The 144,179-nt window shown below is 38.6% G+C and overlaps 7 protein-coding genes across 13 annotated transcripts; 2 read left to right on the top strand and 5 right to left on the bottom strand.

Moving 5' to 3' along the window:
• Nucleotides 1-13,962: 13,962 nt before the first annotated feature.
• On the bottom strand, nucleotides 13,963-16,082 carry LOC307120675 (uncharacterized protein). The gene is made up of 5 exons (XM_079807801.1): nucleotides 15,771-16,082; nucleotides 15,353-15,673; nucleotides 15,120-15,251; nucleotides 14,645-14,724; nucleotides 13,963-14,160 (listed from the first exon to the last, which is right to left on the bottom strand). The coding sequence occupies exons 1-5, from the start codon at nucleotides 16,060-16,062 to the stop codon at nucleotides 14,107-14,109; spliced, it is 879 nt and encodes a 292-aa protein (XP_079663927.1). The 5' UTR covers nucleotides 16,063-16,082; the 3' UTR covers nucleotides 13,963-14,106.
• Nucleotides 16,083-21,971: 5,889 nt separating this feature from the next.
• LOC307120149 (CD48 antigen-like) lies at nucleotides 21,972-24,106 on the bottom strand (the record flags this gene model as incomplete). The annotated part of the gene is made up of 6 exons (XM_079807037.1): nucleotides 21,972-22,025; nucleotides 22,499-22,578; nucleotides 22,974-23,078; nucleotides 23,174-23,464; nucleotides 23,562-23,882; nucleotides 24,040-24,106. 6 exons carry the CDS (start codon nucleotides 24,104-24,106, stop codon nucleotides 21,972-21,974), a joined length of 918 nt encoding a protein of 305 aa, XP_079663163.1.
• A 22,737-nt stretch (nucleotides 24,107-46,843) lies between these two features.
• Nucleotides 46,844-51,632, bottom strand: LOC307120333 (SLAM family member 9-like). The gene is made up of 6 exons (XM_079807326.1): nucleotides 51,529-51,632; nucleotides 50,051-50,368; nucleotides 49,636-49,953; nucleotides 49,421-49,540; nucleotides 48,946-49,025; nucleotides 46,844-48,457 (listed from the first exon to the last, which is right to left on the bottom strand). The coding sequence occupies exons 1-6, from the start codon at nucleotides 51,584-51,586 to the stop codon at nucleotides 48,404-48,406; spliced, it is 948 nt and encodes a 315-aa protein (XP_079663452.1). The 5' UTR covers nucleotides 51,587-51,632; the 3' UTR covers nucleotides 46,844-48,403.
• Nucleotides 51,633-63,711: 12,079 nt separating this feature from the next.
• On the bottom strand, nucleotides 63,712-68,854 carry LOC307120331 (uncharacterized protein). Of its 4 annotated transcripts, XM_079807324.1 has the most exons (9): nucleotides 68,748-68,854; nucleotides 67,474-67,848; nucleotides 67,071-67,370; nucleotides 66,915-66,974; nucleotides 65,541-65,639; nucleotides 65,373-65,456; nucleotides 65,005-65,225; nucleotides 64,679-64,838; nucleotides 63,712-64,582 (listed from the first exon to the last, which is right to left on the bottom strand). In XM_079807324.1, exons 2-9 carry the CDS (start codon nucleotides 67,751-67,753, stop codon nucleotides 64,431-64,433), a joined length of 1,356 nt encoding a protein of 451 aa, XP_079663450.1. In that variant the 5' UTR covers nucleotides 67,754-67,848; nucleotides 68,748-68,854; the 3' UTR covers nucleotides 63,712-64,430. The 4 variants fall into 4 exon arrangements, with proteins under 4 accessions (XP_079663450.1, XP_079663449.1, XP_079663447.1 ...); XM_079807323.1 differs by having other exon boundaries at nucleotides 65,373-65,639; nucleotides 68,748-68,848; XM_079807321.1 differs by lacking the exon at nucleotides 68,748-68,854 and adding an exon at nucleotides 68,535-68,640 and having other exon boundaries at nucleotides 65,373-65,639.
• A 6,770-nt stretch (nucleotides 68,855-75,624) lies between these two features.
• On the top strand, nucleotides 75,625-82,569 carry LOC307120334 (natural killer cell receptor 2B4-like). Its single transcript, XM_079807327.1, has 6 exons — nucleotides 75,625-75,734; nucleotides 75,869-76,186; nucleotides 76,387-76,695; nucleotides 76,797-76,931; nucleotides 77,962-78,038; nucleotides 81,020-82,569. The coding sequence occupies exons 1-6, from the start codon at nucleotides 75,689-75,691 to the stop codon at nucleotides 81,071-81,073; spliced, it is 939 nt and encodes a 312-aa protein (XP_079663453.1). The 5' UTR covers nucleotides 75,625-75,688; the 3' UTR covers nucleotides 81,074-82,569.
• A 2,143-nt stretch (nucleotides 82,570-84,712) lies between these two features.
• LOC307120335 (natural killer cell receptor 2B4-like) lies at nucleotides 84,713-97,561 on the bottom strand. Of its 4 annotated transcripts, XM_079807331.1 has the most exons (9): nucleotides 97,346-97,480; nucleotides 97,156-97,233; nucleotides 96,749-96,856; nucleotides 96,600-96,649; nucleotides 93,288-93,605; nucleotides 88,598-88,900; nucleotides 88,377-88,502; nucleotides 88,192-88,253; nucleotides 84,713-85,016 (listed from the first exon to the last, which is right to left on the bottom strand). In XM_079807331.1, exons 5-9 carry the CDS (start codon nucleotides 93,577-93,579, stop codon nucleotides 84,972-84,974), a joined length of 828 nt encoding a protein of 275 aa, XP_079663457.1. In that variant the 5' UTR covers nucleotides 93,580-93,605; nucleotides 96,600-96,649; nucleotides 96,749-96,856; nucleotides 97,156-97,233; nucleotides 97,346-97,480; the 3' UTR covers nucleotides 84,713-84,971. The 4 variants fall into 4 exon arrangements, with proteins under 4 accessions (XP_079663457.1, XP_079663454.1, XP_079663456.1 ...); XM_079807330.1 differs by lacking the exon at nucleotides 97,156-97,233 and having other exon boundaries at nucleotides 84,714-85,016; nucleotides 97,346-97,473; XM_079807328.1 differs by lacking the exons at nucleotides 96,600-96,649; nucleotides 96,749-96,856; nucleotides 97,156-97,233 and having other exon boundaries at nucleotides 97,346-97,489.
• A 10,691-nt stretch (nucleotides 97,562-108,252) lies between these two features.
• On the top strand, nucleotides 108,253-143,878 carry LOC307120330 (uncharacterized protein). Its single transcript, XM_079807320.1, has 4 exons — nucleotides 108,253-108,399; nucleotides 140,017-140,349; nucleotides 142,866-143,216; nucleotides 143,299-143,878. The coding sequence occupies exons 1-4, from the start codon at nucleotides 108,327-108,329 to the stop codon at nucleotides 143,442-143,444; spliced, it is 903 nt and encodes a 300-aa protein (XP_079663446.1). The 5' UTR covers nucleotides 108,253-108,326; the 3' UTR covers nucleotides 143,445-143,878.
• The last annotated feature ends 301 nt before the right edge of the window (nucleotides 143,879-144,179 follow it).

The following is a 144,179-nucleotide window of genomic DNA, read 5'->3' as shown; positions in this document are numbered from 1 at the left end:
CTGAGTGTGACTATTTTTTTTATGACCACTTAGACTTTTCAAATCCTGTCCCCAATTTTTTGGGGTGTTCTATAACCAAGTACCAATAAAGTCACCAAGTTTCGGACCATTCAGATGAAGCTACGATTTTTTTTTTAATTTATAAAACGCTTCGGGTCATTTTTGAAGTACCCCAGAGGGTTAAGACAGTAATGCGTGGTAATAAGTTTGATAAAGTTTGCTTGTGCCAGTCGTGTGCGTTAATGGTTGAAAATTAAGAGGCTGCATTTTTTTAGAGTGTATCAATCTGGTGCAGAGAAGAGGAAAACAGGGGAAAAAGTGAACAAGATGCTACATCGATGTGTTATTGGTTTAATTTGGCATTTACGAGCGCTTTAAAGACGATGTACCACGGAATCAGTGTCTTGCATGACATTTTTATCGTGGGCACTTCAAAATACGTTAATAATTCTAGATAGCCTACCTTAATATCCAAATTGTTTATATTTTAGGAATGCATATCAGCTTATTTTCCATCTACCAGTGCAAATCACTGCGTGTAAATTCGATCTGGTTTTCGCATTGATCATCTGAACAAGCTGCAGACGGGCTGAATAAAAATGCAAGTTCACTCTCAGGATGTGGCGCTTATGGAGCAGAATACGGTGGTTACCATGGTTACCCCTGTACACAAAGCAGCTGCGAAAGCGCGACTTTCTGTTTCTGCTCGTAACGGAGAGGAAAAGCAACCAGTATTTACGTGTTCAAACAGCCATTCAGATTTTTGTATTTGCTTTAGTGTTTATCAAACAACTCAAATTATTTAAATAGGCCAAATACTTTTCAAACATGTGTTTTTACACTTATAGGCCCGGTTTCACAGACAGGGCTTAGACTAAGCCAGGGTTAGGCCTTAGTTCAATTAGGACATTTAAGTAACTTTTATAAACGTGCCCAAGAAAAAAACATTACTGGTGTGCATCTTAAGACAAAACAATGCCACTGACATATTTTAAGATTTGTCAGTGCAAGATTCTTTCAGTTAAAATAGCTCAAACATGCATTTTAGTCTAGGATTAGCTTAAGCATTGTCTGTGAAACCGGGGGATAAAGTTCTTCGCAATTTAATCTGGACTTAAACATGCCAGCTCAGAACCTATTTATTCTCTATTATTATAATTATTATTAATAAATTATTCTCTATTGTAAATGTATAACCCATCGGCAGGTGTTTTTGCTTTATTCATTCCACAATGTTGATACATTTATCTAAAAGCAATCGATAAAGATATCTTCATATTATATCTTGAAAGATAAATATATTTAGTAAGACAATTTGGTCAAACTTTACAATAAGGTGTCAGTATAGGACAGTGGATCTGTTGGTTAGAAGAAAAGGGCTTTTTCACTTTCACTTTCACAGGGGCAGGGGCTCAAGACCCCCCGTTACACCCCCCTTGTGCATGCCACTGGTGTAGGATGTGTATGTTGGAATGGGTTGGGGGTGGTTAGGAGAAACTGTAGGTAGTGGGAACCCCTTTTGGAAATCTGCTTAGGCCCCCAAAAATGCTAGGGTCGGCCATGGTTCCAGATGTGAATTCCCATTTTGAACACTAGATGGCGCTTTATACAGAGAGAAGAGCAGTTTCTGTTACATTAACCCCTGCTGTTAGATGAACTACACCATTATGTGGAGGAAAATTACTATTTCCACATTCATAATTATACATTTAGCCTATAGTAAATCGCAGTGACTTTTTTGGAGGCTCTTAAATGGACTTTTTGCTGCTGGATGTTTAAAATACCGTGATCAGTCACGAGACATTTGCATGATACCATATTACAACAGTGAATCATTGGATTTATTCTTTAAAATTATAATATAAGATCATATGCATAATCTTAGTATTAATACCACAGACTCGTCGAAGAAGTTTTCAATAGTGAAATGATCACAGCTGGATCAGATATTAGAGAAACATTGAATCATCTTCTCATGCTGACAGACACATACTCCACATGAGTCTCCTCTTCAGATTTCTGTAAAACACATCACACAAGATAGAATAAAAAACTAAAACAAATCATCTATATCTATATCAGTGGTTTTAGAAAAAATTATCAAGTATTGAAATGTTGTAATATTAGCATGAATTGCACAGGCCTAACGATGTTAAATCATAACCATAACGCAAGCTGAATAGGAAAATTTGCCTAAAGAACAACTGAAAGTGGGACATTTTTTTTAAATATTAGCCTGAAGTGAAAGTTTCATGAATGAAAATAGTTTGAGTTTATTTATTGTCCTTTCTTTTTCACAATTATTTGTGTTATTTGCATTAAAATATCCTGCACTCTTTTAGTGTTTCTCAGTTGCTTTAAAACTTATTCCAGTACAAATGACTAGTTATTGCTTGCAGAAAAGTATCACAATCACACACTGATCTCCATCTGACTCACTGAAATGATACAAACACACACACACAACAGAAACGAATGATAAATGATCTTACCCATGTGTGTGTGTTTCTTTCATAGAACGACGGATGTTGAAACAGAACAGCAGAAGTTTTCTCATCTTCACGAATCTGAACTGCTCGAACAACAGGAAGAGATTTTTTTTACAAGTTAAAGTGTTAATGCTCACAATTAATAAATATATTTAAAGCTTCAATTTTAAAAACTGCATTAACAAAATTAATATGTTGTACATTATTGCTATTTCCACATGTGCTACTAACAGAGTAAACCGTAAATACAGAATCAGTTTTTGTGAGACGAGTAAAGAGTTGTTCAGATCAGTGCAAAAAATAATAACCAACATTATTTATGGACTAAATGGTGTTACCTACATGAATATTAAAATATTAAATTATAATATGGGCTATCAATTGAATAATGTGTTTTTCAATCATAATATTATTGTAATAATATTCATTAATATTTGTTATAATACTTGTTAAAAGCTGTAACACTTACTTTCTTGATCAGTTTTTCTGTGTTTCCTGCAGATGCAGAAGATCCCAAATCCAGCAACAATCATCAGAGATCCAGCAGAGATCAGCACTATCAGAGAGACTGGAGAAGGTCCGACCGGTTCTGTGATGATAAAGAAAGAAGTGACTGCATCAGTCTGATCTACAACAGAAGACAGAGATCAGGTCAGTAAATAATCATCAGCCGTCCTGCCGTACCTGCACATGTGGGACAGAGTTGAGTGATGTCCAGATGTTGAGTCTGGTGGCTGATGGGATTGTTGAGCACACAGCTGTAGGTGTTTTTATCCTGATATTCCACCTCCAGAGGTAGAGAGAGACTGATGCTGAGATCAGACACACTGATGCTGGACAATAAACTGTTTCCTTTGTACCAGGAGAGAGTCACATGACTCACATTCACCACTGAACACACCAGTGAACAAGATGATGAAGATGAAGATGAAGAACATTGTGAAGAGTTTCTGCTGATGACAGGAACAGGCAGACGAGCTGGAGAACACGAGAGAATAAGAGGGAAACTGATAAATACAAAGTTTTGTCATGAAAAACGTCTAAGGTTACGTATGTAACCTCTGTTCCCTGAGAACAGGGAACGAGCGCTGCGTCTAGCTGACGCTATGGGGGGGAACGCCCTCGGCGTGACTGGTGTCTGAAGCTACTATCGAATCACGGCAAAGTCTTTGACCGACGTCAGCCCATGACGTCATCAACGTGCGACCCGGAAGTATATAAGGGCGCCGTGCCAACACATACACATCTTCTCGTCTGAAGGGACTGTATGGCAGATAGGCCCTGAAGCATGGCAACGCGACGCAGCGCTCGTTCCCTGTTCTCAGGGAACAGAGGTTACATACGTAACCTTAGACGTTCCCTTTCGAAAGGGAACTCTCGCTGCGTCTAGCTGACGCTATGGGGAACGATATACCAACGCCGCCATGCTGAGGGGAGTGTCTGCCATTGGCAGTGACAACTGTCAACTCAAGTAATTCATAGAAAAACCTGAGCGATTCCCCCTCAGGTCCTGGGCTGACAGTGACAGCACTCCCTACGGTCATAGCCCAAGCTATACAACTAAACGGAACCCTAACGCACTGCGTGGAGTTCCATCTAGACAGCTCGAAGGCCCGGGACCACTACTTCCAAAGAAGGGGTCCCTTCAAGGGAATGTGGCTAGGGGACCCGAAGGAACCCCAGCCAGTCACTACTCGGGAAATGTTCTCCCGAGTGCCACCAGGGAGGCCTGACCTGGTGCCCTAAGTGTTATGGACACTTCGGTTTAGCCAACCCTGTCTGTTCAAACAGAGCCTCTGGATGGTGCCCAAGGGGCGTCCAAGCTAAGGGACTGAAACACAGGCAGTCTTACTTAGCCCGGAACTCAGAGACGGGTTATCCAAGAGAGCAACACTCAGCGTAGTGCTTTTCAACCCTTGCTATCGAGGGGAGTCTGCCTGCTCAAATCAAGGATCTACCAGGTGCTTGTGTTTCAAAGCAGTAGGGAGGCCGAAAGGGCCTTAATGACTGATCTAACAGGGAGGCCTCATGAGAGGCCTACGACCGTCTGACCAGGCTCAGGCGGCTGAGCACTCATAGACGACCCTCATTGAGGGGAGCAGCTGAGCCTGCCTGGCGAGTAACCTCCAGCTGTAGGCCCAACTACCACAAGTTCTCACAGAGAACTGGTAATTAAAGTGCCTAGCTCAGGAACTTCAACTTCAAGGAGGCCCTGTGGGCCTACTACTTGATAGCGGGTATTCCAGGGAGGCCTATAGAGGCCTACTACCTAACCGCAAGCCATGCTGGAAACCCAAGCATCCAGGCTCGGGACTCCGTCCTCAGGGAGGCCTTAGTGAGGCCTACTACCTGACAGCAATACCGCCTGCTGAGGTTACCCTTGTTTTCTCAAGGAGGCCTAATGGAGGCCTACTACTTGACAGTCAAGCTACGCAGGCTAGTCGGGCATCCTGTTTAAGGAACCCGTCCTCAAGGGAGGCCTATTAAGGCCTACTACCTGATAACCAGCCTTTAGGGAGGCCTGGAGAGGCCTACTACCTGATTGCAATACGTGCCAAATGACTGGGTCCCAGGAACACCTCAGGGAGGCCTGATGGGGCCTACTACCTCGTTCGAGTGACCACCATCTGGGACTCGACAGTCAAGCTACGCAGGCTTTTCGAGCATCCTGATTAAGGAACTCGCCCTCAAGGGAGGCCTATTAAGGCCTACTACCTGATAAGCAGCCTTCAGGGAGGCCTGGAGAGGCCTGCTACCTGTATGCAATGCGTGCTAACTGTTTTCAGATGACTGGACCCCAGGAACACCTTAGGGAGGCCTGATGGGGCCTACTACCTTGTTCGAGTCAGGGAGGCCTATTAAGGCCTAGAATTAACAGCAGGCTCTCAGGGAGGCCTGATGAGGCCTACAACCTGCCTCTGAGAGTGACCACAATCCGGGAACTCACCCTCAGGAAAGCCTAGTAAGGTCTTAGAGTTAACAGCAGGCCTTTCAGGGAGGCCTGATGAGGCCTACAACCTGCTTCTGGTAGTGATCACAACCTGAGAGCTCACTCTCAAGGAGGCCTAGTAAGGCCTTACACCTACCAGCGGGCCTTCGGGGAGGCCTGATGAGGCCTACAACCTGATAGCCTCCAGGCTAGCTGTCCTGATGCGCACATCGGTACATACCTCCAGTGAGGCCTGTTTGAGGCCTTCCAACTGAAAATGCGCCTTGTTCAAGAGGCCTACTGAGGCCTACAATTGACAGCCGACCTTCAGGAGAGCGTATTCACCCCTATTTAACCTGATAGCCAGCTAGGCTAGTAGTACCTTGATGCTTAAGCATTGTCACCTGCCTTACTAGAGGCCTGATAAGGCCTACCACTATCACCGTTATTCTTGAGAACGGTGCAATCCTTCCTGCTAACTGGGACCGCCATGTTTGAAAAATGTGGGTTGTAGTAATATTAGACCCAACGGCTCGTTTTCATGGAGGCCTGCTGAGGCCTAACACATGATAGCTACCCATTACAATGGGGACCCGTTCCAGGGAGGCTTGTAGAAGCCTACAAGCTGTACGAGTTTCGCAAAAACGAGAAATAACTGCCAGACAAACAAACTGACTGCTATTAAACCCAACGACTCTCAATGAGAGGAGGCTCTGATCTAAGTACAACAAAAAAGGTGACGGTGCCTCAGCAACGCGCCTCCTTTACCACATACCAACTGACGCCGTAGCGCTCAGTCGTAACAGAGACAAACTAATCCAACCTGCAGTGGCTTAGGGGACCGAAGACACATAATAACCCTAGGCGGTAGACAACCACTACATTCTAACAGAAAAGTGTGCTACCGCCTAGTAATCCGCAAACATTTCAAAGAAAAGAGCGGCGGCCTAACAATACTCTCAAATGAGAGGAGGCCCATCTTCTGATAACCATAAGCGGTGGCCTATCTGGCGCCATCTTGACCAACCAGGGAAAGCCAACACACGCTCACACACATAGCCCAGATAATGGTGCTGTGTTCAAGCCTAACTAAACAGGGGAAAGACAGTTCTCTCTGATGAATACCCAACTCTATACAGGAACCTGGGGTCTGTAAGAAATACATATTTTTAGTATTACATACAAAAAAGACCACTCTCACCTGCGGCATGCTGAGCGAAGACTCATTGTGCAGTTCTCACCACCATGTTCTACCGCCCATGAATGCCTGAAAGGGGCGTTCTCACTCTCCGGGCGGGCCATCAGAACATAGTACTACTCATCATAGGCCCGCCTCAGGCCTGATGTAAGAAGCGCCTGGGTAAAAAGTCATAAAAAGACATAGAAAGGAAAAAGGAGAGGGCTATGATGTAACCGCCCTCAAGGGAAGTGACCCATTACCAACGCCTTCGTTGGGAACGTTTGTCCTGGATCACCTCCCTTAAATCCTTTTTCCCCCCGCGGGAGTCCCGTCTCCTCTGTGCCCTGCTCCTCCAAGGAGGGGGGGCACGAGAGGAGACGCTAGCCCTCTGGTCCTGCCTACGGTCCTCAGACCGTGAAGGACCAGGTCCCGCCTGCCTGGGTGGGGGCGCGGATCTCAGCGGTATGCATGTTTTAAATGCCGCTGAGCGCGCCTTCGCCTCCCTGAACTTTCCAACCACCGCCTCCACGGAGGTGCCGAAAAGCTCAGTAGGCGAAACCGGTGAATCGAGGAGAAAACCCTTTTCTTTCTCCCCGATATCAGCCAGGCCCAACCACAGATGCCTCTCCGTAACCACCATAGCCGCCATAGAGCGGCCGATAGCAGCAGCAGTCTGCTTGGTGGCCCGGAGAGACAGATCTGTGGTGCGGCGCAGCTCAGCAACCGCCTCAGGGGACAGCCCGGCCCCCTGGTCGAGATCCTCCAGCAGGTCCGCCTGGTACGCCTGCAACACCGCCATCGTGTGCAGGGTCGCACCAGCCTGACCTGCTGCCGCGTATGCCCTGCCATTCAACCGCGAGGTAGTTTTCAGCGGTTTGGATGGCAGAGATGGAGCTCTCAGTGTCGACACCTGCCCAGAGACGAGATAGTTCGCAAACGTCTCGTCTATGGGAGGCATCGACACATACCCGTGCTTACCCACTCCCTCGACATCAGCAAAGCTTGCCCGCTGATGTCGGTGAATGCGGGCAGAGAACGGGTTCTTCCATGCCGCCTGGACCTCAGTATGGAGGTCCGGTAGGAATGGAAGGCTCATCTGAGGTGCTGGTGTATGACCGGGGAGAAATCGATCGTCGAGCCGTCCACGAGCGACCTCTCCCCCAGCGCGCCGCCAGGGCAGCCTCAGCCTGTCCGTGGCGCGCTCCATAGCATCCAGCAACTCGGCATACGCGGGACAGGGTGGCTGAGAGGGTCCAGGCAGGTCCTGGTCGCTCTCATCATCCTCCTCAGCCATCTCCTGCCCGTCCCGAAGAGCACCCGCTGCAGGTCTCAGCGGAGAACCATCGTTCTCCACATCGACCTGCAGGTCGCTCTCGTCAGCCGTTTGATCGTCCGAGAGTACCACACCTCTCTCCAGACGATCAGCGAGCTCCATCTGGGAACCCCATGAAGTGCGCCGCCGCTCCGCCTCAGCGAGAGCGGAACTCACATCAGCAGCCCCAGATGTTGCACCCTCTTCCCTCGAGAAGAGGGCCAGACGAGAACGGAGCGTTCTAACTGGAAATTGCTCACAGTTTGCACAGGCAGCTCCCTCGAGAACTGCCTGTGCATGCTCTTCGCCCAGGCAATAAACGCACAGAGAATGTGTGTCTCCCGGTGTCAGAAATCTCTGACACGGGTCAACACACTTCCTAAAGCTCTGCCTCTTCTCTGTGCGTTTCATCCTTTTCCTAGTTTAGTAATACTTTACCAGATCTGCAGATACCGCTTCAAACAAACAGTCCCTGAAGACGAAAAAGATGTGTATGTGTTGGCACGGCGCCCTTATATACTTCCGGGTCGCACGTTGATGACGTCATGGGCTGACGTCGGTCAAAGACTTTGCCGTGATTCGATAGTAGCTTCAGACACCAGTCACGCCGAGGGCGTTCCCCCCCATAGCGTCAGCTAGACGCAGCGAGAGTTCCCTTTCGAAAGGGAACTTTTTGTGCATGTTTGACAAATGAAGTCTCTTCTCACCATAGACAGAAACACTGAATGTTTTTGATGATGATTTCACTCCACTTATCTCTAGTTGATAAACTCCAGCATGTTCAGTTGTGATGTTTGTGATGGTCAGAGATCCAGTTTGATCGTCCAGCTTCAGTCTGTCTCTGAATCTCTCAGGAACATCGGATGTGGGGAAGATTTGCTTCTGTCTTTTGATTCTAGCTATCGGAGACTTTTCAGCTCCAAATGTCCACAGTAAATCCTTGTCTTCATGTATTTCAGTAACATTAGTCTGTAGAAGAACAGAATCTCCCTCCATCACTGACACTGACTCACCAAACACACCTGATGAACACACAGATTTTTAGAACAGATGAATGTTTCTGATGGTTAATAAAGCTTGAAATCATTTATAGTTTTTCTTCTTTACATGTGAAGTTGAGAACATCCAGAGCAGCAGAAACTCAGAACTAAATGAAAGGTGAGATAAGAACAGACAAACACTCAGGGCTGGTTGCAGCACTTAATGTTAAAACTTCATCTACGGTTGGATTCGATGGATTCGCCATTGTAATTAAACAGCAATGATTTTAATATTACATTTCCTTTTTGACTGACAACCAGAAACTTTCTCTCTGACATTAGTCGCTTAGATAAAGAGAGAAACTGTCAGAATCAAGCAGAACATAAATCATTTCTTATAATACATGATCTTAAATGCAAAGTAAAACCAGGATCAAAAGGAGGGTTTAAAAGTAAGTCTGTAATTTTTTAAACAAAGTTTGGAGCAACTGAATTATTAGATTAATCTTGATTTAAACTATATTGAAGTTTAATTAGTTTGGTGCAACACATCCTTAATATTTAGTTAGTTTTAGAGTTATCTGCTGTAGAGGAAAATCAGTGTTTAAAGAGACGTCATTTATCGAGAACAAACACAAATAAATACGGCAGATTGAAAGTACAAGTTTAATTGAGCTGGACCTTTTCAATACATTATTTTAAATAAATGAGACCTGCACATTTTGACTAATGTATTTTTATGACTTCTGTAGATGTTTATGATCACTGCAGAAGTATTTTTTTGTACATTGTTTATTAATTTTATTATTATTAAAATACAGAGACATTCATTCACTGTATAAATGTCCATTATTTTCATGACCTTTCTGGACCTAGAAATTTAAATTTAAAGTGGATTTCACAATATCCATGATTAATTTAATAAAGAATAGCACATGAAAATAATCAGAAAATTTGAACAGTACAGTCAGGAAAAAAGGTACAAAAGCTGCGACGGGGACGGGACCCTTTCAAAAGATGCACCTATTTATCGCTAAAGGATGCATATTATATCTTAAAGTTATATATTAGTACCGTTTGAAAGTGTGCCGCCCCAGTGACAGCTTTTGTAATTTTTTTCTGAGTGTAGCAGCCGCTGTATTAATCTGAAATAGAAAAATATTAAACCATAACACATTTTTTTGTCACTTACCAATCAGACGGCACCAACACAAACTGAATAAAACGCATGTGAAAAACATGTGAGACATTTTCTTCAGTTGTTCAGTGTCTGATCTAATCTGCTGAAAACACTGAATCCTCCCCCGACAGTCTGACCCTCCTATAGTTTCACTCACTGCATGAGCATATGATATAATGTTATAGTTCATCTGGCCCTTATTAAGACTTTAACTGTTCTGAATGGGTGAGATATTCTTTATTGTTTATCATTTAACATACCTTTTGAAAAGTAGTTTTAACTAATGGCCAAAAACTCTAGTGATTTTAAAATAGCTGTGTATTTATTCAGTTCTTAGTGTATGAAAAAAAGTACAAAGTTAAAAGTGTGTCTGACCTCACAAAGTCAAACTGAAACCTTCTGCTGTTTTTTTTTCCGGAGATGTGGTTTGATCTGTTGTGTGGACAGACGTCTTGTAGATGAGAGAACGAGTATCAAGAGCATGTGTGTTTAGTTTGTAGGTGAAGAGTTTCTTCCTGTCCTGCTTCTATGTGAACAGCTTTGAACTTGAACTTTGAAACATGATGAGAAACTGCATTTGACACAGAGACAGAAAATCGAAACACAATGATCATTTAACACTCACATTCACAAGTTTAGTCTGTAAAAGTGATTTATTCTTTCGTTTTAAAAAAGAATAATTTTATATAAACTTAGTAAAAAAAACACGTTCACATTCTAGAGATTGTACTGATGCTTTATTACAGGTGAAATCAGGATGTGAGTTTGTATGATGTTCATTAAAGGAACGCTCCACTGATATTAGAAATAGGGCTTATTCAACATCTTTCCTACATTTAGATATGTGGACAAATGCATTTTTGTCTCAATGCATGCATTGTTTTAGTTTGGCATGGTCGCCGCTAGCTTAGCTTAGCATAATGAATGGAATCCTATGTTGCCAGCTAGCATGTCCCGAGTAAAAGTGATCCAAAAAAACCCACCTAATTTCTTCTTGTGGCCTGCGTATTCACAACGAATACAAATAGTGATGCAGATTAAGACTCGGCGATTTCCTAGGCAGATATTGACTTGGGACTATATTATGGGGAAGCACAGGCGAAGCACTGCTACTTGGGCGCAGAGATATCACGCAACACATGAAAACCCCAAACTTCCATCAACATACCGGCATGCAACGCGACAAAAAACGGGAAAAAAAGTATAAAATACCGGCGTGACCTGCACCGAGTGTCTTATCTTTTGGATTGTTTATTTTGAGAAGTTACAGCTACAGTTACAGCAAACATGGTTATTGCCTGTGTATTGCATTGCATGCGTCATGTTTAACCCTCTGGGGTTCTTCATTTATGGGTCACACTCAGGACCTTCGGTTCAAAAATGACCCGGAGGGCGGGATTAAGATAAAAAAGATTTGAGTAAAATCAATTAAATATATTTTTGTTCAATAATATTTTTTCTTTTCTTTTTTGGTGTTTTGAGATAATTTTATGATTTATAATGAACATTTATGCAATAATTATGACCAATTTTTTCCCATTGAATATAATAAACAATGTATATCTATATATCATTTTTTCAAAATTATTATTGAAGCTGTATTTCATTTTAGAGTCAAGCCTAGGCCTCATGAAAGCAATTTTTTAAATGAGATCAGTGCCATCCGGTGGACACATTGAGCATTTTTATCACGCAATAGAACATTTTTACCACTATAATGGATCTTGCGTTTTATAAAAAAAATTAAAAATCGTAGCTTCATCGGAATGGTCCAAAACTTGGTGACTGTATTGGTATTTGGTATTGAACACCCAAAAAAATGCAGGATTTGAAAAGTCTAAGTGGTCGTAAAAAGAAAATAGTCACACTCAGGACCAAAAATGACCCCCATAGGAAATTAACGGGAAATTAGTTTTTTTGTGCATACAATCTACAAATCAGCCAGGATGCAGAAAAAAAGGACTCAACAGTGAAGGGGTGAATCTCTAAAACATCAAGAGTGCAAAACAGACAAAAAACCTCACACACACACACTTATACACACAAATACACACACACACACAAATCGGAATCAGAAATCGGAAACAAATCGGAATGGCACACACAAAGCGTGCCATTCCAAAAGGTAATTGTGTTTTTGTGTGTGTGTGTGTTTTTTTTGTCTGTTTTGCACTCTTGATGTTTTAGAGATTCACCCCTTCACTGTCGTGCTTTTTTTCTGCATCCTGGCTGATTTGTAGATTGTATGCACAAAAAAACTCTGTATTTCCCATTAATTTCCTATGGGGGTCATTTTTGACCCGAATGTCCTGAGTGTGACTATTTTTTTTACGACCACTTAGACTTTTCAAATCCTGTCCCCAATTTTTTGGGGTGTTCTATAACCAAGTACCAATAAAGTCACCAAGTTTCGGACCATTCAGATGAAGCTACGATTTTTTTTTTAATTTATAAAACGCTTCGGGTCATTTTTGAAGTACCCCAGAGGGTTAAGACAGTAATGCGTGATAATAAGTTTGATAAAGTTTGCTTGTGCCAGTCGTGTGCGTTAATGGTTGAAAATGAAGAGGCTGCATTTTTTTAGAGTGTATCAATCTGGTGCAGAGAAGAGGAAAACAGGGGGAAAAGTGAACAAGATGCTACATCGATGTGTTATTGGTTTAATTCGGCATTTACGAGCGCTTTAAAGACGATGTACCACGGAATCAGTGTCTTGCATGACATTTTTATCGAGGGCACTTCAAAATACGTTAATAATTCTAGATAGCCTACCTTAATATCCAAATTCTTTAGATTTTAGGAATGCATATCAGCTTATTTTCCATCTACCAGTGCAATTCACTGCGTGTAAATTCGATCTGGTTTTCGCATTGATCATCTGTACAAGCTGCAGACGGGCTGAATAAAAATGCAAGTTCACTCTCAGGATGTGGAGCTTATGGAGCAGAATACGGTGGTTACCATGGTTACCCCTGTACACAAAGCAGCTGCGAAAGCGCCACTTTCTGTTTCTGCTCGTAACGGAGAGGAAAAGCAACCAGTATTTACGTTTTCAAACAGCCCTTCGGATTTTTGTATTTGCTTTAGTGTTTATCAAACAACTCAAATTATTTAAATAGGCCGAATTAAATACTTTTCAAACATGTGTTTTTACACTTATAAAGTTCTTCGCAATTTAATCTGGACTTAAACATGCCAGCTCAGAACCTATTTATTCTCTATTATTATAATTATTATTAACGTATTATTCTCTATTGTAAATGTATAACCCATTGGCAGGTGTTTTTGCTTTATTCATTCCACAATGTTGATACATTTATCTAAAAGCAATCGATAAAGATATCTTCATATTATATCTTGAAAGATAAATATATTTAGTAAGACAATTTGGTCAAACTTTACAATAAGGTGTCAGTATAGGACAGTGGATCTGTTGGTTAGAAGAAAAGGGCATTTTCACTTTCACTTTCACAGGGGCAGGGGCTCAAGACCCCCCATTACACCCCTTTGCGTTTGCCACTGGTTAAGGATGTGTATGTTGGAATGGGTTGGGGGTGGTTAGGAGAAACTGTAGGTAGTGGGAACCCCTTTTGGAAATCTGCTTAGGCCCCTAAAAATGCTAGGGCCTGGTTCCAGATGTGAATTCCCATTTTGAACACTAGATGGCGCTTTATACAGAGAGAAGAGCAGTTTCTGTTACATTAACCCCTGCTGTTAGATTGAACTACACCATTATGTGGAGGAAAATTACTATTTCCACATTCATAATTATACATTTAGCCTATAGTAAATCGCAGGGACTTTTTTGGAGGCTCTTAAATGGACTTTTTGCTGCTGGAAGGATGTTTAAAATACCGTGATCAGTCACGAGACATTTTCATGATACCATATTACAACAGTGAATCATTGGATTTATTCTTTAAAATTATAATATAAGATCATATGCATAATCTTAGTATTAATACCACAGACTCGTCGCAGAAGTTTTCAATAGTGAAATGATCACGGCTGGATCTGATATTAGAGAAATATTAAATCATCTTCTCATGCTGACAGACACATACTCCACATGAGTCTCCTCTTCAGATTTCTGTAAAACACATCACACAAGATAGAATAAAAAACTAAAACAAATCATCTATATCTATATCAGTGGTTTTAGAAAAAATTATCAAGTATTGAAATGTTGTAATATTAGCATGAATTGCACAGGCCTAACGATGTTAAATCATAACCATAACGCAAGCTGAATAGGAAAATATACAATTTTGCCTAAAGAACAACAGAAAGTGTGACCATTTTTTTTTAAATATTAGCCTGAAGTGAAAAGTCCATGAATGAATACATTAGAGATTGAGTTTATTTATTGTCCTTTCTTTTGCACAATTATTTGTGTTAGTTGCATTAAAATATCCTGCACTCGTTTAGTGTTTCTCAGTTGCTTTAAAACATATTCCAGGACAAATGACTAGTTATTGCTTGCAGAAAAGTATCACAATCACACAATGATCTCCATCTGACTCACTGAAATGATACAAACACACACAACAGAAACGAATGATAAATGATCTTACCCATGTGTGTGTGTTTCTTTCATAGAACGACGGATGTTGAAACAGAACAGCAGAAGTTTTCTCATCTTCACGAATCTGAACTGCTCGAACAACAGGAAGAGATTTATTTTACAAGTTAAAGTGTTAATGCTCACAATTAACAAATATATTTAATGCTGCAATTTTAAAAACTACATTAACAAAATGAATATGTTGTACATTATTGCTATTTCCACATGTGCTACTAACAGAGTAAACCGTAAATACAGAATCAGTTTTTGTGAGATGAGTAGACCTGTTCCAATTAGTGCAAAAAATAATAACCAACATTATTTATGGACTAAATGGTGTTACCTACATGAATATTAAAATATTAAATTATAATATGGGCTATCAATTGAATAATTTGTTTGGAGTAGATTTTTCAATCATACTATTATTGTAATAATATTAATTAATATTTGTTATAATACTTGATAAAAGCTGTAACACTTACTTTCTTGATCAGTTTTTTTGTGTTTCCTGCAGATCCAGAAGATCCCAAATCCAGCAACAATCATCAGAGATCCAGCAGAGATCAGCACTATCAGAGAGACTGGAGGAGGAGAAGGAGAAGGTCTGACCGGTTCTGTGATGATAAAGAAAGAAGTGAATGTGTCAGTCTGATCTACAACAGAAGACAGAGATCAGGTCAGTAAATAAACACATATATCAGCCGTGCTGCTGTACCTGAACATGTGTGACAGAGTTGAGTGATGTCCAGATGTTGAGTCTGGTTGCTGATGGGATTGTTGAGCACACAGCTGTAGGTGTTTTTATCCTGATATTCCACCTCCAGAGGTAGAGAGAGACTGATGCTGAGATCAGACACACTGATGCTGGACAATAAACTGTTTCCTTTGTACCAGGAGAGAATCACATGACCCACATTCACCACTGAACACACCAGTGAACAATTTGATGATGATGATGATGATGATGATGATGATGATGATGATGACGAAGAACATTGTGAAGAGTTTCTGCTGATGACAGGAACAGGCAGATGAGCTGGAGAACACGAGAGAATAAGAGGAAAACTGATAAATACAAAGTTTTGTCATGAAAAACATTTTGTGCATGTTTGACAAATGAAGTCTCTTCTCACCATAGACAGAAACACTGAATGATTTTGATGATGATTTCGATGCACTTATATCTAGTCGATAAACTCCAGCATGTTCAGTTGTGATGTTTGTGATGGTCAGAGATCCAGTTTGATCGTCCAGCTTCAGTCTGTCTCTGAATCTCCCATCAGGAACATCGGATGTGGGGAAGATTTGCTTCTGTCTTCTGATTCTAGCTATCGGAGACTTTTCAGCTCCAAATCTCCACAGTAAATCGTCGTCTTCATGTATTTCAGTAACATTAGCCTCTAGAAGAACAGAATCTCCCTCCATCACTGACACTGACTCACCAAACACACCTGATGAACACACAGATTTTTAGAACAGATGAATGTTTCTGATGGTTAATAAAGCTTGAAATCATTTGTAGTTTTTCTTCTTTATATGTGAAGTTGAGAACATCCAGAGCAGCAGAAACTCAGAACTAAATGAAAGGTGAGATAAGAACAGACAAACACTCAGGGCTGGTTGCAGCACTTAATGTTAAAACTTCATCTACGGTTGGATTTGATGGATTCACCATTGTAATTAAACAGCAATGATTTTAATATTACATTTCCTTTTTGACTGACAACCAGAAACTTTCTCTCTGACATCAGTCGCTCTTAGATAAAGAGAGAAACTGTCAGAATCAAGCAGAACATATATAATTTCGTATAATACATGATCTTAAATGTAAAGTAAAACCAGGATCAAAATGAGGGTTTAAAAGTAAGTCTGTAATTTTTTAAACAAAGTTTGGAGCAACTGAATTATTAGATTAATCTTGATTTAAACTATATTGAAGTTTAATTAGTTTGGTGCAACACATCCTTAATCTTTAGTTAGTTTTAGAGTTATCTGCTGTAGAGGAAAATCAGTGTTTAAAGAGACGTCATTTATCGAGAACAAACACAAATAAATACGGCAGATTGAAAGTACAAGTTTAATTGAGCTGGACCTTTTCAATACATTATTTTAAATAAACGAGACCTGCACATTTTGACTAATGTATTTTTATGACTTCTGTAGATGTTTATGATCACTGGAGAAGTATTTTTTTGTACATTGTATTTTAATAATAATAATAAACAGAGACATTTACATTCACTGTATAAATGTCCATTATTTTCATGACCTTTCTGGACCTAGAAATTTTAATTTAAAGTGGATTTCACAATGTTCATGATTCATTTCATAAAGAATAGCACGTGAAAATAATCTGAAAATTTGAACAATACAGTCAGGAAAAAAGGTACAAAAGCTGCGACGGGGATGAGACCCTTTCAAAAGATGCACCTATTTATCGCTAAAGGATGCATATTATATCTTAAAGGTATATATTAGTACCGTTTGAAAGTGTGCCGCCCCAGTGACAGCTTTTGTAATTTTTTTCTGAGTGTAGCAGCCGCTGTATTAATCTGAAATGGAAAAATATTAAACCATAACACATTTTTTTTGTTACTTACCAATCAGACGGCACCAACACAAACCGAATAAAACGCATGTGAAAAACATGTGAGACATTTTCTTCAGTTGTTCAGTGTCTGATCTAATCTGCTGAAAACACTGAATCCTCCCCCGACAGAGTCTGACCCTCCTATAGTTTCACTCACTGCATGAGCATATGATATAATGTTATAGTTCATCTGGCCCTTATTAAGACTTTAACTGTTCTTAATGGGTGAGATATTCTTTTTTGTTTATCATTTAACATACCTTTTGAAAAGTAGTTTTAACTAATGGCCAAAAACTCTAGTGATTTTAAAATAGCTGTGTATTTATTCAGTTCTTAGTGTATGAAAAAAAGTAAAAAGTTAAAAGCGTGTCTGACCTCACAAAGTCAAACTGAAACCTTCTGCTGTTTTTTTTCCGGAGATGTGGTTTGATCTGTTGTGTGGACAGACGTCTTGTAGATGAGAGAACGAGTATCAAGAGCATGTGTGTTTAGTTTGTAGGTGAAGAGTTTCTTCCTGTCCTGCTTCTATAGGAACAGCTTTGAACTTGAACTTTGAAACATGATGAGAAACTGCATTTGACACAGAGACAGAAAATCGAAACACAATGATCATTTAACACTCACATTCACAAGTTTAGTCTGTAAAAGTGATTTATTCTTTCGTTTTAAAAAAGAATAATTTTATATAAACTTAGTAAAAAAACACGTTCACATTCTAGAGATTGTACTGATGCTTTATTACAGGTGAAATCAGGATGTGAGTTTGTATGATGTTCATTAAAGGAACGCTCCACTGTTTTTAGAAATAGGGCTTATTCAACATCTTTCCTACATTTAGATATGTGGGCAAATGCATTTTTGTCTCAGTGCATGCATTGTTTTAGTTTGGCATGGTCGCCGCTAGCTTAGCTTAGCATAATGAATGGAATCCTATGTTGCCAGCTAGCATGTCCCGAGTAAAAGTGATCCAAAAAAAAAAAAAAACCCCACCTAATTTCTTCTTGTAGCCATTCACAACGAATACAAATAGTGATGCAGATTAAGACTAGGCGATTTCCTAGGCAGATATTGACTTGGGACTATATTATGGGGAAGCACAGGCGAAGCACTGCTACTTGGGCGCAGAGATATCACGCAACACATGAAATCCCACAACTTCTGTCAACATACCGGCATGCAACGCAACAAAACATGGGAAAAAAAAGTATAACATACCGGTGTGACCTGCACCGAGTGTCTTATCTTTTGGATTGTTTATTTTGAGAAGTTACAGCTACAGTTACAGCAAACATGGTTATTGCCTGTGTATTGCATTGCATGCGTCATGTTTAACCCTCTGGGGTTCTTCATTTATGGGTCACACTCAGGACCTTCGGGTCAAAAATGACCCGGAGGGCGGGATTAAGATAAAAAAGATTTGAGTAAAATCAATTAAATATATTTTTGTTCAATAATATTTTTTCTTTTCTTTTTTGGTGTTTTGAGATAATTTTATGATTTATAATGAATATTTATGCAATAATTATGACCAATTTTTTCCCATTGAATATAATAAACAATGTATATCTATATATAATTTTTTCAAAATTATTATTAAAGGTGAACTATGTAGGATTTTTGCAGTAAAACATCCAGAAACCACTAGGCCAGTGTTATATATTTTGTTCAGTTGAGTACTTAGAATATCCCAAATGTTTTCAACTATTTGTAAATCGTGAGAAAATTGCTATTTTAACCAAGGAACCGGGACGTGTGAGCTATGCGTGTCAGGGAGTCGCCTGTCGATTGCGTCATATCTGAGTCACCCTCGGTCTCCGGTTTTATTCAGTGAAACACTTTACTCTCACTGCATTGTGAACAAGTGTCATAGCAGCCGCCGAGCGAACGTCATAACTTCCTTTTCAAAACACTCAGATATATCTAATACGATAAACAGAGTTGCGTTACCTCAAACTCATGACTGGAAAAGAGGAAGTGGCGCCGGCAACCGTGTCATAATAAAAGTCCCGCCGGCGACTATGCCATAATAACAGTCCCGCTCTTCAATCGCTCCTGCGGCCTTGCTCAGCTCCACAACACTCGGTCCTGCTCTGCTTCAGACTACAGTAATGTTAATAATCGCATCCATGAACATGATTTCTGCTCGAGTCCTATCCTGACTGTTTTACACCGGCTGTGAGGTGAAGACCACATGTCCCGAGATTCTGCGCTCAAACGTGCCGTCATCAAACTACGACTTTGTTTTGAACAGGCGACCTCTAGTGGACGGAAAAGTTACATAGTGTAGCTTTAAAGCTGTATTTCGTTTTAGAGTCAAGCCTAGGCCTCATGAAAGCAATTTTTTAAATGAGATTGGTGCCATCCAGTGGACACATTGAGCATTTTTATCACGCAATAGAACATTTTTACCACTATAGTGGATCTTGCGTTTTATAATTTTTTTTAAAAAATCATAGCTTCATCGGAATGGTCCGAAACTTCTTGACTGTATTGGTACTTGGTATTGAACACCCAAAAATTGCAGGATTTGAAAAGTCTAAGTGGTCGTAAAAAAAAAAAATAGTCACACTCAAGACCAAAAATGACCCCCCTAGGAAATGAATGGGAAATTTGTTTTTTTTGTGCATACAATCTACAAATCAGCCAGGATGCAGAAAAAAAGGACTCAACAGTGAAGGGGTGAATCTCTAAAACATCAAGAATGCAAAACAGACAAAAAAAACTCACACACACACACACTTATGCACACAAATACACACACACACACAAATCGGAATCAGAAATCGGAAACAAATCGGAATGGCACACACAAAGCATGCCATTCCAAAAGGTAATTGTGTTTTTGTGTGTGTGTGTGTTTTTTTTGTCTGTTTTGCACTCTTGATGTTTTACAGATTCACCCCTTCACTGTCGTGCTTTTTTTCTGCTTCCTGGCTGATTTGTAGATTGTATGCACAAAAAAACTCTGTATTTCCCATTAATTTCCTATGGGGGTCATTTTTGACCCGAATGTCCTGAGTGTGACTATTTTTTTTATGACCACTTAGACTTTTCAAATCCTGTCCCCAATTTTTTGGGGTGTTCTATAACCAAGTACCAATAAAGTCACCAAGTTTCGGACCATTCAGATGAAGCTACAATTTTTTTTTTTAATTTATAAAACGCTTCGGGTCATTTTTGAAGTCCCCCAGAGGGTTAAGACAGTAATGCGTGGTAATAAGTTTGATAAAGTTTGCTTGTGCCAGTCGTGTGCGTTAATGTTTGAAAATGAAGAGGCTGCATTTTTTTAGAGTGTATCAATCTGGTGCAGAGAAGAGGAAAACAGGGGAAAAAGTGAACAAGATGCTACATCGATGTGTTATTGGTCTAATTCGGCATTTACGAGCGCTTTAAAGACGATGTACCACGGTATCAGTGTCTTGCATGACATTTTTATCATGGGCACTTCAAAATACGTTAATAATTCTAGATAGCCTACCTTAATATCCAAATTGTTTAGATTTTAGGAATGCATATCAGCTTATTTTCCATCTACCAGTGCAATTCACTGCGTGTAAATTCGATCTGGTTTTCGCATTGATCATCTGAACAAACTGCAGACGGGCTGAATAAAAATGCAAGTTCACTCTCAGGATGTGGCGCTTATGGAGCAGAATACGGTGGTTACCATGGTTACCCCTGTACACAAAGCAGCTGCGAAAGCGCGACTTTCTGTTTCTGCTCGTAACGGAGAGGAAAAGCAACCAGTATTTACGTGTTCAAACAGCCATTCAGATTTTTGTATTTGCTTTAGTGTTTATCAAACAACTCAAATTATTTAAATAGGCCGAATTAAATACTTTTCAAACATGTGTTTTTACACTTATAAAGTTCTTCGCAATTTAATCTGGACTTAAACATGCCAGCTCAGAACCTATTTATTCTATATTATTATAATTATTATTAATAAATTATTCTCTATTGTAAATGTATAACCCATTGGCAGGTGTTTTTGCTTTATTTACTCACCAATGTTGATACATTTATCTAAAAGCAATCGATAAAGATATCTTCATATTATATCTTGAAAGATAAATATATTTAGTAAGACAATTTGGTCAAACTTTACAATAAGGTGTCAGTGTAGGACAGTGGATCTGTTGGTTAGAAGAAAAGGGCATTTTCACTTTCACAGGGGCAGGGGCTCAAGACCCCCCATTAAACCCCTTTGCGTTTGCCACTGGTGTAGGATGTGTATGTTGGAATGGGTTGGGGGTGGTTAGGTGAAACTGTAGGTAGTGGGAGCCCCTTTTGGAAATCTGCTTAGGCCCCCAAAAATGCTAGGGTCACAGACCCTGGTTCCAGATGTGAATTCCCATTTTGAACACTAGATTGCGCTTTATACAGAGAGAAGAGCAGTTTCTGTTACATTAACCCCTGCTGTTAGATTGAACTACACCATTATGTGGAGGAAAATTACTATTTCCACATTCATAATTATACATTTAGCTTATAGTAAATCGCAGTGACTTTTTTGGAGGCTCTTAAATTGACTTTTTGCTGCTGGAAGGATGTTTAAAATACCGTGATCAGTCACGAGACATTTGCATGATACCATATTACAACAGTGAATCATTGGATTTATTCTTTAAAATTATAATATAAGATAATACGCATAATCTTAGTATTAATACCACAGACTCGTCGCAGAAGTTTTCAATAGTGAAATGATCACAGCTGGATCAGATATTAGAGAAACATTGAATCATCTTCTCATGCTGACAGACACATACTCCACATGAGTCTCCTCTTCAGATTTCTGTAAAACACATCACACAAGATAGAATAAAAAACTAAAACAAATCATCTATATCTATAGCAGTGGTTTTAGAAAAAATTATCAAGTATTGAAATGTTGTAATATTAGCATGAATTGCACAGGCCTAACGATGTTAAATCATAACCATAACGCAAGCTGAATAGGAAATTTTGCCTAAAGAACAACTGAAAGTGGGACATTTTTTTTTAATATTAGCCTGAAGTGAAAGTTTCATGAATGAAAATAGTTTGAGTTTATTTATTGTCCTTTCTTTTGCACAATTATTTGTGTTAGTTGCATTAAAATATCCTGCACTCTTTTAGTGTTTCTCAGTTGCTTTAAAACATATTCCAGTACAAATGACTAGTTATTGCTTGCAGAAAAGTATCACAATCACACACTGATCTCCATCTGACTCACTGATATGATACAAACACACACACACAACAGAAACTAATGATAAATGATCTTACCCATGTGTGTGTGTTTCTTTCATAGAACGACGGATGTTGAAACAGAACAGCAGAAGTTTTCTCATCTTCACAAATCTGAGCTGCTCGAACAACAGGAAGAGATTTTTTTTACAAGTTAAAGTGTTAATGCTCACAATTAATAAATATATTTAAAGCTTCAATTTTAAAAACTGCATTAACAAAATTAATATGTTGTACATTATTGCTATTTCCACATGTGCTACTAACAGAGTAAACCGTAAACACAGAATCAGTTTTTGTGAGACGAGTAGACCTGTTCCAATTAGTGCAAAAAATAATAACCAACATTATTTATGGACTAAATGGTGTTACCTACATGAATATTAAAATATTAAATTATAATATGGGCTATCAATTGAATAATTTGTTTGGAGTAGATTTTTCAATCATACTATTATTGTAATAATATTAATTAATATTTATTATAATACTTGTTAAAAGCTGTAACACTTACTTTCTTGATCAGTTTTTTTGTGTTTCCTGCAGATCCAGAAGATTCCCAATCCAGCAACAATCATCAGAGATCCAGCAGAGATCAGCACTATCAGAGAGACTGAGACTGTAATGATAAAGAAAGAAGTGAATGTGTCAGTCTGATCTACAACAGAAGACAGAGATCAGGTCAGTAAATAATCATCAGCCGTGCTGCTGTACCTGCACATGTGGGACAGAGTTGAGTGATGTCCAGATGTTGAGTCTGGTTGCTGATGGGATTGTTGAGCACACAGCTGTAGGTGTTTTTATCCTGATATTCCACCTCCAGAGGTAGAGAGAGACTGATGCTGAGATCAGACACACTGATGCTGGACAATAAACTGTTTCCTTTGTACCAGGAGAGAGTCACATGACTCACATTCAACACTGAACATACCAGTGAACAAGATGATGATGAAGATGAAGAACATTGTGAAGAGTTTCTGCTGATGACAGGAACAGGCAGACGAGCTGGAAAACACGAGAGAATAAGAGGGAAACTGATAAATACAAAGTTTTGTCATGAAAAACTTTTTGTGCATGTTTGACAAATGAAGTCTCTTCTCACCATAGACAGAAACACTGAATGTTTTTGATGATACTTTCACTCCAATTAGATCTAGTTGATAAACTCCAGCATGTTCAGTTGTGATGTTTGTGATGGTCAGAGATCCAGTTTGATCGTCCAGCTTCAGTCTGTCTCTGAATCTCCCATCAGGAACATCATCGGATGTGGGGAAGATTTGCTTTTGTCTTTTGATTCTAGCTATCAGAGACTTTTCAGCTCCAAATCTCCACAGTAAATCGTCGTCTTCATGTATTTCAGTAACATTAGCCTCTAGAAGAACAGAATCTCCCTCCATCACTGACACTGACTCACCAAACACACCTGATGAACACACAGATTTTTAGAACAGATGAATGTTTCTGATGGTTAATAAAGCTTGAAATCATTTGTAGTTTTTCTTCTTTACATGTGAAGTTGAGAACATCCAGAGCAGCAGAAACTCAGAACTAAATGAAAGGTGAGATAAGAACAGACAAACACTCAGGGCTGGTTGCAGCACTTAATGTTAAAACTTCATCTACGGTTGGATTTGATGGATTCGCCATTGTAATTAAACAGCAATGATTTTAATATTACATTTCCTTTTTGACTGACAACCAGAAACTTTCTCTCTGACATTAGTCGCTCTTAGATAAAGAGAGAAACTGTCAGAATCAAGCAGAACATTCTTATAATATATGATCTTAAATGTAAAGTAAAACCAGGATCAAAATGAGGGTTTAAAAGTAAGTCTGTAATTTTTTAAACAAAGTTTGGAGCAACTGAATTATTAGATAAATCTTGATTTAAACTATATTGAAGTTTAATTAGTTTGGTGCAACACATCCTTAATATTTAGTTAGTTTTAGAGTTATCTGCTGTAGAGGAAAATCAGTGTTTAAAGAGACGTCATTTATCGAGAACAAACACAAATAAATACGGCAGATTGAAAGTACAAGTTTAATTGAGCTGGACCTTTTCAATACATTATTTTAAATAAATGAGACCTGCACATTTTGACTAATGTATTTTTATGACTTCTGTAGATGTTTATGATCACTGCAGAAGTATTTTTTGTACATTGTATTTTAATAATAATAATAAACAGAGACATTTACATTCACTGTATAAATGTCCATTATTTTCATGACCTTTCTGGACCTAGAAATTTAAATTTAAAGTGGATTTCACAATGTTCATGATTCATTTCATAAAGAATAGCACATGAAAATAATATGAAAATTTGAACAGTACAGTCAGGAAAAAAGGTACAAAAGCTGTGACTGGAACGAGACCCTTTCAAAAGATGCACCTATTTATCGCTAAAGGATGCATATTAGTATCTTAAAGGTATATATTAGTACCGTTTGAAAGTGTGCCGCCTCAGTGACAGCTTTTGTAAATTTTTTCTGAGTGTAGCAGCCGCTGTATTAATCTGAAATGGAAAAATATTAAACCATAACACATTTTTTTGTTACTTACCAATCAGACGGCACCAACACAAGCTGAATAAAACGCATGTGAAAAACACGTGAAACATTTTCTTCAGTTGTTCAGTGTCTGATCTAATCTGCTGAAAACACTGAATCCTCCCCCGACAGAGTCTGACCCTCCTATAGTTTCACTCACTGCATGAGCATATGATATAATGTTATAGTTCATCTGGCCCTTATTAAGACTTTAACTGTTCTTAATGGGTGAGATATTTTTTATTGTTTATCATTTAACATACCTTTTGAAAAGTAGTTTTAACTAATGGCCAAAAACTCTAGTGATTTTAAAATAGCTGTGTATTTATTCAGTTCTTAGTGTATGAAAAAAAGTACAAAGTTAAAAGCGTGTCTGACCTCACAAAGTCAAACTGAAACCTTCTGCTGTTTTTTTTTCCGGAGATGTGGTTTGATCTGTTGTGTGGACAGACGTCTTGTAGATGAGAGAACGAGTATCAAGAGCATGTGTGTTTAGTTTGTAGGTGAAGAGTTTCTTCCTGTCCTGCTTCTATGTGAACAGCTTTGAACTTGAACTTTGAAACATGATGAGAAACTGCATTTGACACAGAGACAGAAAATCGAAACACAATGATCATTTAACACTCACATTCACAAGTTTAGTCTGTAAAAGTGATTTATTCTTTAGTTTTAAAAAAGAATAATTTTATATAAACTTAGTAAAAAAACACGTTCACATTCTAGAGATTGTACTGATGCTTTATTACAGGTGAAATCAGGATGTGAGTTTGTATGATGTTCATTAAAGGAACGCTCCACTGATTTTAGAAATAGGGCTTATTCAACATCTTTCCTACATTTAGATATGTGGACAAATGCATTTTTGTCTCAGTGCATGCATTGTTTTAGTTTGGCATGGTCGCCGCTAGCTTAGCTTAGCATAATGAATGGAATCCTATGTTGCCAGCTAGCATGTCCCGAGTAAAAGTGATCCAAAAAAACCCCCACCTAATTTCTTCTTGTGGCCTGCGTATTCACAACGAATACAAATAGTGATGCAGATTAAGACTAGGCGATTTCCTAGGCAGATATTGACTTGGGACTATATTATGGGGAAGCACAGGCGAAGCACTGCTACTTGGGCGCAGAGATATCACGCAACACATGAAAACCCCAAACTTCCGTCAACATACCGGCATGCAACGCAACAAAAAACGGGAAAAAAAGTATAACATACCGGTGTGACCTGCACTGAGTGTCTTATCTTTTGGATTGTTTATTTTGAGAAGTTACAGCTACAGTTACAGCAAACATGGTTATTGCCTGTGTATTGCATTGCATGCGTCATGTTTAACCCTCTGGGGTTCTTCATTTATGGGTCACACTCAGGACCTTCGGGTCAAAAATGACCCGGAGGGCGGGATTAAGATAAAAAGATTTGAGTAAAATCAATTAAATATATTTTTGTTCAATAATATTTTTTCTTTTCTTTTTTTGTGTTTTGAGATAATTTTATGATTTATAATGAATATTTATGCAATAATGATGACCATTTTTTTCCCATTGAATATAATAAACAATGTATATCTATATATCATTTTTTCAAAATTATTATTAAAGCTGTATTTCATTTTAGAGTCAAGCCTAGGCCTCATGAAAGCAATTTTTTAAATGAGATCAGTGCCATCCGGTGGACACATTGAGCATTTTTATCACGCAATAGAACATTTTTACCACTATAGTGGATCTTGCGTTTTATACATTTAAAAAAAAAATCGTAGCTTCATCGTAATGGTCCGAAACTTGGTGACTGTATTTGTACTTGGTATTGAACACCCAAAAAAATGCAGGATTTGAAAAGTCTAAGTGGTCGTAAAGAAAAATAGTCACACTGAGGACCAAAAATGACCCCCATTGGAAATTAACGGGAAATTTGTTTTTTTGTGCATACAATCTACAAATCAGCCAGGATGCAGAAAAAAAGCACTCAACAGTGAAGGGGTGAATCTATAAAACATCAAGAGTGCAAAACACACAAAAAACCTCACACACACACACACTTACACACAAATACACACACACACACAAATCGGAATCAGAAATCGGAAACAAATCGGAATGCCACACACAAAGCGTGCCATTCCAAAAGGTAATTGTGTTTTTGTGTGTGTGTGTTTTTTTTGTCTGTTTTGCACTATTGATGTTTTAGAGATTCACCCTTTCACTGTCGAGGGCTTTTTTTCTGCTTCCTGGCTGATTTGTAGATTGTATGCACAAAAAAACTCTGTATTTCCCATTAATTTCCTACGGGGGTCATTTTTGACCCGAATGTCCTGAGTGTGACTATTTTTTTTACGACCACTTAGACTTTTCAATTCCTGTCCCCAATTTTTTGGGGTGTTCTATAACCAAGTACCAATAAAGTCACCAAGTTTCGGACCATTCCGATGAAGCTACAAATTTTTTTTTTTAATTTATAAAACGCTACGGGTCATTTTTGAAGTACCCCAGAGGGTTAAGACAGTAATGCGTGGTAATAAGTTTGATAAAGTTTGCTTGTGCCAGTCGTGTGCGTTAATGTTTGAAAATGAAGAGGCTGCATTTTTTTAGAGTGTATCAATCTGGTGCAGAGAAGAGGAAAACAGGGGAAAAGTGAACAAGATGCTACATCGATGTGTTATTGGTTTAATTCGGCATTTACGAGCGCTTTAAAGACGATGTACCACGGAATCAGTGTCTTGCATGACATTTTTATCATGGCCACTTCAAAATACGTTAATAATTCTAGATAGCCTACCTTAATATCCAAATTCTTTAGATTTTAGGAATGCATATCAGCTTATTTTCCATCTACCAGTGCAATTCACTGCGTGTAAATTCAATCTGGTTTTCGCATTGATCATCTGAACAAACTGCAGACGGGCTGAATAAAAATGCAAGTTCACTCTCAGGATGTGGCGCTTATGGAGCAGAATACGGTGGTTACCATGGTTACCCCTGTACACAAAGCAGCTGCGAAAGCGCGACTTTCTGTTTCTGCTCGTAACGGAGAGGAAAAGCAACCAGTATATACGTGTTCAAACAGCCATTCAGATTTTTGTATTTGCTTTAGTGTTTATCAAACAACTCAAATTATTTAAATAGGCCGAATTAAATACTTTTCAAACATGTGTTTTTACCCTTATAAAGTTCTTCGCAATTTAATCTGGACTTAAACATGCCAGCTCAGAATCTATTTATTCTCTATTATTATAATTATTATTAATAAATTATTCTCTATTGTAAATGTATAACCCATTGGCAGGTGTTTTTGCTTTATTCATTCCACAATGTTGATACATTTATCTAAAAGCAATCGATAAAGATATCTTCATATTATATCTTGAAAGATAAATATATTTAGTAAGACAATTTGGTCAAACTTTACAATAAGGTGTCAGTGTAGGACAGTGGATCTGTTGGTTAGACGAAAAGGGCTTTTTCACTTTCACTTTCACAGGGGCAGGGGCTCAAGACCCCCCGTTACACCCCCCTTGTGCATGCCACTGGTGTAGGATGTGTATGTTGGAATGGGTTGGGGGTGGTTAGGTGAAACTGTAGGTAGTGGGAACCCCTTTTGGAAATCTGCTTAGGCCCCTAAAAATGCTAGGGCCGGCCCTGGTTCCAGATGTGAATTCCCATTTTGAACACTAGATGGCGCTCTATACAGAGAGAAGAGCAGTTTCTGTTACATTAACCCCTGCTGTTAGATTGAACTACACCATTATGTGGAGGAAAATTACTATTTCCACATTCATAATTATACATTTAGCCAATAGTAAATCGCAGTGACTTTTTTGGAGGCTCTTAAATGGACTTTTTGCTGCTGGAAGGATGTTTAAAATACCGTGATCAGTCACGAGACATTTGCATAATACCATATTACAACAGTGAATCATTGGATTTATTCTTTAAAATTATAATATAAGATCATATGCATAATCTTAGTATTAATACCACAGACTCGTCGCAGAAGTTTTCAATAGTGAAATGAACACAGCTGGATCAGATATTAGAGAAATATTGAATCATCTTCTCATGCTGACAGACACATACTCCACATGAGTCTCCTCTTCAGATTTCTGTAAAACACATCACACAAGATAGAATAAAAAACTAAAACAAATCATCTATATGTATATCAGTGGTTTTAGAAAAAATTATCAAGTATTGAAATGTTGTAAAATTAGCATGAATTGCACAGGCCTAACGATGTTAAATCATAACCATAACGCAATCTGAATAGGAAAATGTACAATTTTGCCTAAAGAACAACAGAAAGTGTGACAATTTTTTTTAAATATTAGCCTGAAGTAAAAAGTTTCATGAATGAATACAGTAGAGATTGAGTTTATTTATTGTCCTTTCTTTTGCACAATTATTTGTGTTAGTTGCATTAAAATATCCTGCACTCGTTTAGTGTTTCTCAGTTGCTTTAAAACATATTCCAGTACAAATGACTAGTTATTGCTTGCAGAAAAGTATCACAATCACACACTGATCTCCATCTGACTCACTGAAATGATACAAACACACACAACAGAAACGAATGATAAATGATCTTACCCATGTGTGTGTGTTTCTTTCATAGAACGACGGATGTTGAAACAGAACAGCAGAAGTTTTCTCATCTTCACGAATCTGAACTGCTCGAACAACAGGAAGAGATTTCTTTTACAAGTTAAAGTGTTAATGCTCACAATTAATAAATATATTTAATGCTGCAATTTTAAAAACTGCATTAACAAAATTAATATGTGGTACATTATTGCTATTTCCACATGTGCTACTAACAGAGTAAACCGTAAATACAGAATCAGTTTTTGTGAGATGAGTAGACCTGTTCCAATTAGTGCAAAAAATAATAACCAACATTATTTATGGACTAAATGGTGTTACCTACATGAATATTAAAATATTAAATTATAATATGGGCTATCAATTGAATAATTTGTTTGGAGTATATTTTTCAATCATACTATTATTGTAATAATATTAATTAATATTTATTATAATACTTGTTAAAAGCTGTAACACTTACTTTCTTGATCAGTTTTTTTGTGTTTCCTGCAGATCCAGAAGATCCCAAATCCAGCAACAATCATCAGAGATCCAGCAGAGATCAGCACTATCAGAGAGACTGAGACTGTAATGATAAAGAAAGAAGTGAATGTGTCAGTCTGATCTACAACAGAAGACAGAGATCAGGTCAGTAAATAATCATCAGCCGTGCTGCTGTACCTGCACATGTGTGACAGAGTTGAGTGATGTCCAGATGTTGAGTCTGGTTGCTGATGGGATTGTTGAGCACACAGCTGTAGGTGTTTTTATCCTGATATTCCACCTCCAGAGGTAGAGAGAGACTGATGCTGAGATCAGACACACTGATGCTGGACAATAAACTGTTTCCTTTGTACCAGGAGAGAGTCACATGACCCACATTCACCACTGAACACACCAGTGAACAATTTGATGATGATGATGATGATGAACATTGTGAAGAGTTTCTGCTGATGACAGGAACAGGCAGACGAGCTGGAGAACACGAGAGAATAAGAGGGAAACTGATAAATACAAAGTTTTGTCATGAAAAACATTTTGTGCATGTTTGACAAATGAAGTCTCTTCTCACCATAGACAGAAACACTGAATGTTTTTGATGATGATTTCGATGCACTTATATCTAGTCGATAAACTCCAGCATGTTCAGTTGTGATGTTTGTGATGGTCAGAGATCCAGTTTGATCGTCCAGCTTCAGTCTGTCTCTGAATCTCCCATCAGGAACATCGGATGTGGGGAAGATTTGCTTCTGTCTTCTGATTCTAGCTATCGGAGACTTTTCAGCTCCAAATCTCCACAGTAAATCGTCGTCTTCATGTATTTCAGTAAAATTAGCCTGTAGAAGAACAGAATCTCCCTCCATCACTGACACTGACTCACCAAACACACCTGATGAACACACAGATTTTTAGAACAGATGAATGTTTCTGATGGTTAATAAAGCTTGAAATCATTGGTAGTTTTTCTTCTTTACATGTGAAGTTGAGAACATCCAGAGCAGCAGAAACTCAGAACTAAATGAAAGGTGAGATAAGAACAGACAAACACTCAGGGCTGGTTGCAGCACTTAATGTTAAAACTTCATCTACGGTTGGATTCGATGGATTCGCCATTGTAATTAAACAGCAATGATTTTAATATTAAATTTCCTTTTTGACTGACAACCAGAAACTTTCTCTCTGACATTAGTCGCTCTTAGAAACTGTCAGAATCAAGCAGAACATATATAATATCTTATAATACATGATCTTAAATGTAATGTAAAACCAGGATCAAAATGAGGGTTTAAAAGTAAGTCTGTAATTTTTTAAACAAAGTTTGGAGCAACTGAATTATTAGATAAATCTTGATTTAAACTATATTGAAGTTTAATTAGTTTGGTGCAACACATCCTTAATCTTTAGTTAGTTTTAGAGTTATCTGCTGTAGAGGAAAATCAGTGTTTAAAGAGACGTCATTTATCGAGAACAAACTCAAATAAATACGGCAGATTGAAAGTACAAGTTTAATTGAGCTGGACCTTTTCAATACATTATTTTAAATAAACGAGACCTGCACATTTTGACTAATGTATTTTTATGACTTCTGTAGATGTTTATGATTACTGCAGAAGTATTTTTTTGTACATTGTATTTTAATAATAATAATAATAATAATAATAAACAGAGACATTTACATTCACTGTATAAATGTCCATTATTTTCATGACCTTTCTGGACCTAGAAATTTTAATTTAAAGTGGATTTCACAATGTTTATGATTCATTTAATAAAGAATAGCACATGAAAATAATCTGAAAATTTGAACAGTACAGTCAGGAAAAAAGGTACAAAAGCTGCGACGGGAACGGGACCCTTTCAAAAGGTGCACCTATTTATCGCTAAAGGATGCATATTATATCTTAAAGGTATATATTAGTACCGTTTGAAAGTGTGCCGCCCCAGTGACAGCTTTTGTAATTTTTTTCTGAGTGTAGCAGCCGCTGTATTAATCTGAAATGGAAAAATATTAAACCATAACACATTTTTTTTGTCACTTACCAATCAGACGGCACCAACACAAACTGAATAAAACGCATGTGAAAAACATGCAAGACATTTTCTTCAGTTGTTCAGTGTCTGATCTAATCTGCTGAAAACACTGAATCCTCCCCCGACAGAGTCTGACCCTCCTATAGTTTCACTCACTGCATGAGCATATGATATAATGTTATAGTTCATCTGGCCCTTATTAAGACTTTAACTGTTCTTAATGGGTGAGATATTCTTTATTGTTTATCATTTAACATACCTTTTGAAAAGTAGTTTTAACTAATGGCCAAAAACGCTAGTGATTTTAAAATAGCTGTGTATTTATTCAGCTCTTAGTGTATGAAAAAAAGTACAAAGTTAAAAGCGTGTCTGACCTCACAAAGTCAAACTGAAACCTTCTGCTGTTTTTTTTTCCGGAGATGTGGTTTGATCTGTTGTGTGGACAGACATCTTGTAGATGAGAGAACGAGTATCAAGAGCATGTGTGTTTAGTTTGTAGGTGAAGAGTTTCTTCCTGTCCTGCTTCTATGTGAACAGCTTTGAACTTGAACTTTGAAACATGATGAGAAACTGCATTTGACACAGAGACAGAAAATCGAAACACACTGATCATTTAACACTCACATTCACAAGTTTAGTCTGTAAAAGTGATTTATTCTTTCGTTTTAAAAAAGAATAATTTTATATAAACTTAGTAAAAAAAACACGTTCACATTCTAGAGATTGTACTGATGCTTTATTACAGGTGAAATCAGGATGTGAGTTTGTATGATGTTCATTAAAGGAACGCTCCACTGTTTTTAGAAATAGGGCTTATTCAACATCTTTCCTACATTTAGATATGTGGACAAATGCATTTTTGTCTCAATGCATGCATTGTTTTAGTTTGGCATGGTCGCCGCTAGCTTAGCTTAGCATAATGAATGGAATCCTATGTTGCCAGCTAGCATGTCCCGAGTAAAAGTGATCCAAAAAAACCCCACCTAATTTCTTCTTGTGGCCTGCGTATTCACAACGAATACAAATAGTGATGCAGATTAAGACTAGGCGATTTCCTAGGCAGATATTGACTTGGGACTATATTATGGGGAAGCACAGGCGAAGCACTGCTACTTGGGCGCAGAGATATCACGCAACACATGAAAACCCCAAACTTCCGTCAACATACCGGCATGCAACGCAACAAAAAACGGGAAAAAAAGTATAACATACCGGCCAGACCTGCACCGAGTGTCTTATCTTTTGGATTGTTTATTTTGAGAAGTTACAGCAAACATGGTTATTGCCTGTGTATTGCATTGCATGCGTCATGTTTAACCCTCTGGGGTTCTTCATTTATGGGTCACACTCAGGACCTTCGGTTCAAAAATGACCCGGAGGGCGGGATTAAGATAAAAAAGATTTGAGTAAAATCAATTAAATATATTTTTGTTCAATAATATTTTTTCTTTTCTTTTTTGGTGTTTTGAGATAATTTTATGATTTATAATGAATATTTATGCAATAATTATGACCAATTTTTTCCCATTGAATATAATAAACAATGTATATCTATACTATATAATTTTTTCAAAATTATTATTAAAGCTGTATTTCATTTTAGAGTCAAGCCTAGGCCTCATGAAAGCAATTTTTTTAAATGAGATTGGTGCCATCCGTGGACACATTGAGCATTTTTATCACACAATAGAACATTTTTACCACTATAGTGGATCTTGCGTTTTATAAAAAAAAATTAAAAATCGTAGCTTCATCGGAATGGTCCGAAACTTGGTGACTGTATTGGTACTTGGTATTGAACACCTAAAAAAATGCAGGATTTGATAAGTCTAAGTGGTCGTAAAAAAAAAATAGTCACACTCAGGACCAAAAATGACCCCCATAGGAAATTAATGGGAAATTAGTTTTTTTGTGCATACAATCTACAAATCAGACAGGATGCAGAAAAAAGGACTCAACAGTGAAGGGGTGAATCTCTAAAACATCAAGAGTGCAAAACAGACAAAAAACCTCACACACACACACACACACACACACTTATACACACAAACACACACACACACACAAATTAACACGTGCCATTCCAAAAGGTAATTGTGTTTTTGTGTGTGTGGGGGTTTTTTTTGTCTGTTTTGCACTCTTGATGTTTTAGAGATTCACCCCTTCACTGTTGAGTGCTTTTTTTCTGCTTCCTGGCTGATTTGTAGATTGTATGCACAAAAAAACTCTGTATTTCCCATTAATTTCCTATGCGGGTCATTTTTGACCCGAAGGTCCTGAGTGTGACTATTTTTTTTACGACCACTTAGACTTTTCAAATCCTGTCCCCAATTTTTTGGGGTGTTCTATAACCAAGTACCAATAAAGTCACCAAGTTTCGGACCATTCCGATGAAGCTACGATTTTTTTATTTTATTTATAAAACGCTACGGGTCATTTTTGAAGTACCCCAGAGGGTTAAGACAGTAATGCGTGGTAATAAGTTTGATAAAGTTTGCTTGTGCCAGTCGTGTGCGTTAATGTTTGAAAATGAAGAGGCTGCATTTTTTTAGAGTGTATCAATCTGGTGCAGAGAAGAGGAAAACAGGGGGAAAAGTGAACAAGATGCTACATCGATGTGTTATTGGTTTAATTCGGCATTTACGAGCGCTTTAAAGACGATGTACCACGGAATCAGTGTCTTGCATGACATTTTTATCGTGGGCACTTCAAAATACGTTAATAATTCTAGATAGCCTACCTTAATATCCAAATTCTTTATATTTTAGGAATGCATATCAGCTTATTTTCCATCTACCAGTGCAAATCACTGCGTGTAAATTCGATCTGGTTTTCGCATTGATCATCTGAACAAGCTGCAGACGGGCTGAATAAAAATGCAAGTTCACTCTCAGGATGTGGCGCTTATGGAGCAGAATACGGTGGTTACCATGGTTACCCCTGTACACAAAGCAGCTGCGAAAGCGCGACTTTCTGTTTCTGCTCGTAACGGAGAGGAAAAGCAACCAGTATTTACGTGTTCAAACAGCCATTCAGATTTTTGTATTTGCTTTAGTGTTTATCAAACAACTCAAATTATTTAAATAGGCCGAATTAAATACTTTTCAAACATGTGTTTTTACACTTATAAAGTTCTTCGCAATTTAATCTGGACTTAAACATGCCAGCTCAGAACCTATTTATTCTCTATTATTATAATTATTATTAATAAATTATTCTCTATTGTAAATGTATAATCCATTGGCAGGTGTTTTTGCTTTATTCATTCCACAATGTTGATACATTTATCTAAAAGCAATCGATAAAGATATCTTCATATTATATCTTGAGAGATAAATATATTTAGTAAGACAATTTGGTCAAACTTTACAATAAGGTGTCAGTGTAGGACAGTGGATCTGTTGGTTAGAAGAAAAGGGCTTTTTCACTTTCACTTTCACAGGGGCAGGGGCTCAAGACCCCCCATTACACCCCTTGTGCATGCCACTGGTGTAGGATGTGTATGTTGGAATGGGTTGGGGGTGGTTAGGTGAAACTGTAGGTAGTGGGAACCCCTTTTGGAAATCTGCTTAGGCCCCCAAAAATGCTAGGGCCGGCCCTGGATCCAGATGTGAATTCCCATTTTGAACACTAGATGGCGCTTTATACAGAGAGAAGAGCAGTTTCTGTTACATTAACCCCTGCTGTTAGATTGAACTACACCATTATGTGGAGGAAAATTACTATTTCCACATTCATAATTATACATTTAGCCTATAGTAAATCGCAGTGACTTTTTTGGAGGCTCTTAAATGGACTTTTTGCTGCTGGATGTTTAAAATACCGTGATCAGTCACGAGACATTTGCATGATACCATATTACAACAGTGAATCATTGGATTTATTCTTTAAAATTATAATATAAGATCATATGCATAATCTTAGTATTAATACCATAGACTCGTCGCAGAAATTTTCAATAGTGAAATGATCACAGCTGGATCTGATATTAGAGAAATATTGAATCATCTTCTCATGCTGACAGACACATACTCCACATGAGCCTCCTCTTCAGATTTCTGTAAAACACATCACACAAGATAGAATAAAAAACTAAAACAAATCATCTATATCTATATCAGTGGTTTTAGAAAAAATTATCAAGTATTGAAATGTTGTAATATTAGCATGAATTGCACAGGCCTAACGATGTTAAATCATAACCATAACGCAAGCTGAATAGGAAAATGTAAAATTTTGCCTAAAGAACAACAGAAAGTGTGACAATTTTTTTTAAACATAAGCCTGAAGTGAAACGTTTCATGAATGAATACAGTAGAGATTGAGTTTATTTATTGTCCTTTCTTTTGCACAATTATTTGTGTTAGTTGCATTAAAATATCCTGCACTCGTTTAGTGTTTCTCAGTTGCTTTAAAACTTATTCCAGTACAAATGACTAGTTATTGCTTGCAGAAAAGTATCACAATCACACACTGATCTCCATCTGACTCACTGATATGATACAAACACACACACACAACAGAAACGAATGATAAATGATCTTACCCATGTGTGTGTGTTTCTTTCATGGAATGACGGATGTTGAAACAGAACAGCAGAAGTTTTCTCATCTTCACGAATCTGAACTGCTTGAACAACAGGAAGAGATTTCTTTTACAAGTTAAAGTGTTAATGCTCACAATTAATAAATATATTTAATGCTGCAATTTTAAAAACTGCATTAACAAAATTAATATGTTGTACATTATTGCTATTTCCACATGTGCTACTAACAGAGTAAACCGTAAACACAGAATCAGTTTTTGTGAGACGAGTAGACCTGTTCCAATTAGTGCAAAAAATAATAACCAACATTATTTATGGACTAAATGGTGTTACCTACATGAATATTAAAATATTAAATTATAATATGGGCTATCAATTGAATAATTTGTTTGGAGTAGATTTTTCAATCATACTATTATTGTAATAATATTAATTAATATTTATTATAATACTTGTTAAAAGCTGTAACACTTACTTTCTTGATCAGTTTTTTTGTGTTTCCTGCAGATCCAGAAGATCCCAAATCCAGCAACAATCATCAGAGATCCAGCAGAGATCAGCACTATCAGAGAGACTGGAGGAGGAGACGGTCCGACCGGTTCTGTGATGATAAAGAAAGAAGTGATGTATGTGTGAATAATCACACATGAGAAACGGCAGCTGTGCTGGCGTACCTGCACATGTGTGACAGAGTTGAGTGATGTCCAGATGTTGAGTCTGGTGGCTGATGGGATTGTTGAGCACACAGCTGTAGGTGTTTTTATCCTGATATTCCACCTCCAGAGGTAGAGAGAGACTGATGCTGAGATCAGACACACTGATGCTGGACAATAAACTGTTTCCTTTGTACCAGGAGAGAGTCACATGACCCACATTCACCACTGAACACACCAGTGAACAAGATGATGATGATGAAGATGAAGAACATTGTGAAGAGTTACTGCTGATGACAGGAACAGGCAGACGAGCTGGAGAACACGAGAGAATAAGAGGGAAACTGATAAATACAAAGTTTTGTCATGAAAAACATTTTGTGCATGTTTGACAAATGAAGTCGCTTCCCACCATAGACAGAAACTCTGAATGATTTTGATGATGAATTCACTCCACTTATATCTAGTTGATAAACTCCAGCATGTTCAGTTGTGATGTTTGTGATGGTCAGAGATCCAGTTTGATGATCCAGCTTCAGTCTGTCTCTGAATCTCCCATCAGGAACATCGGATGTGGGGAAGATTTGCTTCTGTGTTTTGATTCTAGCTATCAGAGACTTTTCAGCTCCAAATGTCCACAGTATGTCTTTCTCTTCATGTATTTCAGTAACATTAGTCTGTAGAAGAACAGAATCTCCCTCCATCACTGACACTGACTCACCAAACACACCTGATGAACACACAGATTTTTAGAACAGATGAATGTTTCTGATGGTTAATAAAGCTTGAAATCATTTGTAGTTTTTCTTCTTTATATGTGAAGTTGAGAACATCCAGAGCAGCAGAAACTCAAAACTAAATGAAAGGTGAGATAAGAACAGACAAACACTCAGGGCTGGTTGCAGCACTTAATGTTAAAACTTCATCTACGGTTGGATTTGATGGATTCGCCATTGTAATTAAACAGCAATGATTTTAATATTAAATTTCCTTTTTGACTGACAACCAGAAACTTTCTCTCTGACATTAGTCGCTCTTACAAACTGTCAGAATCAAGCAGAACATATATAATATCTTAAAGTAAAGTAAAGTAAAGTAAAACCAGGATCAAAATGAGGGTTTAGAAGTAAGTCTGTAATTTTTTTAACAAAGTTTGGAGCAACTGAATTATTAGATAAATCTTGATTTAAACTATATTGAAGTTTAATTTGTTTGGTGCAACACATCCTTAATCTTTAGTTAGTTTTAGAGTTATCTGCTGTAGAGGAAAATCAGTGTTTAAAGAGACGTCATTTATTGAGAACAAACACAAATAAATACGGCAGATTGAAAGTACAAGTTTAATTGAGCTGGACCTTTTCAATACATTATTTTAAATAAATGAGACCTGCACATTTTGACTAATGTATTTTTATGACTTCTGTAGATGTTTATGATCACTGCAGAAGTATTTTTTTGTACATTGTATTTTAATAATAATAAAAATAATAAACAGAGACATTTACATTCACTGTATAAATGTCCATTATTTTCATGACCTTTCTGGACCTAGAAATTTAAATTTAAAGTGTATTTCACAATGTCCATGATTAATTTCATAAAGAATAGCACATGAAAATAATCAGAAAATTTGAACAGTACAGTCAGGAAAAAAGGTACAAAAGCTGTGACTGGAACGGGACCCTTTCAAAAGGTGTACCAATTTATCACTAAAGGATGCATATTATTATCTTAAAGGTATATATTAGTACCGTTTGAAAGTGTGCCGCCCCAGTGACAGCTTTTGTAATTTTTTTCTGAGTGTAGCAGCCGCTGTATTAATCTGAAATGGAAAAATATTAAACCATAACACATTTTTTTTGTTACTTACCAATCAGACGGCACCAACACAAACCGAATAAAACGCATGTGAAAAACATGTGAGACATTTTCTTCAGTTGTTCAGTGTCTGATCTAATCTGCTGAAAACACTGAATCCTCCCCCGACAGAGTCTGACCCTCCTATAGTTTCACTCACTGCATGAGCATATGATATAATGTTATAGTTCATCTGGCCCTTATTAAGACTTTAACTGTTCTTAATGGGTGAGATATTCTTTTTTGTTTATCATTTAACATACCTTTTGAAAAGTAGTTTTAACTAATGGCCAAAAACTCTAGTGATTTTAAAATAGCTGTGTATTTATTCAGTTCTTAGTGTATGAAAAAAAGTACAAAGTTAAAAGCGTGTCTGACCTCACAAAGTCAAACTGAAACCTTCTGCTGTTTTTTTTTCCGGAGATGTGGTTTGATCTGTTATGTGGACAGACATCTTGTAGATGAGAGAACGAGTATCAAGAGCAAGTGTGTTTAGTTTGTAGGTGAAGAGTTTCTTCCTGTCCTGCTTCTATAGGAACAGCTTTGAACTTGAACTTTGAAACATGATGAGAAACACTTGGGGTTACTTGACTGTAACCCTGTTCCCTGATAAAGCGGAACGAGATGCTGCATAAGCTTATGCAAATGGGGATGTCTTTGACATAACCAGCTGTGAAAATAGTGTGAAAACACGTCAATGAAATTGACCCGGGAGGTATTTATAGCCTCGGCTGGTGACGTCATAGGCGCACCTGCTGCACGAGGCTATAAATAGATGAGCTTCAGCTGGAGCAAACCAGATCTTCTTTGTTTGAAGACCAGTCCTGAAGCATCATCAGCACGGCCTAGCAATGCAGCATCTCGTTCCGCTTTATCAGGGAACAGGGTTACAGTCAAGTAACCCCAAGTGTTCCCTTTCAAAAGCTACACTCAATGCTGCATAAGCTTATGCAAATGGGAACGAGAATACCCACGCCGCCGTGCTTGATGGTGCCTGGACCCCTTACGGTTGTGTAGGTGTGCACAAGAACGCAAGAAGCCTCAGGCATTAGCCTGTGATGTCGACTCAAGGACATGAGAGCCCAGAGTGGCATGAGCATCCAAGCTATAAAGTCTTAAGAATGTGTGCGGAGAGGACCAACCTGCCGCATCACAAACACTTTGTAAGGGAGCACCCCTTGCTAACGCAGTAGAAGAGGCGACTCCCCTGGTGGAGTGAGCCCTTAATCCTATAGGTGAAGCTTGACCGCGCGCCTCATAGGCAAGAGCAGTAGCATCACTGACCCAATGTGACATTGTTTGATGGTGGCAGAACCTCTGTTACGGCCCCCATGGCAAACAAACAGTTGCTCTGACTTACGCCACTGGCTAGTGCGGTGGACGTAGGCCTGAAGAGCATGGACTGGACACAGTCTATGAAGTTTCTCCTGATCCGGCGTTGTGAACGGCAGAGGGCAGAAGGTTTCAAGAGTGACAGGATGTACAGTCGACAAAGGAACCTTAGGCAGGTAGTCAGGGTGGGGATGCAAAATCACTTTCACCAAACCTGGGGCAAAGTCTAAGCAGGATGGCGATATTGACAGAGCCTGCATGTCCCCAATTCTTTTCAGAGAAGTTATAGCCATAAGAAAAACCATCTTTAGAGTCAGAAGTTCGTCAGACGCTGATTCTAGAGGTTCAAAGGGGGTCTCAACCAGACCCTCGAGGGCTAAAACTAAGTCCCATGAAGGGATCTTGGCTCTTAATGGAGGCCACAACTGCCTGGCACAACAAAGTGAGCAGGCAGAAGATGCCTCCCAAGCGGCACCCCATCCACCAGGGCATGGCAAGCCAAAAGAGCGGCCACATAAACCCTGAGAGTGGAGGGGAAAGCTAATGTTTCAAAGGGGGTCTCAACCAGACCCTCGAGGACTAAAGCTAAGTCCCATGAAGGGATCTTGGTTCTAACAGGTGGCCTCAATCGCCTACCCCACGAATGAAGCGAGCGAGTAGAGGATGTCTCCCGAGCGGCACCCCATCCACCAAGGCGTGGCAAGCCGAAAGAGCGGCCACATGAACCCTGAGAGTGGAGGGGCAGGTGCCTGATGACAACTTTTCTTGCAGAAAATCCAGAACTGAAGTTACCTGGCAGTTGACTGAATCTACATTGTGTCGTACACCACCTTTCAAAGACACCACATTTATTAGCATAAACTTTCAGAGTGGAGGAAGCTCTAGCACTTAGGATGGTCTCAATAACTGCAGGCGAAAGCCCCGTGTCCCTCAGTTGGTGCCCTTCAGGGGCCAAACATGAAGGTTTCACAGGTCGGGCCTGGAATGGAATATCGTGCCCTCTGCCTGAGACAGAAGGTCCCTCCTCGCCGGAATCGCCCAAGGCGAGCCGTTGAGGAGAGACACTATCTCCGAGAACCAAACCCTGTTCGACCAACGCAGCGCTATTGATAAGAAGCAAGACCCTTGTTGGCGAACCCCGGCTAGAACTCCCAGGAGCAGAGCGACTGGAAGGAGGGCATACAGACGCATTTTGGGCCATGTATGAACCATCACATCCAGACCCAGCGGGGCTGGGTGACAGAGAGAAGCAGGGACATTGCGCTGTCTGAGAAGAGGCGAAGAGGTCCACTCCCTGTGGTCAGCTCTGTAAAATCTGATCCAGATCTGCTTGACTACTTCTGGGTGGAGTTTCCACCCCCCCATCTGTAACTCTGTCTGGACAGTAAATCTGCTCCCACATTCAACCGCCCTTGAATGTACACTGCTCGAGTGACAGGAACTTGTTCTGAGCCCAGAGAAAAATCTGTCTCGCTATTCTGATAGCGTGAGCACAGACCCCCCTGGTGATTATATATGAGATATTTAGCTGTACTGTCCACCCGCACTAGGACATGACAGCCCCTCAATTGGGGGAGAAAGTATTTCAGGGCCAGAAATACAGCCGTCAACTCGAGGCAGTTGATGTGCCAACTGAGTTGATGACCCTCCCATTCCCGTTGGGCTGGACGACCACTTAAGGCCGCACCCCAGTCCGTCAGGGAAGCGTCCGTCGTTAGCAACTTGCGACGACAAGGTACGCCTAGAGTGGGACCCAAGGCAAAAACCGGGGTCTGAACCACATAGTTAGTGTACGAAGCCACATGGCGCGCCACTTTATTTGCCTGAGGATTGGCCCTAAGTCCTCTGGCTTTGAGCCACAACTGAAACGGTCTTATGTGCAACAACCCCAAAGGGAAACCCGTGGATGCTGATGCCATTAGACCTAACACTCTGGTGCTGATGATCAGTAAGATCTTGGTCTAGCCTGACTTTGCTCAGGGAATACTGAATGGTCTTGATTCAAGCCACCTTGGTGACCAAAAACCGAACAAACCCTAGATAAGTCGTTCTCTGGGCAGGAGAAAGAACACTTTTCTTGGTGTTGAGTCTCAACCCTAGAGAAACTAGATGAGCTAACACACTGTGTTGAAGCACCATCTCATGTGATTGTGCTAATTTTAGCAATCGCCTCTGTAATTCAAAATTTGAATGCCCCGGAATCCCAATGGAGCCGGTAATACATCCATACATTTCGTATACGTGCGGTTACAAGGCTAGCCGAATGGAAGACCCGAAATTGGTAAGCTTTTGCCCCCAAGAGCGAAACTCAGGAACTTCCTGTGTTGTGGCAGTCTTTATATGCGAATACATGCGTCCTTCGGATCAATCGTGCTGAATCCAATCACAATGTTGAATATGCGACACGACCGCCTTCACTGTAACATCTTAACCTTGAGTACTTTAACTGCTTCACGGTTTAAGACTCGAAGATCTAAGATTGGACACCCCCCCACCCTACTGGGGACCAGGAAGTAACTGCTGTCACTGTCCCGTGGGGGCAGACTGGGCACCTGACCACCGGACTTCTTATATTGATGACAGTCCCGAGGTCTGCCCTGAGAGGTTGTTGAGGATGACGAGCTGGTCCCCAGTCTTTACGAGGGAGAGTGCGACTCGCCACACTCTGCTTATTACCCCCCTGAATCTTGAAGGACCGAAGAGAGGTTATGTGGCTGACAGCCCCTCCCCTTGAGTGCATTGAGGAAGAAACTGAGTGAACACTTCCTCATGTTTCTTCCACTCCTTTAAATCTGGCCACTACAGAGTTAACTGAGTCACCAAATGAACCACTCAAATCCTTCAGAAGGTCAGACTGATATGCCTGCAAGACAGCCATTGTGTGCAGCACAGCACCAGCCTGTCCCCTTATATTTATAATTCTTATATAAATCATATACAATATATATTATATATATATATTCCATATAAAATAATATACAATATATAATTCATACATATATAAGCTTTGCCCACGACAGCCGACGTTTATTTTCTACATGGCTTCATGGGGAGGTATGTCTCTTTAATGAAAATGCAGACCCAGGCGAGAGATAGCTCGTGAGCGTCTCCCACCTGGGGTATTCTTCACATATCAACGCGATTTCGCACCCATGATAGTCGGAAATGTCGACGTCAAGGGTACAAAAACACGTGAAGTAAATGTTTTTTCTAGACAGAAACCTCAAGCTCACTGCGTTCGGGGATCTCTCATTCACGGTACCAGACAAACTGCCCTGGCCACCGCGCGAACAACCACCTCGATATATTCCTCGTCTATCATGTGAGGAACGATCGCAGGCAGCTGCTCGAGGTCCGCGGACCCAGAGATTCATCATCATTCCCCGCGCGAGCCGAAGAAACGCCGGAGCGCGCTTCGGGATCACGCGGGGAAACATGCATTTGTTGAGCGAGCAAGCGAAAGGGACGGACCCGTCTCTTGCTCGTCAACAAACCCATTCGAGAGCTCCGAAAACTGGTGCGGACTGAAAGTAGCCCAGACGAGCATAAAGCATTCTAACTGCAAAGGCTTGCAATGCTCGCACTCGTCTGACTCAATGCAGCAACCGCATGCTCTTCCCCAAACACACACAGCAATAAACGTGTGCATCCAGTTCTGTTATTTGAAAGAGAACATGGATATACAGCGTTTTACTCTGCTGACTCGTTTCCAACTGATCAGATTTAACTAAAACTCTTTCCACTAATGTTTCTTTGTAACAGAGATGAGAAAGAGAGAGAAATCTGCACACTGCCATGTTGAAAACTAACTCCTAACAAAGATCTCGAGTTGAGTCTTGAAAGAGAGAGAGAATTATTTTTTTTTATTTTTTTTCAGAGACTTTGTAACACACCATAACACAGAGTTGGTCTGAAAACAAAAAGACCTGGTTTGCTCCAGCTGAAGCTCATCTATTTATAGCCTCGTGCAGCAGGTGCGCCTATGACGTCACCAGCCGAGGCTATAAATACCTCCCGGGTCAATTTCATTGACGTGTTTTCACACTATTTTCACAGCTGGTTATGTCAAAGACATCCCCATTTGCATAAGCTTATGCAGCATTGAGTGTAGCTTTTGAAAGGGAACTGCATTTGACACAGAAACAGAAAAATCGAAACACATTGATCATATTTAAAGGGGCTATATGCAACTTTTTCCACAAAATAAACGTAACAATAGCCTTTTTATTTTACCATTTATGACTCAAACATCTCCTGATGAGCATACTGACACCTTGTCCACTCACAGTGGGTGCACCTATAAGCCCGTATCCTATTTTTCCTATTTTCTGGCGGGTAGGTTTTTCCCGCGCTGTCTGCGGATGTGACGTCACCACCGCTGCGAGAGCGAGCAGAAAATAAGAGCAGTTCTGTTTTTTGGCCACAGGTGTCAGTCGTGAGTTTAAATTTCAGAAAAACGCATATAGCCCCTTTAACACTCACATTCACAAGTTTAGTCTGTAAAAGTGATTTATTCTTTCGTTTTAAAAAAGAATAATTTTATATAAACTTAGTAAAAAAACACGTTCACATTCTAGAGATTGTACTGATGCTTTATTACAGGTGAAATCAGGATGTGAGATTGTATGATGTTCATTAAAGGAACGCTCCACTGATTTTAGAAATAGGGCTTATTCAACATCTTTCCTACATTTAGATATGTGGGCAAATGCATTTTTGTCTCAGTGCATGCATTGTTTTAGTTTGGCATGGTCGCCGCTAGCTTAGCTTAGCATAATGAATGGAATCCTATGTTGCCAGCTAGCATGTCCCGAGTAAAAGTGATCCAAAAAACCCCCACCTAATTTCTTCTTGTATCCATTCACAACGAATACAAATAGTGATGCAGATTAAGACTAGGCGATTTCCTAGGCAGATATTGACTTGGGACTATATTATGGGGAAGCACAGGCGAAGCACTGCTACTTGGGCGCAGAGATATCACGCAACACATGAAAACCCACAAGTTCTGTCAACATACCGGCATGCAACGCGACAAAACACGGGAAAAAAAAGTATAATATACCGGTGTGACCTGCACCGAGTGTCTTATCTTTTGGATTGTTTATTTTGAGAAGTTACAGCTACAGTTACAGCAAACATGGTTATTGCCTTTGTATTGCATTGCATGCGTCATGTTTAACCCTCTGGGGTTCTTCATTTATGGGTCACACTCAGGACCTTCGGGTCAAAAATGACCCGGAGGGCGGGATTAAGATAAAAAAGATTTGAGTAAAATCAATTAAATATATTTTTGTTCAATAATATTTTTTCTATTCTTTTTTTGTGTTTTGAGATAATTTTATGATTTATAATGAATATTTATGCAATAATGATGACCAATTTTTTCCCATTGAATATAATAAACAATGTATATCTATATATAATTTTTTCGAAATTATTATTAAAGCTGTATTTCATTTTAGAGTCAAGCCTAGGCCTCATGAAAGCAATTTTTTAAATGAGATTAGCGCCATCCGGTGGACACATTGAGCATTTTTATCACGCAATAGAAAATTTTTACCACTATAGTGGATCTTGCGTTTTATACATTTTAAAAAAAAATCGTAGCTTCATCGTAATGGTCCGAAACTTGGTGACTGTATTGGTACTTGGTATTGAACACCCAAAAAAATTGCAGGATTTGAAAAGTCTAAGTGGTCGTAAAAAAAATAGTCACACTCAGGACCAAAAATGACCCCCATAGGAAATTAACGGGAAATTTGTTTTTTTTTGTGCATACAATCTACAAATCAGCCAGGATGCAGAAAAAAAGCACTCAACAGTGAAGGGGTGAATCTATAAAACATCAAGAGTGCAAAACAGACAAAAAACCTCACACACACACACTTATACACACAAATACACACACACACACACAAATCGGAATCAGAAATCGGAAACAAATCGGAATGGCACACACAAAGCGTGCCATTCCAAAAGGTAATTGTTTTTGTGTGTGTGTGTTTTTTTGTCTGTTTTGCACTCTTGATGTTTTAGAGATTCACCCCTTCACTGTCGAGTGCTTTTTTTCTGCTTCCTGGCTGATTTGTAGATTGTATGCACAAAAAAACCTCTGTATTTCCCATTAATTTCCTATGGGGGTCATTTTTGACCCGAAGGTCCTGAGTGTGACAATTTTTTTTACGACCACTTAGACTTTTCAAATCCTGTCCCCAATTTTTTGGGGTGTTCTATAACCAAGTACCAATAAAGTCACCAAGTTTCGGACCATTCAGATGAAGCTACGATTTTTTTTTTCAATTTATAAAACGCTACGGGTCATTTTTGAAGTACCCCAGAGGGTTAAGACAGTAATGCGTGGTAATAAGTTTGATAAAGTTTGCTTGTGCCAGTCGTGTGCGTTAATGTTTGAAAATGAAGAGGCTGCATTTTTTTAGAGTGTATCAATCTGGTGCAGAGAAGAGGAAAACAGGGGAAAAAGTGAACAAGATGCTACATCGATGTGTTATTGGTTTAATTCGGCATTTACGAGCGCTTTAAAGACGATGTACCACGGAATCAGTGTCTTGCATGACATTTTTATCGTGGGCACTTCAAAATACGTTAATAATTCCAGATAGCCTACCTTAATATCCAAATTCTTTAGATTTTAGGAATGCATATCAGCTTATTTTCCATCTACCAGTGCAATTCACTGCGTGTAAATTCGATCTGGTTTTCGCATTGATCATCTGAACAAGCTGCAGACGGGCTGAATAAAAATGCAAGTTCACTCTCAGGATGTGGCGCTTATGGAGCAGAATACGGTGGTTACCATGGTTACCCCTGTAGACAAAGCAGCTGCGAAAGCGCGACTTTCTGTTTCTGCTCGTAACGGAGAGGAAAAGCAACCAGTATTTACATGTTCAAACAGCCATTCAGATTTTTGTATTTGCTTTAGTGTTTATCAAACAACTCAAATTATTTAAATAGGCCGAATTAAATACTTTTCAAACATGTGTTTTTACACTTATAAAGTTCTTCGCAATTTAATCTGGACTTAAACATGCCAGCTCAGAATCTATTTATTCTCTATTATTATAATTATTATTAATAAATTATTCTCTATTGTAAATGTATAACCCATTGGCAGGTGTTTTTGCTTTATTCATTCCACAATGTTGATACATTTATCTAAAAGCAATCGATAAAGATATCTTCATATTATATCTTGAAAGATAAATATATTTAGTAAGACAATTTGGTCAAACTTTACAATAAGGTGTCAGTATAGGACAGTGGATCTGTTGGTTAGAAGAAAAGGGCTTTTTCACTTTCACTTTCACAGGGGCAGGGGCTCAAGACCCCCCGTTACACCCCTTGTGCATGCCACTGGTGTAGGATGTGTATGTTGGAATGGGTTGGGGGTGGTTAGGTGAAACTGTAGGTAGTGGGAGCCCCTTTTGGAAATCTGCTTAGGCCCCCAAAAATGCTAGGGCCGGCCCTGGATCCAGATGTGAATTCCCATTTTGCACACTAGATGGCGCTCTATACAGAGAGAAGAGCAGTTTCTGTTACATTAACCCCTGCTGTTAGATTGAACTACACCATTATGTGGAGGAAAATTACTATTTCCACATTCATAATTATACATTTAGCTTATAGTAAATCGCAGTGACTTTTTTGGAGGCTCTTAAATGGACTTTTTGCTGCTGGAAGGATGTTTAAAATACCGTGATCAGTCACGAGACATTTGCATGATACCATATTACAAAAGTGAATCATTGGATTTATTCTTTAAAATTATAATATAAGATCATATGCATAATCTTAGTATTAATACCACAGACTCGTCGCAGAAGTTTTCAATAGTGAAATGATCACAGCTGGATCAGATATTAGAGAAATATTGAATCATCTTCTCATGCTGACAGACACATACTCCACATGAGTCTCCTCTTCAGATTTCTGTAAAACACATCACACAAGATAGAATAAAAAACTAAAACAAATCATCTATATCTATATCAGTGGTTTTAGAAAAAATTATCAAGTATTGAAATGTTGTAATATTAGCATGAATTGCACAGGCCTAACGATGTTAAATCATAACCATAACGCAAGCTGAATAGGAAAATGTACAATTTTGCCTAAAGAACAACAGAAAGTGTGACAATTTTTTTTAAATATTAGCCTGAAGTGAAAAGTTTCATGAATGAATACAGTAGAGATTGAGTTTATTTATTGTCCTTTCTTTTGCACAATTATTTGTGTTAGTTGCATTAAAATATCCTGCACTCGTTTAGTGTTTCTCAGTTGCTTTAAAACTTATTCCAGTACAAATGACTAGTTATTGCTTGCAGAAAAGTATCACAATCACACACTGATCTCCATCAGACTCACTGAAATGATACAAACACACACACACAACAGAAACGAGTGATAAATGATCTTACCCATGTGTGTGTGTTTCTTTCATAGAACGACGGATGATGAAACAGAACAGCAGAAGTTTTCTCATCTTCACAAATCTGAACTGCTCGAACAACAGGAAGAGATTTATTTTACAAGTTAAAGTGTTAATGCTCACAATTAATAAATATATTTAATGCTGCAATTTTAAAAACTACATTAACAAAATGAATATGTTGTACATTATTGCTATTTCCACATGTGCTACTAACAGAGTAAACCGTAAATACAGAATCAGTTTTTGTGAGATGAGTAGACCTGTTCCAATTAGTGCAAAAAATAATAACCAACATTATTTATGGACTAAATGGTGTTACCTACATGAATATTAAAATATTAAATTATAATATGGGCTATCAATTGAATAATTTGTTTGGAGTAGATTTTTCAATCATACTATTATTGTAATAATATTAATTAATATTTGTTATAATACTTGATAAAAGCTGTAACACTTACTTTCTTGATCAGTTTTTTTGTGTTTCCTGCAGATCCAGAAGATCCCAAATCCAGCAACAATCATCAGAGATCCAGCAGAGATCAGCACTATCAGAGAGACTGGAGAAGGTCCGACCGGTTCTGTGATGATAAAGAAAGAAGTGAGTGTGTCCGTCTGATCTACAACAGAAGACAGAGATCAGGTCAGTAAATAATCATCAGCCGTGCTGTCGTACCTGCACATGTGTGACAGAGTTGAGTGATGTTGGGATGTCTGGTCTGGTTGCTGATGGGATTGTTGAGCACACAGCTGTAGGTGTTTTTATCCTGATATTCCACCTCCAGAGGTAGAGAGAGACTGATGCTGAGATCAGACACACTGATGCTGGACAATAAACTGTTTCCTTTGTACCAGGAGAGAGTCACATGACCCACATTCAACACTGAACACACCAGTGAACAATTTGATGATGATGATGATGATGATGATGATGATGATGATGATGAAGAACATTGTGAAGAGTTTCTGCTGATGACAGGAACAGGCAGACGAGCTGGAGAACACGAGAGAATAAGAGGAAAACTGATAAATACAAAGTTTTGTCATGAAAAACATTTTGTGCATGTTTGACAAATGAAGTCTCTTCTCACCATAGACAGAAACACTGAATGTTTTTGATGATGATTTCGCTCCACTTATATCTAGTTGATAAACTCCAGCATGTTCAGTTGTGATGTTTGTGATGGTCAGAGATCCAGTTTGATCGTCCAGCTTCAGTCTGTCTCTGAATCTCCCAACAGGACCATCGGATGTGGGGAAGATTTGCTTCTGTCTTTTGATTCTAGCTATCAGAGACTTTTCAGCTTCAAATGTCCACAGTAAATCCTCGTCTTCATGTATTTCAGTAACATTAGTCTGTAGAAGAACAGAATCTCCCTCCATCACTGACACTGACTCACCAAACACACCTGATGAACACACAGAGATATTTAGAACAGATTAATGTTTCTGATGGTTAATAAAGCTTGAAATCATTTGTAGTTTTTCTTCTTTACATGTGAAATTGAGAACATCCAGAGCAGCAGAAACTCAAAACTAAATGAAAGGTGAGATAAGAACAGACAAACACTCAGGGCTGGTTGCAGCACTTAATGTTAAAACTTAATCTACGGTTGGATTTGATGGATTCGCCATTGTAATTAAACAGCAATGATTTTAATATTAAATTTCCTTTTTGACTGACAACCAGAAACTTTCTCTCTGACATTAGTCGCTCTTAGATAAAGAGAGAAACTGCCAGAATCAAGCAGAACATATATAATATCTTATAATATATGATCTTAAATGTAAAGTAAAACCAGGATCAAAAGGAGGGTTTAAAAGTAAGTCTGTAATTTTTTAAACAAAGTTTGGAGCAACTGAATTATTAGATAAATCTTGATTTAAACTATATTGAAGTGTAATTTTTTTGGTGCAACACATTCTTAATCTTTAATTAGTTTTAGAGTAATCTGCTGTAGAGGAAAATCAGTGTTTAAAGAGACGTCATTTATCGAGAACAAATGCAAATAAATACGGCAGATTGAAAGTACAAGTTTAATTGAGCTGGACTTTTTCAATACATTATTTTAAATAAATGAGACCTGCACATTTTGACTAATGTATTTTTATGACTTCTGTAGATGTTTATGATCACTGCAGAAGTATTTTTTTGTACATTGTATTTTAATAATAATAATAATAATAAACAGAGACATTTACATTCACTCTATAAATGTCCATTATTTTCATGACCTTTCTGGACCTAGAAATTTTAATTTAAAGTGTATTTCACAATGTTCATGATTCATTTCATAAAGAATAGCACATGAAAATAATCTGAAAATTTGAACAGTACAGTCAGGAAAAAAGGTACAAAAGCTGTGACTGGAACGGGACCCTTTCAAAAGATGCACATATTTATCGCTAAAGGATGCATATTATTATCTTAAAGGTATATATTAGTACCGTTTGAAAGTGTGCCGCCCCAGTGACAGCTTTTGTAATTTTTTTCTGAGTGTATAGCAGCCGCTGTATTAATCTGAAATGGAAAAATATTAAACCATAACACATTTTTTTTGTCACTTACGAATCAGACGGCACCAACACAAACTGAATAAAACGCATGTGAAAAACATGTGAGACATTTTCTTCAGTTGTTCAGTGTCTGATCTAATCTGCTGAAAACACTGAATCCTCCCCCGACAGAGTCTGACCCTCCTATAGTTTCACTCACTGCATGAGCATATGATATAATGTTATAGTTCATCTGGCCCTTATTAAGACTTTAACTGTTCTTAATGGGTGAGATATTCTTTATTGTTTATCATTTAACATACCTTTTGAAAAGTAGTTTTAACTAATGGCCAAAAACTCTAGTGATTTTAAAATAGTTGTGTATTTATTCAGTTCTTAGTGTATGAAAAAAAGTACAAAGTTAAAAGCATCACTAAGTCAAACTGAAACCTTCTGCTGTTTTTTTTTTCCGGAGATGTGGTTTGATCTGTTGTGTGGACAGACATCTTGTAGATGAGAGAAAGAGTATCAAGAGCATGTGTGTTTAGTTTGTAGGTGAAGAGTTTCTTCCTGTCCTGCTTCTATAGGAACAGCTTTGAACTTGAACTTTGAAACATGATGAGAAACTGCATTTGACACAGAAACAGAAAATCGAAACACAATGATCATTTAACGCTCACATTCACAAGTTTAGTCTGTAAAAGTGATTTAATTTTATATAAACTTAATAAAATAATTTTATATAAACTTAGTAAAAAAAACACGTTCACATTCTAGAGATTGATGCTTTATTACAGCAGGTGAAATCAGGATGTGAGTTTGTATGATGTTCATTAAAGGAACGCTCCACTGTTTTTAGAAATAGGGCTTATTCAACATCTTTCCTACATTTAGATATGTGGGCAAATGCATTTTTGTCTCAATGCATGCATTGTTTTAGTTTGGCATGCCATGGTCGCCGCTAGCTTAGCTTAGCATAATGAATGGAATCCTATGTTGCCAGCTAGCATGTCCCGAGTAAAAGTGATCCAAAAAAACCCACCTAATTTCTTCTTGTGGCCTGCGTATTCACAACGAATACAAATAGTGATGCAGATTAAGACTAGGCGATTTCCTAGGCAGATATTGACTTGGGACTACACTGAAAAAAATGGTGTGTGGGATTTACATGATTTAATCATGTACATCGGTTCCACATGAATCAATTAAGTTAAACAAACATTATTTCTTCACATAATTTTAACATAATGGAATTAAGTCATTTTTAAGTAACCGAATTGAGGAATCTCACAATGATTTCAATATGGCTGCCTAACAACAGTGGTGCACAAGGTGGCTTGAGATCCTGCCTCTTTAATCAAAACACACAAGTTTATTTTTGTATATTTTTGTTGTCACTTGATTGAGCTATAATGCTGTCCTCAGTAGATTTCATTATGTTGCCAGCAACTATAATGCTAAGTGTGAAATGCTCATTTATGACATATGCTGAGTCAGTCCACAGCCTAAGCAATCGCTCCGCTCTTCTCCACTATGGTAACCCAGTGTAATTTAAATGGTTAGAATAATTCCAACATAATTAAACATTAAACACTAATAAACAATATAAAGTCTCCCCCCTTTTCTCATTTTGCCCAAAAACACATAAAATAACACTTAATTTCAACAATTTTACTCTAGTCGTCAAGTCCCAAGCAAAGCATGCTGGGAACTACAGTTTCAGCAAAAATCATTTTCGGGTACTTAATTGGTTCACATTCACCCCAAATAATTTAATCTAGTAGATTGAACATTTAGAGAATTACATTCATCGAAAGCAATGAAATCATGTTTAGAAGAGAAACACAAATTTGTTGCGTAGATCACAAATAATACGATTAAGTAAATTGGACAACATGTGTTTTCCTGTTTTTTCAGTGTATATTATGGGGAAGCACAGGCGAAGCACTGCTACTTGGGCGCAGAGATATCACGCAACACATGAAAACCCCAAACTTCTGTCAACATACCGGCATGCAACGCAACAAAACACGGGAAAAAAAGTATAACATACCGGTGTGACCTGCACTGAGTGTCTTATCTTTTGGATTGTTTATTTTGAGAAGTTACAGCAAACATGGTTATTGCCTGTGTATTGCATTGCATGCGTCATGTTTAACCCTCTGGGGTTCTTCATTTATGGGTCACACTCAGGACCTTCGGTTCAAAAATGACCTGGAGGGCGGGATTAAGATAAAAAAGATTTGAGTAAAATCAATTAAATATATTTTTGTTCAATAATATTTTTTCTTTTCTTTTTTGGTGTTTTGAGATAATTTTATGATTTATAATGAATATTTATGCAATAATGATGACCATTTTTTTCCCATTGAATATAATAAACAATGTATATCTATATATAATTTTTTCAAAATTATTATTAAAGCTGTATTTCATTTTAGAGTTAAGCCTAGGCCTCATGAAAGCAATTTTTTAAATGAGATTGGTGCCATCCGGTGGACACATTGAGCATTTTTATCACGCAATAGAACATTTTTACCACTACCAAGTACCAATACAGTCACCAAGTTTCGGACCATTACGATGAAGCTACGATTTTTTTTTTTAAATGTATAAAACGCAAGATCCACTGAACACCCAAAAAAATGCAGGATTTGAAAAGTCTAAGTGGTCGTAAAGAAAAATAGTCACACTCAGGACCAAAAATGACCCCCATAGGAAATTAACGGGAAATTTGTTTTTTTGTGCATACAATCTACAAATCAGCCAGGATGCAGAAAAAAAGCCCTCAACAATGAAGGGGTGAATCTCTAAAACATCAAGAGTGCAAAACAGACAAAAAAACTTACACACACACACACACACTTGTACACACAAATACACACACACACACAAATCGGAATCAGAAATCGGAAACAAATCGGAATGGCACACACAAAGCGTGCCATTCCAAAAGGTAATTGTGTTTTTGTGTGTGTGTGTTTTTTTTGTCTGTTTTGCACTCTTGATGTTTTAGAGATTCACCCCTTCACTGTTGAGTGCTTTTTTTCTGCATCCTGGCTGATTCGTAGATTGTATGCACAAAAAAACCTCTGTATTTCCCATTAATTTCCTATGGGGGTCTTTTTTGACCCGAATGTCCTGAGTGTGACTATTTTTTTTACGACCACTTAGACTTTTCAAATCCTGTCCCCAATTTTTTGGGGTGTTCTATAACCAAGTACCAATAAAGTCACCAAGTTTTGGACCATTCCGATGAAGCTACACATTTTTTTTTTAATTTATAAAACGCTACGGGTCATTTTTGAAGTACCCCAGAGGGTTAAGACAGTAATGCATGGTAATAAGTTTGATAAAGTTTGCTTGTGCCAGTCGTGTGCATTAATGGTTGAAAATGAAGAGGCTGCATTTTTTAGAGTGTATCAATCTGGTGCAGAGAAGAGGAAAACAGGGGAAAAAGTGAACAAGATGCTACATCGATGTGTTATTGGTTTAATTCGGCATTTACGAGCGCTTTAAAGACGATGTACCACGGAATCAGTGTCTTGCATGACATTTTTATCATGGCCACTTCAAAATACGTTAATAATTCTAGATAGCCTACCTTAATATCCAAATTCTTTAGATTTTAGGAATGCATATCAGCTTATTTTCCATCTACCAGTGCAATTCACTGCGTGTAAATTCGATCTGGTTTTCGCATTGATCATCTGAACAAGCTGCAGACGGGCTGAATAAAAATGCAAGTTCACTCTCAGGATGTGGCGCTTATGGAGCAGAATACGGTGGTTACCATGGTTACCCCTGTACACAAAGCAGCTGCGAAAGCGCGACTTTCTGTTTCTGCCCGTAACGGAGAGGAAAAGCAACCAGTATTTACGTGTTCAAACAGCCATTCAGATTTTTGTATTTGCTTTAGTGTTTATCAAACAACTCAAATTATTTAAATAGGCCGAATTAAATACTTTTCAAACATGTGTTTTTACACTTATAAAGTTCTTCGCAATTTAATCTGGACTTAAACATGCCAGCTCAGAACCTATTTATTCTCTATTATTATAATTATTATTAATAAATTATTCTCTATTGTAAATTTAATAACCCATTGGCAGGTGTTTTTGCTTTATTCATTCCACAATGTTGATACATTTATCTAAAAGCAATCGATAAAGATATCTTCATATTATATCTTGAAAGATAAATATATTTAGTAAGACAATTTGGTCAAACTTTACAATAAGGTGTCAGTGTAGGACAGTGGATCTGTTGGTTAGAAGAAAAGGGCATTTTCACTTTCACTTTCACAGGGGCAGGGGCTCAAGACCCCCCATTACACCCCTTGTGCATGCCACTGGTGTAGGATGTGTATGTTGGAATGGGTTGGGGGTGGTTAGGTGAAACTGTAGGTAGTGGGAGCCCCTTTTGGAAATCTGCTTAGGCCCCCAAAAATGCTAGGGCCGGCCCTGGTTCCAGATATGAATTCCCATTTTGAACACTAGATGGCGCTCTATACAGAGAGAAGAGCAGTTTCTGTTACATTAACCCCTACTGTTAGATTGAACTACACCATTATGTGGAGGAAAATTACTATTTCCACATTCATAATTATACATGTAGCCTATAGTAAATCGCAGTGACTTTTTTGGAGGCTCTTAAATTGACTTTTTGCTGCTGGAAGGATGTTTAAAATACCGTGATCAGTCACAAGACATTTGCATGATACCATATTACAACAGTGAATCATTGGATTTATTCTTTAAAATTATAATATAAGATCATATGCATAATCTTAGTATTAATACCATAGACTCGTCACAGAAGTTTTCAATAGTGAAATGATCACAGCTGGATCAGATATTAGAGAAATATTAAATCATCTTCTCATGCTGACAGACACATACTCCACATGAGTCTCCTCTTCAGATTTCTGTAAAACACATCACACAAGATAGAATAAAAAACTAAAACAAATCATCTATATCTATAGCAGTGGTTTTAGAAAAAATTATCAAGTATTGAAATGTTGTAATATTAGCATGAATTGCACAGGCCTCACTATGTTAAATCATAACCATAACGCAAGCTGAATAGGAAATTTTGCCTAAAGAACAACAGAAAGTGTGACCATTTTTTTTAAATATTAGCCTGAAGTGAAAAGTTTCATGAATGAATACAGTAGAGATTGAGTTTATTTATTGCCCTTTCTTTTGCACAATTATTTGTGTTAGTTGCATTAAAATATCCTGTACTCTTTTAGTGTTTCTCAGTTGCTTTAAAACATATTCCAGTACAAATGACTAGTTATTGCTTGCAGAAAAGTATCACAATCACACACTGATCTCCATCTGACTCACTGAAATGATACAAACACACACACACAACAGAAACTAATGATACATGATCTTACCCATGTGTGTGTGTTTCTTTCATAGAACGACGGATGTTGAAACAGAACAGCAGAAGTTTTCTCATCTTCACAAATCTGAACTGCTCGAACAACAGGAAGAGATTAAAACTACAAAACTGGATTTGTTTTTACAAGTTAAAGTGTTAATGCTCACAATTAATAAATATATTTAAAGCTTCAATTTTAAAAAAGTAATAATAGTTATTGTCATTGTAGATGTGTTTCAGAGTGTGTCATCGGGTAATTCAGTTGATGTCACCTCAGAAGTATTTTTGTGTCAACATACAATAGCGTAATGCTCACCTATGTGAATAATCATTCAGTTATTTTGTTATCAACAATGTTTATTCGTTTATAGAAAATATTTGTTTGTAATGTATGTTGATGGAAATATGTATCAGGTCTGATCGGCTTGTTATACAGAGCGCACGGCAGTGCTAACGTTAAAGCGGCGCACACACTTTTGTAACCGGACACCGCTTGTTAGCAGCAGCAGCGGCAGCTCCTTTTAATGCAGCTGCATTTAGCGCCTATATATGGTACAATAAGCTATGGTTTACGGTTACATTATAAAAATGTAACTTATAAGTATAGTTATACAGTTCTTAACTGTGCATCTTCTGTCATGTCATTATCGTGTATATTTACCATCCTTATTTGGTCTCTCTCAGAAACCCCATTTATGTACATATCCACGCAAACCTGTTTATGCCTTGCAATTGGATGACTGAATAAACATTACTATCATCAAAATTCACTCTGGATTAGCTGCAGTTCTTTCTAGCCGAATAATTAGGCAAGTTGAGTTCCAACCATCCCACTGCGCACAGAATATCCCACAGGCACCGTGTCGAATGTGGACGAGGTCGAACTGGAAGCCATATTAATCTTGGACTAAATCGGCCACCGTAGGAGTTGAAACGAAATCGGAATTGAGAAGAACAGAAACTAAACTTCACTGGATGGTCATATACCTTTTCACCACTAGATGGGGGAAAATATCACACAGTGTAGCTTTAACCCTCTGGGGTACTTCAAAAATGACCCGTAGCGTTTTACAAATTAACAAAAAAAAATCGTAGCTTCATCTGAATGGTCCGAAACTTGGTGACTTTATTGGTACTTGGTTATAGAACACCCCAAAAAATTGGGGACAGGATTTGAAAAGTCTAAGTGGTCGTAAAAAAAATAGTCACACTCAGGACCTTCGGGTCAAAAATGACCCTATAGGAAATTAATGGGAAATACAGAGTTTTTTTGTGCATACAATCTACAAATCAGCCAGGAAGCAGAAAAAAAGCACTCAACAGTGAAGGGGTGAATCTCTAAAACATCAAGAGTGCAAAACAGACAAAAAAAAAACCACACACACAAATACACAATTACCTTTTGGAATGGCACGCGTTAATTTGTGTGTGTGTGTGTGTATTTGTGTGTATAAGTGTGTGTGTGTGAGGTTTTTTGTCTGTTTTGCACTCTTGATGTTTTAGAGATTCACCCCTTCACTGCTGAGTCCTTTTTTTCTGCATCCTGGCTGATTTGTAGATTGTACGCACAAAAAAACAAATTTCCCATTAATTTCCTATGGGGGTCATTTTTGGTCCTGAGTGTGACTATTTTCTTTTTACGACCACTTAGACTTTTCAAATCCTGCATTTTTTTGGGTGTTCAATACCAAGTACCAATACAGTCACCAAGTTTTGGACCATTCCGATGAAGCTACGATTTGTAAAAATTTTTTATAAAATGCAAGATCCACTATAGTGGTAAAAAATTTTCTATTGCGTGATAAAAATGATCAATGTGTCCACGGATGTTACTAATCTCATTTAAAAAATTGCTTTCATGAGGCCTAGGCTTGACTCTAAAATGAAATACATATATATATATTCAATGGGAAAAAATTGGTCATAATTATTGCATAAATATTCATTATAAATCATAAAATTATCTCAAAACACCAAAAAAGAAAAGAAAAAATATTATTTAACAAAAATATATTTAATTGATTTTACTCAAATCTTTTTTATCTTAATCCAGCCCTCAGGGTCATTTTGTGTGTTCAAATGAAGTTTCTTCTCACCATAGACAGAAACACTGAATGTTTTTGATGATGATTTCACTCCACTTATCTCTAGTTGATAATCTCCAGCATGTTCAGTTGTGATGTTTGTGATGGTCAGAGATCCAGTTTGATGATCCAGCTTCAGTCTGTCTCTGAATCTCCCATCAGGACCATCAGATGTGGGGAAGATTTGCTTCTGTCTTTTGATTCTAGCTATCAGAGACTTTTCAGCTCCAAATATCCACAGTATGGCGTCGTCTTCATGTATTTCAGTAAAATTAGTCTGTAGAAGAACAGAATCTCCCTCCATCACTGACACTGACTCACCAAACACACCTGATGAACACACAGAGATTTTTAGAACAGATGAATGTTTCTGATGGTTAATAAAGCTTGAAATCATTTGTAGTTTTTCTTCTTTACATGTGAAGTTGAGAATATCCAGAGCAGCAGAAACTCAGAACTAAATGAAAGGTGAGATAAGAACAGACAAACACTCAGGGCTGGTTGCAGCACTTAATGTTAAAACTTAATCTACGGTTGGATTTGATGGATTCGCCACTGTAATTAAACAGCAATGATTTTAATATTAGATTTCCTTTTTGACTGACAACCAGAAACTTTCTCTCTGACATTAGTTGCTCTTAGATAAAGAGAGAAACTGCCAGAATCAAGCAGAACATATATAATATCTTATAATATATGATCTTAAATGTAAAGTAAAACCAGGATCAAAAGGAGGGTTTAAAAGTAAGTCTGTAATTTTTTAAACAAAGTTTGGAGCAACTGAATTATTAGATTAATCTTGATTTAAACTATAGGCCTATTGAAGTTTAATTTGTTTGGTGCAACACATTCTTAATCTTTAGTTAGTTTTAGAGTTATCTGCTGTAGAGGAAAATCAGTGTTTAAAGAGACGTCATTTATCGAGAACAAATGCAAATAAATACGGCAGATTGAAAGTACAAGTTTAATTGAGCTGGACCTTTTCAATACATTATTTTAAATAAATGAGACCTGCACATTTTGACTAATGTATTTTTATGACTTCTGTAGATGTTTATGATCACTGCAGAAGTATTTTTTTGTACATTGTATTTTAATAATAATAATAAACAGATACATTTACATTCACTGTATAAATGTCCATTATTTTCATGACCTTTCTGGACCTAGAAATTTTAATTTAAAGTGGATTTCACAATGTTCATGATTCATTTCATAAAGAATAGCACATGAAAATAATCTGAAAATTTGAACAATACAGTCAGGAAAAAAGGTACAAAAGCTGCGACGGGGACGGGACGCTTTCAAAAGATGCACCTATTTATCGCTAAAGGATGCATATTATTATCTTAAAGGTATATATTAGTACCGTTTGAAAGTGTGCCGCCCCAGTGACAGCTTTTGTAATTTTTTTCTGAGTGTAGCAGCCGCTGTATTAATCTGAAATGGAAAAATATTAAACCATAACACATTTTTTTTGTCACTTACCAATCAGACGGCACCAACACAAACGGAATAAAACGCATGTGAAAAACATGCGAGACATTTTCTTCAGTTGTTCAGTGTCTGATCTAATCTGCTGAAAACACTGAATCCTCCCCCGACAGAGTCTGACCCTCCTATAGTTTCACTCACTGCATGAGCATATGATATAATGTTATAGTTCATCTGGCCCTTATTAAGACTTTAACTGTTCTTAATGGGTGAGATATTCTTTATTGTTTATCATTTAACATACCTTTTGAAAAGTAGTTTTAACTAATGGCCAAAAACTCTAGTGATTTTAAAATAGTTGTGTATTTATTCAGTTCTTAGTGTATGAAAAAAAGTACAAAGTTAAAAGCGTGTCTGACCTCACAAAGTCAAACTGAAACCTTCTGCTGTTTTTTTCCGGAGATGTGGTTTGATCTGTTGTGTGGACAGACGTCTTGTAGATGAGAGAACGAGTATCAAGAGCATGTGTGTTTTAGTTTGTAGGTGAAGAGTTTCTTCCTGTCCTGCTTCTATGTGAACAGCTTTGAACTTGAACTTTGAAACATGATGAGAAACTGCATTTGACACAGAGACAGAAAATCGAAACACAATGATCATATTTAACACTCACATTCACAAGTTTAGTCTGTAAAAGTGATTTATTCTTTCGTTTTAAAAAAGAATAATTTTATATAAACTTAGTAAAAAAAACACGTTCACATTCTAGAGATTGTACTGGGATGCTTTATTACAGGTGAAATCAGGATGTGAGTTTGTATGATGTTCATTAAGTTTGTTATTAACTCATGAATGTTTCTCTGATGAGTGAATGCGTGAATCAATGATGTTCTTCTGCTGTTTTTGTTTGCATGTGTTACATTTACAGACTGGAGCTGGGGCCTATACCATGAAGCCGGTTTAGCTAGCCAGATATGTTTAAGCTTAGTTTGTGCCAATCCTGGGTTTTAGGTACCATTAAAGTGGTTTGGCTTTTGGCCGGGTTCATCTCCATAGTAACTTGCGCTTCACAGCTAACCTGCTCCAGGACAGGTTATGTTCTGGATAACAGATCTCAAACTGAAATTGGACCAATCTCTATGGCTCTGAGTCAACCAATCAATTGTCAGTGTGGGCGGGCTTTTATCTCTTCTCCCGAACCGAATTAATCAGTTCAGTGTATCTAGAAACTGGAGCGCCATGGCAGAGGGAGAGTGCCCCAAAAAACGAAAGTATAAAGTATAAACATAATGACAATCTTGCACGCTGTACAGTTTGTTACTGACATGTTATGTTTGAGTTAAACAAGTTTCATTTCATGTGCATAGTTTTCAGGTCGGCTAGTTGCCAAGGCTACATGAAAACAACAAACTCCTTAGACCTGTTTAAAGTTGCAATGAAATATAAATAAAAGCAGTTTACATAAATAGTATAAGCAGCTTATGTAAATAGTAAAAGTGATCTACATAATTTTACATATTTGTTTTCAAATAATTGCATAGGCCTATAGAAATTATATATTAATGATATATTATATTATAATATACAAGTAAAGTCATGTTCTGTGGTGAAATTTGGGATACTTTTCCTCCTTTCATGTTTCTTTTTTACCTCCCTGAAATGACTTTTTTCAGGTTGGGATGTCTGTAACATTAAGCCATGTTAAGCGTTTTCTTATAACCTTTTTTTTTTTAAATGTTTTATTTATTGTTTTCATTTTTTACAAAAATGCAAAAACAAAATGAAACAACGAAATAAGACAACAAAAACCCTCTCTCCACAAGGCAAGATATTAAATAATCATAAAAATAGAAATAAACAGTAATAAGCATATATTTACATCTAGTCTGTCTACATTTGTTGTTTCTACATTTTAATTTAATTGTAACTAATTACTTTTATTTAAAATTGATTCATTTTTTTTAAAGTATAAGAAAAAATGAGAATCGTGATCTCAATTCCCATGGAGAAAAATCGTGATTCACATTTTAGCAAGAATCGTGCAGCCCTAACTCACATTAGTGCATTCGTTCATGTATTCTAATCCTGTCGGCAAATCCAGTCTCTTGTTTACAAAAGAATCCGTGGTTACATGAACATACGTGCATGTTTTCCCCACGTGAGCAGGATCTTCATTAAAAAGAAAGTTCATCCATGCATTCATAATATTGGAATCCGAATGAAGCTTGTATGATATATATATTGCTTAGAAGTTCGATGCGGTTTAGATCTATGTAGGCCTGTCATGTTAGTGGCATGAGTCGGTGGGCGGGGCTACAGAATCAGGCATTGTTCTTTTTCTGTTGAGGCGGTGCTTCACCACACAATGACGTCAAGGTGTGGCATATTCTGAAATTCATTGTTTGCTGGGCCTGGTGTCAATTAAAGCTTTTCTTTGACTAACAAGGAAGTTTTCAGCTCTGAAACTTACAGGAAATTATTATATTACCATGACCTTTTGTGTATCAAAAGCTCAAGGGAAAGTTGATTTCTCAATTCATGACCCCTTTAAAATACAGCATTAGACTTGCATACTATACTATATTACTATTATGTAACACGTGGTGTGTGTTGATCGTTAGTAATGCCCTGACTGAAACCCCACATTATCCATTGTGTAGCTACATCTCAGATGCACCATTTTCACTTGTTGGATGATCAACAGGTGAAAAAAAATCCCACAGACTTTCATTGAATAAGGAACCCGAGCGATATCTAGAGAGCCGAAGATCACAGAGACTTCAGATGGGCTCTTTTGACTGATAAAAAAAACACCCTGAGCGATCTATTGTTATTGTTCCAGATGTGAAGTCTCATTTTGAACACTAGATGGCGCTCTATACAGAGAGAAGGACAGTTTATATTACATTAACCCCTGCTTTTAGATTGAACTACACCATTATCTGGAGGAAAATGACTATTTCTACATAACTTTATAGTATTATAGAAGATATTTTACCAATGATTCACATGCAAATTATAAAAATAAAAAAAAACTTTTGATTTATTAACACATCATCAAACAGACATATTTAACAAACCCAAATTGATGAAATCTGAATATCAGAGTATTGATGAAAAAGAACTCTACAACATTAAGATGTAACTACAACACATACACCAATGAGGCATAACATTAAAAGTGGCAGCCAGCTTCCGCCCCCTATATACCAAAAGGCGGCTCTTCGGAGGCAAACGCTATTTTCAAGCATTCTGCCTCCGCTTATTGTGTAATAAATAAGTATTTATTATCTATATATTTATAACATGCAGTTTATGAAGGATAATGATTGAACAAACCAGACAAATTCCCATTTGGCGTTTTAATTCCACATTTCAAAGTACAGTAACTGTCAATGATGCAAGATAATATAAATGAAATATAAATAAGAACTAAATAACAGAATAAATAGGCCTATAAATAAAAAGTTTTTACTAAAGAACCTGCAGGTTTCCAAATAAATTTTGGTTTAAAAAAAAAAAAAGGAGGATATTTGGTACCAAAGAATGTGCAGGATACCAAATAAATCGAGGTATAACATCACATTTACAAGCCATTTCTAACAATAGGATAAATGGTAATAATTTAGAGTAAAGCTCTGGAGAAGAATAGGCCATTTTGGACCTGGCCACACCTGTGTCTCTTGTATATGTGATAAACAAATTGACGTGCATGTATAAAAATATTGAGGTAAAAACAGTAGTAGAACAGACCATTATAACAAGCCTGACTATGGGTTCTCCGGTTTTCCCCGACCTCCAGAATGAGGCAGCGCAAATTGGCTTATCTTCAGTGATTTCTTGTGCGCTTATATAAAGGACAAACAACCTCGCCATCCCATATCCATCCAAGGAGCTGCCTTCAAGGCAGGGTCACGGGGAATAAAAAAAAACAGTAGAAAAAAAGTAATTTCCACAGTGAACAGTGTGGATTGGGTGAGTGTAGCCTGACACTTCTGGCTTCTTTAGGGGTCTTGATGTTACTGACTGCAGGATAAAGAAAGGGTTCCAGGTGTCAGTAGTCAGCCTAGGTGTAAGAGGTCGGCTGTGGGTTCCTCTCAGCTGTGCGGCGTCTTTTTCCACCTTCACAATCAGATGCTCCTTTCAGGTAACTCATAACGTTAACCTGGACCGCCTCATCAGTGGCATCCTGGGTTGCTGGGTTCTTCCGGATGGCTCCTGTAGAAAATACAGATCTGTCAATCCATTTGAATGGCATTAGGCCACACACATCTACTTAAAAATAACAAATTTATTTATTTATTTATATATTACTTTGAATAATGGTCTTCAGGAACATGTCTCTAAAACATGCTTTATCCCCTACACCCGTCCAGGTTGTATTAATGGAAAGGTGATTAGAGAAGATACTCTGAAGTATTCGCCACACGGTTGTCTTTAGGTCCCTCCCACATTTGATTGCCAAAAACCGAAGCTGAAAATACAAAAAAGTGTTACAAATTACACATCTCTGAAGCTTCTCATACATAAATATAAGATGTGACAGGCAGTGGATTCAGACTGTAGAATATGCAGTGTACAATCTTAAATTTGATTTTTAGATTACCCTACAGCATTATAAACAAAATCAGCACACTTACAAATCGTTCCTGGAGCTCTTTATCCTGCCTCAAACTGTTGTCGAGCAACGACAAATCTTCCTGGGTGTCGAGGGGGAGTAACAGACCCCCTGGCAGGGATAACTCTACAACAGACACATTGGCACTGAAATGGTGCAGCATAGTGTCCATTTTGTTGTCCATGCTACGCAAAACATCGCCAAACTCTCCAAGAAGTCGCAGCATTAGGGTCTGATCTGCACCTACAGGGGTTCACAGAATAAAAGAAAGCAGTCAGTCCTGGTCCCTCAACTACTAAACTATGACATTTACAACTAGGTCTACTACATGTACAGGTGGCCCCAGTAGGAATTAAACCAACAACCACAGGTGTCGTTTGCAAGTTGTACCTGATTGCCCAGTACGAGCAAACGTCGTCAACATTGTCCCAACTTGCTTCACCTGCTCTTGAAGTGAGCCGCTGCCAGCCGAAGCTACAAAATGAAAGGCATTTGGTAATTTTGGACCTACATCACAGTCAAAAAAAGTAACATTTAAGAAAGAGTGCATGTTCTCACCTGCTCGTGCATTGCTTTCCCTCAGGGCTTGGTGCTCCTCCCTCAAGGCTTGGTTCTCCTCCCTCAGGGCTTGGTGCTCATTCTGGAGTCTCCGGAAATCTACATTAAAAAAAAAAAAATTAATATATATATATATATATATATATATGGGATGGCTCGATACCACAATTTTGTCTTCGGTACCACAATCTAATACCGAAGTACCGATATCAAATCAATACCATACAGGGTCTGAATTTTGATGCGGGTATTGCGCATAATTTTACTCACTCTCGCAAGTTTTGGGTTTATGAAGCGGGAAATTACCGCAATGGTTAATATTAAATTAATCAACAAAGATTATCACATCAATCAGTCATTTGGAAACTTTTTTGTAAGTAATTTCAGCATTACTGCGCATCTCCATTGCTTGAAAAGACATCGCACCTGCACTATAAAAGCAATCTGCGCGCTCAGATTCAACACTTTCGGCTCCGTTGCGGGACTGCTGACGGAAATCACTGCCCACGTCTTTTTAAACATCGCCAATTTGAACATGCAAGCGATTTTATAGCATTTCGTCATACATATGGGATGAGAGCTCTTTTGAGAGAGAGTTTTCTTTGCGCTCATGCCAACAACAAACACACACACACACACACACACACACACAAGCCTAAAGAGCTCGCGCATTCCAAATCAAGTTGTTTTTCCTCAGTCAAATACACAAAATTATGTCAAAAAAGTCAATCTTTTGTGAGTAGTTACATAAACACAGTTGGTTATGTCTTTCGCGGATGTAAATAGTGCAATAGTATGCGTGCAAATATTATGAGGTCGAAACGTCACTGGTTGAAACGAACGCTGGAGATTTCTTTATATGTAAACGATACGATCTAATGTATGTGCGTTAATCAGTGTTAAAAGAAAAATGTCTAAATTAGATCGTTAGAATTATGCACTCACCTGTCGATCTCTTAATGTCTTACAAGTGAGGAATTAAGTGACCGATGCTTGGCAAGGTTTGATGGTTCTTCAGCAGTTTTATAAGCAAAGTAATTCCAAATTTCACGTCTACTCTCTTTATTAATGAGTTTTGTGCGTGTTGAGTGAGATTCAACTGCTGTATTCATCTTGTTCTGTTGCCACATTTGCCGGTTTCACGTCAGTTTGGGTAGCGCGCTGCCACCTAGCGGTGAACTTCGGAACAGCAGCATATACCGAAATGAGCAAAATGATATTGTACCGTTTTAAATAAAATATACTGGAACGGTATTTTTCCAGTACCAGTATACCGCGCATCCCTATGTCCTAATGAAAAACAGATTATGGATAAAAGGATTCCTCATCTTAAATACAAGCAATAGTTTCCAAGACAAAAAAAACACCACTTACTTGTACTCAAACTCTTGGCTCTGTGAAGTGGAGTCTGGGTTACTGGGGAGAAACCTGGTTCTGAGAAAGAGGAAACAGAAATTTGAAAATCTAACAAAGGGTATAGTTTAGTGGCAGGATCTCAACTCAAGCATCACAGCAATACATATTACATACCAACTCTGAAGTCTACAGATGGCTCAATTTTCCTGGTTTTCTGAAAAACTTCTGGAGCATCGGGCAGCACTGAAACCTTGTTACTCGGAGCAATGTTTTCAAAGCTCAAAAGAGGTTGCCGAAACGACAGCACTGCTGGTGCATCTGGAAGACTAGACTCCTCTTCATCAGAAGAGGCCTGGGGTCTGTACTTGGAATTTGATATTCTCTTTCGCTTTCCCTTCTTGTCATCGTCTGCCATTTCAATGCTGGAACCTGTTTGGAAGCGCACCAAATATCTCATCGCCTCTTGCCAAGATTCTAGAGCAGGGAATAATGAATGAAAGAGTCAGTTATCCACCATAAACAGACAAAGAAATTACACAGATGAAATGCAGGAAAAACTAAAGTCAGACCCATTTACCTGCTCCCTTCATGAACTTAAAGTTACGTTTCTCCCAGGTGCTGTGTGGAGGCGCGCAGCGCATGGCTAAATTGTTGCCTTTTTCAGTTATTTCCTGTGCTTCGGGGGTTACTGTTTGTCCATGGCTTGTTGTAGCCATTCCATGTTCATTAACAGGAGGATTTACTTGGGCAAAGTCAGGAATAACAGCAAGTAGAGCATCGTTTGCAGCTGCAATCTCCTGTTTGTCCCTCTCAACTCCTTTCAGTATTCTTCTCCTTTTAGCCCAGTAACTAGACATTGTGACTAACAATGCATTTACCGTAAAAGCCAAAATGATTGTCCAACAGTAGCTCTCTTGGGTGAAGATAACCGATTATGCTCTGGTCAATGTATCTGCAAGAAAATGTGAAAAAAACTGCATTGTTAACGTTATATACAGAATATACAGTAGCTATGCTGTGGGAGGAAAAAAACTGATCAGCCAAATGTGGAACAGTAAAATGTATTCATTCAGTGTAGTGATTTAAGTGAACAACATTGTCCTCAAACATAAAAAGTACAGCAGTTCAGAGAAATAACTCATAAATCACCTTAAATGCTAGAAGAACAGTAGCAACACAGCACATGTTAGCTAACACTTGCTAGCCACTGTAACTACATTGTGAACTGACCTAGCAGCATGTTCGGACTAACAAAATCATTTAAATAACCTACATCATTCTGTTTTGTGAGAAAACACCAAAAGTTATACTTAGTCTTTCTAGGTGTAAAGCTTTGGCTACCTACTGTAGCTAGTTACATTTCCAACATGTACTAGCAACATTGCTTAACCTCAGTGTGTAACATTTCTCTAAGGCAAAACAGCGTGTGTTAGCGAACACTGGCTAGCCACTCTTGCTACTGGACAACAGCATGTTATTTTTTCTAAGAAAACACCAAAAGTTAAACTGAAGTCTTTCTAGATGTTAAGCTTACCTACAGTAGCTAGATACATTTAAACATGTAGAACATGCTTGAACTCAAGTGTGTAAAAAAGGCGAAACAGTGCTTGTCGGAACAAACAAATTAAAACAACCTACCGGTATATACACATCATTCTGTTTAGTTAGAAAACAACAAGTTATACTGATCAGTCTTTCTTGTCGTAAAGATTTCGCTATCTACTGCTGGGTCTACATTACCACAAGAAGTTCAGGAACTTGTTACGTAAGTTAGTTAATTCGACCAAACCTAATGAACAAAAAATAAATGAACATAATATTGCGTTACACAAAAAGGAAACATGTACTTACTTAAACGCTCGTAGTCGAGGATATTTTCTGACCTCCTCTCTTCAAATACTAAAACCGTGTGATGAGTGGCCGGCCGCTGTTGGTAAATCTGTTTCAAATGTGAACTCACGCTGCACGCACGGTGACTTCTTCCGGTTTGTCTTCCGTCTTTTTTAGGTATACTGCCCCTCTCGGCCGGTGGAGGTACTTCTCTGTTTGTTTTTATTTTATTTTTATTGAACTTAGTACATTTATAGACAAGTACAATACAAAAAGTACAATGAGAGAAAATAAAAAATAATAAAGCATTGTGGTACAGTTCCGAATATGCAGACCAAAGAATAATAACAACAAATGTAACACTGTATATAAAATAAATAATAATAATAATAAAAATAAGAATTCTGAGATAGAAAATACTTTATAATATTAAGGCAGTCACATGAAATTGAAAAGCTTTAAGGTTTCTGTTTTTGTAAGCTTTTTGTTTTGCGACCTCATGTTTGAAAGGGTTTCAAAGTAGGCTATATTGTAAAAATCAGCTTTATAAAAGGTAATATAAGAGGGCTTCTTTTGAGTTATTCTTGTCTTGTGAATGTAGAATTTTTCCAAAATAATTAAATAATTAATAATATATTTTTGTTTTTCAGAAAAATATGGGTTTTGAAAACAAAGTAAAATGTCATGAAGTTCCAAGTTAAGAGTAGGCTACTGTTTAATTTTGTGTCATGTCTATTTTAAAGTCAGTCATAAATAGAAAATAGTAATAGTAAATAGTCAAGAAATAGAAAAAGGGCAATAATAGGGCCGGTGTCCTGACATTCCATCCTACCCGTGCATCAGATTATCCTACCAGGGTTTACTGCGTATGCGCACATCAATATTGCATCAATTTTGTCACGCTGAACACGCCCATAATTTTTTACTACTTGCATGAAAACTTCTTCATGTGAGGTAAGTTTTTTACTATTTATGGTCATTTTTATTATACCAAGATATATAGCGGTCACATTCATACAAAAGCCAGCTAGCACCATTGATGATTTTTCATGAAAACGTTAGTCTAGATATTGGCGGGGCATATGATTTGATTGTTTTAGTGTCAAATATAAATACACAAAAGTATGCCAAAATGTCCGTTTTGTCGAGTGTCCTCATAAGATCAGTCTTAAAGTAATTAAATAAAGTATCAAATGAGCGTAAAGAGTATGAGGCGTGTGAGATCCGCGTATCTGTCAACAGGGGCAGGTCTTAAAGTGACAGCAGTTTTCATTCATAAATATATGTCATTGAACAAATATTGAAAACATACTCTATGTTGTTTCTGCATTCATTTGGAGATCAACTGTGAAATTATTACATTATAAAATATATATTTAATTTAACTGTAATGTTTGTAATTACGATTAATCACATTACAAAATGCCCCATTGATTTACAGCACTATATAGGCTATATATTTGTGCTTTTTTTCCTTTCTTTAATTTTTTGACAGCTATGGAAGATAAGTGGGAAGCATTGTATAATCTTCTGTCAGTGGGATCGTACCCATCAGGGTATGATAAGTCCAAAAGGCAGAACATTAGAAGATATGCACTCAATTTCAACTTTGACAAAAAGAAGCCGTGCAGATATTTTTTGCTATCTGGGTTCTAACTTTGAGGACAAAATGTTCACTTGCTGCCTAATATATCCCACCCACTAACAGCTGCCGTGATGAAGAGATAATTCAGTGTTATTCACCTCACCGGTCATAATGTTATGCCTGAACGGGAAAGAACTGTGAAATCTTTTTTTTCTATACATCCTAAAGGTTGTAGGTATCAATATACGTAATGTGACGCAAACGTAAATGAGTCTAATGGATAATCTTGTGCAATTTAATGAGCGTCATATAAACCACATCCTGTTTCATTAACCCTCTATGGCATGACTTTTTATTTTTTGGGGAAAAAAATATTTAACCCCAGTTTTTGGGAGCTTGGGGGTCCTTGATAATATATCCATCATAAAAAGTGTCGCCCCCCCACCCCTGAACCATGTGCCATAAGGGTACTACAACTCCAAGGTTTTCTGCATAGGTGGAATAGGTGGAAAACAAGCAATATGTGCATTAGATCGTTTTATTTTTTACAAATATTAAACAATAAAAACCCCTACCACTAATTACAACTAACACCTCATGTATTATATTCATACATCAATCAGGCATAACATTATGACTATTATGATTATGAGGTGAAGTGAATAACACTGACTATCTCTTCATCACGGCTCCTGTTAGTGGGTGGGATATATTAGGCAGCAAGTGAACATTTTGTCCTCAAAGTTGATGTGTTAGAAGCAGGAAAAATGGGAAAGCGTAAGGATTTGAGCGAGTTTGACAAGGGCCAAAATGTGATGGCTACACGGCTGGGTCAGAGCATCTCTAAAACCGCAGCTCTTGTGGGGTGTTCCCGGTCTGCAGTGGTCAGTCTCTATCAAAAGTGCTCCAAGGAAGGAACAGTGGCGAACCGGCTGACAGGGTCATGGGTGGCCAAGGCTCAATCTTGGTGCCAGATACCACAGCACACCTTCAGGGGTCTAGTGGAGTCCATGCCTCGATGGATCAGGGCTTTTTTGGCAGCAAAAAGGGGACCAACACAATATTAGGGAGGTGGTCATGATGTTATGCCTGATCAGTGTTAATAATAATAAATGACACACATAATGCACATTCTTTGAGTTTTCAAAACTTCCCAGGAGGACTTGAATGCACCAAATGGTCCTAACCCTATGATATTGCCTGAACATTAGTGGTCTAACTGCACAGTGTTGCCCTGAGGCAACAAACAAAAAAACACGTTTTTAGTATATACAAACCCAAATCAGAAAAAGTTGGGACAGTATGGAAAACGCAAGTGATTTCTAAATTTACTTTGACTTGTATTTTATTGCAGACAATATGAACACAAAATATTTCATGTTTTGTTTGGTCAACTTCATGTCATTTGTAAATATGCATCCTTTCCTGTCATTCAGACCTGCAACACATTTCAAAAAAAGTTGGGACAGGAGCAATTTAGGGCTAGTAATGAGGTAAAATGGTTAAATAATGATGTGATTTGAAACAGGTGATGTCAACAGGTAATTGTAATTATGATTTGGTACAAAAGCAGCATCCAAGAAAGGTCTAATCCTTTAGGAGCAAAGATGGGCCGAGGATCACCAGTTTGCCAACAAATACGTAAGAAAATTATTGAAATGTTTAAAGGTCCCGTTTTTCGTGTTTTTTTGAAGCTTTGATTGTGTTTACAGTGTGCAATATAACATGTGTTCATGTTTCACGTGTAAAAAAACACAGTATTTTTCACACAATTTACTTATCTGTATACCGCTGTTTTCACTGTCCTAAAAACGGCTTGAAAGATTTCCCTGTTCTATGAAGTCCCTCCTTCAGAAACACGTAACGAGTTCTGATTGTGCCAGCGGTTCCCGTGTTGTGATTAGACAGCAGCAGAGCGCACGTTACCGGAAAGGTCACGCCTCTCACCATAACGGGGATACATGCGCTCAATGATCTCTAAGTACAGCGTCCTTGGGAAAGCCAAACAAAGGTGATTTGACTCCGGGATGAAAATAACAGCGTCTCGACGACATGGCGACAAACACTATATAAACGCAACACTTTCTCTTCTCCACGCGGGAGCAACAAGACCACGCCCCCTTTTTTGCGTCTTCTTGTGGGCGGAGGTTAGTCAACAGACTGTTCTACTGACGTAATTAAAGCAGGATGTACAGAGATGTAGTCCAAACCGGCCGTTCGCTGTAGGCTTTGAAAGGGAACTTCTGTTAAATAAAATATCTCGCTTGGCATTGAACTTTGAGCTTTATAATTTTACAGGTAATATTTATGCTCTAACAGCAACATTACACACTAACTAAAGTTTGAAAAATGGGATCACGAAGAACAGGACCTTTAAAAACAATGTTCCTCAAAGAAAGATAGGAAGAGATTTGGATATTTCACATTCAACAGTGCATAACATAATTAAAAGATTCAAGGAATCTGGAGGAATTTCAGTGCGTAAAGGACAAGGGCGCAAGCCTAAGCTGAACAACCGTGATCCCTCAGACGGCACTGCATCAAGAATTGTCATTCATCTATAAGCAATATCATCACATGGGCTCAGGACTACTTTGGCAAACCTTTGTCAAGTACCACAATACGTAGTTACATCCACAAATGCCAGTTAAAACTGTACTGTGCCAAAAGGAAGCCCTATGTTAACAGTGTCCAGAAGCGCCGTCGACTTCTCTGGGCTCGGAGGCATCGGGGATGAACCATCACACAGTGGAAACGTATACTGTGGTAAAATGAATCAGTATTTGAGGTATTTTTTGGGAGGAATGGACGCTGTGTGCTCCGGACCAAAGAAGAAAAGGATCATCCAGACTGTTACCAGCAACAAGTCCAAAAGCCAGGGTCTGTCATGGTATAGGGTTGTGTCAGTGCCCTTGGCAAAGGTAACTTGCACTTCTGTGAAGGCACCATTAATGCTGAAAAGTACATAGAGATTTTGGAGCATAATATGCTGCCTTCAAGAAGACATCTTTTCCAGGGACGTCCATGCATATTTCAACAAGACAATGCAAAACCACATTCTGCACACATTACAAAGTCCTGGCTGCGGAGGAAGAGGGTACGGGTACTTGACTGGCCTGCCTACAGTCCCGACCTGTCTCCAATAGAGAATGTGTGGTGCATTTTGAAGCGCAAAATGCGACAACGAAGACCCCGTACTGTTGCCCACCTTAAGACTTGTTTGCAGGAAGAATGGGTTAAAAAAAATTACACCTGAAACACTTCATCACTTGGTGTCTTCAGTCCATAAACGTCTTTTAAGTGTTGTGAAAAGGAATGGCAACATTACAAAGTGGTAAATGCTTTACTGTCCCAACTTTTTTTTTAAATGTGTTGCAGGTCTGAATGACAGGAAAGGATGCATATTTACAAATGACATGAAGTTGACCAGACAAAACATGAAATATTTTTTTGTTCATATTGTCTGCAATGAAATTCAAGTCAAAGTAAAAGTTGAAATCACTTCTCTTTTTTTTTTTTTTTTGCGTTTTCCATACTGTCCCAACTTTTTCTGATTTGGGGTTGTAAATAAAAACAAAATAAATATTTAAACAATCAAACATACTTCTTTATATACTGATGCACATGCATACATTTTTTTTTTATATGAAGTTATTTCAATTTAAAGAGTGATATGTATCTAACCAATTGAGGACACTGTGTCCCATGTGGCTTTGCTTCATGAAAGGACTGCTCCACCCCTAAACAAAAAGTCACACCCACTTCAGCCCCTCATTTCATTGAACAGACATGTCAGGTGATATTATATATATAAAAAATATATTTTAAAAAAAAGTTAAAGGGGCAGTGAGAGGTCCAAAAAGGTAGTTTGTTGCCTGAGGGCAACACCATGCCATACAACAGTTTCTCAGGCTCCACCTGTTTTTGTGTGTTATGTTGCTTTCATGACTATTATATTGAAGTTATTCAAGGACCTTTAATTTGAATTCTCCCTCTTCCTGTGTTTTCTTCCTGTTAATATGTTCCTTTAGTTACCCATTTGGTTCACTGGTGTCTTGTTCATTCTGTGTGTAAATATAGACCCGTTTCAGGTTTTACTTCTGTGCACCCGTGTCGCAGGGTGTTTTTTCCCAATTTGAGAAATACTACTTTGTTTGAACAGTTAAATATGATCATTGTGTTACTGTTTCTCTCCCTCGGTGTCAAACAGTTGCTCGTCTGGGTTTTTTTTTGCTTTGTTTGTAGTAGATTAACGTTTAAAAATCTGTTAATAGCAGTAGCAGACAGGAAGAAGCTCTTCACCTACAAACTAAACACACATGCTCCCGATACACATTCTCAACTGCAAGATGTTTGTCCACCCGACAGACAAAACCACATTTCTGTAGAAAACCGACCACAGCAGCTTTCAGTTTGACTCAGAAGATGAACTTCAGTAAAAGTGGCACAGTGGGGTGGCAGGCGATTTTATCTATATACTAGGGTTTTTCTATTCACTAAACCTCATTCTAAAATCACTAGAGTTAGGCTTTACAACACATTTCCAGAAAAGTTGTTTGTAAACACTTGGTCTGGTGATAGCACAACAAAATTATTTTGTTATTTTATTAATTGATATTTGGCACAAAGTGATGAGCCATGACCAATCTTTACTTGTAAAGACTGAAATGCTCCTTTTACATCCAATCACGATACCCTCGCCTATTATCAGTTCACCCACTTATCATGGACTGTGTCAAAAGAGTTTATCTTGGATATTCTATAAGCTTTTCACTTTTATTTAGTATCTGTCCCAACTCAAAATCCAAATTTTGATCAAAATCTAAATATGTTTCTATTCACAAAATACACTCAGGTGGGTCATTGAGAACATTGGACATAATTGTCTTTGTACTTTTGTCAAAAAAGTATTCAAAGTGAGATTCAAAATGTCCCAACACAATATTATTTTCCTTTTCTCCATTTAACACAGTCAGGAAACTACACTGTCAGAAAAAGGAAGCTGTCATCTTTTCAAAAGGAACTATGTTCCATTTTGGTATTTATATGTACATTTATGATACTAATATGCACCCTTAAGGGGTAAATAAGGTACCCTTTGCAAGCGTACCACCCCAGTGACAGCTTTTGTAAAACATTTTCTGAGAGTACATTACAAAACGTAAGTTAAATGACAAAAATAAGGAATATTTCACCCATTAAGAACAGTTAAAGTCTTTATAACAGCGAGATGAACTGATTATATCATGCAAATGCATGGTTATGAAACTAGGAGGGTCAAACTCTGTGGCTGCCGTGGGAGGATTCACACATCTACAGTTCTGCTGTATGTTTAGCTGATAGTTTCGTTAGATCAAACAAAGAACAACTAAAGAAAATGTTTCACATGTTTGTCTTCTGTTCATGCTGGTGGAATCTGATCGGTGAGTTATACAAACATTTTTTTTGGCTTTATTTTTGAATTCAGTCTTTGTTCAGAATTTTGCACATTAAAAATGTATTAGAAATATCCAGCACGATTAAACTTTTTCTGTGTAAAAACCTGTGTGTTCATCAGGTGTGTTTGGTGAGTCAATGTCAGTGATGGAGGGAGATTTTGTCACTTTATACTCTGATGTTACTGAAATACATGAAGATGAAGACGTACAGTGGATTTTTGGAGCTGAAAAGTCTCGCATAGCTAGAATAAGAAAAAAGAACCGAATCTTCTCCACATCTGATGTTCCTGATGGGAGATTCAGAGACAGACTGAAGCTGGACGATCAAACTGGATCTCTGACCATCACAAACATCACAACTGAACATGCTGGAGTTTATCAACTAGAGATAAGTGGAGCGAAAAAATCATCAAAAACATTCAGAGTTTCTGTCTATGGTGAGTTCATTTGCGATCATTGTGACATAATTTATCCAAACATACACATATTACATACGTTAAATCACTTTATAGTTTGTGACCGTTAACACTCACTCAATACAAAGTTTATTACACTGATTTACTACAATTCACAACACCGAAAATAGACTGATTGTTGTAGATTTATCAGTATTTCTCTTTACTCTCATGTTCTCCAGCTCGTCTGCCTGTTCCTGTCATCAGCAGAAACTCTTCACAATGTTCTTCATCATCATCATCATCATCATCATCATCATCAAATTGTTCACTGGTGTGTTCAGTGGTGAATGTGAGTCATGTGACTCTCTCCTGGTACAAAGGAAACAGTTTATTGTCCAGCATCAGTGTGTCTGATCTCAGCATCAGTCTCTCTCTACCTCTGGAGGTGGAATATCAGGATAAAAACACCTACAGCTGTGTGCTCAACAATCCCATCAGCAACCAGACCAGACATCCCAACATCACTCAACTCTGTCACACATGTGCAGGTACGGCAGCACGACTGATATTAGTGTTTATTGACTGACCTGATCTTAGTCTTCTGTTGTAGATTAGACTGATGCAGTCCCTTGTTTCATTATCATTACAGCACTGGACACACACTCTCCTTCTCCTCCTCCAGTCTCAGTCTCTCTGATAGTGCTGATCTCTGCTGGATCTCTGTTGATTGCTGGATATGGAATCTTCTGCCTTTGCAAGAAATGTAGAAAAAATGACAAAGAAGGCAAGTGTTTTTCTGTAGATTACACTCATATCAGAATTTGTGTCTATTTCTATACAACAATACTGAACGTCGCTCTTTACGTCTCACTCGCACAAAAACAGATTCTCATTTGTCAAACTGTCTCAATACTGAAAATGCAAAAACAGATGCTTATATTTAAAAAAAAAGCTTTCTCCATTTAATGAACAGTCTTACATGCAGCTGGTGCTCAAATTAAAATCTAAATGAGTAATATGAACTTGTAATGTGACTTGTAAATGACCATCCCAATTGGTTTGATTTATGTTGAAAGAATATCTCTCAATTTTATGACAAACATATTTTTTGGAAATATTTGTTTCTGAAGTGCAAGTGAAGTGAACCCATATTTGGAATTTGTGCCCTGCATTTAACCCATCCAAGTGCACACACACAGTAGTGAACACACATACACCGTGAACACACTCCCAGAGCAGTGGGTGTGTGTGTTGTGGAAAATGTTATAGGCCAAATGGTAAATTCAGTTAGTTAAAGGGTTAGTTCACCCAAAAATGACAATGTAATTTATTCTCACCCTCATGCCGTTGCACAGCCGTAAGACCTCCGTTCATCTTCTGAACACAAATGAAGATATTTGTGTTGAAATCCTATGTGAGGCCTGCATAGCCAGCAATGAAATGAACACTCTCAAGATCCATTAATGTACTAAAAACACATTTAAATCAGTTCATGTGAGGACAGTGGTTCACAAATTAATGGATCTTGAGAGAGGAAATGTCATTGCTGGCTATGCAAGCCTCACTGGGCCATAGGGTTTCAAGACAAATATATTCATTTGCGTTCTGAAGATGAAAAAAGGTCTTATGGGTGTGGAACGGCATGAGGGTGAGGAATAAATTACATTATTTTCATTTTTGGGTGAACTAACCCTTTAATGTCATTTTTTTAAAAAGTGCAAGTTTGAAAGCCCTAATAATAACATATTGTGAATATTGTGAAGAACCAGATCTGGTTAAGATTGAGTTTTGTTGTTTTAATGTATCTATTATAGTTCAAACGGTTGAGACTCGTGAAGAAGAGGTCACTTACGCCGAGACGGCCTTCTACAAAAGAAACACACAGAAATTGGTAAGGCAATTTATTGTTCATTTGTTGAGTATTTGTATATTTCAGCAGTGATTCAGATGTAGATCAGTGTGTGCTTGTGTTTTTGTCTGTATAATATCCAGTTACTAACATTAAGTGACATGGTATCTGACGCACAGAATATTGGCACATCTGGTCTTCATTGGCATGTGCCAGTGTATAATGGCATGTGTCACTGACATTATCGCGACACACTGACACCTGAATGACACCGAGTCGCGGAACATGTCGCCGTGTGTCGTGACACCTCCAGTAGTGGCTGACAGATTAATCGAACTCCTACTGACATAATTGTGACAAACGCATTAAAGTCAGTAATATTTTTTCAAACGTGTTATTTGTGTCATGTCTGTATGAGATGAGCATCTTGCGCTGGCCAGTTCTACACACTCACTTATACTGACACTTACTGGCGTGTGTCCGTGCAGCATCACGCAAAAATAAAGGTTTACAGTAACGGACGTGACTGTTAATGCATTATTCGTAGTGACCCATGATATATTTATTTTGTGTTTTCCTAGAATGGGCAGTTTGTGACATAGCCTATATTACAAAACATTCAGTGGCACATGCAAATCAAATACAGATGTGACAAATAACAAGTTTGAAAAAATATTACTGACTTATTTAAAATATCCCAAAATTATGCTATTTATTTAGGATTTTGTATCACAATTAGGCCTACGTCAGTATAGGTGCTCGATTAATCCGTCAGTCACTGGAGGTGTCACAACACACGTCGACATGTTCCGTGCAGGGGCGTATAGGGGGAGAGCGGGGCACAACCTAACGCTTTTTGACTTTCTCAGTTTGTGTAAATCCACTTGGGGTTCAGAGTATTTATTGTTTCCCACATTAATTGCACACATGTCTAGTACAATTATGTGGTTTTGTTTCATTAATACAGTGTATACTTTTTTCTTGATTTACCCTGAAAGTAGTGAAATGTGACAACATGCCCCGTAGATGGGGTACATTGTAACATGTGGTGGGGCACAATGTAACATGACCAAATAACAGCTTAAAATATTACCTGATATAATAAAAAAAATATACAAGACAAACTAAAATATTTTGTCAACAAAATACAATTATTAACTTTTTTAAATAAAATAATGGCATTTTTTAATCATTAAAAATTAAGCATTTTTGAGTTTGACTACAAATACATCGCTAAATACAGCTATACAGCAAAGTTCAAACATAATAATTAATAATTTCTGAACATTAACTATCAGTCATTATTCACCTTTTTCTCATGGTTTCTCAAAAGAATTCATAAAAGTATAGAATATAAATGGCATATTTCTAATAGAGGCTCATTGTAATGCAGTGCTACAACATGCTCCATCTGCACAACTGGATTTAAATCTTGGCTCGTGTCTTCTGCTGTTAGATCAGCATTAAAGAACCATCTCAACTGTTAAATAACAGATATAAGATTAAAATAATATCGGATTTTTCTTATTTTAAATAAACACAAAAAACAGAGATGAAAACTAAACTTAAGTAAGAAACTTACTTTTGCTATGTTTAAATACATATTCAGTAATATCTTCCAGAGATTTTTTAATTTTGGCGCTATTTTTTCTCTAAATAATGTTGATATGGCAACTAGTAAATACACTAAGTTTCTTCATTCTGGCATGTGTGGAAAGGGTTAAAACATGCGTGTTACAACTAACCCCGCGTTGTGCCCCGCGCTCCCCTAGCACAAGATCCCGGGCCCTATGCGTAGGCAGTCCTGATGGGCGCCAAAAGTCCAGGCTAATCCAAGCATTAGAATTGGATTTATAGTTGCTCTGTTTTTGAAGTCCATAAAAAGTGCATCTGTCCATCATATAACTGCTCCACGCGGCTCTGGGGTGTTAATAAAGGCCTTCTGAAGCGAATCGACGCGTTTGTGTAAGAAAAATATCGATATTTAAAACTTTATCAAGTAAACTTTCGGCCGACCGCCTTCCCTGTTAAATTTATGGAAAAATTGTTGAAAGTTCCCCTGCCGATCGAAAGACTAACGCGGCCAGGTATGCTCGTCATAACGTCACGTACGCATCTTGAGTTTCACTTTCAACATTCACCACTTTTACACAGAAGGCGGTCGGCCGAAAGTTTACTTGATAAAAGTTTTAAATATGGATATTTTTCTTACACAAACGCGTCGATTCGCTTCAGAAAGCCTTTATTAAAGGACAACTCCGGTGAAAAATGAACCTAGGGGTAATTAACACATGGTTACCGTGTAGATCGCTCTCTGGGATGCGTTTTCATGAAAATCGAATGTAAAGAGTTTTATCTCTAAAAACAGATTAGCTTATAACGCTAGTAAATGGGGCATAGAATAAGTACAATTAAATCGTTAGTTAATACCACTAACAAGGCTCAAAATAGCCTCACACTAACGCGGTAGCATAATGAGGGTCCCTACATGCAAACCGAAGAATTGAGAACTTTGTAAGTGTCCCAGAGCCGCGCGGAGCAGTTATTTGACAGATGCACTTTTTATGGACTTGAAAAACAGAGCAACTATGAATCAAGTTCTAATTCTTGGATTAGCCTGGATTTTTGTAATATAACTCCGATTTTATCTGTCTGAAAGAAGAATGTCATATACTAGGATTACTTGAGGGTGAGTAAATTATGGGCTAATTTTTTTATTTTTGGGTGAACTATCCCTTGAATGTTAATACCGCTTCTCATAATATTGAAGCCCATTTCCATCACATAAGAAAAATAATCATGTGGTAAATCATAATTATGACAAAAAGACAAAATTATGACATACTAAATCGAAATTATGATATTAAAAAGTCCAAATAATTGTCTTATGTTAAAATTATGACATACTAATTTTGACTTAATTATGATTTACCAGTGGTGGCAATGGCCTTTTAAAGTATAATGATCTATCACATAAATGACATGCATTATTATTATTATTTCATGTCATATGTTTTTTACAGAAAGCTGAAGAGGAGGATTGTGTGGATTATGCATCAATCACACTGAGAAGATGATCAAACCTCAAACTCTTTCTGAGTACAAGACCCAGATTGTGTGATATTTTTTACTATAAAACCCCTGCAACGACCTCAGACTCAGAGTCAGTAGTTGAGTTTTGGGATTGTGAGAACCGCCCGTTTCATCAGGAAATCACAACGGACATAGAGCAGGATCATCCTGAGAGGGTTTAAAGAATGATAACAATGGATTCATTAAAAGATCTCCTAAAACCTTCAAAGGAGGAAGGTCATTTCACAGCTCCTAAATTATGGAACTCACTACCCCTCACTCTCCATAACATTTCATCTACTTTCTTCTGTTTGATGTGTATTTTCAATAATGTGGCTACATGTATGTGCAATATAGTAATTTACCACGTAAAGCGAATTTGAGTAATGGAAAGGCACTATAAAACTTCTTCAAAAGACTTTACCTTGAAGAGTATTTTAGTCCATTGGAGCGTTTTCATTTTTTACTCTTCAAGTCAAAAGAGCAAAATCTAGATGCAAACTAAAGGAACAGAGAGCCTGCTGTGGTCTGAATTATTTAGGCCATTGTCTGTACAGAAATGTGGTTTGGTGAACATCTTGTGCATGTGCACATTTCTGCTGCTGGACGCTTGTAGTTTGATGTCTGTTTGTGTCTGCGTCAATAGCGTGCGGTTGAAGATGTTTTTTCCATTCCTGTTCACACGAAACCATCTGACTTCTGCTCTACTGAGAAACCACTTTACAACACGACATCTGAACCCATCAATGCTGATGTTTGACAAAAAGGTCTCAAATCAAGCAGAGATATTACTGTGAAATATACACTTTGTGTGCATAAGCATTATGATCGTATACTCATGCAGTGACTCTGCAGTTAAGCCGTGCTGGTTTCAGTAGTTATTTCCAGCTCAACAGTTCTTTCTAAGCAGAACTATTCTTGATACCTTTTTTTTCCCTCATAAAAGTCATATCCTGTATTTTTTCTGCCAATGACTGTATAAACAGTTTTGTTTGATGCAATATGACACTGGTGTGCGTGGGCACACTTCAAAAGAGGACTCACGCGAGGTGAAAGGCGGAACATAAACACTACATGTTAACTGTACACTATGTAAACACTCAATATTATTGTGATAGTGCGTTTGTTAATACAGGTAATAAGGAATAAACTGCACAACAAAAAAAAGTGTAAGGTTTTTTGTAAGGTGTTTAAATATTGCTGGCCCACTTTGGCTGAATGTGTTCGATAAAGTGGGATTCAGGGCAACCTTTAACCTTAATTATACTCAAATTCACTAACCCTCTGGTGCTCTTCGTCATTTTTGACAGAAAAAAAATTCATTTTGTTGTTCACTTCAGCAATAATCCAAGTGTCGTCTTTGAAAAGAGTCCACATTTAAAGGGATAGTTCACCCACAAATGAAAATTAGCCCATAATTTACTCACCCTCAAGTCATCCTAGGTGTATATGACATTCTTCTTTCAGACGAATAAAATCGTAGTTATATTACAAAAGCATTAGAATTGGATTCATAGTTGCTCTGTTTTTTAAGTCGTCATCTGTCCATCAAATAACGTGCTCCACGCAGCTCCGGGGTGTTAATAAAGGCCTTCTGAAGCAAATCGACGCGTTTGTGTAAGAAAAATATCAACTTTCAACTTTCAAAAGTCAACTTTCAGCCGACCGCAGACCAGTCAGGGTGCCCATGCGGACCCCTGTCCACCGCCGAAAGCTCCAACAGTGGGCATGTGAGCATCAGAACTGAACCACGGAGCAATGGAAGAAGGTGGCCTGGTCTGAGGAATCACGTTTTCTTTTACATCACGTGGATGGTTGGGTGTGTGTGCGTCTCTTACCTGGGGCACCAGGATGCACTATGGGAAGAAGGCAAGCCGGTGGAGGCAGTGTGACGCTTTGGACAATGTTCTGCTGGGAAACCTTGGGTGTTACTTTGCACCACCTAAGCATCGTTGCAGACCATGTACACCCTTTCATGGAAACACTATTCCCTTGTGGCTGGCTCTTTCAGCAGATAATGTGCCGCCACAAAGCACAAATGGTTCAGGAATAGTTTGAAGAGCACAACAACGAGTTTGAGGTGTTGACTTGGCCTCCAAGGGTCATAGGGCGACAGGGTCATTAATGAGTAGGCCTATTATTTAGTCATTCACCACATTTTCCTTTTTAAGACTGTTAAAATACAGTTGAGCATTGTTAAATCAATCCAGTATATGAAAAACATGAGCTCTGACTCAGTATTAAAGCAACTGAGATCATCTCTATCACCTTCACATGATGCACATCAAGTGACACAATTTTCACATTACGTCACATGACTTAAAATAACCTGTTGCATTGTGCTGTGATGCTGTTTTCAGCTGCTGCTATTCAAAACCCACCAGATGGCGCCACTAACCTCATTAATGAAAGTGATGACACTAGATGTTTGTCAAAGACAGTCAATTTGTGATGATAATAATAACAATTGTATTATTCATTGGCCTGCCCTACAGCTTCAGGTCTGTCTTCTAGTCCTATAGCAGGAATATGTGTTGTGCAGCTGGTGTCTCTGTATAACTCTTATAAACCACAGTAATTTGTGTTTAACTGAGTTTGTTAGCTATTATTATTATTAGTATTATTATACATAGACATCGAAGGCAGCGGAGCGATCAGTTAGGTGTCTTATTTATTTAGTTTATGATAGTGACGGGAGAAACGAAGCTTTTCGAATCTTTGAATCTATTGAATCAATTGCTTCGAAAAGTGATTCACTGTTTCGAAGCGCTCGAAACGCCTCACGCTGTGGTGACCCCTGCTGGACAGAACAGAAAACCAAGTCAAAACGTGCATAATAACACTTTCTACAAACGGTTTTATTGAAGGTAGGACTTTTTGTTTGCTTTATGGATTAATCAGACCAATGAAATACTTTTAACTACAGCTCTTCCTTTTTATGAGGTAAAAGGAGTCAATAAATGTCTAGAAATGTATCAAATTGATCCGAGCTCAGGTAAAAAATAATGTAGAGTTCATGTGTTCACAGATATCTCCCCCTAGCGGCAAACCAAATTTCCGAACGGTTCTGACGAAACGAAACCTTTTTACCGAGATCACGTGACTTTGGCAGTCAGGGGCCAGTTGTTTAAACTAAGACATTATGTTAAGACAGTGTCTTAAGATCTAGTATGAGCCACAGTTAGGCAAGTGGCATTCAGTCTTACTTTTCGCATCAAATTAGGCCAGTCTATGTTTTTATGTAACTGATTAAAAAAAATGTATGTCTAACTTATAAGACTAGTCTTAGCGGTTTATGCAACCGGCCCCTGATCTGATTGGTTTCGAAACAAAATGATTCAAAATGGTTTCGAAGCTTAATGAAGCGTACGTGTGTCGAAAGCGCCCATCACTCATATCAACACATTTATAGCGCACTTTATCGGGTAAAGTAGCACTATTATTAGAGAGATGTGATTTTATGCTTTGGACAGTAAAGAGCGACGATATGTTGGAGCTGAATTTCCCAAAATATCCAGCAGAAGGTGAACGCGTGTATGTATGTATGTATGTATGTATGTGTGTGTGTGTGATACTGTAAACCATGCATTTCATATTACATTTTCTATTTATAAACAAGAGTAGACCAAGTGATAGAGAACAGTGAAGGGTGGGATCAATATTTAATAAAGTGAGTACATTTCCATGTGTTTTAAGATAAAAATAAAACATTTATTTAATTGATTTGACTGGATGCTGTGCTATTTGTACACCATGATACATAACATTTCAGACATAGCGAGGTTCACGTGCAAAATAAAAAATAAAAACATTAGATTAATTTTAAAAAGTAAAAAAAAAAAAAAAAGTATAATAATAGTCAGAAGAAAAATATGCTAGTTGTATTTGTTGTATTGTATTTGATCATCGTTTTGGGGCGATATTTCCATACACGACCTCCTTTGATTTCTGCAAGGAAAAATATATAATAGTAACAGTTTAAAAACATTATATATATATATATATATTGCTTTAAATTATGCAGGCATTACAAGACCTAACATAACATAATTTATTTGACTGGGCATAGTTTTGAGATTTGAACACTTTAATTGATTGTATGTATATTGTTTAATGATCGCTGTCGTCTACTTGATGTATATAGGCCTATATTCTTATCTGGAGGACAGCATATATATTTCTAGTAGGCGTTCTTCCATGGTAATCAGTTGGCGGACCCATCATTTGCATAAGTTTGATGATCTCCTGTTGCATTGCCAACAGTCACTGTCCCATATCTGCAGGAGTCATCAGCCTATTCAAATGAATAATGTCCGATCACTTCGTCACTGATAATCAGCCGCTTGTAACTAGTATTCAGTGCTTTGCATCTATGAGAATCATATTCACAAATAAATCTCTAACACTTATTATGTGTAGTGAAAGGAATACTTGGCGATTTTGTGCAAAACAAAGTGAAATACTCTCCCGAGAGAGAAGCATATTTACATATATTTACATATTTACTGAATCATTCCCTAGCCTAGTGATGTTACGTTCTGTGCCGAGGCTTCTGAGCGTGTGTCGAGAAATCCAAGAAGCGTTCCGTAAAGCGTGTATCTTGTCTGGCCAAACTCAGTCTTTTAAGATTGAACATTAGTCTGGGGAGTCTGCTCTGTATTTTCTACTGCACAAGAGGTGTGATCAACGGGCATAGTTCAAATGACTATGTACGCAATTGGATAGTGCTTCAACCAATCAGACCAACGATCCATCGCTTCTCTATCCATCATTGCGTTAAACCCACCAATAGCGCACCAGGTGGATAAGCCGGTTTGTAATTTGTCCCCGCAAAATTGTAACAAGTAGGATAAAAATGTGTACAGGTCTCCAGCCTGAGCTGCAGCGCGAAATCAAATCGCCGCCAGATCGGGCTGGGTTTACCCAGTGCGTATCGAGGCTTGAATCCCTTTAGACCAATGACGTCCGAAGCCTCACTTCAGCCTGACTGGTTCAGGAAGCGGTTCGAATCTTGCCCTCTGCCCAGTTAAACACAGCCAATTTCCAGTTTGAGAATAATTATAACATTGCCCCTTCTGCCTATGACCAAATAATTGATTTACACACATTTGATAGCCCCATTCATTTCAAGCCAATATGTTTATTACACAGTTATGTTATACAATCATTATATACCACCAGAAAATACACATTATATTCATATAAATAGATTAGTCTATGTGGAAATGGATTTTTTTCTTCACCGTTATATCTAAGCCTTAGCTTAAAATACAGTGCATCACAGATCACATCAGGTCATCTGTAATATTTGCTTGTTTTACACTCTTTGACCACCAGGGGTCAAAGAGCAAGTGTATTTTGAGCAAATGAAGCCTCGTGAAATGAACCCTTTTGTGAACCATTTGACTGAAAAGCTTCATGAGGCTTCATTTCGCCACCACTACCCTATCCCCTATATAGTGCACTATGTGCCATTTTGTGATATAAACGTGTGAACAAGTGACCGCAGATTCAGCGTCTATTTATAATGTAGGGGGCCGTTTATGTAGGGACCTGAAGCCCTTCTGGTTCTAGAGAGCATTTGATTGGACAGAATATCTGGTGAGAAGATGAAGTGCAGAGTGATGTCATCAAAATCATGGGTGGAAGTGAGAGACTGGACGTTTTGAACGCTTATATCTTCCAAATATGAATTTTGTCATTGTTTTGACACAAGGTTATAGATAACCTTAAAGTGATAGTTCACCCAAAAATGAAAATTCTCTCATTTACTCACCTTCAAGTTGTTATAAACCTGTATGAGATTCTTTCTTCTGCTGCATACAAAAGAGGATATTTATATACCAGACAGTTTCTGGCTCCCATTGACTTTCATTATATGTAAGAAAAAAAAATACTATGGAAGTCAATGGCAGCCAGAACCTGTTTAGTTATCAACATTCTTCAGAATATCCTCTTTTGTATGCAGCAGAAAAAAGAAACTCATACAATCTGAAGGTGAGTAAATGACAGAATTTTCATATTTTGGGTGAACTAGCCTAGTTTATGCCTAATAACAGACTTAGAGAAAAGCTGAATACCCTTTGAAGATCCTTACATTATTTCTCATGATTTTGCTCAACGCCACATTGATTATAGGCTATTAACACCATCAAATCCCACAAGGATGACTTTATAGGTGTTTTTTAAAAATATTTCTTATTTTTTGGGTACTTTTCCCCTTTCAGGTAGCGAAATAATACCAACATCATGTAGAAGAACATTTAATTGTAATGGACATATTGCGCAGGTTTTTCAGAATTGACAAATCTGTGGCCGATTCACATCTGGTGTCACACAGACATCAGTTGAACCGTAACGTCAGGTAAAATGTCAACTCACCCTGTTGTATGGTTAGGTGTTTTATTTTTAATTTTTTCAAATACATTTGTCGTCGTTTTACTTCCATACCATTGTTCTCGCACACATGTTCTAGGCATATTTCCAAGTGGCAAAACCCCCCCAGCACAATTAAATAAAGATGAGCATCCTAGGCACCCTTTCAAGTCTCCCCGACCACGACAAACACAAAAGTCTACCGTTATAACCCACAATGGAGATAATCTTTCTTCCGGCAAACACAAAAGTCTACCGTTATAACCCACAATGGAGATAATCTTTCTTCCGGCAAACACAAAAGGTGGTGGTAGGCAGAATGTTAGACTGACAGTTAAAGTTCACTTTCATTTTAGATGCAATGAATAGTGACTGAGACTGACATACTGCCTAAAATAAACTCGTGTGGTTTTGTAAAAGTACGGTGAGTAAATTGAGACTTTTTTGGGGATGAACTAATCTTTGAATATAATAATATTTTGAGGAAAAATACTTTTCTGCGTGCTAATAAATTTAGATTTGTGCTAATTAATTTAGGCCTGCAAAATAGAAATACTGTATGCTATTATTTACGGTGCATATAACATGTATAACAAATAGCATAAAAACATGTTTTTTTCGAGTCGTTCCCTACTGAAGGTAATAATTATCAAGGTTGACCATCCACATCTGTTCACTGACTGTCTGATCAATACCACAGACACAAATGCAATCAGACTAACTGCAACACAGTTATGAATGATCTTACCTTTTTTCGTGTTTTTGGTTTACTCAATGCTGAATCAGTTCTGTTTTTCTCCTGTATCTGGACTGCATTAACAATAACATAACGCATACATGTTAAAACGACAAAGTTTTCAACCTTATATTGAAATTGGTGCCTTATAAAAGATAAATAATTTAACATATGCATTAATTGTTTGATATCCTGACCTAATTTTTTACGTTTCCTGCAGATGCAGAAGATCCCAATGACTGCACCTACAATCAGCAGAGATCCAGCGGCAACAGCAGAGATCAACACTATCAGAGAGTGTGAAGGAAACTGTGTGTCCAGCTCTGTGAATATAAAGAAAGAAGTGACTGCATCCGTCTGATCTACAACAGAAGACAGAGATCAGGTCAGTAAATAATCATCAGCCGTCCTGCCGTACCTGCACATGTGTGACAGAGTTGAGTGATGTCCAGATGTTGAGTCTGGTTGCTGATGGGATTGTTGAGCACACAGCTGTAGGTGTTTTTATCCTGATATTCCACCTCCAGAGGTAGAGAGAGACTGATGCTGAGATCAGACACACTGATGCTGGACAATAAACTGTTTCCTTTGTACCAGGAGAGAGTCACATGACCCACATTCAACACTGAACACACCAATGAACAATTCTGGTGTGATGATGATGATGATGATGAAGAACATTGTGAAGAGTCTCTGCTGATGACAGGAACAGGCAGTCGAGCTGAAAAACATGAGAGAATTGATAAATCTCATTTCCGGCTCAATGTTTTGAGTGAGTGATTAGGGCAGTGGTATTCAAATGGTGGACCTCCATGCACTCAAAAAAATATTTTATGATGCTGTTCACTTTATTTAAGCAAATCATCTTGATTTAACACAATTATATCAGGTTTCTGATTCAAATGTAGTTGATTCACGTTAAACTGACTTAAAACCGTTACTATTTGACATAACTTGATGTTTTCATTTTGAAATAACATGTTTAAATCAAGTAACCCAATCAAACAAGACTTTCACTTCCCATCATGCTTTGCAAAGGGGCTGAATTCGGAGAGTAAATGTTTATATACAGTGCTATTTGATGCATTTTTAACAAGATGAGAAAATGGAGAGACTTTTTAATGCTTAATGTTTTATGTTGGTATTTAAAAGTTTTTGTTACGTTAGTGTTTTTGGAGGTTACCATTGTGCATGGTGAAGTGTAGAGCATGTGCTTGGGGTGAGGACCTGCTAATAACAATTAAAATTGTTTTAACCCTCAGAGCCCGACGGCATCGCCCACGATGTCACACGGCACCTCCGATAAATATCTATATTATTTCATGAAACTTTTATCGATTTTCTTACCGTTTTTTCCAGCAGAAAGCTAACGAGCTAGCCATCACGGGGGTGTCTTTGGTGTCTTTGTAGCCTTTACAGAAGATTTTCTATCCAGCCTGGAACATGTGCATCTTTTTGGAGTTGTTCAGCAATAAATCAAAACGCTTACATCCAAGATATATCCACTTGATGTCCATAATTTATACATTTTCCGTCATTTTTGCCGCTAGCGCGATGCTAGCTGCCATTTTCAATGAGGGTTTGACCAATGACAGGCTGATCCATCATCCACGTTGGTGTGCGTCATTACGCATGAACCACAGCTCTTTTATTGTGAAGAGAGAGAGACGCACGGCTAGTGTTGAGGATAGAGAGAGAGAGACGCGCTGCAGTTTTTAGTAGTTTTGTGGAGAAAGTTTGAGGAAAAAGTTTGAGGAGAAAGTTTGAGGAGAAGTTCCTGATAGGAACTGTTTTGAGGCTTGGCACCAGTAAATATCCAAAATCCAAAGAGGCCAAAAGCGCCTGGACTTTTTTTGGAAAAATGTAAATAGTTTTGCTTCTGTATAAGTTATCATGTTTATTCCTGAGTTCCAGGACTCCAAAGACTTGAACAAACTGTTTTCCAGAGGAAATATGCTTAGCTTTTATTTATTTGTGTGTGTTTTCAATAAATATTTGAGTGATTCAATTTCCGTTTTATGTTTTCATTTGTCTTTATGGTCCCATAACTTATTTTACATTCAGGTGACATCAATGCAACACAAATATACTGACAGAGCAACTTGTCTTGAAAAAAAAGAGGTGTGTCAATTGTCTGTGCACAACAGGGTTGATGTTTTACAAGCTTTTTTAGTAAATAACACCAGGCGGAAAATTAATTGTAAAAATACCCTTAGGTCTTAAAGGGTTAATAATAAAAAACAACTACTTTGGGTATGCCATGGATGTAACAAAACCATCTTCTGGCTAGCCAATAAGACCTTGTAAAAGGTTTTGTAAATGTTGTTAAAATAGTATTTCACTAAATAAAAATAATCAATTAAACTGGATTACTTGTTTTGGTTTGTTTTTTATATTCATTTTAGAATAATTACATTGAATAGTTTTGGACAAAATTAAGAATGTTAACCTGATTTAACTAAATGGTATTGAATTAACCTTACGTGAAAAACTTAAGTTTACTGAAATAAACAATTTTAATTAAATTCAACATAACCCAATTACGTTGAACCTGTTGACATAAAAAAAAATTAAGTAAAACCCACGTATCATTTTTTTGAGTGTGGTTCCACCCGGACCGCTGGACATAATTGCACCATTTTACCATTTCTACAGTTTAAAGTGAGCAGCGCATCAAAACAACAGAGCGGTTCCCTTTCAAATGGTTCTCTCTATGCTGCTCTGATTATAGCACTATGGGAACACTTTGTGTGTGAAGAGTGTGTGCAACACACCAATGAAATTGGCCTTGAACTGCTCGCCAGAGTCTATGAATAGATGTGCATCAGGTGCGCCTTTCAGGTTTCTTTGTCTTGTGTGTGTCAGGACTTAGTTTCCAGCTTGCAGTGTGCGGAAATGTCTTTGTGTCTACAGTGAAAAGAAAAAAAGGTCACTCAAGGTAAACGGTGTGTGCGTCTGTGTTGACAGCCCATGCCTGAATACGTCACACACCAGTTTTGCTTTCTTTGTTTGGGGAAAGAGTTTGCTGCCCGTTTGAGCATGATGTGTGCGAGCACTGTGAAACATCCACAGTTAAAGGGGATGTCTAATGTTATTTCATGCATTCTGACTTATTTACACAGTTAAAGAGTTGGATTTTCATGCTAAACATGGCCAAAGTAAAAAAAAAAAACAAGTTGGGCGTATGACATCTTAATGTTAAGAGTATTTCTGTGCCAAATACACTCCCTCAGGGTTCGTACAAGTTTCGGAAAGTTTTTTTTTCCTGAGTTTGGCCTTGTATGACGTCATAAAGGGCGGAATTCCTCGTATGGGCACTTCTCCGGGATGAGCGCGTGCGAACATCAACCAGAGCTAGAGCAAGAGCACGCCCATCAACGAGCTTCGTTCGGGTTACGGAAGACAGCACTCGTGACTCTTTAGCTCCGCCCCACGGCACTCCTCCAAGAGTAAAGGTGCAGATACACTTCTGTGGCGCCGCACTCCACTTTATTCCTATGAGTGATGTCAAGCGACTTTAAACGCGCCCGCAAAGCGTTCCGGGAAGGCGTGAACAAATGCCGCGCATCAAAAAAGCCGGCCGAAGCTCAACTTTATGCAAATGAATCCGTTGAACGCGACGCGACTATCCAATAGAAGTAGAGCACACGGAGACGGAGGGAAGTCTCTCGCCGGTCCTTTGTTTTTCATTCCTCGCTGGCTCAAACGCAAGCCCATAGCGGTAAACTTGAGGAACGCCCATCAACATACACATAAGGGGAAGCGTCACAACACCACGCTTCAGTCGTACCGCGAAAGTGGATCTGTATCGTTAGAATGTTTTTGGAAAGAATCGGAGCAGCATATATAAAACTAAAGACTCTTTGGAGATATGAAGGATGCAGTACTACTCTATAGGTACTCAAGATTAATACGATTGTGGGGCTTGCGCATCGATCTGGCCGAGGAGCGAGAGACGGTCCGTCCACATCGCTCGCTCTCTCTCCAGATCAGGATGTCCCTTTGCTTGACTCCGAAGCGTGCCCCGGCACCTCTTGGGCTTGGGCGGAGGACACTGAATCTCTTGTTTCTGTTGGTATAGATTGTAAGTTCGCCACCTCCGAGCATTCCACCCGCAATGATAATGCACAAGAGGAACTACTTGAGGTGGTAACTTGTGCAGAGGCCAGACAACAGTTAAACTGGCCACAGGAACAAACAAAACAATCTAAACTGGAGGACAGATTTCTGTACGGTGGCCAGGAGGAGCCTCAACATCGGTCCCACCCCTTATTTGAGGACCTACATAGCGAGTTAACTCGCTCATGGGGGAAACCTTACACATTGCGTGTTTTTGTCCCTTCGATGTTGACATATTTGCGTTCTCAAGGTTCCATGTTACAAGCATACCAGGCTGACCTGCTCAAGGATTTGAATGCGGGTGCTTCAATCGACGAAGAGTCATTCTCTGAGCCACAAATTTGTCTCTCTGTGCGACTAAAGAGACGGCTCCTGCCATTGGTTGTTTAATGGGTGCTGGTTGCCACTGAGAGGCATCTGTGGTTGACCCTAATGGGCATCAAAGACAGAGACAGGATGTTTTTCTGCTCAATACCCCTTTTTCACCTTCCGGGCTGTTTGGCGACTCGGTTAACTCAGTTGTCTACAGATTCCGGGAGGCGACGAGACACAAGGAAACGTTCGTCCAGTTTCTTCCTTGCTGTACTCAAGGGGAAGGGCTGTTGACCACCCAGCCCAAACCCAGTCCTGCTCAGGCACAGAAGCAGAGTGTGGAGAGCGGTGCTCCCCCTCGCCAAGACTGCTCTCAGCAGCCTCATAAGAGACATGATGCACAATGTTTAACAGAAGATTTAATGTAAAGGCCTTAATAAAATTGTAAGCTCCACATTTCTTCTTTTGAGTCCCCCAAATATCCCACGGACATAACCTTGAATTTTGCCTTAAAAAAAAAAATTATAAGGACATATTTTTTTATATTCAGTGTTTTTTAGAATCAGTGCCACAAATGCTGTTGATTGAATTTAATTCGTACTGGATATATCTATAATAAAACAAGAATATGTGAATGCTTGAACAAACAATCTCACAATGATCGCAAATTAACTCACCATAGACAGAAACTCTGAATGTTTTTGATGATTTTTTCGCTCCACTTATCTGTAGTTGATAAACTCCAGCATGTTCAGTTGTGATGTTTGTGATGGTCAGAGATCCAGTTTGATCGTCCAGCTTCAGTCTGTCTCTGAATCCCCCATCAGGAACATCAGATGTGGAGAAGATTCGGTTCTTTTTTCTTATTCTAGCTATGTGAGACTTTTCAGCTCCAAAAATCCACTGTACGTCTTCATCTTCACGTATTTCAGTAACATCAGAGTATAAAGTGACAGAATCTCCCTCCATCACTGACACTGACTCACCAAACACACCTGATGAACACACAGGTTTTTACACAGATTACGGCCTCTGATGGTTTATAAAGCCAGAAATCAGCTGAAGAAAATATCATTTGATCATTTCAGTAAAGTTGAGAACATCCAACAGCAGCAGAAACACAGAACACAATGAATGGACAGACAAACACTTAGCCCTGGTTGAACCGCTTAACATTTGCACCAATAAGGATTAAATTAAATGTATATCTTATAGCTGTATATCACTGCAATATGGACATTCCTTTGACACAGATAATGAAAAATAAATGTGTAAAATGTCAACTGTCTTTACACACTTCTACTGTAAACTGCTAACCACTAATGTTACGGAGAGACTGTCAGAATCACACAGAGAAAACACTGAAGCAGCGCTTATGTGATTGCCTGGAAATATAATTAAAGTAGCAATTAATGAGTAATATGGCAGCATAATTTATGAAAAAATAAGGGATAATAGCTTACTTTTCTTCAAGATGAAGAATTATTGTTATTATTATTATTACTTTTACAAATGTCAATTTTAAACAAGCTAATGACCCAATGAGCAATACACTGGATTTTCACGCTAAATATTCCAGCTGATTTAATACACTAAAAACTCAAAGCAGTTTCCAAAAGTCCAGTTTGATCGTCCAGCTTCAGTCTATCTCTGAATCTCCCATCAGGAACATCATCATATGTGGAGAAGATTCTTTTTCTTCATTTTAGCTATTTGAGACATTTCAGCTCCATATTTCCACAGTATGTCTTTGTCTTCACGTATTTTAGTAACAGAGTATAAAGTGACAGAATCTCCCTCCATCACTGACACTAAATCACCAAACACTCCTAATGAACAATTTTACACTGATTAATATTTCCGATGGTTTAAAAAGCCTGAACCACAAAAGCAACTGAAAGGTGAGATATTCGGAACATGATAGGCTATTAATGGAGTTTTAAACTTATCTGCTATCTGGATCACAATAAATGTATGAAGCTACAAAGTCAGTTCCGACATGAAATATTGCATTCACCTGCATATTTTCAACATGTTGACATTCTTCGATACGGGACATTTAGATCAGTAGATTTTTTTTTAGTAAAAAAAAATTGCTTTTGTTGTTGTTCAGGGTTACTACTGAAGTATTTGTACGATAATCTTTAGAGAGGATTTGCATTTGTAAATCTTTGAAATTAAGATAATTAAAACCCACAAAGGATTATGGGTAATGTAGTCTTTGATGGAATGGCAGTACGGGGTGGAGTGCCCACTGGTGGTAATCACAGGGCACTCTCACTGGTTATCGTAACAGATTGCTTCCGCTCTACCTTCAACTTTTTCTGAGCAGTTTTCTTGAGGCTTCCAATCACCTCATGTCTGATCGCTTCTCAGGACGGCCACTGACTATTAATCAGAAATTGACAGCTCAAATTTATGCGTGAGTCTTTAGTCAAAGCACATTATACACTGTCAAGAAAAACCTGCAAATATAACCCAGACAGCAACATAGTGTTGGCCCAGATCCGGCCCACATCTGGTATGTGTGGAATCCACATGTACCAGATCTGGGCCGACACTATGTTGCTGTCTCGGAAGGGAATTTTCAAATTGTGATTCCAAGGCCACATCTGTCCAGGGTGTTTCCTGCCTCTGGCCCGAGTAGGGTGGCCATACGTCCAGATTTTGGCTGGACAGTCCGGATTTTAAGCTCCCTGTCCGGTGTCCGACACAGCCTCAAGCCGGACACTCGTTTGTCCTCCTTTTCGGAGTGCCGAATCTTTATTGGGACGCAGCAGCATAAAGTCTAATGTCGTAAGATCTCCGGTCAAACAAATGATTGGCTGAAAGCCGTGTCAAATAAATATCTGATATATCATTGGTTAAAAACTTAAACAAGCATCCACGATGTGCTTGCTTCATTTCACAACGTTAAGATAGGATGTCATACGCTCAGACCTCATTTAATCCGGAATGGACAAAAGAGCAGGAATTTATATGAAAAAGCACACTGTGTGTCGCTGTGAAGTGGACGTTAGTCAAGGGAAAACTGCCATTGACAGACATGCCAGCACGGAAAAACATAAGCCGCAGGTAGGCTACGTCTTAGGTCACTTTTTCGAGAAGCAACATCACCTCAGGATGACAAAATCTCCGCTGCAGAGCTTTGTAAAGTCTATCATAATCATGCAGCCAAGCATCACCAGTCATACAGAAATACAAAACCAAATAATCAGAAAACATTACATTTCTGGACTTCTGTAAATAACAGAAATACATAAATAAACAAATAATGAATGTGAAAAATAAATACACATTTCAGATAACAAAGAGCTGCTGCAGAGGGTGAACTTCTTTGAAAGAATTGAAATGTGTATTTATTTATTTTTCGGATCCATTATTTGTTTATTTATGTATTTGTTATTCCCAGAAGTCCAGAAATGTTATGTTTTCAGGCACTGTGCACTTTGCAAGACAGGTTCATCTCAGTGGTAAGTTTTTGAAACAGACATCACAATGTCTTGAATAAATACAAATACTGTGAACAAACACTTTTTTGCCTCTTCTGTTATAGGTCAACATCAAGATATATTGTAGATCAAATTGTCTGGCAATGAATAGAGTAGGCTATTGCAGAATCACTGTATCACGATACCATCAATATGATGGACAAAATTGTATTGTAGTTGCGAGTACACCAGAGTCCTATGCAATTATTCTCGCCTCACTAAATTCCGCAAAGTGTCCTCCTATTTGGTGTTATGAAAATGGCCACACTAGGCCCGAGACGCATCATTATATATAATATAATATAATATATTGATGTGTATATGTACATCAATCAATGACACGTTCAGTGACAGTGAGCTGCATTACACACAAGATTAAAATGGTGGCTACAAAGAAATCTCTAGCGCTCATTTTGGTCATGGCTTGTCCAAAATCTCTCTCTCTTGACTCTCTCTCTCTCTCTCTCTCCAAAAAAAAAAAAGAGTACAAAACTGTACCTTTTAATGAACAAGTGGCCGTCAATGGGGTGGTACCCTTAAGGGTACATCTAAATAGATGAAAACAATGGTAAGGACCAATTGTGTACCTTTAAAGGTACAGATATATGTTTTGTTCCCCAAGGAACAAAATTGTACCTCCACTGTACCTTTTTTTTCTGAGAGTGTTGAAAAACGAAGACAATTTGACAGCCGCCGTAGGAGAAATCACACTGCAGGACTGTGAGTCAAATCTTTTGACACTTCCAGAATTTCCTCTGAGGTAAAATTTGATCGTAACGGTTATTAATCGGCTGTTAGTGAGCATGTCAAACTAACAATCAAATACTTCAGATTTTAGCCTAGGATCAGAGGAAACTTATAGGATTTGCTAAAAAAACATTAACTGTACTCAGTCTAGAATCAAGGAATCTATGATTTTAATTCTTAATCCTTCTGAATATGCAAAAAAAAAAAAAAAAAAAAAAACTTTTGATTTCAATCAAAAACCTATGAATCAACCTCTTATTTTTGCAAGATATGTGCCAAGTTTGCCATGTCATGCACCAGGCCTGACCTGAGATTTAAAAGTGGCGTAATGGAGGATTCTCTCGCTCTCTCTCTCTCTCTCTCTCTCTCTCTCCTCTGGATGAAGCTACGTTAATTTTAGCAATTGTCATTATATTCCATGACTTTTAACATCTGAAGAATTGTATTAAGCCAAAAAAATAATTATATATATACATACATATATATTTATAACTTACCAGTCAGACGCCACCAGCACAAGCAGAAAAACATGCAAATCATTTCCTTCAATTGTACAGTGAAAAGTCTGAAAAAAAAGTTAATTTCTCACATTGTGACTCGAGCAGCTCATCTTCTGAGTCAAACTGAAACATGCTGTGGTTGGGTTCTTTACAGAGATGAAGAGTGGGTAAACTGTGCACGTGTGTTTATTTTCTAGGTGAAGGGTCTTCTTCCTGTCCTGGTTTTAATGAATCTCATGGTTAATGGAAACAACAACAGATTTACAGTCAAATTAAAAATACTGAATCCATCAAAAACAGTCAGATCGATGTCAGAGGTTAAACTAGACTCTTATCTATCATGCATCTTTGATAACATACACAAATTGACAGCTAAACAAATATAAATAATATACATTTTAAAAATATATAATTTTTTTTTTTACATGGACCCTAATAATCTTATTGTAATTGGACTAGTAGCACAGTTGGAATAAAAAGTTTCATTCGGATTGTAAGAAGTGATTTAAACAGTTTCTAATCAGATTGATGGTACATCAGAACGAAAACCGAAACTGGAAAGTGCTGTGCATGTGCAATGATTCAGAGATGGCTTAATGACGGATGACATGATTAACAAGCTGTTGTTGTTGAATTAAGTGTAATTAATAACTGTTGTGTCATGCTAAAATTATCCTACCATTCATCATCTGTATCAGTCCTTGCTTCATACCCTCATCCACAGGTGCTCTGTTTTGGCCGTGGGAATAAGGGGTGGTTTAACTGCTTGATGAAAGTGTCATGTGCTCGTGTGATGAGACGTCATGCTCAGATAGAATCGCCTCAAACTCGTGCATCTTCGGATGCGGAGCTGTGCGGAAAGTTACAAAAAATGCCCTGCACACCGCAACGTGAAATGAGGTCTCGCGCTCTTAAAGCGCACTACCGCCCACTGCGCAATGGAGTCGTTTTTGCCATGTGCACCTTCGCGCTGGTGTGGATGCGTCAAGTATAAACCAAGCTTTAGCCTAACGGGCTTGGGCCAAGTAATGAAGTGAAAATAAAAATTAAATAAAAAGTGTCGACTGCGCCATTAAATTTAGATCTGCTCATGTTGCATCATACTTTTTACGCGGCGTTGCGCACTATAACTGTGTAATATCATTGCTCCGCCATGGTATGGCAACATAGTTCCTTGATCATTACGCAGGAATGAGAGTATAGTTCCTAGCCATATCGGCCTAGAAAATCACAACTTTTCATTTTCCGTTGGTCCTGTAACTATACACATCGCAACATGTAAATAGGAAAATGTTGGCGTTATTTTGTCACTTATTGAGCAGTAGGCTAGCTGGAGCCGTTTACCTCCAGTCTTTGTGCTAAGCTAGGCTACTCTAAAAAAAAAAAGGTTCTATATGGCACCAAAAATGGTTCTTGGCGCGTAATCATAGGGGAACCTTTTTTAGTGCTATATAGCACCAATTTTGGTGCTTCAGTGGTTCTTCAGCGGTTCTTCAGAGGTTCTTCAGCGGTTCTTTGACTAAGGTGTTATATAGCACCTCTGAAGAACTGCTGAAGAACCACTGAAGCACCAAAATTGGTGCTATATAGCACTAAAAAAGGTTCCCCTATGATTACGAGCAATGAACCATTTTTGGTGCCATATAGAACCTTTTTTTTTTTAGAGTGTAGCGGTCATAACTCTAGGCTAGAGTTATGGCACGCACGGAGATGAGAATGGTATGTATGGACTTATCTAACTCTGGGGGATACGGAGAATAAGCTAAAGTCCCAAAAAGTCGGTGTGTTCCTTTAAGATTAGTAATCACTAACTATGTTTCCATCACCCTGCTTTTATAATGCACATTTTGAAGTATTGCATCAGAAATGAGTGATGGAAACACCAAAGTTAAAAAAAAAAATCCCTTAATTCGCAAGTTTTTATGCTCGCTTGAGGTGGGGGTTTTTTTGTTGAGAAAAAGAGTTAATGCGAATAATGGGAGATGGAAACGCATTTGCTGAATAAATTCTGATGTAGCAAACATTAAACCCACGTGACTGATTGGCTGATCCTCATGATGGGAATTCCAGCTCTTTTTAGAGAACTGAACCGGATCATTTTGCTCAGCTCAGTAATAAGAGTGAATGTTTGCGTGTGTTACTCATCTTGTTTTCTGGCCCAATATTAAGGATAATCTTTTTGCCACATTGCTTGACCACACGCACTCCATGCAGTACATACACATCAAAATAACATTACTTGACTTATGGCTGAGCAGTGTAGCGAAAGGATAATCATATTACTCTGTCCTGTATTAAAGCAGCACTACGTAGTTTTTGCTCTCGGGGTCCCCCTACAGTTGGGAAACAGTATTGTCCTCTACTACTGTCGTAAACTCTGTCATCCTACATCAGGGGATGCATCGCACGTGCATTTGTTGACATGACAACCATGATAGCCCTGAACACTGCAGGAGTTCACATGCAGGTGTTCTGCTTGTGTCGCGTGTGAAATGTCTTCATCCCAGGTACAGTGGCATATGTTTCAGCATGTCATATGAATATAATTTCATGGGTTTTATTTTTTTCAAACGCCAAATGATCGCGATGCTCACGTTTACAAGCCAGCGTCATTATAGTAGCCTAGTCTATTGGTTACCGTTTTACAGAATCTATACGATACTTCAATTCAAAGTTTGAGTGGTAGGTAATAACCATCGTCAATATTATAATATCAAGCTACCATAGATCCTCGTCCTGCCTTTAATCCTATCACTTTCTCGTTTCCTCTTTTTGCTTTCCTCCGACAAAACCTTTGCTTTCTTATTTCTCTGTGCTGCTTCGGCCATGACTATAACATCCGGCAAACAAACAATAGTTGGGCTCGCACGTCCAAATTTAAGGAAGTGGGGGTGGTGGTGGAAGTGACCTATATGCCGTAAAGCAGTCGAATTTTGTAGTTCTTTTTGTCCTCGGGTTACTCCCCGAAACCCGAAGTTTAAAAGTGCGATTAGAAACGATACAGACCCCGTCAGGCTATGGCAGACGTGTCATTCAACCTATTGTAAGTCGATGTATCATCACAAGAGTCTTGAAAATATATTATGAAGGTTGAAAAGTTACCTGGTGCTGCTTTAATTTACAAAAACGCCTCTCAGACGGGAACCGATTCTCGCCACTCAAATAAAGGAGCCGGCTCATAGTGCAGACTCTTTCGCAAATGACACATCAATACTGTTTCTGCTGATTTATTTACTGTTGGTTACTAGGTTACCAAAACCACCATTGTCTGCTCGAACAACTATGGAAACACCTAATTCGCATTAGTTTTTTTCTTTTTTTGCGAATTTTGAAAAGATTCGCTTTATGTTTGGATAGAAACCTAGCTGCAAGAGTTTCGTTCAGTGTGTGAGCTAAACTCTGAATTTTGACTGAATTGTGCATTCTCGTGAAAACTCTCATCATAAACGGATAAACATAAACAGATTTGGTGATTGTGCTCTTGAGAGCATCACAACTAATACAAATATAAATAGTTTTTTCTATTTACAACATATTTATGCTGCGATTAGCAATAGCCAATCACAAACATATCTGATGATTTCTTGAACTCAATGGCCAATCAGACGTGTTTAAATCCCCTCACCACTCAAAATGCCGGAGTTTTGTCCAGTGCTGAGATCTGCACACTCAAATCCACTCGTTATAATTTAACTCATAACAAAAAAGTTTAGACATTATGTAGGCTAAATAAGATATTCATGTCGTTTAGCAGAACTTTGTCAAGAAAAATGTCTTTAGCCTTACCCTAGTTGGTTCACCCTCCGCCTATGTCAGTGGCAATTCACCTGATTCATCATGTTGAATCGGCGCCGGTGAGAGAGATCGCTCTGACTGGCTGATCAGCTTAGTGATTGATTCAGTGCACAAGAATGAATGCAAAACTGATGAAAGTGAGTGAATAAGTCAAGATGGCACAGACAGAAGGCTTTTCTAAAATTGACATAATCTTACCTGAGCATTCCACTGTTCAAATATTTTAATAATAACATGAGCCTATTGGAATGAAGAAAGTGATCAGCAAATTCAAAAATGACAAGTGCGCGCTGCTTTGTTTAAGGTATGTATATCTGCAGTCCTAGATTCGGTTTCCCTTTCTTCTTGTTGACATTCACCTTTAGTCCTTTTGTGTGTTCAAGAGCAGCTTTTTGGCCAAGATGCAGCCGACGAGAGGCGGCAACACAGTCAGTTAGTTCTTTGACGCCGGCTTGGTGTGTCTAGGACTTTAAACAACAGTATTCATAAATAAGTTGAAAAATAAACAAATGCACAGAATGACTAAATAACAACATACACTATATTGCCAAAAGTTTTGGGACGCCTGCCTTTACATGCACATGAACTTTAACGACATCCCATTCTTAATCCGTAGTGTTTAATATGGAGTTGGCCCACCCTTTGCAGCTATTACAGCTTCAACTCTTCTGGGAAGGCTTTCCAAAAGGTTTAGGGGTGTGTTTATGGTCATTTTTGACCATTCTTCTAGAAGCACATTTGTGAGGTCAGGCACTGATGTTGGACGAGAAGGCCTGGCTCTCAGTCTCAACTCTAATTCATCCCAAAGCTGTTCTAGGCCAGTCAAGTTCCTCCACACCAAACTCGCTCATCCATGTCTTTATGGACCTTGCTCTGTGCACTTGTGCGCAGTCATGTTGGAACAGGAAGGGGCCATCCCTAAACTGTTCCCACAAAGTTGGGAGCATGAAATTGTCCAAAATGTCTTGGTATGCTGAAGCATTAAAGGATTAGTTCACTTTCAAATAAACTTTTGCTTATAATTTTCTCACCCCCTTGTCATCCAAGATATCCATGTCTTTCTGTCTTCAGTCGAAAAGAAATGAAGATTTTTGATGAAAAGATTTCAGGATATTTCTCCATATAATGGAAGTCAATAGACCCCAAACGGTTCAAGGTCCAAATGAGAGGTTCGGTACAGCTTCAAAAGGGCTTTAAACCACATAAAACGGTACCAGACGATCCATAAGGGTCTTATCTAGCGAAATGATCGGTCATTTTTTTAAAAATAAGTAAAGTTTAAGTTTTATAAGCACAAATGCTCGCCTTGCTCTGTTCAGTGATGGGCGCTCGTGACGTCACGTAAAAGGCAATTACGTTGAAAAGGTCACGCAAGATGCAGGCGCAAAGACTTTTGAATATGTGGATACGGTCCTCCTTCCGCTCATTTGTAAACACTGACTCGGTACTTCCGCCTGCGTCTAGCGTGACCTTTTCAACGTAATTGGGTTTTACATGACGTCACGAGCGCGCATCACTGAACAGAGCAAGGCGAGCATTTGTGCTTATAAAACTTAAACTTTATTTATTTTTTAGAAATTACCGATCATTTCGCTAGATAAGACCCTTATTGATCGTCTGGTACCGTTTGAGGTGGTTTAAAGCCCTTTTGAAACTGTACCGAACCTCTCATTTGGACCTTGAACCGTTTGGGGTCTATTGACTTCCATTATATGGAGAAATATCCTGAAATCTTTTCATCAAAAATCTTCATTTCTTTTCGACTGAAGACAGAAAGACATGGATATCTTGGATGACAAGGGGGTGAGAAAATTTTAAGCAAAAGTTTATTTGAAAGTGAACTAATCCTTTAAGAGGAACTAAGGGGCCAAGCCCAACCCCTGAAAAACAACCCCACACCATAAAGTACCGTTCTCCTGGCAACCGCCAAACACAGACTTGTCCATCGGTTTGCTAGACAGAGAAGTGTGATTGTTCACTCCAGAGAACACATCTCCACTGCTCTAGAGTCCAGTGGTGGCGTGCTTTACACCACTGCATCCGATGCTTTGCATTGCACTTGGCTTGGATGAGCTGCTCGGCCATGGAAACCCATTTGCTGTTGTTCCCAATTGCTTCCACTTTGTTATAATACCACTAACTAGGGATGGCTGACGCAAAACTGACGTTTCAGCGCTTTGCCGAGATCCCGAAGTGCAGATGTTTTGAAACACTGCTCCAAACAGTGATACGAAACACCCATGTCACGTGACTATGGCTAAATGAAGCTTCCAAGTGTTTCATCAGGTGGCGTCTGCCGAAACTGCGTTTGATTAAAGGGGCGGGAACAAACCACACAGTCACACATCTGTATAAACCTAATTCCCCACAAAGTTTAAAAGTCTTCACCTCGTGGGTTTTTGTGAGAGGAGAGAGATTTTGTGATAGCAGTGATTTTGTGATATAAGTGAGATTTATTGTGCGCTTTGGTTAGTTAGGCTATATTTAGTCTAGATTTAAATGAGATATATTGACTGATAGGTATAGACAGTGACAGATAGGATAGATATAGTGACACATTCATATAGGCTAAGTAAGATAGTGACAGATAGCACAGCATAAGTTAGAGATATAGAATTATATAGATCCATAGGTGATATATAGATAGATATATTAATAGAATAGATAAAAATGGAGGCTCCACATAAGAGATGCCGTACATTTTTTTATTGCTGAACAAATGATCATTTACAAACAGCATGGCAATAACAGAACATTTTTGTATTACAAAATACAGATCAGGTGCTTGAAAGTACAGTAGAAAAATATATCAGGAAAATCGTAATAAAAGAAACAAAAAACAAAGGGGCTAGGTTTTTGTTTGAAGATCATATTCTTCTATAATGGAAAAAAGACTGATTGCATTTTCATATAAGAGTTTTTGTATAAGAGTTAAACTAAATAAAATCATGGTTTCACCTTTAAGAACTTGCATTTGTGTATATAACATTTTCCCAGCATGAGGATGTTGTTAATCAGGAAGATATCTTTGTCATTGTCCATTACAAGAGATGCCGTACATCTGTGGTGTGGGACCATTTCCATTTGGAAACACCAAATAAAGTAAGATGTGTGTATTGTGATAGGCAGCTAGCCTTGATGCACCATTTGAGGAGCTCATCCTGGCATTTTGGAGGGTGCAGAGGACAACAAGTGTCCCATGTGAGAGGATTTTTTCAAAGGCTGGAGAAATTATATGTAAAAAAAAGAAGTCAGCTACTCCTTCAACAGCAGAGCAAATCATATTTTTGAATAAAAATGTTATGTAACAAATGTGACACATTGTGTCTTTATTTATTTTATTAATGTTCATTTTTCATGACCACAAAAAAAAAACTCACAAAAAGTTATTCACAATGAGGAGGCTACAGGTTACAAAACCTAGATAATGTAGTTGTCAGATAGATGTTAAAAACAGTTTTTTTTTGTTTTTTTTACATGGATCATCGTCAAGGTATTTCAGATCAACACATGCAAGTGACCACTAGATGTCGCCGTAGAGACGGGTGTCAGATTGATTCGAAGCTTTGAAACAATATGGCACATGATTTTGAATGTCTCACATTTGGTTTCAGTCACATGGTCAGTTGTAACTGTTGCTCTTTCTCTTTTATTCTCTAGCTCTTGAGGTATTTGGGCCTTCTCTTCTTTGCACCCACCCCTCCTCTCTCTATCCCTCAGGTAACATTGTATTCATGCTGTGTACGATTCATGGTATAAGTTTATCATCTCATACATCCATTTTGAAACTATTTTAAGTGTAACAATAACCAGATTTTTTCATTAAATCCTTTCTTTTACAAATACTGTGCTAACTAGTTTTGATTTGGTATTGACTTTGAAGTGCTCCCTATTGCAATACAATATAGTCATATTATAGCAACGCTCTCCCACATATTTTGCTAGTGTAACTGCACTTATCTCCGTCGTTGGTATAAGTTGCAGTGGGTGAAAATAGACAAGAAAAGTACAGTTTTCTTCCATCTTTCTGATAACATTTCTTTAGTCGTTCAGCAACCCTCCAGCCTGAACACCTGGAGGAGTCCACTCTTACACTTGCAATTCTGTATGTTTCTTTCATTCGTGCAGCCCATTTATCAGAATATCTTTTGGAGTTCAGTGTAAAATCCAAAGGATATGATGAAATCATTGAATATGGCTTCCGCTGCTGTTTTTTCAGACGTGTTCTTGATTGTCATACTACACCCAGTATCTACTGCCTAGCTTCTTTTCCCTTATTTGCATTTTCCAGTTGACAGGTGGTGTTTGCTTTGTGTGTTCTATCTGTGTGTTTATAGGGTGGAGTCGGCAGGTGCTGAATCGACTGATAAAAAGTCCTTAGTCAGTGTGGTTGTCGCTTGACCTTGAGGCCACTCCAACACCAGGAGTTTTTGTGTATTAATTAGTTATTTATTCTTTCAATGTTGTTTACTTCATTTGAGTATTGCCTAAAAAATGATCTGCTTCTGGGTTGATTTCATTTGCGTGTGGCCTCCCTGTTTGTTAAGCTGCCCTGAGTCTGGTGGTTTGTAACTCTCCACAAAGCCGACTTTATTCCTCCTCAATTGAAGAACGAGTTCAAGGGGTAGTTGTAATGCTTCTCATTAAGAGCCCTCTTTGTCACAATGGTGTGGTGCCGCAGGGAAGAGAAGATCCAGGGCTTCCACAAAGACATATGCATGCGCTGACCCCATGCACACATACGGAAGTGTCACCTTTAACAACGGACAAGGAGTGCAGGGAGTAAGTACAATATAAAGGAATGCTATTTGACGAGTGATGCGTCGTTCATGAATGATTCATTCATTTTGAACAAATCTTTAATATGACTCGAGAACAACGAGTTGTCTCAGAGATCAATTCGTTCATTTTATGTTGACAGCGCATGCGCAACCTCCCATATGTTCTGTACAGGAAACAGAAATGATTAGTTAATCTCTCGAGTCTCAGTTCGAGTCATTCGTTCATCAAGTCCCAGCCCCATAGGCAAAGCTATGCAGTCACCGGAAACAGAAATGATTAGTTCATCTCTCGAGTCTCAGTTCGAGTCATTCGTTCATCAAGTCCCAGCCCCATAGGCAAAGCTATGCAGTCACCGGAAACAGAAATGATTAGTTAATCTCTCGAGTCTCAGTTCGAGTCATTCGTTCATCAAGTCCCAGCCCCATAGTCAAAGCTATGCAGTCACCGGAAACAGAAATGATTAGTTCATCTCTCGAGTCTTCTCGTTCGAGTTGTTCGTTCAAGTCCCCATAGGCTGAATGCAGAAACAGCTCATCTCTCGAGTCTCGTTCTTTTGTCTCATGACGTGACAGCCTGTTGGATACAGAAATTAGTTCATTCACAACCTTCCTTACAAACAAGTGATTAGTTTTTTTGTTTGTTTATTTCAGTTTTTTAGCTAGTATAATTGATTTTCCTATGAAGCCTGGACAGATTGGGTTGGTCAGAATGGATAGGCATAACAGTTATTGCACATATCTTCTGATGTTTTTATAATAATACATATATTACAACATGCAGTCAATAATACGACTGTAATTTTGACTGTATATGTTGCGAGACACTGAACCGGGAAACGGTCACGTGGAAAAAAAACGAGACTCGAAAGATGAACTAATCATTTCTGTTTCTGCATTCAGCCTATGGGGACTTGAACGAACGACTCGAACGAGAAGACTCGAAAGATGAACTAATCTTTTCTGTTTCCGGTAACTGCATAGCCTTGTCTATGGGGCTGGGACTTGATGAACGAATGATCCGAGACTCGAAAGATGAACTAATCTTTTCTGTTTCCGGTGACTGCATAGCCTTGTCTATGGGGCTGGGACTTGATGAACGAATGATCCGAGACTCGAGAGATGAACTAATCTTTTCTGTTTCCGGACGCATGTATTAATTTACTTATGAGGCTGTCACGGTGACAAAAAAAAAAGAACGATTTGGATTGGGAGGTGAGGTGAACTAACAGACTGCATACAGCCTGAAGCAAGCTATATAGCAATTAATTAATCATTTCTTTCTCAAAGTTTGGCCATGGCTGCATTAGCTTATAGTTTATTTTTTATTCCAAAAGTACTAAATGTGTTGAAAAATTTAACATTTAGCATTTTAATTAGATTCTGCTGAAATGACTTGAAAAAAGATTTGTTCATTTTGCTGAACGAGATTCAAAGATCAGAGTCAGTAAAAAGTTCCCACTACTAATGACGAGGTCCAGGTGCAGGGAATCCGGGTAGAGCGGGAGACATGATGAGGAAGTGAGTTCAAGGTGTGAGACAGGAAGGGGCTTTGGAAATGGAGTCCGGGACAGGCGTGGATTGTAACACTCTCATGGTATACATACTTTGTTATCTTTAGATAATAGGAGTAAATGACCAACAACAACCTCATTTACTGAGACCTGAAACACTTTTATATTTATATACATATATTTTTAATGTAGACATTTTTTTTTGTATTAATTTTTATATATTATAATTTTATATATATTTTTTATATTCATTAAATTATTTTTATTACATTTTTTTTGTTTTAATATACATGTATATACTTTAAATGTTCTATTATTTATTTATATATATATTTATATATATATATTTATATATATATATATATATATATATATATATATATATATATATATATATATATATATATTGTGTGTGTGTGTAAATGTGCTGTTAAATCTATTAATCACATCCAAAATAAAAGTTTGTGTTTACATAATATATGCGTGTAGTGTGTATAATTATTATGCAGGCTCTATATATATATATATATATATATATATATATATATATATATATATATATATATATATATATATATATATATATATATATATATATACACCTACAGTCATGTATATATTTTAGAAATATTTGCATGTGTATACTGTATATATATTTATATCATTTATATTATATATAAATATATTTTCTTTTAAATGCATGGGTGTGTATTTATATATATATATATATACATAATAATAATACACATACACACACAAACACACACACACACACACACACACACACACACACACACACAGTGTGTGACTGGCTGTCACTTACACTGGAATCAGGGAAAGAACTGCGTCGCCATATGAAGCAGAGGAACAGAGCGCTTTTTGATCAAAAGCATGAGGGGAAAAGTTGTGAAAGTGAAGAGTCTCTTTAATTTGCTCTCGGTGACCTGGTTTTTACTCGACAATGGTAAGACAATCTTTCTATTGGTGTCTGAGCGTAGCCTACAGTAGGCTAGGCGCTGTAGTGAAAGGATTGAAGTTATTTTTGGGAATATGGATGAAAGAGAGACGAGACAAAAGAGACGACAGCGCACACGGTCACAGAATTGCGTGTAACACCTTTTAACGATAAAAAACGAACATGAGTGTGCAACGTGAAAATGATGTACAACAGTTTCAAGGTTTTAAAAACATCAGGGGCTGGGGTGGACCATAAGATAACATGATTTGCAAGAGCAATTTTTAGCAATAGTGATTGAACACAAAGTAACACAAATTGAGATATTAGCCTACATCTCTCAATTCTCTTCAGTTTTGCCTCGATCGTTTCTTACCACTCTATCATTTCACGGTCTTGGAGGTAAAACCATATTCTCTCTCGCACACACAATCAGTAAATAACATTATATATCTTTAACAGAGCAGTTCTTTACTACCGTCTCTCATCTGTTCTCTCTTTGTTGTATTTCTTGCTGAGCCTGATCCTGAATACAAACGGTAGCCTATACAGGGGCGGGGCTATGGAGATAGATTTGTGTCTTTATTACATGCGATAAAATAAATGATCCGAGAGAAAAAAAAAAGTTTTAGAGAAAAAGTTATCACAATGATAGCAAAAAAGCATTTCATGAGAGAAAAATAATATTTGAGACAAAAAAAGTTTTGAGAGAAAGTATTTTCTCATAGAACATTAAAAAAAATACATTTGAATTTTTTTTAATTATTTCTGAGAAAAAAAATCTCTCTCAAAATACTTTGAAAAAACTCTCAAATATATATATTTTTTTGCTATCAGTGTGAAAACATTTTCTCTAAAAAAAAAAAACCGTTTCTCTCGAAACCTTTAAATCTTTGCTCTCGATGCAATTTCTTGCTCTCGTGTCAGATTTTGATTTCACTGTGAGAATTGTGTCATGGGCGGGGCCACGTTACTATTGGCCAGTCGGGTGAGCATCGTCTTGTCTTGGGAGTCGAACTGAATCATTACACCATTGTTCGGTTCACCTACATGATACCGCCTCCGCCTTATGGCTAGCAGTGTTGAGCACGGACACTCCAATGTTTGGGTAAGATGATGACACACAGCTGGCTTAGCAAGTTCAGCATCACTGAAGATTAAACGTTAAAAAATAGCACTCATATTCAGGAATGAGTGTGTATTATATTATAGCCATCATGCTAGGTAAACTTGCAAACTCACCTGGTTTATATACTATTTTTAAATCAAATGCCAAATGAATGTTTTGATTTAGATAGTTTCACTGTAAGTGAAGTTTTCACTAGTTTCGTAACGTTAGTTCACTGACAACCGGGGCAATTTCCCCTTCATTATCACAGACGTATAGCCTGCGATATGGCTCAGCTTGTCAGTGAACTTATGGTAGTAAATGCCTCTCCATCTGAAAGCAGGTGATGGCGATTTACTACTAATCAAGGAACCGGCTTTACTGATGAGATGAAAATAACAATGTCCTCCAATATATCGTAGGCTAAACATGTACATTTCCTCTATTTATGGGTACCATTTAGTCCCAGATCTGCCATTTTGAGGACCCACAGGTGTTTCTAATGAATTGATTGCATTGTCTTTGAAGTCTATGAAGTAGAGCCAATCAGACAAATGAAACAGCTGTGTGGGTATTCGAAATGATGAGACTACATGAAAAATAAACCCATGAATTGAAGTCATGTAAAGATCTTTTGAACTCTAAGGTGTTTGCCATTAACGTTGGTTCTAATTATAATGTAACTATGTAAGCAGTGTTTCCCTCAGAACTTTTAGAGACGATGGTTGGACCTCAAGTTCACTGGAACGCAACGAGGGTCCTGGGGTATGCACCCCGGCCGGAAATTTGTACGTTTAAATCAAATGCATCATTCTGGTGCACTCTGAGAGCAACATTAAGAGGTTAAATTTATGCTGCTATATTTATAGCATATATTTCACATATGCATAGCCTTCATGTCAACTTGAACTTGGCTGAGCCATATCGCATTAATTATCGCAGGCTATACGTCTGTGATAATGAAGGGGAAATTGCCCCGGTTGTCAGTGAACTAACGTTACAAAACTAGTGAAAACTTCACTTACAGTGAAACTATCTAAATCAAAACATTCATTTGGCATTTGATTTAAAAGTATATAAGAAGTATATAAACCAGGTGAGTTTGCAAGTTTACCTACTAGCATGATGGCTATAATATAATACACACTCATTCCTGAATATGAGTGCTATTTTTTAACGTTTAATCTTCAGTGATGCTGAACTTGCTAAGCCAGCTGTGTGTCATCATCTTACCCAAACATTGGAGTGTCCGTGCTCAACACTGCTAGCCATAAGGCGGAGGCGGTATCATGCAGGTGAACCGAACAATGGTGTAATGATTCAGTTCGACTCCCAAGACAAGACAATGCTCACCCGACTCATAGACATAATAAATACATAGACGCCCTATTGGCCGCTTTAGAATGTTGCTGCAATACGTCAACGCGTCCGCTATATTCCTGAGGGCAAGACTGCACTGTAAACAAATGCAAGTAAACGGGTGAGCTGCGGCTTTTCTGGATAAAAACAAGAACGTTTACATTTATCAACCGATTTCAGTGGTTTATGATGTACGTGGTATACTAAAAGTTCTATTCTGTAGTTACTTAAAATCTTGATAGTTACACTTATAAAATATATATTTTAATAAGGAATTGTCAAAGGCTTGTAATGCGTTTGGCTTTTTATACTTGAATAAGAATTATGAAGACGCCCATACTGACATATAATTTAATTTTCACATTAAATGAAATAAAGTTTTCTTATAGTGGAAAAGGCATTTTCTGTATTTAACCAATTTTTGCTTTTCTTGTGCTTAGAATTGACCGTCATTGAGAAAATGAAACAACTGCAAATACAAATCACACAGGCTGCTTTCTGTTTTTTTTATAGCACTAAAATGATAGATATTTACAGGTAGATACTCTAAATATACAATAACAAAGATAACTCATGGATCCTTTATACATATGATATGGTACAACTACACTGCAATGCAAATAGTAAATGCATGATAAAGTGAGAAATAGTAAATAGTGTATAGTCAATAAAAAAAGTCAATGAAATAAACAAACAGTATACAGCAAATAAAATAATGAATAGTATAATTATATAATATAATGATAATAGCATAGTTTGTATAATACTATAATAATAGCAATAGAATATGAAATATCAATTACAGAATAGAGACAATAATAAAACAGTTAAATAGTGACTAGTGAAAAGTACAATAATTTACCAGCATAACTATAATAGATTGATAATTGCAAGTGGTATAATATAACAACGATAATAATAATAATAGCAAATACAATGTAATATCAATTGCAGAATAATATAGACAATAATAAAAATAGTAAATTAAATAGTGACTGGTAGGTACAATAATAGTATTGGTATAATAATAATAACAACAATAACAAAAGGCTGTATATTAACCATCAATCATCTATAATCAGTCATCCTTTGTAGGGTCACCATGGCACACATCACAGAAAAACACAAAACCTGAAATGTACACCAGGGCATTGTCCGCAAGGCTACCAAAGCGGGTTGGCAGGAAGCTGTGGTCACACACAAGTGCAGAAACGTTTACAAAAGGGGATGGAAGCTCCTCAGATTCTTCTACTGCTAGAGATTACATTTCAACCCAGGGGCCCGTTTTTCGTACCTCGCTTAATACATCTGAGATGATTTGACAGATCCTAGATCTTTTAATCGTGATCACTGATCTCTGGATAATTTGGTTCTACAAACAAATTTGCGGATTGGATTAAAATATCTGGATTAAGTTATCTGAGATTACTGCACGTTCTTGTGTTCCCTGAAGAGGGCAGATACTCCAAACCACGATCATCAATGCAGCGATTGGCTGGTGGCAAGACAGCAACGTAATGACATCATATAATTAAAAAAGCCACCTGGCTTTTAACTGTACGTGTGTAAACCTCTGATAAAATGATAATATATTCCATCACAAATAAATCTCTCAATCAAGTGGCTGTGTGTATAGTACTATACACAACATTATAGTATTATAATATTATTTTCAAATACTCATTTTTATATGATTTTTATATTATTATTATTTAAAATTATTATTGCCCCAGGTTCAGTAATTAACTCTTGAAATAAAGTAGCAGTGGCTGGGACAGATTTTAAGTATGCAACCTAATCCTGTTTACATGAAATAAACCGCTCCTGAGCAGGTTTGGGTTTCCGGACCTGTTGCTATGACAGCAAGTCCAGGGGCCAGTTGCATAAACTAAGCCATTATGTTAAGACAGTGTCTTAAGATCTAGTATGAGCCACTAGCAGTTAGGCAAGTGGCATTCAGTCTTACTTTTCGTATCAAATTAAGCCAGTCTATGTTTTTATGTTACTGATTTAAAAAAATTATGAACAGTCTTAAATAAAAAAAAATGTATGTCTAACTTGTAAGACTAGTCTTAATGGTTTATGCAACTGGCCCCTGGATGAGCTTCGAAGAACCAAACAATCCAAGATCATGCGAAATCGGCAACAATCAAGTCCAGCTAACGGAGTTAGCCACATACGAAGAACAGACCCCTGATAGCGACAGGGTCTCATCCTGTGGTTCCACTTTCCCTGAAGTGCTTGGAGAGACACCGCACCGGACCATGAGACACCGGAAAATGCCCTGGAACTGGCCTGCAGTTGGATGTTTATTCCATCCCCCTAAAAACCACACACACACACACACACACACACACACACACACACACACACACACACACACACACACACACACACACAAGAAATAGTTCACACAAAAATTAAAATGAGCTGATAATGTATTCACCCTAAGGCCATCCAATATTTATATGTCATATAAACATAGATATATATATATGTCATATCTTGGCCAGCAGAGTTTCATATTTGGGTGAACTAGAACTGCACAATTCTGGATGAATCACGATTTTTTGCTGTAATCCTACTTGTCAAATGTTTTAATAGAAATAGCAGAATAATTGTAATTCAAGAATAAGATGATGTAGGTGTTTGAATTAATATTCTTTTTACAATTAATCTTGCAGCTCTTCCTTTAATACAGATATTGCCTCTTTTCAGATTATATTTTGATATCTGAAATCCGTACCTGATGCTCGAATTCGAGCTCTGAAATCGTAGTTGTTCAGAATCATCAACTTCCCACTGTCACCTCTTTGTCTGGGAAACCTTCAATGTGTGATAACTTAACTTAAGTTAACTAACGTTAAGAGTCACAATATGTCAGTCGCCTGTCATAAAAGTCTTTCAAAAATATATAGATGAATATTTCGATTTCAGGAAATTTAATTTATAATATAAAATATAATATAAGCTAAAACTATAATATAAATCATGTCAACTCATGTCTCAACTTTCATAGCTAAGTAGCGTCATCGCTAGCTATTTTAGTCTGACTCTGGTGACCAACTAACGTCACTAATACTAATTATATAATAATATAACGACCAAATACAACCAGAAACAAATGTTCAGTCTTACTTGTGAAAGGTAATTCCCCGAGAACTGTTTCCAATTGAGCGGTGATTTGTACAGCCCCGAGTAGCACACGCAGCAGGCATTTTTCTCAATTCCAGTTATTAGAGTTATTGGAAAGTTGCCCTCCGCAATATGGCGGCGTCGTTGACGTGCTGTCCAGCGGCCAATAGGGCGTCTATGTATTTATTATGTCTATGACCCGACTGGCCAATAGGAACGTGGCCCCGCCCATGACACAATTCTCACAGTGAAATCAAAAGGCTTGTTCGACTTCACCAGAGAATGTCTAATAGGGGGCGGGGCCAAGATGGCGTCGTGAGAAGACGGTTTTGATGTAGCTCTTAAAACTTTGCTCAAATCCCGGTTTAATTTAAAACTGTTCATGTTCAGAACTGATTTGAAGGTGCCATTTGATTTATGAGTTAAATAGTCGCACTTTATCAGTTGTTTTTCTTTTTTTGTACAGTTTAGTTAAGCTTTGCAGACGCACACTTTTTACTAACTAGTAGCTAGTCATAATCCACGTGCTTTTGCTACAATTGCTGTGCTGACTTGCAAATATGGAAGAAAAAGAAGAAACTCATCTTGCTATGCACAGTTATGCAAGGAGAATGCTAAACAATGAAATGGATGCAGTTGCTGGACAGTCTGGTGGTTTCGTGCCTCTACCCGATACTCCTGAACCTAACCCTGCCAAAAAAAGCAAACCGAGTTCTGATAGTCCGGCGGTGAGTGATACTATGCTAATGAGATTCATGCAGAGAATGGAGGCCATGCACGAAGAGACTTTGCGCCGAATTCAAGGAGTTGAAAAGACGGTCATTGAGAACTCGAACTCTATTAAACAGATAATAAATTCTCTCGAATTCCACAGTGAACAGGTGAAGTGTTTGAACGAAAAAACTGACGAAATGGAGAAGAAAATCGGAAAATTGGAGAAAGAAAATGTCGAACTTCGTGACAGATGTAACGACTTGGATGCTTACAAGAGAAGGTGGAATTTGCGTGTCGCTGGTATCCCGGAGAAATCAGGAGAGAACGTGAAGCAGATTATCATCGACGTCTTTAGCCAGGTTTCCCCAAGCATCGCTGCTGATCTGCACAGTGGAATTGACATCGCTCATCGGCTGGGGCCTCGCTCTGCTGCGGAAAAATCCTCCCGTCGCATAATAGTCCTGTTCTCATCGCGCTCCCAGCGGGACAAAGTTTGGAAAGACGGCAAAACCTCCGACTTACTCAGGGAGAAGAAGATTAAGGTCTTCGAGGACCTTTCGCAAAAGGACAAGGATGCAAGGACTCTTCTATGGCCGACGGTAGAGAAAGCGAGAAAGGAAGGGAAGAGGGCTGGCTTTCATGGTCCCTTTGCGGTAATTGAGGGTAAAAGACTGACCGCTAAAGATGTTGCCAACAGACATATTTAAAACACTAGTAATGTATAATCATAACCAACTGTTTCTTTCAGTGTTTAGTGAGCTATCTGCTTAGGATTTGTTACATTGCTTTTTTTTTTTTCCTTCTCTCTTAAAGGGGAAAAGAGGGATGAATGCTTATCGATAACTCTAGGAATTATTTGCCCTAATGATATTAAACATATTTACGTCATAACGGTACTAACAACTAGCCTCCCTGACTGTTATCCTTATTGAAAGGCTGTGATTTCATTAGTTGAATTTATTATTTTATTTTTTACTTTGGGCTTTGAAATGGTTCCTACGTGAAAGCATATATTTAAATAGCTTTGTTTTCTGAACTTAAATTTGAGCACTTTAGTACCGGGTGAGCATTTTTGTGGTTGTATTTGCTCCTTTTGAGGAAAGTGCGTTGAACGGGTGTACTCTTTTGGTTCACTCAGTTACTTCGTTTTAGTTTTTTTTTTCTCTTTCTCTTTGCTCTTATACCGTTCGTTGTTCATGTCATTGTCATTAATATCTTTTAACGCCAGGGGGCTCAGGGATAGTGTTAAACGAAAAGCTCTTTTTCTGTTCGCCAAAAAACACAAGTCAGATTTCTGTTTCCTTCAGGAATGTCATTCTACTAAAGACGATTACAAATGGTGGAAATCTCAGTGGGGTAACGATATTTGGAGTTCACATGGCACTGAACACTCTGCTGGAGTAAGCATTTTGAGAAATACATTTAATGGGGATATATTAGGATCAGAATCAGATAGTTTGGGTCACTTTCATTTATTAGTGATTTCACTTAACCAACAAACAGTAATTCTGGGAAATATATATGGGTACAACACTTCTCGGGATAATAACATTTTCTTTGAAATGTTAGATGAGAAACTCACATATTGGTCAACTAAATTCCCTAATGCATTTTTCATACTAGGAGGAGATTTGAATGTATCAATTAATAATTCTTTGGATAGATATCCTCCAAAGAGGACAGCATGTTTTAGCCATGCACTGTTAGGGCTAATAGATAAATTTGAATTGGTGGACATTTGGCGAGACAGATTCCCTAACAATTTTGAGTTTACCTGGTCCAACAAAAATGGATCAAGGCAATCTCGAATTGATTATTGGCTCATTTCAAAATGTATGTCCAATTTTGATCTAAATGTTGGCATTCAATGTACCCCTTTGACTGACCACAAAACTATTTTTATTAATACCCCTTTAACGGCAGATTGTGTACCAGGCCACAGCAAAGCTTCTTTGTGGAAACTTAACAGTTCGCTATTAGAATTACCAGATGTAAAGGAAAAAATTAAAGAATTAATTGCTTACTATTGGAAAGTAGCCACAATTCAAAATTCCTTTTGTGCCAATTGGGAGCTTCTAAAATTTGAGATTGGTGTTTATTTAAGGAAAGTTGGAACAACATTAGCCAAAAAAAGAAGAGTTCTTGAGGACAGCCTGATCATGAAATTATCTCAAGCCCGTAACTTTAATTGTATGTCTTTGGAGGAAAAATCTGAAATTGCAGTTTTGCAAACTAAATTAGATGATTTATACTTATCGAAGGCTAGGGGTGCTTATATAAGATCTAGGAAAAGATGGCTTGAAGAAGGAGAACTTAATTCTGCATATTTCTTTAAGCTTGAAAAACGAAATTTTACTCTCTCAACAATTGAGCAGTTATGTGTTGATGGAAAAATTGTGAAGGATCCGAAGGATATAGCGAATTTTAGTGCCAACTTTTATAAAAATCTTTATAGTTCAATATGTTCAGAGCAGTTAACAAATTCGTTTCTAGACTCAGTTAGTTATATTAAAGTTATCTCTGAAAGTGACAGAATGTGTTGTGATGACGTTGTTACTCATGGGGAAGTACAAAGTGCCATTAAGAGCTTGAAAAACAATAAATCCCCAGGATGTGATGGGCTTACAGCGGAGCTGTACAAATTATTTGCTGATGAACTTGCTCCTTTTCTAACTAATGTTTTTAAAGAGAGTATTGATAAAGAAGCTTTACCTCCTACATTAACGCAGGGTGTCATCACACTAATTCCTAAACCAAAGAAAGATCTTACCAATTTGGACAATTGGCGACCCATCACACTCCTTAACAATGATTATAAAATCTTTGCCATAATATTTGCCAATAGACTTAAAGAATGTTTGGACAGCGTTATAGATGAGACTCAATCTGGATTTATGAGGGACAGACACATAACAAATAACATTAGATTAGTTTTAGATTTATTTGATTATGCTGATTTGGTGGAACATAATAGTTATATTCTTTTCCTGGATTTTTATAAAGCTTTTGATTCAGTAGAACATCATTTTATTTTTAAATCATTGCAAAAATTTGGTTTTGGTGAATATTTTTGTAAGGCTATATAAGAACTTTGTATTACAACTGTAATAGTACAATCAAATTAAAATATGGTACTTCTCCGAGGTTTAACTTGTCACGTGGTATCAGACAGGGATGTCCAATATCCCCCTATTTATTTTTACTAGTTTCCCAGATATTTTGTTCTTATATTTCTAATAGTGGTCTTCGTGGTATCTCTATTGCTGACAAACAAATACTCATCAGTCAGTTGGCTGATGATACCACACTTTTCTTGCACGATGCCAACCAAGTTCCGTTAGCACTAGAGTATATCCAGCAATTCTCCAAAGCGTCAGGCTTATTTTTGAACCTTTCAAAATGCGAATTGATGTCCATCAAAGAGTGTAATTTGTCAGAAATTTGTAATATTCAAATTAAAGATCAGGTTTCATATTTAGGTGTTATTATAACAAAGAATGAATTAGAAAGATGCCCGTTAAATTTTAATTCACTAATTGAAAGTACACAAAAGAAACTTAATATGTGGCTCCAACGAGATCTGTCGTTAAAGGGCAGAATTTTACTAGCCAAAGCTGAGGGCTTGTCCAGGTTAACATACACTGCTCTTTCTTTGAGTGTCGACACTGCCACTCTAAGAAAAATTGATACAATGCTCCTCAACTTTGTTTGGAAGAATAAAACTCATTTTGTTCGAAAATCTGTACTTATGAACACCGTTGAGAAGGGGGGTTTAAACTTTCTTGATTTTACCACTTTAAACAACACCTTTAAAATAAATTGGATAAAGAATTGTATTAATAAGCCCTCTTCTATCTGGAATCTGATCCCTAATGTTATTTTCTCCAAACTAGGTGGTTTAAAATTTTTATTAACCTGTAATTATAACATAATTAAAATCCCGATCAAATTATCCCTTTTTCATAGGCAAATGTTATTAGCGTGGTCCCTCATTTTTAAACACAATTTTACACCTCACTCATATATAATTTGGAATAATAAGAACCTACTGTATAAACATAAATCTCTTTTCTTTGATAGTTGGTTTAAAAATGGTATTATTTTTGTATCTCAACTTTTTAATCAAAATGGTTCAATCTGTAATTATTCTGAGTTCTTAGTAAAGCATGGGATTCCTGTTACTCCAAAAGAGTTTGCAATTGTTGCTGATGCAGTGCCACAAGGAGTTCTTATGCTTTATAAAGGATTTTCTTTTTCATCCTCTTATCACTCGGTGGATCTGTGCAAAACATTTGTTGGTAAACAGTGCCTTTCTACATCTAAATCAAAGAACAATAAGAAAATTAGAGTCTTGTTTCAGGAGGAGATTGTTTCTGTGCCTTATGTAATTTCTTACTGGAATGGTTTTGTAAATAATATTCCCTGGAAAAAAGTTTGGACATTGCCTCACAAATATTTGATAACCAACAAAATGAGAGAAATTAACTTTAAGTTAATTCATAGGTTTTATCCAGATAAGTGCTATCTCAAAAGACTTAAAACTGACATTAATACCCTCTGTTCTTTCTGTTTAGAGAAACCTGAATCTACTTTACATTTATTTTGGAATTGCTCTCACACAGTGACATTTTGGTGTGATGTGTGTGACTTTATCAAAGGCTATGTTAATCCAAATTTTGAATTTACTTATAAAAATGTAATTTTTGGTTTTCATGAAGGTGAAGAGAAAAGTTATATTTATTTTATAAATCTTATTTTTCTGTTAGCCAAATATCACATTCATAAATGTAAATTTTCTAACTGTAAACCTAGTTTTGTAAGATTTAAACTTGAGGTGAAAATGTATTTTGAATCCATTGAGTTTTCTAAAAATGTAAAAGCTACGAGAACAATGGCTGTGTTTAAGGACTTGAAGATTAATCTTGACTGAAGTACCTTGGTGTATTATTCCTTTATTGTGGTATGACAATGATGAAAATTGTTGTTATTGTTCCTTTATGCATTTAATAAAAAAAAATAAAAAAAATAAAAAAAATAAAAAAAAGAGAATGTCTAATATGGCGAGAAGTTTCACTCTCACTGAACTTCCGGCTTCTGAACTGGTTGCAGTTCCTCTCTGATTCCATATGAGGGCGCTCACAGGACGAGTGCAGAATGAATGGAGGTCTATGGCGCTATACCAATAAAAATCCACTTTTCTCAGGATATAATTTTTTATCTAGTAATTTGAATGTTGTATTCGAAAGGAAATGCAAATAAATTACACATTGCTGGGTGTTAGATTTTTTAGAGTCACTTATTTGCTTTAAAAAGTCTTTTAAAGTGTCAATGACGTCATACACATGTACGACCAGAGATACTGCTTAACGGCAATCCTTCAGTCGCTCTGGTGCTTTCGCGCTCTGCACTTTCTTTTCTCTCGAGGCATCGACAACACAGCTGACACAGGTAAATACACGTGCTAGAAGAGTTTTTGTTTTGTTTGTTTCTGGTCCCGCTTCAGATGACACGATGCCATCAAGCGGGATCTCTGGTCGTAATCAGTCCTTCACTGACCAATCAGCGTTCATTAGCAGAATGCTAGCGTGTTATGGACAACAACAACTCAACCTGTAAGAAATCAAAAGGACATAAGTACTCGTTCATTCAACTTTCGACCTAAAACCCATGTTGAACTTGCAAAATCTACAATCATTTCTGAGATTTCTCAACGGCAATCGGGTGAAAGAGACAAATTTAGCCGTCAAGCCCCATTGACTTCCATTCATTTTGCACTCATGGCGATCGCCCCCAGTGGAACTCTGGTGGTACTACAACCAAAATTCTGTACAACAGGGCTTAATAGGGAGTGGGCAGGCTCTCCGTAGACGGGCTCTGACTTCACCCAGCGATGCGCAGACCGATCGGCGGCTGACTTGAAGCAGTGCATGCCGGTTAGAAATGTTGTCCGACTTGAGGCAGCGCTGACGCCACGTGACAGTGACGTATGTCAACAAAGTGCCGCGAGAGCGATTCGAGAGCAGCCGGCGATTACAGCCGGTGCAGTTTCTCCAGAGCGACTGCATGAGGCTGCACGGGCTCTGATGACGACACAGCCGTTCCACGATTGGCCAGATTCACCGCATGACAGCGATCACGTGTGTTTCGTGTTTATTCTAAAACCTTCAGCTCCACTAATGCGCACAAATCTGTTTTTTATAACAGTAAAACCTCCTTTCATGTAGTCGCGCTGTTATATTGTCATGTTTATCAAAATATAACTGATTAAAAACAGACCCCACTTCATTGATAGTGTAGGCTTATATGTTGAACTTTATTCTTGTAAAAACACACGCTGTATTAAGCAGTGCATAAAGTATTACATGACAATATTGTCTCTGAAACATCTGTTTTCCAAATATTGCATTTATTTCACTTAAGCTGATAAAGTATGCAAACACAGCGCGAGCGTCACTACGGGGAAGCAGAAAGTGTCCGACTTCACGTCTCCGTTTGCAGCTCCTCCCCGCCTGCACGCGGCTACTCTTGCCGATCAGCTGAATCCGGCCGCAGCCGATGTCGAACACCTAAAATCTGACACGAGAGCAAGAAATTGCATCGAGAGCAAAGAAAAGCGTTTCGAGAGAAACGTTTTTTTTTTTTTAGAGAAAATGTTTTCACACTGATAGCAAAAATATATATATTTGAGAGTTTTTTCAAAGTATTTTGAGAGTAGATTTTTTTTCTCAGAAATAATTAAAAAAATTTCAAATGTATTTTTTTTAATGTTCTATGAGAAAATACTTTCTCTCAACTTTTTTTTGTCTCAAATATTATTATTTTTTGCTATTGGTATGAAAACCTTTTCTCTCAAATATTTTTTTTTCTCTCATGAAATGCTTTTTTGCTATCATTGTGATAACTTTTTCTCTCAAACTTTTTTTTTCTCTCGGATCATTTATTTTATCGCATGTAATAAAGACACAAATCTATCTCCATACGGGGCCAGAGGGGGGCCTGGGGTGGCACGGGCCAGAGCAATAGAGAGAGAGAGAGAGTTGCGACAACGGAAGTTCAAAACGCTTGATAGTCACGTGATTCATGTAGACCTCGAATAGTTCCAGGAAGTGCTTTGACGGGCAATTCAAATGGATAGTCACAGTGACAGAACTGCGCTTGTCAATAAATGCATTGATTTTCAATAATTTTATTACACATCGACATGTATATGTAACATGAGTATGTAGTTACAGCGATGTTGTTTTTAAAATATATTTTTTTTTTTAATGATGAATAATCTACACAAGCAGGCTTTAATGTACAAGTTATTTTGATTAAAATGTGCTGATCATTTAAAATCTTACTGATTAAACGTCTTACCTTTTAAAAGTGCATCACAAACGGTCTGTTCTGCTGTTCTCTATGGCGTGGCTGCTACTTCCGGGAACTATTGAGAGTCTCCGCGAGCCGCCATTGCTGTAAAAAAAAACCGTTCCATTGGAGTCTATGGAGTTGTCGCAACTCTCTCTCTCTATGGCTCTGGCACGGGCCACCCCCAAAATGTAATTGGCCACCCCAAGTCCCCCCCCCCCCCCCCCCCCCCCCCCCATCAGAGTCAGAAGGTAATATGTTGTTGGACTTGTCAGTTTGAATTCTTTACAAGTAGTTCCAGCGGTTTTCTTAACTAAAACTAATATTTTACAGAGCATTGATTTATTTATATTTTATTGTATGCATGCAAGTGGCCACTGTACTCCTCGCCCTGTTGTTGTTGTGGAGCGCCTCCGCACTGGGGAGGAACCACTCTACCATGACGTGCTGTTATCGGAGTAAATAGTGGGCGCAAACGGACGGCGAAGTGCGGTGGTTGGTTTCTCTACTTTAAAGCTTATAAAAAAACATTTGAGCACAAACATAAACATAAACTAAAACTAAGCCAATTCAGGAGTTAGAAAACGCGAATGAGAAGTTGTGCACGCTGTGAGAAGTGTGTGTGTGTGTGTGTGTGTGTGTGTGTGTGTGTGTGTGTGTGTGTGTGTGTGTGTGTGTGTGTGTGTGTGTGTGTTTGTGCTCATCCGAAGCGCGCAAACTCGCGTCTCGAGCAAATATTGAGTTCTCTTTAAAGTCTTGCGCTTAAACGGACAAATTCACACAAAAATTGTCAACATGATCGTCTTGAGTATTCTAGCAAACTAATATTCCTGCTGTCTGTGTTTTTAATGTTAATCAAACTATAAAAGACAAGTAAATCACTCACTGCTTTAGCTTTTATAACTTTAATAACAGTCTTTAATTTATACAGTCAAATATGCAATGTAATTTTACATTTGATTACTGATATTCCATTTCTGAGAACTAATGTTAGACCTACCAGAAAAACCTGAAAAGCACTGTTTATTTTATAAGTATCTTTGCTCTGATTGTATTTATTTGTGCTTTTGCATAGTTAGATTATTCGTTTTTATTTTCTTTATTTTTATTTGACAGTAGTTCTTTTTTCCCTGAATATAGCACATACAGACTGAACCATGAGTAATTTGAACAGTTAGACCCCTAGTAGCCTAAATATTCACATAACAAATATGTATTACAGGCCCCCACTAATTATTCTAGAAATAAGTTAATTCAACAAAGGTAACCTCTTTTACTGTATTTTTTTGATGGTTTGAATGCATACTCTCCATGTTTTACCATTTATGAACTATCATGTATGTGCCCTATACCATCACCATTCATATCTATGCAACCAATAAATAAATTACTACTAAAGTACAAAATTGTTTACAAAAAACTAATTTCTTTATGGATCTAGTCACTTAATTTTTCTCTCAAAATGCACCAGATTTATGCATTTAAATTTAAAATGAACAAAATTTTCTTTTGGGGAGCACCCCCTAGCCTAGAGGGACCAATGTCTACCCAGCACAGTCTCACAAAATCCTGTGGGAAACAAAAATAATATATTTATAATGTAATATGAATATGAATAAACACTGCTACAGCTTCTTGTTGAGCTCAAAAGCCTTTCTACTGTTGTCTAATGTTGGTCCATCTTGTTTACAACTATATATGATGGAAAAAAATCATGCTTGCATTGCATTTACTACAACCCATGTTCTTCTACTACTGTTGAGTTATTTGTTATTTCATATCACATTTGAAGTTGCTCATTTTTAATTCCTTTTCACTCATTATAATACGTTTTGTTATCAATAATATACAGTATTATTACCTCCAGTGTAGGGCTATTTATACTGGTTCACTGTTTACATGTATTTAAATGTGCCACCCCTCTCTGAGTCTGTGCCCCAGCCTGGCCCCCCACGAAAAATTGTCTAGACCCGCCCCTGAGCCTATAGTCTACAATTTATATCCCTTACACTGCAAAAAATGCAACAATGCTGTCTGTCTTAGTATTTTTTTCTTATTTCCAGTCAAAAAGTGTAAAAATTGTTAAATCAAGATGCATTTATCTACTTGATAAGCAAAATGACATAAGATAGGCTAAAACTTTAACCCCTCGTTCTGAGTTTGCATGTAGATGCATAAAGATGTGGCCAAACGTTGCGGATTAAGTGCAATTAAACATTAGATGTAATTTGATTTGATGTAAAGTGTAACAACAATCAGACCCCTGGCGCCCTCTGATGCCATTTGTTTTTACATAATATACATACGTTTATTGTTCATACATTTACTGTATTTTAGGGTTGTTCACTAAAACAATATGATTACTCACTTCTGATACTATTGCCTCTTTAAGTCATATTAAAGGCTATTGTCCACTTATATCTATCCTTATTACAAATAAAAAATAAATAAAAAATAAAATCTTCAGTAGATAAACAAAATAATCGTTACTGACAGATAAAACATTTGAAAATGCACCTGCATTGTTTTGCATTTTGTGATTAAAAGAGTATTTTTTTCAGTCATTTTGTCATTGTAGATTTCTTGAAAATAATAGGCTACTTAGAAATACTTTCTTGTCACATTCTGCTGAAAACAATATAGTGTATCGTCTGATATATTGTATATTCACCCATTGTATGGTAAGGTAAAATTATTGCCAACAGTATATTCCTAAAACATCAAAAGTTAAAGCTCTGGATGACACATTCCAGATTTTTAGATTATAAATACTGAATTTATGTGTTTATCTTTAAAGTTGTTTTTAATGTAAAAATGAAATAAAATTGCAACTCTGATGGTGTATAATTTGCACATAGTCCTTAAGTGAATTTAAAAAAAAAATAATATAACAGTAAACAGTGCAGAGTTTACATTACTGACATACAACTTTGTATGCAATACACAATATGTATGAAGAATATATTCAGTCATCAAAACAGAAAAAAAGTTAAAGATTGATAAGAAAGATAAAGGAAAAAACGAGGGTAAGATTAATTTATTGTTGTGCCGACGACATTGGTGTCAGGTGCCTGTGGTGCAACGTACTTCTCAACGACGTGGTCTCACACATCTGGAATACAGAGATAACGCCTTACTAGAGTGGCCAGCCTTGGGAAGCGCCTTTCATTTGCTTTCCACCAGTCTAGAGCTTGTACTACTGCTGTATTTTAATACCGCATAGCATATTTTGCAAGTAACTTCGTCGCCCTTTCTGTCGAAATTATCCCACACACAGTACAGCCTACTTCTTTTCCATTGCTTCATTTTGCGAAATGTGTATGTCACTAGCGTAGCTACGGGTGGGCCTGACAGCTTGCCCATCCTGTCAGATCCAGGGTAATGCATTTTTTTTAATAATACTATTTTCTAACGTTTAACAATTCTTCAGTAATTATTTTAAATGTGATTTATTTTGTCATGCATTAGAACTCTATTATAATATTAATACAAATATGCTAATTCGTCTCTTCAGTTACGTCACGCCAGTAGTAATGTTATGTTCGCGGCAATAAGCGGATTCGAATCCAACTAACAGCGCCTTTTTTGTCATTAAAAAAATGGCTAAACTGTCAGTTATGACAGTCTGATAGTTCACTTTTGTTTGAAAGTGAACTAACTGATAAGTGATAAACATCAACATCTTCAATTCAAAACCCAGCCAACTCGTTTAGAACTGACATCAGCCATACAAGGTAAGCTATGGGTAGGTTTTTAGTGTGGCCCGCCGTGGCATGGCAATCATATATTTGCATGTAATATTTTTGAGCATGTTTATTAATGGCAGGTTGTCGATACAGGACATTGTGATTTCTCTTCGTGATATAGTTATCAGGTTACAGCGTTACACGTTACAGCCGCCCACACTTTGATTGATCGCACGGAGCTTAGTGCTTACAGTATTTAGTTTCTGCGACACTAGTAGCACTAGCGGAATTTTAAAGCAACCTTGCAAACGGTCCATCCGCACGTCATGCTCAAACATTACAAACACAGCTCGTAAGGGGGCTTGAGAAGGCATCAACATGTAGAAGTTACTGTATTAATATAGACAATAGACAATATTAAAAGACAATAGACAATAAAAGGTCCAACATATAGGCTATGCCGATGCCGATACACATAAAAATCGCAAATATCCGCCCGATATATCGGCCGGCTGATTTGTAGTGCCTTACACAAATAGGTTTTGGTAGTGCAAAAAAAAGATTAAATAAAACCAAATGTTTTTTTCCTGTTCTGTCTCCACTTAAACTTTTAACAGCTCAAACATTTAACAGTGAAACAATTTAAGGATGCTGCTCAGAGATAAACTGAAGAAATGTTCCATAACTTGCTAGCAGATGAATGTGCTTTCAGCAGACAGGCTTAGGCTACTCAGTGAACAGAAAACAGGTGCTATGTTGACATAACCAATAATAATAAGTACCAAAAAAAAAAAAAAAAACTTTCAGTTATTTCATAACTGTATTCAAATGTAAAAAAAGCTTCCTATCTGGTATGTGGTACCTCGGCTCCAAGACGTGGAGGAGATATTGGAAGCCCTCGTTATCTACGCTGTAAGGCTGAATGTCTTTACAGATAAAAAAGGCGATTGCGTCGGTTATTGCCTTGGAATGAGCAGAACTGTTAGGCGGCTGCGATTGAAAAAAAGTTTTGATCGTTTGTTCACCCGGCTTCCCGCTAGCAGTAGCAGGTTCAGCTAAATCCGAGTGAGAGGTGGAGGAGGCCGGCATCTCCAAACTCACACCGTGTCGGCGCTTCAAGTGTGTTGTCAGATTCGTCGTCCTGCCTGTATATTTTATAGTGGCACGACATATTTTACAAATTGCATGGGTTTTATCAAGATTTCCAGCTTTCTTATAAAACCCAAAGTGTTTCCACACACTGGATTTGTAATTACTTGGTGGAGGATGCAGCTGCTCTACATCTGCCATGTTAATTTGCTCTATGTGACTTTCTGGACACGCCCCGGTCTCTGTAGTGTTTTGATAGGCTACGTAATATGTTCACACAACAGTGAAGAGAGACGTGCTTGAGCTTGTAACATACATCAACTCGATGCAACCTGGACACATCATCAGTGATGTTACCTGGGGTCACAGAGTGTTTTGGATCTTTCAAGCATCATACACTCTCACCCAGGCGACCCAGCTGGGGTTGATCAGGCCCCAGCTTGTGTCCAGGTAGCCCTACCCCACCCATGGTTCTCCTCTCCTTATCCACAGCCACCTTGAGGCACCCTCTGCTGCCTCCGTGGCCTCCTTGATGGCCCTTCGCTTACTGGCCCCTATGATGCCCAGGATGTTGTAGGCCCTGCAGAGAGACTGGCCAGCAAACCCTCTGCATCCCACCTCAATGGGCTCACACAGCGCTCGCCACCCATTGTTACGGCACTCCTCCACTAGCTCAGCGTATTTTGCCCTCTTCCTCTCATTGGCCTCTTCGATACGATCCTCCCAGGGTACAGTGAGTTCCAGGAGAACGATCTGCTTGGAGGTTTCTGAGATGAGTAGCATGTCAGGTCGCAGTGTTGAGGTGGCGACAGCTCCTGAGAATTTCAGTTGCTTCCCCAGGTCAACTTTCAAATCCCAGTCTCGTGCTGTTGCTAGCAGGCCAGATGAGGTGGCCCTGGCAGCTAATGTTGGCTTCTCCCCAGCCCGGACGAAAGCAATGGTGTTCTTCACTGGGCGGAGGCGCTTACAGTGGCCAATTCCACAGCTGATGGTATTTGCTATGGCCTTCAGAACTTGGTCATGGCGCCAACGGTAGCGCCCCTTGCCCAGTGCTCTCGGACAGCAGCTGAGGATGTGCTCCAGAAACAGTTTAGAGGGGAGAAAACAATCTAAAAATAATGTCTCAACAGAAATCGAGACTCATCAGACCAGGCAACATTTTTCCAGTCTTCAACTGTACAATTTTGGTGAGCTCGTGCAAATTGTAGCCTCTTTTTCCTATTTGTAGTGAAGAGGAGTGGTACCCGATGGGGTCTTCTGCTGTTGTAGCCCATCCGCCTCAAGGTTGTGCATGTTGTGGCTTCACAAATGCTTTGCTGCATACCTCGGTTGTAACGAGTGGTTATATCAGTCAAAGTTGCTCTTCTATCAGCTTGAATCAGTCTGCCCATTCTCCTCTGACCTCTAGCATCAACAAGGCATTTTCGCCCACAGGACTGCTGCATACTGGATGTTTTTTCCTTTTCACACCATTCTTTGTAAACCCTAGAAATGGTTGTGCATGAAAATCCCAGTAACTGAGCAGATTGTGAAATACTCAGACCGGCCCGTCTGGCACCAACAACCATGCCATGCTCAAAATTGCTTAAATCACCTTTCTTTCCCATTCTGACATTCAGTTTGGAGTTCAGGAGATTGTCTTGACCAGGACCACACCCCTAAATGCATTGAAGCAGCTTCCATGTGATTGGTTGATTAGATAATTGCATAAATGAGAAATTGAACAGGTGTTCCTAATAATCCTTTAGGTGAGTGTATATCTTGTAGAATAAGTGGATTCCGGTGTGATGTAAACAAATGTGTGTCATCAGCAAAATTTATTTTGTGAAAAATTTTAGAAGAATTTATAAAATCATTTATGTATATAGAATGAATAAGAGAGGGCCTAAAATAGAACCCTGGGGGACCCCAAATATTATAGGCTTACAAGTAGAATTATGATCATCATCATAAACATACTGTTCCTTCTCATATAAATAACTTCTGAACCATTCAAGTGCTAAACCTCTAATACCATAGTAATGCAATTTGTGCAATAAAATATCAAAGTCAATGGTATAAAAGGCTTTTGATAAGTCCAAGAAAATACTGACACCACATTTTCCCTCTTCCATGCGGTCATTAATTTGTTCTATGAGGTCGAGTATTGCCCTATAGTATTGTTGTGCTCTTCTTTCGAAAACCGTATTGGGATGGAACAAGAATACCTAGTTTATCAAAATAGCCACTGAGTCTATCGTATACTACTTTCTCCATTACTTTAGAAAAAGTGGGTAGAATTGATATGGGCCTATAATTGTGTTTATATCATTTCTGTCGCCCAATTTAAAAATAGGTATTAACTTTGCAGTTTTTGTCATTTTGGGTACAATGCCAGTAAGTAAAGAAAGGTTGATACAATGAGCCAGTGGCTCTACAATGACATTCGCAATGGCTTTCATGATCTTACTACATATTCCATCCATGCCAACGGTGCATGAGCTCCTCAAGTCCAACATGATCTTGAGGAGTTCAGTACTATTTGTTGGTTTCATAAAAAATGAATGCATGTAGCTACCGGAAAAAAATGCTTAAAAGTGACACCCTGGGGTTGACTTATCTTCTTAGAAAGATTCACACCTATTGAGGCGAAATGATTATTAAAACTCTGTGCAAGATTTGCTTTGACATCACTAAGGTTGGGCAGAACAATAGGTTTGTGTCTCCTTCATTTAACACATTCCATGACCTCCTACTGTCCCCCTGTGAAGTTTTTAAGAGTTCTGTATAATGACTTCTTTTGCTCTTTCTTATGATCTGAGTTAATCTATTTTTATATGAAATATATTTATCTTTATTTAAGCTAGAAGGTTTTTTCATATAAGATCTATAAAGCCTACTTTTATATTTAATAGACTTTAAAATTCCCTTTGTAATCCAAGGATTCTGGAGGGTAGTGCTGCATCTGACAGTCTTCTCAGGGATTGTGTCCTTGATGGAGTCTTGAATGATCTTTATCAGACTGTCATGTGCAGCATCAGGAGTCCCACTGTCATAGACATCTTCCCATGACTTGGCCCGTAGGTTAACAGTCAGCTGCTGTAAAGTTCTCTCGTTAAGAATTTTAGTTTTCATTTTAGAAAGTGGAGGAGAGAATGATTTGCCAGAGCCAAAAAATATGGCAATGGGAAAATGGTCTGTAATGTCAGACAGCACAACACCGGAACGACGAATTTGGGGATGCTCCCTTAGCAACAGCGTATCTGAAGTATGAATGAAACTATTCCAATCCTGATTGGTGTTGCGTCATGACGTATATGTGACGGCATACCCGGAAGATACATAAGGGGGGCCGGCGCATAGTAACGGTGTTCTATTTGGTGTTGTTTGTCACAAAAAAAGAATACATTTATGAAAGTGAAAAGTATGGCAACTCAATACTAGCATTGTGTGCACCCGTGTCCCTGTTATATGTCAGGCACGGACACACATATGCTTTGTGTACAGTGCCTGGGCGTTCAGCTCGCTAGGGCGGCTTTCGAGGGAAAAAAAAGGAAACGGACACAGGCACGGACACGGACACACGTATGCTTTGTGTACAGTGCCTGGGCGTGCAGCACGCTAGGGTGGCTTTCGAGGGAAAAAAAGGAAACGAACACGGACACACGTATGCTTTGTGTACAGTGCCTGGGCGTGCAGCACGCTAGGGTGGCTTTCGAGGAAAATCGAGGATTGTGATAAGCTGCCGCCCAGGGTGCTTTGCTCGCGGCTGGCCGTGTTCAATGAGGCCGGCAAGACTTGTGAGCCCCGTGGATCGGGTCCTGCATCCACAGAGACGGTGCGGCGATGCCGGTCATGGGGCTCACAGATGGACGTGTCAGCGAGATTTGGGACTGCTGAGGCATCTTCCCAGTTTTCGTCTGACAGTTCAGATGTTCTCCCTCCCCGCGTGGAAGCCCGCGCTGCGGCTTCTTCCCCCGGGGTGGAGGATCCGATGCTTGAGCGGTCTGGTTCTGAGGAATCAGACGTACTCAGCATCGAGGCAGTTGAAATTATACCCGCAGGTTACGGGTCTGCAATTAAAGTGACACACGCGGTCGGTGTGCATGTGATACTGGTTGGGTGCGAGGCATGCAGTCAGCTCCTGAGGGTGCTGGCTGTTTTCATTGAGAAATATCTCGACGCGTACAGCCGTGCGCCTTTCGGGTGTTTCAGCCTCGCGCCTGTTGACTTTCATCTCGAGGGAGGAAAGCCAATTGTATTATAACTGCTCGAATCTCGCTTTGCTGAGGCAACGTGTAGATTGCGAGAATTTAAAATACTTATTAAATCAGTATCGTCTGGTGATTATGGCAGCATATTCAAATGCAGAGGCGGATGGAGCAGTGAGCGTTCGCAGGAAATCGATGTGGCCCGAAGCGTACTAGACGGCGGGAGCACAACATCGATTCCCAAAAGCTCCACAGGGGAGGCGACCCTGATCGCTCCTTCCCAGGAGAGGGGGCTGGCCAGCAGGGGCCTCATCTAAGGGAGCAGCTTGACAGGGCCGCAACAACTAGGGCGAACACTGCGATTAGCAATTGCTGGAAACTGATGCGTCCCACAGGCCACAAGGCGGCGAGAATAACATCAACTTCCTGAGTGCTCCAAGGAGGAGAAAACCTCACAATGCATGAAAGCAGCCCCCTCAGGAACTGCCCATGCATGTTATGCTCCCACTCTTAGATGAAAATTCAGACAAGTTACACACACTTTGGATGGCAGGCTGATATAAAATATCTAACTTATCAAAGTCAGATAAAATGCCATTTAATTCCTCAGAATTAAATGCTAACATAATCACCCAACACGTGCAACCTGGTCTGAATGATAGGCTGAATAAAAATATCTAACTCCTCAAAGTCAGATAATATTTCATTTGAATTCCTCAGAATTAAATGCAGCCATAAACACCCAACCAGTGAAACATGGTCTGAATAGGCTGAATAAAAATATCTAACTCCTCAAAGTCAGATAATATTCCAGAGAGAGAGACCTGCGGCTGGCAGGGAACGCGTCCGCACACTGAGAATCATTCTTGACTGCTCCCTGCCGGTCAGCCGCTTCAAAGGGTTGTGAGTGAGGCTCAGTGGACACCCAAAGCCAGCCTCGAGAGGTTCCCTTCCCCCGAGGTTCAATGGGGTGGCCTGGACGGCAGTGGTCCCCTGGCAGGTTCGGGTAATGGAACTGGAAGTTCACTCCCTGTTGGTAAGGAGGCCACAAAACGTGCTCCTCCGCCAGACAGGGAGTCCGGGTTCTACAGCCGGTTCTTCATAGTTCCTAAGAAGGATGGCGAGTTGTGTCCAACTTCAGATCTGAGGTACCTGGATCATTCTCTGAGGAGATTCAGATTCAAGATGCTTACAATTCCTCCATCGTGATTCAGATCCAGTCTGAGGACTGGTCTGTCACAATGGATCTGAAGAGGACGCATACTTCCATGTATCCATACTTCTATGTCACAGGAAGTTCCTACGGTTCGCTTTCGGGAGCGAAGCGTACCAATATCAGGTTCTTCCATATGGCCTGGCTGTCCCCTCACACGTTCTCGGGTGCATGGATGCAGCTCTGGCTCCAACTGAGTCTCTGGGGCATCCGTGTGCTGAACTACATCGACTGGGCTCATATTGGCCCAGTCGCGAGTAGCAGCAGTTCGGCATTGAGGTGTCGTCCTTGGCTGCTCTCAGTGCTTGGGGTTGAGACTCTACACGCAGTAGCGTGTTGACTCCTACTCAGAGAACCATGTTCCTGGGAGTCATATGGGATTCCCTACGTTGTGGGCACAATTGTCTCCCACGCGTATCGAGTCCATACGGGCGGTGGTCTCTAAATTGAAGCTAGGCCACAGCATCACTGTGAAGCAGTTTTAAGGACTTGGGGGCCTTATTGCGGCTGCGTCCAACACAATATCTCTTGGCCTGCTGCATGAGATCCCTACAGTGTTGGCTGGGAACCAGGGGGGTTTTCCTCAAGGGGAAAACCATTCTGTATGATCAGGGTAATGCGCAGATGCCTTTGTTCTCTCGTCATATGGAAGAGACCTTGGTTCCTGTCCCGGGGGCCAGTGCTGGGAGCATCATGTTGCCAGAAAACCATTTCAACTGATGCCTCCCTCACTGGTTGGGACGTGGTCATGGACGGCCGCTTTGCGAGAGGTCCGTGGGAGGCCTGGCATTCCTCCTGGCACGTAAATTGCCTGGAAATGCTGGCAGTCTACAGAGCTCTGAGGAGCTTTTTCCCGGACCTTCGCGGCCGCCATGTCCTGATACGAACAGACAATACGTCGATAGTTTCGTATCTGAATCATCGGGGGGGTTTGAGGTCGCGCCCTCTATGCAGATTGGCTCACCAGACCCTCCTGTGGTCCCTGGGGAAACTGTCGTCGCTCCGAGCGATGTATGTCCCCAGGGATCAAAACCAGGGAGCAGATGTCCTGTCGAGGCAGGGGCTGAGGCCCGGGGAGTGGCGACTCCACCCAGAGGTGGTGGAGGCCATGTGCAAGAGATTCGGCCCAGTGGGAGTGGATCTGTTCGCATCTCGAGAGATGTCCCACTGTCCACTGTGGTTATTCTCTAAGTGATGCAGACGTGGCCGAGGCTGCGTCTGTATGCATATCCCCCGATCACTCTGCTCCCGGGAGTCTTGGAGCAGGTCAGCCGAGAAGGGATCAGCCTACTCTTAGTAGCACCCTGCTGGCCGACCCGGGTATGGTTCTCAGACATTGTAGCACTGCTAGACGGTCTCCTGTGGCAGGTCCCTCTGAGGAGGGATCTGCTGCCTGAGGCAGAGGGCACAATATTTCACCCCTGTCCAGAGTTTTGGGACCTCTGGGTCTGGCCCCTGAGGGGGCCTGGTACCTAGAGGCTGGACTGTCAGCAGATGTTGTCGAGACCTTGCTCAGCTCCAGGGCTCCTTCCACCAGGAGGTTGTACAGCCTGAAGTGGAACGTGTTTTCCACTTGGTGTAGAGAGCGTGAGGTGGACCCAGTTAACTGCCCAGTGGCTTCAGTGCCAAAGTTCCTCCAAAATACCTTCTCTACGGTTCTTACCCCGTCCACACTCAAGGTGTACATGGCTGCCATTGGGGCTTTCCACGCTCCTGTGAGTGATGGGCCTTTGGGTAGGGACCATCTGGTTGTACGGTTCCTCTGTGGGGCTGTGGGGTTCCTCTGATGAGGCCTGTGGCTCGAGTTCCAACCTGGGATCTGACAGTGGTACTTGAAGGGTTGGCTGAGGCAAAGAGCCACTGGAGTCGGCTGAGGCAAAGAACCTGACCCTTAAGGGGGCCTTTCTCCTTGCTATCACTTCTCTGAGGAGAGTGGGGGACCTCCAGGCCTTGGCGGGGACGCCGACTTGCCTGGAGTTTGCCCCTGGCGGAGTTAAGGCCATCTTACATTCTAAGAGGGACTACATGCCCAAGGTGCCATCTAGTGTGGCCATTTCATTGGTTCTTCAGGCTTTCCATCCTCCACCTCACGTGACGGCGGAAGAAGGGAGACTTTACCTGCTCTGCCGGTCAGAGCTCTTAAAATATATTTGGAGAAGTCTGCGCAGTGGAGGAAATCAGAACAGCTGCTAGTGTGCTTTGGTTCACCCAAGAAAGGGCTGCCTGCCTCTACTCAGACAATCAGCAACTGGATTGTCCAGGCTATAGCCACGGCTTATCAGGTGCGCAATTTGCCTTCACCTATGGCAGTGAGGGCTCAATCCACCAGGGGCATGGCCTCCTCGGTGGCCCTCCTTTCTGCAGTCCCGCTGCAGGATATCTGCGAGGCAGCTGGGTGGTCTACCCCATATCTTTTATAAGATTTTACAGCTTACACCTCCCTACGACGCCCGGTGCTAGGGTGCTCCAGTCCTAGCTGTGCCTGGTCTCCAGCTTCACACTAGGGCAGGCGTGACCCTCGGTGTGGCATAGTGGGTACTCGTTCCCCAAATTCGTTGTTCCGACGCAGTGCGAGTTCCCTCGAAAGGGAACGGCTCGGGTTATGTCTATAACCCTTGTTCCCTGAGAAAGGGAACGAACACTGCGTCTCGTCGCCACACCTCGTCACGCCTGGAGCGCATGCTTCATCGAGATAATTGCTGTTACTATGCGCCGGCCCCTCTTATGTATCTTCCGGGTATGCCGTCACATGTACGTCATGACGCAACACCAATCAGGATTGGAATAGTTTCACTCATACTTCAGACACGCTGTTGCTAAGGGAGCATCCCCAAATTCGTCGTTCCGACGCAGTGCTCGTTCTAATTTACAGCAAAATGTGTCAAAAATAGAATCTGATGACGATAGAGTTCTCAGACAATAAATGTTTTGCCATTATTGTTAATCTCAATGAATAAAGACTCACAGTGGTCATCCTCTAAATAAAAATCACAGGTATTTACTTGGAAACTACTCTTAAAAAAGAGGCAGACCCCTCCACCTGTTATATTTGGTCTGTTCTTAATGTGTATATTGTACCCATCAAGATTAAATAAATCAGCATGTGAAAAATCATTGAGCCAGGTTTCACTACACCCAATAACATCAAAAGGACAACTTGAGTTAGACAGTAAGAAAGCTAAATCAGCATGATGTTTGTTTAAGCTTCTGATGTTTAAATGTAACAGTGAATAATTATATATAATTGAATGTTTTTAAGTTATCAGGGTCAAAAACATTATCATATCAATGCAGTGCTGAGAATCTCCAACTATATTAAAATAATCAAAAACCATAATATAAACAATACAGGATGATCATGGAGTTTCCTGGGATTACATTAAGACATTGCAAACACACACAAAGCAACCAAACACACGCACATATACACAACACAAAGAAATATTCTGGTACCATAGTGTAAACAATTTGTATCACGCCACAGTCATTAGTGCCAACTCGCATAAATTTAACCTCTTAAAAGTAATAAGCACAATGGCCCTCATTTATCAATCTTGCGTAGAAACGGGCATATATGTTGGCATAAGATTATGCTTACACTCCTCTCACCGCCTGATTTATGAAGCTGTGCGCACCTCTGAAATGATAAATGCTGCAGCTGAAAACGATCGTCATTAGAATAACACGCCCCAATATATTCAAGTCTCTGCCTCCCCCACGCCCTCATTTTACGCCATGGACACACGGAAGACGGCAAAGAAGCGAAACTTCTCTGACGTGGAGATCGAGACCATCACCAGGGAAGTGGAAAAAAACCCAAATTGTTTTATTTGGGAGATTAAAGAGTGGGATTAAAGGCGCCCACAAAAAGGTGTACGGTGGAAATCCAGTTTAAATAGCTGTTTGGATGAGAAATTACCTATCACAATTCATTATTTTACAGCACATGTTTTGAAATAATTTGCATTTTATTTCGTATCACGTCACATGTATTGGGGTGTACAATAGTGATGAGTCATTCACATTAATAATTGCATGACAATTTGTAAGATTCTTATTATTATTAACCCTGAAACGTCAGGTAAAGCGCACAGGCTCGCAACTGGAGGAATACATATGCCTACAAATCAAATGCTTTGGTAAAGTCACACAAATTAAACATTGAAGTCCATGTTGCACAAAAATAAACACTGAAGTTTATAATTACTATATCCCTATTCGCACGGGATTAGTAGCCTATTATGTGGGGACCTCTGGTGATTTGTAATAATTGCAGAGAGTGTCTGTGATCTTAATCCCGTGCGAATCGGCCATGTCTGTAATATGTAAAGTAAAAATTCCCCCGCAAATGACCTACCATATTTCGCCAAACACCGAGGTCCTGTGATAACATTAGTCCCGTGCGAATTGGCATCTCTGTGATTTGGCCGGGATTAGGCGGATCGTATATAATTTTTCCAAGGTTTATGTGTCCTGTGCGCATTTCTATCTTTATCTTTCACGAAGAATGGAGCTAGGCTGCATATAATGCGCACCGTTATGAAGTCCCGTGCGGCCGCGCGGATTATACTTTCACTTTAGAATGAGCACCAATTTGGGAGTAAATTGCTTGAATGGTGTGTTTAATATTATTCTTAATGAAAAACACAAAAACAGAACAGTACAATGACATGACAACTCGCTTAAATGGGCACTTTTACATTTAGCTTTGAAACTGAATCTTCCGTCGTATATTGTTATTATATTGCTCAGTTACGTTTTTAATTGCGTCTGTTCTCTAACTGAACAAAATTATTTTTATTACTATAAAACAATCAACCTGATATCGATACGACTGTTTATAATTTCATACAGCTATATCTATAACGAAAAAACATTTTCAAGTCTTTACATCATATCCGGGAGATAAGTCAGTAAATTCGAGTAAAATCACAGCTTATCCTGTGCCAATGCGCCACGCAAAATTCAGATGTGGGGGAGTAATTTCTAAATCACATGAGGTCCCCAGATAATAGCCTACTTATCCCGTGCGAATAGGGCTTTAGTTGTTGTTGTTGTTGTTTTTTCACAGTGGGTCATAATATAGCATATCTTTGTCAGCACGTTTTGTGGTGTTAGGAATTGTTTTTCTGCGCATTTTCGCACTAACTCAAAACGTGCGTACACCACCTCCTGAGCTGGCGTAGGATTTGAGCGTGCTGTATGCCAACGTCCATATTGATAAATCTCAAAGTCACTGTGGTTTTGGGTGTACGCCAGGTGTTGGCCTACTCCTCATCGCATTTAGGCAAATTATATCTTAGGTGTTCCGCGATGGCAAGGAGGTAATGAAGGGTTCAGCCTCAGCTACCGTAGGCAAGAGTTTCCTACATCCCGACTCCAGCTTGATGTAAAGCCTGGCCGGGTACAGCAGGGCCGGCTTGAGCCCTCGCTCGTACAACTCCGACATAATCGTCTTGAACTAATTTTTCTGCTCCATAATCTATGGAGGAAAATCCTCGAACACAAGGATGGGATGGTAACGGAATTTCAGCCTACCCCTCATGGTCCGGGCATGGCGGATAATCTTGTCCTTTACCTGGAACCTGAGTAGACGAATGATAACCGGTCTTGGCCACTGGTTAGGTGGAGGCTCTATGCGCCCGTTCACACTCCACAGGCAAATCGAGGACCCCTCCAAAGACTTCCTCGAGAAGTGAAGAAAGCTGTCGGTTAGGGCCCCTCCATGGACTCAGGTACACCAATTACCCTGATGTTGTTGCGCCGGCTCTGTGACTCTTGCTAGTTAAGTATGGTCTGTCTGGAGCTTGATGATAGCTTCATTGGCAGCCTTCATGCATAACTCTCGCGCATCACCTTCACTCTCGAGAATTTCGAGTTTCTCAGCATGTTCTGTCACGGTAGTTATAACACCGTTCAACTTGGTCTCAAGAGATGAAAGAGTTTGTTTAAAGTCCTCGGAGATGGCGGTTCGATGAGAATCGAGCAGGTCGGTGAGAGATGCCATGGTGACCGCCTCGGCGTTTGGGTCGGTCTGCACCGCTTTTCGGCATTGGTCACAGCAGCTCAATAGCAGATCAACAGGCTAGTAAATATACTACTTTAGATAAGTTTAGGAGAGAGTTAGATTACAAACAGGGAGTTTAAAGATGAACAAACATTTGCCAAAGTGCAAGAGCGCGAGACGCAGCGTGCTTCGCTTACTACCACATCACGTGACAATCAGATAAATTTCAATCACAGTTGTCAATCAAAGTACTGACTAAACACTGATCCCTAAACCTACCCTTCACTGTAACCTTAACCAACGAAATAAACTGCAGGGCAGGGTTTCTGGTGAAGCGGTTTGGCACTGTGGTTTGTGCACAGACCTCCGTGTGTAACCTACAGGGTAGAAGCGAGCGGTAATATTTCAAGTTCAGCACAAGTGAGCAACACAAGAGGATACGGTGATGATCAGGTTAGGAAAGCCAATTTTATTTACCTAAGTTTTTCTACCTTTTTGGGAAAGTTTGTTAAAGTTGAGGTAATGCGAATGTTTCCTTAGCAGAAACAAATGTTAGCATACAATAGAGGGTATGCATCGCCGACACTTTCCCACCGGAACACGCCCCCTTAGCCGGGACTGAGTGGCAGAAGAGCTGCTGCATGATAGGATTTTAATAGGGGAAACACAAGTTAAAAAAAAAAAGAAAAACACTTATCGGTTTAAACTAAAGGTTTGGACTCGATATAGTGTTGTTTACAACTTACCAAAGATCAAGTGATCCATGGATATTGACATGCACCCAGGAATCATGTTTTCCTGACATTTATATTAGCCTGATTTCGATACAAAAATATTGTCAAGAATAGAAAACAAAAGTATTATTCAAATTCTGAGTATATCATAGGCCTGTTAATAATCTTTTTATCGCCTAGACAGCATGCAAAGAGGTGAACGTGATCTCACAAAGTTCTGTAATATTAATCAGTGAAGCTGACGACGCAATTCATCTCTTATATACATATGTCTACACTTAGAGAGTATTAGCGCATGTACAGAACTCGGCACTGGACAAAAACTCCAGCGGTGAGTGGATTCTAACTTCAACACCTCTGGCCATTGCAAGGCTATAGTTTCTTTTTTTACAAACTTCTATGTTGTTTCAATTTTGTAACTTTTCTATTTTTGTAATGTTAATTGATATCTGTTTTCTTAGGGCAAAATTTTGGTTAGCAAAGGACAATAAGCATAACACGTTTGAGAATACAGACAAAGCAGGGAAAGACTGTCTACACTTTGTTCATGTTTGAAAGACTTTGGCCACCCCAATAAAATCACTCGGTCTTACCTGGCCACCCCTGAAAAAAACGTTCTGGCTATGCCCCTGCAGTATGACTCTCACCCAATGTTCATTTTTCTTTAAGCTTTTTCTCCCCAACTATTTTTTAAAACAAGTATTTTATTCCTGGATCTTCTTGCAGTTCCCTCTATATATCTTACAGAAATGTTGATGTTGTACATTATAGTCATAGTTCATCACATGCTGTGTTCAGTGTTGAAATTGAACCCTTGTGACTTTATTTCTCAAATGTCTAATGCTCACAATCAAGCACAAATTTGTTAAAATGTATTAGCCTATGTAACCCAGAAGGATAGAAATGTGGGTCTGACAAAGGCTCACACCAAACAAACACATTACATACATATAATTATTTTTTTTTAAATTTAGCAAGAAAAAAATTTTTCACTGCTTGTTCATGTCCTAATTTAAAGTGAATGAACTGTTATTTCTTCAGGTGCATCGGGTGTTGGTACAGACAGAGTGTCAGTGTCAGTGATGGAGGGAGATTCAGTCACTTTACACACTGATGTTCAAACAAACCAACACAAAAAGATTAAGTGGTATTTTAATGACACCCGCATCGCTCAAATCAATGGAGATCTCAGACCCTGTACAGACATTCTGTGTAATGAAGGTACTGAGAGATTCAGAGACCGACTGAAGCTGGATCATCAGACTGGATCTCTGACTATCACAAACATCAACACCACAGTCTCTGGACACTATAAACTACAGATCAACAGCAGCAACAACGTCAGTGAGAAGATCTTTAGTGTGACTGTCCATGGTGAGTCATTTAATAAATGTTTAAAGACTAATGTTATACATGTTTGCTCACAATGTGTTTATCGTTCCTGTTTCCTTTGTATGCTTCCTCTCCTAAGTTATGTTCTCACCATTATCTTTTAGTTTGTAAATAAACTTCCCACCCAAAGTGTGCGCTCATTAGAGATGCGCGGTTGGTGGTTACAGCCGCAGACACCAGGATAAACCGCGGATCGGGCAGATGAAGTGACAAACATTTTTATTTTAAAGGGGTGGTAAACCACGATTTCACTATTCTAACTTTAGCTAGCGTGTAATGTTGCTGCTTTAGCATAAACAACATCTGCAAAGTTACAACGTTCAAAGTTTAAAGCAAAGGGAGATATTTGCTTTTAAAGAAATCCATTTCTAAGAACTACAGCAAACGGCCAGTAGGTGACTACACACATTCCTCCAGGGTTGGTGACATCACCAGGCTCAATATTTACATAAACCCCTCCTCCGAGAATATTAAAGGGTTAGTTCACCCAAAAATGAAAATTCTGGCATTAATTACTCACCCTTATGTCGTTCGAGACCCGTAAGACCTCCGTTCATATTCGGAACACAAATGAAGATATTTTTGCTGAAAGCTGGTGGCTGAGAAAGGCTTCAGATTGGCCTCCATTGGCATTCAGTACACTTATACTCCCAAGACCGATAAAAGGCACTTAAAATGTCGTTACAAAGTCCATCTCACCACAGTGACTCTACAATAATCTTACGATGCGACGACAATAGTTTTTGTGCGCAAAAAAAAAATCAAAATAACACCTTTATCCAGCTTGTTATTGCCTTCCGCGTGTGCCTCCACGACGCATGCGCGAGAATATGACGTAGCGCCGGGGCTCGTTCGTTACTGAAGGAAGGACTTCATAGATCAAGGAAATCCTCAACGCGTTTTATGACAGTGAAAACAGCGGTATACAGATAAGTAAATTGTGTGAAAAATACTGTGTTTTTTTACACGCGAAACATGAACACATGTTATATTGCACACTGTAAACACAATCAAAGCTTCAAAAAAACAGGAAAAACGGGACCTTTAAAAGTTTGCCGGTTCCCGCCTCCTTCTTCCCTGAACAAACAAACTCCGTTACACGGAGCAAGAACAATCACTGCTGAGTTTTGTTGGTGGCCATGATGTTGTGGTCCGGGGAAAGTCTTTTTCAGCTCGCTCCGTTAGTGGTGAAGGAGTTGGCTGAAGCCGTCCGTCTCCCACCACCCGCGAGAAAAACCCCAGGCTGAATTATCGACTGCTTTTGACAAACACCAAGGTCGTGTAGTAATGTAATTGCTCTCCGAATCCACATCTCTGAGTTTTCAAGAATATATCACAAAATTCACTGTTTATATCCTTTATTGACCCCTGCAGAGCACTGTACAGCTGCGCTTCGCTGTAATTTGCATTTCTAGACTTGTATTTCTTTAAATGCTGGCAAGTGTTTACAAGAGCAAAATATTTCATCACCGCTCAAAAAATAAAAGAAGAAAAGCAGGTAAACATTTGCATTGGGCTGTTAGTTATGGCAGCATTTATTCTTATCATACCAAGCATATGACATTTTATTTACAGCAAACAATCATGTTATGATTGCACAAGGTATGCACCACGAGAGCAGCGCGTTCCGATCACAAAACTCTCCTCTCCACCGTGAATAAATAACAATCCGAATGCACAAGGTTGTATCACTGACACTGAGGTGGTGTGCACACAGTTAATGTGAGAATCAAAGGCGAACAGCGCGTGACATACGTCACGACCAAACGTTAGCGATTGGTTATGGCAGATCCAGAGTGACTCTTGGCAGATCCAATAGTTTTAAACTTCAACAGAGTTCCCGCCTTCAAGGAATTAAAAGCTTGTCAATGGAGAGTGGCCAGACTCTATGTACAAATGAAATGCACATTTTAGAGAATTACATTAATTGAAAGCAATGAAATCATGTTTAGAAGAGAAACACAAATTTGTTGTGTAGATCACAAATAATATAATTAAGAAAATTGTGTTTTCCTGTTTTTTCAGTCTAGGAGGGCGGAGCCAGGCTAGTTGAAAGTCCCTCATTACATTAAAGCTACACTGTGTAACTTTTTTAGTCTATTCTTAGCTAAAAACACTTAGTTCTTTCAAAAATATATGTGCTCATTAATGTATATTTACTTCTTTCAAGTAATAAAGTATTCTCGTAAGTTTATAATATGCCATTGAAAATACATAAGGTAATGGGATCGAACTGGAAGCCATGTTTATCTTGGACTAAATCGGCCACCGTAGGAGTTGAAACGAAATCGGAATTGAGAGGAACAGAAACTAAAATTCACTGGATGGTCATATACCTTTTCACCACTAGATGGGGGAAAATATCACACAGTGTAGCTTTAATATCTCATCCGTTATTTTGTTTTATATACTCATATCTTCTAGAGCCACGCTTTCAATTCTTTCATGTTGTTGCTGGGTTTTTTTTAACCGCAAAATAAAGCCAATTTGTGTTTCAGGTGTTGCTGGTGCAGAGACGGATAAAACGAAGACCAAGACAGTAAAGGAGGGAGAATCTTTTACTTTTGATCCTAGTGTAATAAAAAAACAAAATGATGTGATGACGTGGTATTTTAATGACACTCTCATCGCTGAAATCAGTGGAAATCAGAGTCAGATCTGTGAAGATGATCAATGTAAAGAGAGATTCAGAGACAGACTGAAGCTGGATCATGTGACTGGATCTCTGACCATCACAAACACTAAAACCACAGACTCTGGAGATTATCAGGTACTAATCACCAGCAGTGGCATCCGTTTCAGCAGCATCAGCAGCATTAGGAGATTCAGTGTTACTGTAACTGGTGATGGTGAGCATCATTTCAGAATTTTAAAATACAGTTCAATATTTGTAAATCTAATAATAATGTCTGTCTGTCTTTATTGTTCCAGGTTCAGGTCTGTCTTCAGCTGCTGTAGAAGGAATATGTGTTGTTGTTGTTCTGCTGGTGTTTGCTGCAGCGGCTGCTGCTGTGATTTACTATCGCCACAAGATCTATACACCACTACAAAATAATGTAAGTATTATGTACAGCTGATCACAAACAGCAGAACTGAAGACTCTGTAGTTTATGAACTGAAGATCAGCACCAACAGCAGCAGCATCCACCGTCAACACATCATCAGCATTTATCGGTCTGTCACTAGTGAGTCTTATTCAGTTCATTTTCCCTTGAGCGGGTACTTCAATCTATTTGTTTTCAGTTTGTTTTACCATGAGCACTGTTTTTAGGCGATAAAACACCAGATGGCGCCAGTTATCAGTTCACTCAATAGCTGATGAAGGTGTAAATATGTGTATTTATTTACTTGATAGGAGGAGCATGTTTTGCTATTCTGCTGATGGTTGCAGGTTTAACTGCTGAGAATTTCTGGTTGAGACTGCATTCAATCTTGATTTAGTTTATCAGACTCGACTGTAGAGTGTTTGTGTCTGTGTATAACTGGAACATCAATCCTGTTCATTTCTTTTAACATCTGTGAATCTGTTTTCTTCTTATATTGTGGCGTAGAAAACTTGCCAAAGGGTGTCCCATCCCTTGCTAAATCAAACAACTAAAAAGTATTTTAATCGCACAGAGAAACATACAATATGATTTACAGTACATGTAAAATAATTCTAACAAAAATTCAACAGGAAAAATGTTAATTGCTAACAGTTAGTTCCCTTAAAGGGTCATTCTGAGATTTGAAGTTATGAGTTATGAGTGTTGAGCATCATAGAAGTCAATGTTACCATCCATTCATTTTTATTGTAGGAGAAAACTAGTTAA

This window comes from Gobio gobio (assembly GCF_949357685.1).
Source record: "Gobio gobio genome assembly, chromosome: 24".
Lineage (NCBI taxonomy): Eukaryota > Metazoa > Chordata > Actinopteri > Cypriniformes > Gobionidae > Gobio > Gobio gobio.
Note: the sequence above shows the minus strand (reverse complement) of the source record. Positions and strands in the feature narration are given on the sequence as shown.

Coding starts and splice junctions, on each gene's coding strand:
- LOC307120675 (XM_079807801.1), bottom strand. CDS start 16,062: ATGGAGGGAGATTCTGTTCTTCTAGAGGCTAATGTTACTGAAATACAT. Junction 15,674..15,770: donor ATTCAGTGTTTCTGTCTATG/GTGAGAAGAGAC, acceptor CGTGTTCTCCAG/CTCATCTGCCTGTTCCTGTC. Junction 14,161..14,644: donor AAAGAAACACACACACATGG/GTAAGATCATTT, acceptor TGTGTTTTACAG/AAATCTGAAGAGGAGACTCA.
- LOC307120333 (XM_079807326.1), bottom strand. CDS start 51,586: ATGTCTCACATGTTTTTCACATGCGTTTTATTCAGTTTGTGTTGGTGC. Junction 49,541..49,635: donor ACTCTGTCACACATGTGCAG/GTACGACAGCAC, acceptor TTATCATCACAG/AACCGGTCGGACCTTCTCCA. Junction 49,026..49,420: donor CAAAAAAACTGATCAAGAAA/GTAAGTGTTACA, acceptor TTGTTCGAGCAG/TTCAGATTTGTGAAGATGAG.
- LOC307120331 (XM_079807323.1), bottom strand. CDS start 67,753: ATGTCTAGTTACTGGGCTAAAAGGAGAAGAATACTGAAAGGAGTTGAG. Junction 65,226..65,372: donor TGCTCGTACTGGGCAATCAG/GTACAACTTGCA, acceptor GAACCCCTGTAG/GTGCAGATCAGACCCTAATG. Junction 64,583..64,678: donor CCTGAAGACCATTATTCAAA/GTAATATATAAA, acceptor TATTTTCTACAG/GAGCCATCCGGAAGAACCCA.
- LOC307120334 (XM_079807327.1), top strand. CDS start 75,689: ATGTTTCACATGTTTGTCTTCTGTTCATGCTGGTGGAATCTGATCG. Junction 75,735..75,868: donor ATGCTGGTGGAATCTGATCG/GTGAGTTATACA, acceptor TGTGTTCATCAG/GTGTGTTTGGTGAGTCAATG. Junction 76,696..76,796: donor ACTCTGTCACACATGTGCAG/GTACGGCAGCAC, acceptor TTATCATTACAG/CACTGGACACACACTCTCCT.
- LOC307120335 (XM_079807329.1), bottom strand. CDS start 97,480: ATGTTTCAGTTTGACTCAGAAGATGAGCTGCTCGAGTCACAAT. Junction 93,606..97,437: donor TGAGCTGCTCGAGTCACAAT/GTGAGAAATTAA, acceptor TGTGTTCATCAG/GTGTGTTTGGTGAGTCAGTG. Junction 88,254..88,376: donor CAGGAAACGTAAAAAATTAG/GTCAGGATATCA, acceptor TTGTTAATGCAG/TCCAGATACAGGAGAAAAAC.
- LOC307120330 (XM_079807320.1), top strand. CDS start 108,327: ATGAGGGGAAAAGTTGTGAAAGTGAAGAGTCTCTTTAATTTGCTCTCG. Junction 140,350..142,865: donor CTTTAGTGTGACTGTCCATG/GTGAGTCATTTA, acceptor TTTGTGTTTCAG/GTGTTGCTGGTGCAGAGACG. Junction 143,217..143,298: donor TGTTACTGTAACTGGTGATG/GTGAGCATCATT, acceptor TTATTGTTCCAG/GTTCAGGTCTGTCTTCAGCT.